Genomic DNA, 144179 nt, shown 5'->3' with positions numbered 1-144179 from the left:
GTTCTACCTTAAATAGAGATTTATCAATTTATATAGAATTTGATTATTTCCAGTATTCTATCAATCTATCTTTAATAAGAGAATTAAATTACTATTTTAATACTGAATTATATCTGCTGGTATGCAAGGATATAAGCAATGAATAGTTCTTTTAGATCCATATTAGATCTATGCAAATCACTTTTGATACTTGAAAAAGTGAAAGAATCAATTACCAACCACAGTTCAGTGTGTGATAGTTTATGATAGTGTAATGAAAAGCTTGAGGTAGGTGGAAAGCTGAGCCAGCCAGTTGCACTATAAAGTAACTGTGTTGTGAAGCCTTGTATATCTTTTTTTGGTAAAGCTTCTAGAATGCTTTGCAAAAAATTAAAATCGGTTTTCAGCTGATAAATGAACTGTAATGAAAATTAGTTTCTCCACAATTTATTTTTCTAATAAATCACAGCTGTGAATAAGAAAGTCATAACATATGTAACATGGAGTATTCTTTGAAATATCATGGCTTTTTACCTCCATGTTTATGTCATTGGCAACTTTATGAGAGCCAGCCAAATGCTAGAACCCTTTCATGTAAAACATTCCAGAGCACCTTTTAATACAACCACAAATAAACCAAAAATACTTATGTTGCCAATAGGACAGCCTGCTAAAATTATTCACTCTTCCAGTTGTAAAACATTCTTGTTCAAAATTTAATTAATTGAGACACAAAATCTGTGAATAAACATGCACACTTGATTGCATGCATAATCAGCATGATAGGGCACCTAAATGGGGAAACTGTTCATACAAAAGACACTCTTGCAGATACAACCACCCAAAAGAACGATGTGCTTCAGAGATTTTTAGTGTCTGAACATCAGGTCACTGTTTTTGAAAATATGGTCCTCAGTGTTATGAATTGAACACTGGAGTGCATTTGTGTGTGAATTGTAATACATTTATAATAGCTTAGTGATCTTATGGGAAGGTAGAATTCAGGGACCCACTTTGGTGGTACAAAGCAGTTATCAAGTCAGAAAATCAGTCCCTAATATACGGATTCTCCTGCTGCAGGGGGCATATCTAAGTGTGTAAGTTAAAGAAGCTCCAAGATTACTTTAGTCACAGACCTAGACCAGAGCTGGCCAATCATTGGGGAAGTATTAAGATTTCTAGAAGCTGTTCCCTGTCTCTCCTAATATACTCTTGCTCTGAGCCCATCTTGGATCTTGGCCAGCATATTTAAACATGTGCACAGAACAAGAAATGTAAATGGAATATTTTAAGATTTAAACAACTGTCAGTTTAAGATATGGAACTAGAAAGATGCTTATCTAAATGGGCAGCCAAGCCTCAGTTCAATCACAGAATTAATACATCATAGATAGTGGCAGTGCAAGCTTTTCCACATTGCCCTGACAAGGTGTCTCAAATCTCAACTCGAGCAAATGGTCCAAATTCTTCTCATCTTTGCATAATGCAGGAGAAAAAGAGAACACAATTTGACAGTCCACCTTGAGGGAGAAGAAGGTCCCTTAAGGCAGTGTTTCCCAAAGGTGGGATGCCGCTTGTGTAGGGAAAGCCCCTGGCGGGTCAGGCTGGTTTGTTTATCTGCAGCATCCACATTTCTGAGGCTCTCACTGGCCGAGGGATGTACTGGCCACCACTTCCAGCAGCTCCCATTGGTCTGGAGCAGTGAACCGCAGCCAATGGGAGCCGCAATCGGCCAGACCTGCGGACGCGGCAGGTAAACAAACCGGCCCACCAGGGGCTTTCCCTACACAAGCAGCTTCGCAACTTTGGGAAACACTGCCTTAAGGCAATTAAACTCTCAAACTCTCTGCTTACTTATCAAACAAGACTACTGACTACAAGTATACTTTTGTTAGTGTGATATCTGGACTAAGATCAGGAGCAAAACTAAGAACGTATTTCACTAGAACGACATTCACAATGTATCAAATATAAACAACTTCATTCATTGCAAATGTAAGATGAATTCATACTGATGACCTAAGAGATCATCTTGCAAGCCATCTAAACTATTTCCAAAAGATTCATTGCTATGTAAGGAATTACAGAAGAGATTAAGATGGGCGTGATAAAGTCATTACCAGACAAATCAAAACTTAATACATCTCTACTCCGATATAACGCAACCTGATATAACACAAATTAGAATATAACGTGGTAAAGCAGTGCTCCAGAGGGTGGGGCTGCATGCTCTGGCAGATCAAAGCAAGTTCAATATAACGCAGTTTCACCTATAACGTGGTAAAATTTTTTGGCTCCCGAGGACAGCGTTATATCAGGTTAGAGGTGTACATTGATTTCCTTGCATTTGTTAAAACATTTAACATCTTGTAGTTTGATTGTGATTTTTTCTATTGTCTGCTAAAGTTTGAAGTCATTTTTCCCCCAGCTAAACTTGTAATTTTCTGTATGAAAAAAATAAAAATCTGTGTTAAATGGTGAAAATTATCCCAAAGGAATAAACCAAGATACAGCCCATGGAACATAGAATTGTTTTATTGTGTCCATGGTGAAAAATTGCATTCACTGATGACAACAGTAAAATGTTACCCAGGATTAATTCTTTACATTCTTACAAATGTGTCAATTGATCATATGAGAGAGTGCTCCCAAAGAATAGAATCACCAAAACTGAATGTAAACTATGCTCCATCCCCTTTTCTTTTGCAGTGATGCCATGCCTGCATGGGAGACAGGAACAATCTCTCAACAAGTCTCTCTCGCTTTATGAATATTCATTTCTTGCAACACTTTAATTTTTTGTATCAACAACATCTTTAACTTGCCTCTTTAAATTAGTGTGATGGGGTCACTAGACCACACACTAGAGAATTAAGGGTGCAAGAATAACCCTAAAAAAAACCCCAAGAATTCCAGTGGCACCTTAAAGACTAACAAATTTATTTGAGCATAAGTTTTCGCGGGTAAAAAACCTCATTTCTTCAGATGCATGGAATGAAAGTTACAGATGTAGGCATTATATAATGACACATGAAGAGTCGGGAGTACCTCACAAGTGGAGAACCAGAATTGGAGCAAATTCGGTCATAAACAACCGGTTGTATACAACCGCATTTGCTCCAACCCTTCAGACAGAGACAAACACCTACAAGTTCTTTATCAAGCATTTTTAAAACTCTAATACCCACCTGGGGAAGTGAGGAAACAGATTGACAGAGTGAGACGGGTACCCAGAAATCACCTACTACAGGACAAGGCCGAACAAGGAAAATAACAGAACACCACTGGCCATCACGTACAACCCCCAGCTAAAACCTCTCCAGCACATTATCAACCATCTACAACCTATCCTGGAAAACGATCCCTCACTTTTACAGATCTTGGGAAGAAGGCCAGTCCTCACTTACAGACAACTGCCCAACCTGAAGCAAATACTCACCAGCAGCTACACACCACACCACAGACACACCAACCTAGGAACCAATCCCTGTAGCAAACCTCGTTGCCTACTCTGTCCCTATATCTACTGTAGTGACACCATCAGCGGACACAACCACACAATCAAGGGCTCATTCACCTGCATGTCTACTAATGTTATATAAGCCATCAAGTGCCCTTTTGCCATGTACATTGGCCAAACTGGACAGTCCCCATGTAAAAGAATAAATGGACACAAATCGGACAGGAATGGCAACATACAAATCAGGAATGGTGACATACAAAAGCCAGTAGGTGAACACTTCAATCTCCCTGGACATTCTATGACAGATTTAAAATTAACTATTTTTGAACAAAAAACTTCATAAACAGACTTCAAAGAGAAACAGAAGAACTAAAATTCATTTGCAAATTTAACACCATTAATTTGGGCTTGAATATGGACTGGGAGTGGCTGACTCATTACAAAAGCAGTTTTGCCTCTCCTGGAATTGACACTGCCTCATCTATTATTGGGAGTGGACTACATCCACCCTGATCGAATTGGCCCTATCAACACTGGTTCTCCACTTGTGAGGTACTCCCTTCTCTTCATGTGTCATTGTATAATGCCTGCATCTGTAACTTTCACTCCATGCATCTAAAGAACTGCATTTTTTTACCCACGAAAGCTTACCCAAATAACTCTGTTAGTCTTTAAGATGCCATTGGACTCCTTGCTGTTTTTGTGGATACAGACTAACACAGCTACCCCTTGATACTTGACACCCTGCAAAGAAAAACCCTAGGCTCAGGAAGCCCTACCCTGACAGTCCTGCTGGGCAAGCTCCAGTTAGTGGACATGCTTAAAAGGGAGTCTCTTTAGCCCAGCTGGATGATGGGCACAGAGAGAGATTGCGACCAAGCAACCTGCCGTTGCTGCTGCAGAGGGACTATGCCAGGGGAGATCTGCTGTGTGGAGGTAGGACTCTTGATCCTGTTGAGACCCATGGATCAGGTCTCTGGGGACAAGAGCCAGCTAAGAAAACCCCAAGAAAAGGTAGAAAGAGGGTCGGGGAGAGCAATAACTGAGCCACAGGTAGTGGACTAATTCTTTACGGTGCTCAAGAGAACCCTTGGGTCAGAACCCAGTAGAGTGGGAGGACTTGCCCTACTCCATAACTATTAGGTGTTGCTGCTGCCACAGATTGCAATCACTATGTGGGGAGTTCCCCCTCCCCCCACCACAATGAGTTAACTTTTAATATTTGCAAAGAGCCAAGGGATCTTCATCTTGCATTCTCCCAATCTGTCTGTATTATATAAAGAATGGGTTCAAGCAGGCAATGATGATATCCATTGGCATCTTTCCAATGAATTTTTGGTTCTTAACTGTCATCATACTGACTGTTTTACAGACATTCACCTCTTGCGTGAATAGCTCTTTTTAGTATCACATTAAGAAGACTGACAGCCTTACTGACTGCCTCACACAGTACATTATCTGGCTGCATCTTGATAAGGTGACCTAAGGCTTCCCAGTTTCAGTAGGTTAGTGTCTGGTTCTGTTTGTTTTTCAAGACTGTCCTACTACCATGAATTTATGACAGTTTAAAGGGACACACAAATGTCCTTGGGTATTTTACACCCTGAGCTACTGTATCTCATATCCTTGCAGTGATAGACTTCAAGCATGCCACTCATGCCCCCTTCATCTGAAATGCAATCAGCAAAGCTCTAATTCTGGTCTCAATTACACAAATTTTCATTCAATATAACTCTAATTACTTCACATCATCATTTCTGCTTTACACTAGCATAAGTGAGCTCAGAATCGGACCATAGGGTCACATTAAACAGCATCATTTAAAAATGCTGCAAAATAAAATGAGTGGGAGATGGCAAACATAGGAGAAAATAATTAAAGCAATAACCATTGTATACACATTTTCAGGGATCAGTTCTTCTCAGGCTCAATATATATGTGGAAAGAAGATGAAAGCACCATTGTACATTTGGTGCCAGTTTCTGAGGTTTCAAATCTAGTCACCAAAGATGATTGGCTATCTGAAAGGACAGTAGGGTGCTCTTTTAATCTGATAGTCAAGTAGAGAACAGAACAAATGAAAATGATCATCATTTAGCTATTTACATTGGGATATAAAGGAAAGTAAGTATGGTCAGTTTTATTTTTCACAAAAATAAATAAATAAAAGGGACAGAGTATGACCTTTCCTGGCCACTGACACTGGGGAAAACAGAAGGCAAGTTACTTCCTTTCATAGCTATGCTGGTTACCTATGCCATACAGTGCAATAGGAAACAGCTATGCAGAGCAGCTACATTCTCCTAAATGTGCATGTGAATAAGGAGAGAACAATAATTGTTATTCTCTATAATAATTTGCTTCACAATCAGTTCCAAGAAGCAGCACATCTATATGCTGCCCCAATTAGATGTCTTGTGGCATAGCCATGAAAGAGCCCTTATTTACCTACAATATTATTTTTATATTGTCTAATACGGAAAAATATAGATAGGTGTGGTCACTAATGCTCTTTCAACTAGAGTTTATACTTGGATTCTAAACTCTTTGGGACAGGGACCATGCCCCTCGTCCTCCTATCAATCCTCCAGAAAATCCACAGGAAAATGAACACTTTCTGCAGATGAGTCTGTTTATGTGCTATATAAATACGTGCTGCAAAATTTCTCTTTAAAAGAAAGCATTTAAGCACACACTTAAGTTCATTCCATTCAGCAAAGCACTTAAACACCTTACAAAATTTAAGGGTGTGCATCAGTGCTTTCCTGATTAAGAACTGGCTGCTTAATCAATACTAAAGGAGATATTCAAGACAGTGACAAGAAAGACGTTAACATTAAAGCCACGTTGCTAAAGGGGAGCTCTCAATAGATGTAATATGGAGACATATGATCTTATGCTGATGCCCACCATGAGATCTGTCAAGTCATGGAACAACTATCATCCCACTTTTACTACAGGGAAGCAAGTTTGCCAATGGAAGAATTCAGGCAAAACTTTTCCAGGGACACAGAGTATTCCTCCTTCAGAATCATCCTCCTGAAAGGCTTTCCATGGAAAGGGATGATCTACACCTAAGTAAATGTAACCGTTCTGCCCCTCTGAGTTGGCAGCAACAAGGGCCGGGTTCAGTATCCAGGGGTTCCGTTTCAATAACCCAATGCCAAACCAGCTCAAGCCCCAACCCAGTGACCTGGGAAAATCTTACACACACCCCTAGGCGCCTCAAAGAGGCAATGCTTCCCCCCTCGCAAGCACAGAGTCTCGGTGTAGCAGAAAAGGTTTAATACATGAGATAAACAACAAACACTAAATTGGGAAAACACCTCAACTAGAGTTCATAGACCAAACCGAGAGCAAAGACCCACCCCAAAAAATTGGGCTGTGTCCTCTTTCCTGGGCTCTTGAGTCCAGCAACCCCCAAATCACCCACAGTCCCAAAAGTCCCACAATCCAAAAGTCTCTGTCCTGGGTCAGTGCAGCCCCAAAGTTCGAGAACCTATCTGCAGAGGTCCCTCTCCCCACCCTGGGTAGAAAGGGGCACCTTACATGGTCCAGGGCCAACTGCCCTGCCTCTCCGTGAGTTCTGCTCCCGCCTTCTCCACGAACTGCTCCGCTTTACCAGCCGCTCCACTCTGCTCCTCCAGCTGTCCTCACAAACTGCTCCGCTCCACCAGCTGCTCTGCTCCACCAGCTGTCCCGTGAGCTGCCCCAGTTGTCCCTGCAAACTGCTCGGCTCCGCTCGCTCTGTGGGCCACTCCACCCGTCCCACAGCTACTCTGCTCTGCCAGCCGCTCTGCTCCACCAGCTGTCCCGTGATCCGCTCCAGCCGTCCCCACAAACTGCTCCACTCTGCCAGCTGCTCTGTTCCACGGTATAGCTTCAGGCTCCCCCACTAGTTAGCACAGTATTCAGTGCTCTCAGCTCAGTAATTTCAGCTCTTTAGTGATTTCAGCTCATAGTAGGGGAGCCCCAGTGCTAGTGCACCATTAGCCAAAAGTGAGTTCAGTTCAGTAACCTGTATCTGGATTCTTAACGGAATAAAAAATCAACTCTGACATTCCACAGTGGAGAGAGGAGGATGTACAATTGGTGTTCCAGGCCCTCACAAGGGGCCCATACCATCAGGTACACACACCAGTCCCCAACCTCTCTCCCTTCATGGGGTTTTGGAACCCATGTCCCATGTTTAGCAAGTACCACCCAATTGAGGTTGAGTCATCTCTGTCACAAAGCAGTCCCACAGCTCCCCATTCACACAATCAGGGTGACAAACTTTTTTTTCCTGCCCCAATAACAAAGAAATTGGGGATCCCAGAGCTGTTAAAATAACCATCCCAGTCTGCTGTGGGATTATGCTAAGTGGAGGGTGGATGCCAATGTAAGTCTTTCCCCATTCTTTGAAATTCTTGGAATTCTTTCCACATTCCCTACAATTCACCACCAGATGTCAGGGTAGCGCTCATCCTGACTCTGCATACATATATTTATAAGCATATCAGTTCCACTCCCTTTACCAATTTACTACTCTTATAAACTCCCTTTTCACCTTTTCTTTCCTTTAAGCTTGGGGACTTAGGTGGGATTGACTCAACGATGCCGTAAAATATTATGTACCTCTGTGACACTAAGCACCCTTGCATTCACACTCTACACATTACTATAATAATCTTTGTACAGAATATGCCTTGTGAGGTATCATTTGAAAAATAAATAACTGATTAACATTTTTGTGTGATGTATGTACATGGTATACATTAAGAGTTATGAATATGTATATTCAGGAGGAGTTGGTTAAGAGGTCTGCATTGGACAAAGGACCATCTGCACATCTACCAACGTGATATATGCCATCATGTGCCAACAATGCCCCGCTGCCATGTACATTGGCCAAACTGGACAGTTTCTATGCAAAAGAATAAATGGACACAGATCAGACATCAAGAATTATAACATTCAAAAACCAGTCGGAGAACACTTCAACCTCCTATGGTCACTCAATTACAGACTTCAAAGTCGCAATACTCCAACAAAAAAAACCCTTCAGAAACAGGTTCCAATGAGAAACTGCAGAACTGGAATTAATTTGCAAACTGGACACCATTAAATTAGGCTTGAATAAAGACTGGGAGTGGATGGGTCATTACACAATGTAAAACCTATTTCCCCATGCTAATTTTTGCCCTATTGTTACTCACACCTTCTTGTCAACTGATGGAAAGAGCCCATCCTGATTATCAGTTTTTTGTTGTTGCTGTTGTTTTCTCTCCTGCTGATAATAGCCTTAACTGATTACTCATTACAGTTAGTATGGCAACACCCATTTTTTCATGTCCTCTGTGTATATATATATTCCTATTGTATTTTCCACAGCATGCATCCGATGAAGTGGGTTTTAGCCCACAAAAGCTTAAGCTCAAATAAATTTGTTAGTTTCCAAGGTGCCACAAGTACTACTTGTTCTTTTTGCTGATACAGACTAACACGGCTACCACTCTGAAACTTTTTACTTTGTGTTTGCTATCTATTTCATCATCTATTTTATATCATTCCTCTTCCAAAATTATAGGATTTTGACCGCAATTGCTGAAACTGTGATATTCAACAAACCAGCTAATTTAACTTTTTCATATGTATTCAAGTAATTCAACACAATTTTCCATGCAGCTCTTTTAAGCTTTCAATGATCAATAATGAGACATAACAGTTAGGGTACATCCACATGGGAGCTGGAAGGTGTAATTTCTAGCTTGAGGAGACATACTCTATTGGAGTTAGCATGGGTTAGTGTGGTAAAAATAGGAGTGTGCAGCTAGTCATCTCAAGTACAATCCAATCTGAGAGTTGTGATACATACTTGCACAGCTAATACATCCCATAGCTTGTGGCACCTCAGCTCACACTATTTTTAGTGTGCTAGCTAAATCAGAGGTAGAGTGAGTATGTTTCCTTGAGCTGGAAATTATATCTTCCAGCTGCAGTGTATACAGATCTCCAGCATCTCTAGGATACAGAACACATGAGCCCAGATTCTTAGGTCTAACTAAAATAACCATTGTGTAATTCAGGTACAAAGGATGATTAAAGCTCCCCCTTGCAGTGTCCTGATCCTGGTGTTGTTTTATGTTAAACTAGATTGAGGGCTCATTGTGAAGCTGGAAGACCTCTGCCAGCTTTTGTCAAGTCTGCAGGTATCAGCTGAGCACCGACAAATTCAGAGCCTGAAACCAGACTAGCTCACCTGTATGTCAGTATTGTTCAAGATAGATGTTAGATTTCTAAGGTTACATTTAGTATTTATAGTTTATGAAATAGTTGCAAATTGCTGCATGCATTAATCTTACTTGTAATGTCTATATTCCATGCTATAGAGTAATATTAATGTTTTGCTTTATAAATTGTAAAAATGCCTGCTCTTCACTTGTGAGATCAGGCAGGAGGAATGGTTCCCTTTGCCTATCAAGGAGGAGTATCAAAACTAAATGGGACATTGTAGGACCAAAAGAAACAAACAAACAAACAAAACTCAACCTTTTGTTAGTTGCCATTGCACCCATGGAGAAGTTACATGCAGGAGTACTTGTAATTCTGGGGGGAAGGGCATATAAAGATACTCACAAGAAGAAATAGTTCGCCCATTGTTGTTTGGACTCTCAAAAGGGCTGAAGCCAAGAAACAAAAGCAGAGATCCCCAGGGTCACCGTGGCTTAGCCCTAAAAAAATCAGTGGACAGATTACTATATCTCTATCACTTTGGAACCACAGCCTGTAACTCAGTTGTGCTTATATGTTGCCTGTTTTAACCTGTAAATAATTCATTTCCTAGTTAATAAAGCCTTAGTTAGTTTACTATAGGATTGGCTAACCAGCATTATCTTTGGTGTTAGATCTAAAGCCTGGGTAAGTGCCTAAGCTCTTGGGACTGGGAGCAACTTGATTATTTTGTGGTCTTTGATGCAAGTGACCATTTATCACTAAATCCAGCTTGCCTGTGTGGCAACATAGTGCCCTTGGGCACTCCATTCTGTCTGTGACTCCAAGGTAAGACTGGTACCATGATCCAGGAGTTCACATTTGTTACTGACTTAATGAAATCTAATTATAGAACAGACCACCAGTTTGGGGTCTCTGCTCTACTTTTTGACAATCTGCCCTGAGGCAAGTGCTCACAGTTGTGAACCACTATAGACAATATGACACAGTTCTAACTTACATTGTAGCATAAGGGAAAGTAATCAAAAACATAGCACAGGATCAGCACAGCATAATGTACATGTATCTCAATCATGCCCCCTTTCCCTCTGCTATGCTGGCAACAAGAACAGTGTCTGACATATGAGCTCCTATATTGTTTCTATGTCAGTGTAGGGCAGCACTTGCTCTGGGATGGTCTTTGCACTGTTTGTACAAGCTTTATGGCCAAAGTGCATTGAAGGTGATGCAAAGTGATTGTACCACACCCAAGACTCTAGCCCTCTATTGAATACTCAATTGTTATATCTGTTCAAATCTTTAACCAAAAATGTGATATTTGTAAGGCCAGCTTGTCTTCTATAAGCTGTTAAAACCAGAACAGGAGCCCAAAGTCCAAAAACCAAAGCAAGTCAACTTTTTTTTTCAATTACGTGCCCCAGGATCAACTATCTGTAGAACATTAATCCCCTGAAAGACAAATCGGACACAGCTGGCTGCTGGCCTAGCAAATTGGAATGGCTGCTGCGAACAGGCTGCCAGTTGGCTTTCCCTGTTGCTTTAAAATGCAACTCTCCATAAAGACAAGCTTCCTTCAGCTTCTGTACAAAAGAAGTAAATTATAATATGTATTAACTGAAAAAGCATATTCCTGAAGCATCCAGAAAAAAAAAAAGCTTTGAAATTACTGACCTCAGACTGTCAGCTTTAAAATCCAGCTGGCTAAATATTGATTCATGCTAAAATCAGAAACAAACCTTATAGTAGAAACATAAGAACCCCATTCCTGGGCAGCATTGAGCTTGATGCAGCTCAGCAGGCTGCAGAGGAGTGGAGATGGCAATTAGTCACCTTTAATTAACCTCCTCACCAGTCCTGAAGCAGGCATGCCCCTAATGCAGTCCCTAGGCTAAGCAAAGCCATCTCAGAGTAACTCTGCTTTGCAGTAGCTCAAAGGGTTGTTTGGGTAGCTGTGAATTGCTAGAATGTACAGACATCCTTCCTATGTCTCTCACAACCAGTAACAAAGAGGCATTTTTTTCCTCCCTCACACATATATCTGTCCAGAACCCATATCAGCAGAGAGGGGTAGGAGGGCTGGATTTGGTCTTTGGCTTCAATTATATTTTTTTACCATCAAAATTCTTCTTCAGTGAGAATATGGATCTACTGAATGATTCAGAAGTGCACTACTGGAAAAATATGTACTTCTATTATAGAGGAGCCAGGAAGAGAAAGGAAAGATGGTTGGCTAGGGAGCTGCGGAACTGCAGAAACATAACTTTTAAACTACATACTTCAGTGAGAGAAAGGAGATTAGGCAGACCCTTCATAATATTACTTTTTTTGTGCATTTTTGTAGAGCTGGAGACAAGGAAACAGAATGAGAGGAACCTATAGGTATAATTATTTGGTTTCTAACAGACAACATAACTCTAAAAATGTTTAACATTTCCAATGAAGCAATTCCTTTTAAGGGCAGTTAATCACAGAGCTTGTATAATTCTCAAGTAATAAATGAGCAAAATAGCAAATGTGATTCAAATAATTAGAGTTCATCAAGAATAGTAAAGGAACACTTTTTTTATTCATACGCCTTGATTATGGTATATTAACACACTATACAAAGTTTGGCAGGGTCCTGTTTTCTGATAAAATCTGACTTGTCAGAAACTCTCATTCTGTGTGTGTGTGTTTACACACACACACACACACACACACACACACACACACACACACACACACACACACACACACAGATTTGTAAAATTCTACCAGATAATGAATTTTCCCACTTTAGAGATGGAATTTCTCTGGAACTTACAGAAACTTTAAGTAGGCACATTGTACTAGGAGAACACATACATTGTAGGGTATAAAAGCTTTATGTGAACTTGTTTGAAATTCCCCCATTATATTTATACAAGCAAGCCAAGATGAGAGTTTCTATAAGTTCTATACTGCACCACCACATCATGTATTCTGTATAGGCCACATATGTTACAGAAAAAAGTTAGAAATGTTTTAGAGAGTTTTTAAATATTGATATTATTTTTTCATATTCTTCCTCTTGTAAAGCCATGTAGATTAGTTACTCTGAGTTTAGTTGTACAAACCTCCAATGGCAAGAAAATTATGACTAATTTATAGAGTTGGTAAAAAAAAAGTGTATTTTTTTACCCCAAAATGTCAATTTTTTAAGAAATTGACTTTTTGGAAAAAAAATCATGTCCAATTTTCAAACAGCTTTAGTTATTAATTTTAGAAACTTATAAGAATACCTTAAACAACTTTTCTGTGTATATTTTTATGGACCAATAGGTTCTAGTCATATCGCCTGTGGAAGGTATTACATACTACAGTGATAGGCATGATGTCAGGACCTGAATGGAACAGAAAAATTCTCAGAACTTGTCAGTCTGAGAAGCAAGTGATGCATATTGTATTCTTAGGTTGGGTATCCTTTCCCATTCCAGTGGTATGGAGTTCCTATTTCTAGGCCCTAGAGATCACAAACTTAAACCCTGTCACCGGTGCAGAATTTAATTGTTACCCATCTTGCACCTCAAATCATTGTAATTTTGGGGTCTAGGGAAATTTCTACAGTTGGGTGAGGGGAGCATTTATCTGTCCTTTATTTTTCTCCCCTTTCCCTTTCTTTCTTTTTTAAAATGATAGCTGTATAAAAAAATTTGGAATGTTAGAAGTCATCACCAAGAAGATGAATAACTGGGATTAGTGCTACTGAAACATTCAATATGTAAAATAAACTATCACATTATATTAAACTGTACATGTATTGTATAACATATATATGAAGAAAGATAAGCATAGACTCTCTCTAGATACATATTTCACCATTAATCTCTCTCAGATTAAAAACCTTTTGTGGTAGGGGCCATAACTTGATGTATTGTACATTTTTGGTGCTCTATAAATATTAGGGAAAACATTATTTTATTCCCACAACTTTGTAAAGAGCTGAATTTATTCTGCACCACTGACCTCCTTCTGCACTCTGCTGACTAATCTCTGCCAGGACTACTTCCAATATTCTCAACCTCTGAGCAATTTCAAACAGCCACCATTGACATTACATGAAAAAATGACAAAAAAATTGGAGAGAAAATAGGAAGTAGAATGTAACAATATGATTATGTGGTTGTTCTGGTTAGTTATATACATATTTTAAAATAGTGTATTTATTGCTTATAAACTATTTTAATTATAATGCTTAATGAGGTCAGTTTGGAATAAAAGTTGAGGAGGGATGTGGGTGAGCTTGTGAGAAAAAGGAACCTGGAGAGAGCGAGAGAGAGACAGACAGACAGACAGAAAATGAGACAGAATGTCACCAGTGTCACATTAGTAATAATTAGATCTCTTAGTAGGCTACTGGTTGACGTCCCTAGGCAAAGACAACACAGATCCATGCAGTTTACTCATGTCATCCAGGGCATGGTGAGCCATCTCTGTCTCTAGATTGGGACCTTGTTCTTGTGTACATCTCATTCGCGGAGTTGCTAATTGCAGAGCATTTTTGAATTGTGAACTCTCCTCTTTTAGTGAGTTCCTGTGATTAAACATGACTCAAAAGCCCACGAATTCACTGCATCTTCTTCCAAAATCAGTGAAGCCTCTAAGATTTCTAGTAAAAGGTTACCAAAATTGCAAGTAATGGAAATTTTAATGACTGGCTATGTATTCAGAAACATTTTTCCACTCTGTTTGGTTTCTTAGATGAAACACATACCTTTCAGCTATAATTTTTGTTTTGGGGCATTTAATCCTTTTTGAGCATTTTTGTTAAATTCTTATACTCCATCTCATCTGGTTCATGTGAAAAATATGAATTTTTCAGCACTGTAAATGACACTTCTCATAAGTGATAAAATATTTGATTATTTCCATGCCAACCTCTTCTACAGCATTTGTCCCAAAATACATGAAACTATGATCTAAATTGTTCTTTTTTTTCATCAAGCAAGTAATCCTCCATATCTTTTTCATAAGCAGGCATTTTATCTTTTTTTCCTATTGGTTTCCTTCTTTTTAGGGAGGAGACCTCTTTGAGTGCTTTACTGTTTTAAATCCTAGTTTCATCACCACAGTTCTCACTATATATATTTTTTCCAATATATAAAGAACACCCATACATATTCAGGCAGAATTACCTTTCTTATATTGAAGTGAAGTGCTACTGTGAAATGTGACAATGTGCAAATGGCTCATTCTTATTAATCAAATCTCCTTGTATTTTCAGACGCAGGTCTGACCACTCTACTGTCAAAGTGAAATGTTACTTATTATTTTGCTGTGTTGATCTGCAGAGCTAAGTCATTTTAACTCTATTCTTTCTTGGGTATTAACAAAATTGTTTTCTAAGTTCTATTTCAAGGATCAATCACATCAGTACAACTATACTGAGGAAGTGAGGTTTCGTACAGAATCATTTGAAGACAATGTTGTGCAGGTATAACTAAAAACATAATTTCGCCTACAGAATCTGTATTTACTGATGATGTGCAAAAAGGAAGGAATTCAGCTTGACTTTCAGATTCCAGGCTGAGTTTGGCCATCAGACAAAACATCTTGTCATGGACATATTCCATATGGAGTCATCCACACACATACATTAAACCCCATTTTTTTTATTATTATTATTATTATTTTTACACAATCACTTTACTGAGTAGAAACATTTTATGAGAACAAAAACCAAGAAAGAACAAAAGTAATGTATGTGTGAAAGAGGACATAGCATAAATTTCTGCTCCTTAGCAGGATGCATCTGTACACAAAATGGCATCTCTTTGCAGCTAGGGAGTGTGGGGGAAGTTACTCTTCAGTTAAAGATGAAGTACTCAAAAAACAAGTTATCCTATTCCTGACAACAGTTGCATACACTACAGCTTTAGCCTCTTGCCTTTTCTCTCTGATGAATCCTTCCATCCCACTCTATATTTAGCAGATGCTATGCGACGTGCTAGAAGTGGATGTGTTATTGATCAAATTAGCTTTGAACATGCTGAGACAACAGGCTGGTTGATTCTGACCCACGTGAAACTTGCCAGCATGTGTCCAAGTACATACAAATGTCTCACAGAGATAAAGCTGATTGCCATAAAGTAATAATTTAGTAAACATTACCAAACAGTGGTATCTGAGATATCATATTGATTTTGTATTTTAAGTGTAGTGTGATATTACAACATCTTGGATGCCACAGTACTGCAGTTACCTGATAATTTAATATTTCTGAAAAAATTAACAACTACAGTATATATGAACCAACCTAACATACTTTTACAGCCCGATTCTCCTCTCTTTTACATTGGTGATTTGCCCCCCAAGTGACTGCATGCATTGGAGTGACACTCAAATAACATTATTATAAGGGGGGAAGAGACTCAGACCCTTCATTTTCATTTTGGAATTTGTTATGACTGAACATTCTGGGTTTGAGCGCCATCCCAGTTACATCACTTTTACAGAAGTATCCATTTATTGTCAGTGAAATTACTCCTGATTTATACCATCGTAAGAAGAGAATCAGCCCAGAGTGCTCAGCCAAACAACTCAACACTTGCACTGTACAGCATTCACAGAAATAGGTTGGTTATTTCAATACCTGCTGATGTCTACTTTTAATCAGATTCAATTCTGTAGAATTATCATTTCAGGCTTCTGTTGATTGCTTTTGCTAAGCATAATGAGTAGAAAGAAACACTATCTCATTGTGTAAAATATTGGATTGATTGGTGTAATAGACTCAGTTGCTATTTTTGCCTTGCTCTTTGAAAAGTTAATTTTCTCTTTCATCAAATAACTAGCAGACAACTAATAGCATATAAGGTTTTAGAGGGATTTGCATTAAAGAATGCAGCTGAGTGCCTTATCTGCTTTTGGAAAACAACATATGGATGTTCTTTTACTATTAAAACCTTAGATAAAGTCTAACACACTTGCCACAAACCCTTTTAGGCTAGTTTTAAATGGAATAAGAATGGGACTTATGCATCAGAAAACATCTACAGGTCTGTATTTATTCAGTTATTTCAGCTGTAAGAGGCTTGAGGACAAAGACTATAAAGAAATAAATCGTTTTGATGATGCCAGCAAGTGCTGACAGGTTCTAGAAGAACAGCGCAAAATGAGGGACACAGCTGGAGTCTTCCACTATATCAGACCTTGAAAATGCAGTATACTAGATTTTGAAACAAAATGACACAAATGCAAATTTTCATTAGTCTGTTATTTTCCTTTCTTCTATGAGCACTTAATGGGAAGAACATGAGTATGACATCAATTTGATTCAAAGATCTTTGAATTACAACAATGCAAAGATGACTGTTGGTTTTGAATCAGTAGTTCACTTTAATGATTGCAATTTTATTTTTAGTTATTTTCCGTTAACATGTTCAGATATCTGTGAGTCATTTACACTTTTTAAAATAATCACATGATAAATACTTCTAACGTTGCTGTTCTCCTATTTATGAGTTTCCACATGACTTGAGAATACTAATAAGTAATTTTAGACTAAATACACTTTAATTTAATTTAAATAATTAAAAAGCAGGAATGCAAACATTCTGAAAAGTTATCTATTTGTAATACTGGAGTTGCAAGTAAAACATTAATGAGTTGATGTATTAAAAAAACAGAGTTTTTAATTAAGGGAGGAGTCATTGTGTGTGCTATAATGAAGAACAATGTCCTGCATTTATTGAAGAGATATTACTTGCTAATAAGTTATGCTTTAACAGCAGAAACATCATGGGAGTTTTTAATTAAAGTAAGAATTTCGTAACAGGAAAAAGTTTTTTTCTTAAAAAAGGCTTAGCAAACTTAGAACATTTAAGCTTTATGGTTCTGTAGCAGTCTAATGCAAAACAGTAGATTCAGTATGCAATACATTACTACGAGGAAGTGGTATTTTCTGATAGGTGAGAATAAACCCATGAAGCCTTGAATGTTATGGTGAATTAAAAATAATGTTTAATAGCTAACTGAGCACATGACTGGTTTCTCTGTGAAATATAGCCAGTAATCTCATTCATTGGGTTGTGAAGTGACTTAATTAAATGCTCCAAGTCACACTAAATAATTCCTAACATTATTCCTGAAGTATTAGAAGAGCTGTTAGCTTAATGTAGCTGGTCACGTTATTTATTTTATCTTTAGTCTGTATAAAGACACTGATGGATAATTCAGTTGAATGGGATATGATATTATTTTCTAGAATTTTTTTTACTGTTATTTGCAAACAGAAAATTGCAATTACTGGACGTTTTACAGTTAAACAGACACTTGTTATTTTCCCTATGACAGTGAAAGTACAAAATATTGCACAAAATACTAGGAGACAATAATGTAAAAGTGAATTACATTTGGCATGTCTGGTTGTATGATATGGCATTTGTGAAAGGGGAATGCTGGACAATCAATAAAGCACTGTTTTTATGGCGCTCAAGAGTAAAAAAAGACTACAATGATTATAGCCCATTTATCTACTTTCTATAGATGAAGTGCTACTTTGCAGCTACTCATTTTCATTACTGCATTACAAACAGTTCTACAAAGCAAATGAAAAGCAACGTTCAAAGTCTTTTTGTAGCTACCATGTTAAGAACAATTGGCCTAATCCAGTAAAGTGCTTTGCACCAAAGGGAATGAGGGTGCTCAGCACCTTACAAGTCTATGTCAAATATAATTTCTACTTGTCTTTTAGATTTGAAATATTGGGAGGCTTATTTATTACATCGCAGTTATAAAATGAATGTGCACATTTAGAAGAAATCTATTTCTTGTCATCAGAGAGTAAAAGACAAATAAATGGATTAGGAACTGCAGGACACCAACAGAGACTTTAAAAACATTTTTAATACTTGTTTAGATGGAGTCCTTCACCATTTTTCTTCTAGAGAAAGTAGAAAGTTGAAATTAAAAGGAATTCCTTACTTGTAAAACAACCTTCCTGCCATAACAAAAATATTGGAAGGAAAATACCATAATCAAGGGAAGAGATTTGGAGGAAAGGAATACATATGTTCCTGGATTTCCTGGGCCTCAAAAATTGTTTTTGAAATGGAAGTTATTTCAGCATTTATGCTTATTCAGTCCTTGCCCATTTTTGTCAAGAATAAAGGTCCTAACCGTTATGAGTGTGCAATGTGTCTCTTAGGAAGGACAGGGCTGCCCAGAGGAGGGGGGGGGGCAAGTGGGGCAATTTGCCCCAGGCCCTGCAGGGGCCCTCACAAGAATATAACATTATATAGTATTGCAACTTTTTTTTATGGAAGGGCCCCAGAAATTGCTTTTTCCCAGGCCCCCTGAATCCTCTGGGCAGCCCTGAGGAATGATACTGAACACAAATAACTTTTTGGTTACTACTGGCCTAGCTACTTTTTAACTTGTGCACTTTGGTGAAATGCCCCATACTTCTGCTCCAGTTTCTATCTCTTTTTCAGTTGTGAGGAATAAATAACTCTGTGTTTTCAGCACCGAAAAGTTTGTCTTAATTATGCTAATATGTTAGTTTCACTGTGCATATCAATGTTTAAATGTCATTTTGCCTTGTTAATCTATTTTATGATAGTATAAAGCTCTTACTTTAAAAGGGTAATTGCAAAATATATAGAAATTACTAGCATTTGTGAACCTTCTCTTGGCCTGGTCAAGAATATGTGAAATATTCTTCATTGCTCTTTCCTTTTTTTTTTTTTTTGTAGCTTGGAAAGACTTGTTATATTTACTAGCTTAATGTTGGTAAATGTTCCTGGTATGATTGATCTAGGATATCAATTTTCTATAAATGAACACTCAGTATTTTTAATAGATGCTGATAGAAGCTAAAGTGCTAGTTTTCAGAAATCACATGAGTAGCATAGTATTCAATTTCATTGAATACTATGCATAGTAGCATAGTATTCAATTTCATTGAACTGACATCACATGATGGTGTAAATCTATCACAACAAAATCCTTCAACTTACACACTTTATGTATCTCCCAACCTCACATTCCATTAAAATGGATGCATTTAGAGCATGAATTTCAATTTTTATGCTATATATATATATCTATATATAGATATATATAGATATATATAGTGACAGACCCTGGCCAGTGGAGTACAGGAGTCTGGTCCTATTGGTATTCAGGAAGTGGGTGGGCGAAGCCCATCCACTGCTAAAGCACCTCCCCCCAGCCTAAGGGGAGGATCCACAGGTCTGTGACACCAAATAATTGCATGGGACAACCAATGAGAAAACCAGGATAGGGAGTGAGGTCATAGGGCTAAACGAAGGGAACCTGATGGGGACACCGAGCAGAGAACTCCAGACAACGCCCACTGCTCCTCGAAGGCGTCAAGGGAGCCAATGGACGCTGCCCAGAGGAACTCTGCCCAGATGCGTTAAGGAACTGAGGAGAGAAAATAGGCCTCACAGTCGCAGGAAATCCTGTCGGCCAACCTCCTCTCCCTGATGTTGTAGATGGCCAGTTTGGCCAGGGACAAGAGGAGGTTGAGAAGGAGATCCCGCGACTTTGTGGGGCCACGGATGGGGAGTGTGTAGATAAAAAGATGAGGGGAAAAGTGCAACCAAAAATTCAAGAAAATATTCAAGAGGAGCCAGAACAGGGGCTGCAACCTGGCGCACTCCAAATAAATGTGCGCCAAGGTCTCCTTCTCACCACAGAAAGGGCAGGTGTTAGGGACGGGGTGAACCGCGCCAAGTACACGCCCATGCTCATGGCCCTGTGAAGGAGCCAACTGACATCCCCAGTGGGCCTCGGGACCAGGGCAGAGTACAAGCTGGCCCACCGGGGCTTCTCACCCTCGAGAGGTGGCAGGAGGTCCCGCCATTTGGTATCGGGGCGGGACGCGAGGGTGAGGTAGTGAAGGGTGTGGAGCATGAGTGTGTACAGATGTTTCCGTGGCACGGTCTGGAACAGAACCGGCTGCAGATCATGCAGCCACCTCGCAGTGAAAGGGTGAGGGGGCCGATTGGGTCCGTGGGGCAGGAGCCCAATAAAAATGTCCACGGGGCCTGGGGTGGAGGGTGGGCGGGGCGTGCCCTCTAGCAGGACACGGTCGAGGTAAGCCCGAGCAGCAGGCAGTAAAGCGGCCTTCACCTCCTGAAGTACGCGCTGGGGAGTACGAGGTCTGGAGAGCTCCATGCGCCGAGCGAGCGTCAGGGGATCCAGCCAGTCTCCCCGGTCGTAGTCCAGGAGGTCTCCGAGCCTGTACAGGAGTCTGGTACAGGGCAAATATACTGGTCACTGGATGAGTAGCTTTCTGTTCCCTGAGTGACCAGAGCAGGGGCTGCACTAGAGTAATCAGGAACCTGCTAGAACCTGTTACGGCAGACAGGCTGATTAGAACACCTGCAGCCAATCAAGGCAGGCTAATCAGGGCACCTGGATTTAAAAAGGAGCTCACTCCAGTCAGGGAAGGGGGAGCCAGAGGAGAGGAAGTATGTGAGAGGAGCTGGGAATAAGAGGCACAAGGAGCTGAGAGTGAGATGGTATGCTGTTGGAGGACTAAGGAGTACAAGCGTTTTCAGACACCAGGAGGAAGGTCCAGTGGTGAGGATAAAGAAGGTGTTTGGAGGAGGCCATGGGGAAGTAGCTCAGGGAGTTGTAGCTGTCATGCAGCTGTTACAGGAGGCACTATAGACAGCTGGAACCCGGAGTAGAGGGCGGGCCCAGGTTCCCCCTCAAACCTCCCAACTCCTGATCAGACACAGGAGGAGTTGACCCAAACTGTGGGGAAGATCACTGAGGTGAGCAAATCTGCCAATAAGCCCAAGACCCACCAAGGTAGAGGAGGAACTTTGTCACTATATATGTGTATGTGTATATATATGTGTATGTATCCAGTTGCAAAACTTAGATTTGTGCACCAAAGAAATATTCTACAAGGAATTAGCTGAGAATGAGGAGGAAGGCATGATGTCTCTATCATGACATAATCATTCAAACTGGCCATTCAATTCTGTTAGGATAGAATGGAGCCACACATAAAAACCTCAAATTATTCTATTTATTAACTTCATCTATGTATATAACTGCATGATTTATCTAGCAGACAGTATTAGCTGAAAAACATTGGCATGTTTAATTGTTTTTGGGTTGTTTTTTTTTTGTTTGTTTGGGTTTTTTCAAATCAACCAAACAAATATTCAGATAAATTCTACAGATCTTACTTTTTAGAGCCTGAAGTCTCTGAACATTCTACCTGCACCATAAATTCTGCTATAAGTTCTTCCATAAACAGGCATTAAGAGTCAGACTTCATTATCATGAATTACACAAGCATCATTACTCTGAATTTAAAGAAATGGATCACTGAGATTATGCAAGGTCACTTCAGCCAGAGCTGTAAAAACAGCCAGGTCTCAAACATGACAGACCCCAGAAGTCTCATCTATTTTTCATACTGCTGTTTCAGAATCCATGTGCCAAATCTGTGTGTTTTAGTTTACAAATACATATAATTAGCAGCATATTTTATCTATTCTAGACACTCTCATGAGTTTGAGTGGCTGATTCCAAGGATAAAGTAGCCTTTGAATAGCTACCATGGGCAGCCAAAAAGACAAAAACTTTGGCCACATAAAAACTATACTATTTCACTCATATAAAGCCAAATTCATCATTAGAGTAAGTCCACTAAAAATGAACTTGTAATATCTATTTCATGAGTATGTCATATGGTCTCTATCATCTTAAAGTTGTTTCCTTCTCTGCTGGCTTAAATTACTCAACTAATGACTGTGGCCCTCAAGAGATTTCCAATGAACTTGCTCTACTAAACGGATTAAGTTTAATAGATTGAAAAAAAAATCTCAAATGTTTGCTGAAGAAAACCTCAGACTTTTAAATGGCACAAAATGAAAGAATCTTGTACAATATTTCTAACTGTAGCAATTAAAAATATGAAAGTACTATAGCTTCATTAGTATTTTTAAAAGTAAGTTGCCCTGAGTATCAATTCAGAAACATAATACATGTTTTTGCTAGCTTAGAGATAGGTGTGCTTCATGGATCTTAAGCAGGAAGTGGCACATTTGCAAGAAGAGTCCAACATTCCATATACCAACTGATTATATATCTAACATCACTAAAGAGGCTAATGGAATGTTGGTTAATGTGGTAAATTTGTTAATATTTGCAATATAAATATTTTTATATATTCCTCATTTTCTGGGTGTCCAGTGTGGGACACCTAAGGTCAAAAATCTGCAGAAATGCTGTGCACCCATAACTGCAAGTTCACAGAAGCTGTGCTTTGGATATAAGAAGTTGCTATAAAAATGCTAAATACTTTGAAAAGTCAGGCCTTAAATGTCTCAATTCATTCTCACTTTTGACAATGACTGTGTCTCTGTTCCTCAATTCCCTGTCTGTAAAATATGTATAGTAATACCATCTCATCTGACAGGAGCATTGCGAAGATAAATTCACTAATGATTATGAAACACTCAAATAAGCTTTTGAGGGGATCACAGAAAAATCTTGGAGAAAAATCAATAGTTTTGTATTCAGTGAAGAGTTTAGATAGTGCGCAATAAATAAGGCCTGGGGCCACACACTGAGTCTGGCAATTGTTAAGTTTTGAGTTCTTAACTTTGCAATAATAATGGACTTTTAATGTAATATTTTTGATGTAATAATATATTCATATTACATTAAGAAGACTGGATTGCTAAGGGGATGACAACATGTAGCCTTTCATCTCTAGGTCACCAGTTCAAATCCAGCCCATTATAGTTACTGAAATGTAACATCTGGTAGCTGTTTGGTGGCTTAAGTGAAAGGAGTTGGTCTCCTAGCAGACTGGTTTACAGATCACACACACCCCTTGCAATTATCACCAACAAGAAAACTTAAAGACAAAAAGAGTCTGAATGAGTATACAAACTCAGCTTACCTCCTACCACTAGAGAGGGTCCACTAAGTCAGGGTTAAAGCATAACATTGATATGGCTTGAGGAAGCTTGTACTGCCATGAAATGTGCTGTGCTTGCTCTGTCAATCCTGGAAGACCTTCAATGTCCAGGACAGTCAATCTGGCATCTTTCTTAAACCTAAATTCCTATTTTTTAAATCTATTTAAGCCATTAATCCCTACCAACATTCCTTTTATGCAGGCATAGATTTAAATATGTAAATTCTTTAGCCTATCTAACTATTGCCTATGACTTCAAGAAAATCAAAGAATAAAACTCTTTGCAACAGATACACTTAAATATTCAGTTCAACAAGGTTAGTAATTTACTGTCATTTAGAGAGATTTTAGTCCTGCAACAAAGAAAATTTGCTAACAACAGAGGCGATTAAAATAAAGTCCATTGCCAATAATCTTTTGGTATTACAGTATACTGAGTTCCCAGCCATCCATTGCTGAATGTCATTTCCTAGTAAAAGCTGTAGTGAGTGAGATTTGTGCAGACTGCAGGAGACCATGAAATCAAAGCCTAGTGTGTGATGCTGGGTGTGATGCTTTAGCATAAATGTATGCCTTCCACTCAAGCACATCTGCATAGATTCTTCAACCAGAGGGTTGTTTCCAGATAGAGAGGATGTTTCCAAGATAAGTTAATAACTTTTCTGGTTAATAATAAAGTGATGTTTAGGTAAGAGCTCATTTTTTCAGACATGAAGAATTATTCTGCTGCAGGTGAAATGACCATTCCCATTGAGCTGAGAAAAACAGCAACATTTTATGAAGAGCGTGAAGCTCATTCTATAGGTTCCTTTTGTAGTCTTTGATGCCTACTCTTTTTCCCACTTGATTGAAATTAATTTTTCAACTGAAATAAATTTTTGCTCCTAATGAAAATATTTTATCTTGTTTATTATGAGGCTCTGAGCTTTCTGTTAATTCTGGTTACCATAGTCACCATCTTGTTACCAATTTTTTTAAGTTGTATTTTAAAGTTTCTTGTTGAAAGGCCAACTTAAACATTGACAGCATGATCCACAGAAACAGCCTAACCTACAGTTTTTTGTTAACACATTTGTTAGGTGACAGGCACATTAGACTCTTTCCAATAATATTTTCTGCACTTGCTAAAGGGACACAATCAACACAGTCAATTAAAAAAAATAGTGCTAAATACTCCAATAGAGCCTCAGTCCCTCTGCCGAATTTTGTGATTTTACATTCCTGTTTTCAAAATGTTTTTCTCTCCCCTGTTGCTATATGAAAGACCCATACAAACAACAGTGGTAATGTAACACCCACAAACTCAAGGGAGGGGGCAGGCTTTTGCCTAGACTGGTGCAGGGGAAATAAAAGAGTAGTGGCTCCTTTAAGAGACCCCATCCCTCAGAGATTGGAAGGGGGTGGCCAGTAGGGATTAGGGCATTACCTGAGTAGGTGGGTGTGCTGGTGAGGCTCAGATAAACCATTGGCCCCTACACACTGATGGAGGATATGTAAACCCCATTCCTCCAGCCTGAACTCCCTTTAATGTTCGAACTGCAGCTTCCGCTCTCAGGATTAGTATAGGACTGGACTTCTTGGTCTCTTATGGGCCTTGCTTTAGTTGCCTTTTACTCATTCCAGAAGGGTTTCAGTTCCCTGATATATTGGAATTGAAGTAGACTTAGTGGAAGGCATCCCCTAGAAAAGGTGGCAAATGGTTTGGGGCTTCTATTGGTTAGTACAGTGAATACACAGCCCCCTTTCCGGAGCCCCTTAATCCTCATATGAGCGAAGCACAATGGGGACCAGCGGTAGTGGTATAGGCTGACAGTAGCCCTTCAGCATGTAGAAGTGATTAAAAAAAAGAAATGATGGTCTGCACTCTACAAGTTATTGCCAGATAGTAGCCCAGATGAGTTAAATTAACAATGTTGCAGCCTAACTAAACCACATACCTCACATTTTGTCTTTCCCCCCACCACAAGTCTAGGACAACTCACTAAGGCCCAACAGATAAAAACTGTCATAAATATAGAGGAAAGAGTAGTATAAATTCCCTCCTTGGCAACTGTAATGAATTGCCTTACCTGTAAGGGGTTAAAGAGTTCAATAACCTTGTCATAAACAGATGGCTAAGGGTTAATGTCTCTTTTACCTGTAAAGGGTTAAGAAGCTCAGTGAACCTGGCTGACACCTGACCACAGGACCAATGGGGAGACAAGATACTTTCAAATCTTAGTTGAGGGAAGTCTTTGTTTGTGTTGTTTGTTTTTGTTCGTTGTTCGCTCTTGGCACAAAGAGGGACCAGACGTACAACCAGGCTCTCCAAATCTTTCTGAATCAGTCTTTCATGTTTCAAAATTGTAAGTATAGCCAGGCATGGCGGATTAGTCTTATGTTTGTTTTCTTTCAACTTGTGAATGCTTTTCCTTTTGCTGGAAGGATTTTTACCTCTGTTTGCTGTAACTTTGACTCTAAGGCTGGGGCAGGGGAGGTCCCTCTAGTCTATATGAATCTGTCTATATAAATCTGAATATCTTGTAAAGCATTTTCCATCCTGATTTTACAGGATAATTTTTACTTTTTCTTTCTTTAATTAATTAAAAGCTTTCTTTTTTAAGAACCTGATTGATTTTTTCCTTGTTTTAAAATCCAAGGGATTGAGTCTGAACTCACCAGGGACTGGTGGGGAGGAAAGGAGGGGGAGAAGGTTAATTTCTCCTTGTGTTCAGATTCAAGGGGTTTGGATTTGTGTTCCCCCAGGGAAGGTTTTGGGGGAACAGGAAGTGTGCCAAACACTATATTTTTGGCTGGTGGCAGCGTTACCAGATCTAAGCTAGGAATTAAGCTTAGAAGGATCCGTGCAGGTTCCCCACATTTGTACTCTAAAGTTCAAAGTGGAGAAAAAAACCTTGACAAACCTAGTTGGCACCTGACCAGAAGGACCACTGAGGAAAGAAGATACTTTCAAATTGGGGGGAGGGGAGTATTTGTTCTTGTTTCCTCTCCTGACAGAGAGAGAAGCAAAGTAGGTACAACATCTCCTGAAAATATAGCTAGAATAATCCATCTAAAAAAATCACAGAAATTGTAAGTAAGGCAAGGGAATGCTACAGAGGTAGTTTTAGTCCTGTTTCTGGAACTGTGAAGCTGAGCCTAGAGGGGAATCCTCTGTGTTTTAAATCTTTTTATTACCTTGTAAATCCATCCTGATTTTGCAGGTGTGATTCTTTTACTTTTTCTTTAAATAAAGTTCTTTTAAGAACCTGATTGATTTCAGTGTCCTGAAGACAAAGGGTCTGGTGTGTGCTCACATTGTTAAACAATCAGTTGGTGTATTATTCTCAAGCCTCCCCAGGAAAGGTTGTGAAGAGGCTTGGGAGGATACGGATGCCAAGTGACCGTTCCCTGAAGTTTTGTGTAAATCACTTGGTGTGGCAGAAATACCATCCAAGGACAAGGAAAGGAATTTGTGCCTTGGGGAAGTTTTTAACCTAAGCTGGTAGAATATAAGATTAGGGGGGTCTTTCATGCAGGTCCCCACATCTGTACCCCAGAGTTCAGAGTGTGTGGGGGAAACCCTGACACAAGTTAGTTCATTTTAGGCATGTGCCTAATCTTACTGATGTCAATGAGACTACTCATGTGCTTAACACTAAGTATGATTGCAGGACCAAGACTTGAAAGAAAAAAACAAACAAAAAAACTTTTTTTAAAAATTGCTTTATATCAGCTGTCCTAAATGTTTCTTTTAACATTAGTAGGCACAATATTTTTACACGGATGTGATTTTTAATTTAATGGAGTCTTTTTAAAAACATTATATTTATAGTTATATTTTATTTCTTATTTGTTTTTAAAATGTAAGAGAAACATTTTAAACAAAGTGCTAAGTTACAATTTGATATTACGGTAAGCAGGGAAACATTCAGCTCTCAGATGCACATGCCAGATCTTCATTCCTATATTGTTCTTTATATACTTTCACAGAACTCCCATTAAACATGAGATCGGAGAATGTTGTGCATTGTGTCTATAAAGATATAAGACTGCCAAAAATCTCTAGTATGTGCTATGCCAGAGTAGTATAAAGGCATCCTTATAAAGCTCCAGTGAATGCTTGAACTGTATTAACATTGCTCTAGAAATGCTTGATAAACTAATTATAAGCCCTTTCTTGTTGCAGGGAGGAATTTCAGCCTAACTATTATTTTGTGGTGATTTGTTAAATTATGTGGGGCTGATATGAACTATTATCTATAAGCAAGCCAAATCATCTCACTTGTGGCCTGAACCAGTGACTTCAGAGCTGAATCACTGATCCAATATTTCAATTAGTTCTCCTTTGAGCAGTTCTTTATAATCCTTTCATTCCAGGTCAGGCTTGGATTTTCTCAGCATGATGCCCATTTTCACTGCTGCCAATGGTTGCAATCAACCTACTGTACCTGCAGCAAACTGTTCTTGCAACCATTAATGGCTTTGCAGAACTTAATAACTGGTGTTGTTGCACATTTCCAGACAACCGTTCTGTATAATTAGTGTGCAACCAATTTACTAAAATAAAATATTCTGAACAGGAAGATGTGATGCATGCAAATTAAAATGTTATTGAAATGACCCATGAAAAGGCAGCTGGTACCATATTTGCTGTAAAGGGGAATGGTTTCTTTTCAAATATATTTTAATATTTGTTTTTACTATTGACAGCAAATGGATTTGGAAGGACAAGCAACAAATGTCATCTGGGATTCAAAAACCCTAAATACTGAGATGAAGGAATGAGAACTACAAAATACAACTAATGCTAAAAGATACTAGATGCTGCTAAGCTCATTTCTACATGGATAGGCTATTTAATCATAATTGCTATTATGCAAAGGAAAATAAACTCCCAATATGTGTAGTTTAAGAAGATTATGCTATAATCTTGATGTGTTGTCATTATTGTAAGCCTGCTCAGGAACGTTGCAGAGCTTGGAGATAGGGCTTTCAAGAATTCTGTTTACTTGCAGTACAGAAAAGGCATTTTGCATACAGCAAGCATTGGTATAGTTACTTGTGCTGTAAATCCATTAGATGTAAATTATAATACAGCATTACATATGAAAAGGAAACAACTCAAGGCTTTTATATTTTATTTTAACCAAATCAAATTTAGAAGGGCATCCTGTCAAATACTTTCTGGAAGAAGCAAATGCTGCTAATATCTAGTTTATTAAAGCAACCCATTGTCCTTCTTGGATGATGATAATGATAAAAAAATATATCTGAAATCGAGGCCAAGAGGATTGGGTAGAGTTTCAACTGGGGAGAAAAACTCAGAGGTTGATCATTAAATTACTAGGAGAGCACACAGGATTGGATTCTTAGTGCTCAGGGCTAGAGTGTAATTTTACAATCTAGTTGAAGTAAAGGCCAACACATAGCTGCACCACTTCAAGAACAAATGACATAAATTGTGAATCACAATTCCTCCTCTGCTTCTCCTTGCTCTATGGGGTGGCGAGGAGGAGGGGGAGAAGGGGATTATGTTTCACACTTTTTCCAAGCATCTTGCCTCCTCATGAAATCAGCCAGCTGCTCTGCCCAACAAGTAAATTCCACAGTTTCTCCCATTACTGGCCCCTCTGTTGGCTCCCCTGCCACTTCACTAGAGTATTCTACTCATCTTGGTCCTTCCTGCAATCTGAGCAGGAGTGACCAAGGGAGTAAGGAGGCTTTTGATGGTTTGAGTTTTATCATTGACTTCAAAGGAAGAGTTATGCCAATACTGAGTACTTTTGAAAAATCCCACCCTAAGTGTATTTCAAAGAAAACTATTATGAGCTTGGAACAAACTATTGACTCTTGAGAAGCTCATCAAGATGCATGCATTTGCAAGCTGATTGGTTAACACTGTACCAGACTTCAGTATGTTGGCCTCTGAAGTAAATCATAACAAAATCTGACTCCTCATATGAACATTTTAGCCTATTATCTGCCAGGATTTTTGTCTTGCACATTATATATTTTTTACTGGACTAAGAATTACTCTATAAGAATGGTATTACATAGTAGAAATTACTGTGATAGCAATTTATTTTCCTTGTACTGAACCTTACATTTATGAAGTGCACTTAAGGAAGTATATTCCAGTTATTAAAACATACAGTTTACATCATAATACCTACAGTAAAAAAGAACTGTTTTTAACTAAGAGTTTGGTAGAGCCACAAGGGAAAAAACAATCTGTAGCAAGACATCAAATTGGTTTCAGCAAAATAGCTGAGGAGCCCATGCCAAGGAATGCTGCTGCTGCTGCTGCATTGTGTTTGAATTTCTATGATGGGATTTACATAACTCAACATGACATTATATTGGCTAAAACACAAATCTAGTCCTTAATCCAACAAGACACAAAGTGCTCACTGTGCTGTGTCACCAAGATCTCCTCTGCCAGCCATCTCTATTTTGCCTAGCCAAATACAATCTCTGCATATTTATCCATTTAATGCTTGCTGCATGTTTCCTAGTGGCTGTATACTCACAAAGATAAAATATACAGATATAAAATGTTTTCCTAGTAGACAAGCTATCTGTCATTGATACACATGTTGAATAGGCAGCTGGATTTTTTTTTTTTACAGCTTGAATAAAAATACCTCTTTCACCTATTCCTCTCCTTTGCAATCATTTTTGTCTATTTCTCTGTTACCTCTTTCATTCTTCTCATGTTTGCTAGTATTTAATGAGTTTTTAGTGAAAGCGGCGTTAGAATCACAATCTTTCCATTAACAGTACTACCAAAGATGTACCTTTGTGAATTGCCAATGAAGAATACAATTCTAAATCTAGGCTGAAAACAGAGTTCAGGTGCTGTTGACTGTATAACAATTTTGAAAAGAATTGTGGTAATTATTTGGACTGTTAATGTTTTCACCTAGGCATTGCTTCAGAATTATTGTTGCAGTCCTCAACTGATGCTTTGCTAGAAAGTATATTCCATGCTCTCTTGAGAATAAGATGGAACTACAAGCCCATTGCCAACCTTCCGTATGTTGTGGGGAATGGTGCTGGTACTGCTAGGTGAATTACTTTGTAGTACATCACAGAAGAACATAATAAAGTTTTCTTATTACAAACTTTAATTCTAAAATTATGTTTATATTAAAATTGGCCTTTTAGATAGAATATTCCCTTGTAAAATTATAGCATTATATAAATATTGTGAATATTACATTCTGAAGAGGTACACAAGCTGTCCAGGCAATGGATAGAATTTTCAATGACTCTCAAACTTATCTTAAAATTAGCAAACTGGATTAATTCCCAGATTTCCTCTAAATGCTCTCTAAAATTCATCTCTTCCTGTCCATCCCTAGTGCCAAAACCTTGGTTCATACTCTAGTCATCTCTCTTCTTGTCTAATGCAATTTCCTCTGACTATCTGATTTCACTGATTGTTACATTGCAGTCTTCAAGTCTACTCAACATGCTGCCATCAAAATTGACCTTGCTTCAGTACTCCAGCCTGATCACTCGTTTTCTCACCAACTTTAGCTTCCAAACCTCTCCACTGTGTCATTCAAAAGTCTAATTCTCACCTTCAAGCACTGCTCAGACCCACTCTTACCTATTTAGGATCTCTAATTTCCCACTACTTCCATTCCCTGCACTCTGACAATATTGCACCTTGATGAACTCTTTATTCTCTCTTCTCCTAGGAGCCAGCCACTTTTCTCAGACCATCTCTACAATCAAAAAAACCTTCCTGGTCTTATCCACATGCTCCTCTTTAAAATCTCTCCCAACAGACACCACCCAGGTGGTGTGGTATCTGTAAATCGCAATGATCAGCTGAACTGGAAGTTTGAGAAGACTGAAAAGGCCAAGGGACAAGCCAGAAAAGATAAGTCTGATGCTACTGGGTTGGAAAAATGACCTTTAGGATAAGCAAGTTGCCCCTCTTCCCATGATTGGGGTGTTTGTCCACTCTTTCTCAAAGAGATTCAATTGACAATGCTTTCTGGGCACACAGGTATCCTGTAATCTCAGGTGGAATAAGTGACCAAAAATGTGTTTTTTAAATGTGTCTGGTTATGATTTATTTTGGGGGGTCAGAGAGAAATCCAGAACTCATATGTGTAACCTATTCTTTTGTGACTTCCAGGGTCAATTGCTTCAATGTGCCATGAATAGGATTCCCCATCTAGTCCATTTAAAAGCTACAGCTGGTGCAAAAATCAGCAGATCACTCATTAGGTACAATTAGCTGCAGAGAAAAACATCCTTCCAGAAGTAAACTGCCTTTCAGTGCACTTTTGGATTCAGTCCAAATGCTAACTTTATTCCAAAGTGCTGTTTATGTTTTATGTCCTGGCTTTCTAAGAAACCATTTGTCACCCCATTTGTTACTGCAGCTGAGGTCACCTGGACCACCTGAAGTAACAGTCCCTACATTTAAACTATCTGTAGCTGGTAGCAAGTAATTCTCAGTGAATATCTGTTAACTTGGGAATTCACTTGCCCGTGTGGTCTGACGGTGCTCCAGTCTGTAGAGCATGATATAAAAGGTGATCTCTTCTCTCAGAACTCTTTTGCCTTAGAAAAGTTGGGTAACATTTTTATGGCCATATCCTTCTCTTTTTGTTCTTTAAATGTAAAAGAAAATAATATACTTTTGTTAGATTTGGCATCTATTACGTATTAGAAAAGGCATGCTTATATAGGTAAATTACAAATATTTTTATCATTATGAATTGTAATATACATGGCATATTTGGGTAGAAATCTGAGGAGCATCCAAGGATCTGCTTAGAGAAAAAAAATCAATACTCAGATTGAAACAATATAATATTATTCAAAAAGTTCCAAACCATATGAAAAGCACTACAAAGGTACAAAAAAGTAAATTAATAGAAAACTCTTAAGCTGCCACAAACATCTGTCACCACACAATATCCCAGTAATGATACCTTCATAGTAGTTTAGTACATCTTCACTCTTACACACCATCTGTTCTGATCTATAAAACTGAATTTGTAGTATTTGGGCTTTCAGAAAAAATCAGCAAATTTGGTTTGGGTATAATAGTACTGATAATAAGAAATGCATGGGTATAGTATTTCATGTGTTGTAATTCTTTGATGACTAAACAGAAAGCAACTGGGTTAAAAAAAGGTTTCTTCGATGACTCTTGTACTGTTGCCTTGGTTTGCTGATCAACAGTTTCTCAGCAATTTGCTAAAAAGTGACTATCCTAAAAAGCATGAACTACCTGCAAACATTCTCACATACAAAATTTCAGCATTTCAGAAAACAAAGCATGCCCTTCCAAACATGCAAAAATAATACTCAAAACACAATCTTTACTTCAAATTCATTTTTAAGATTTGCTTTTACTGGTAATTCTCTAAGCTGCTGCTGAGAGCAAAATCTGAAAATAGAAAAGGAAATTGATCTATCAGCAATACATTTCTGGTTCTTTGATGCCTGCTTTTATGACCTCAGCCACATCCCACTTAAAAGTGAAATTATAATGTCCACTTCTTTAAAGTGTTTGAAAACAGATAGGGGAAGTGTTCTAGTATTACATTTCAGGGCAACTGCACCTGTACTTCCTTTCAGTGGCCCAGCAAGGGCATCCCTTGTCAGGCTTCTAGCTACCCAGTGGAGATCAGCATCAGTATCCCTTCTGACTCGGATATTTTCAGGCATAGAGTTCCCTGCCTTCACTATATATTTCCCAGTACAGACCGGTTGTTCAAAGACACCTGCTCACTTTCTCTTCAGAGAGGATTAGCAGGTATAATTGCTATAGTTATGCTGCCACACAACACTGCCTATGAAAGCCTATTTTATTCATAAGGTAAAAATTCCAGAAAAAAACATTAAAAACAATAAAAGAACCTGCACGCATGCCAGTAAATTTACAAGAATTTACCCTCATATGGATTCTGGAGTCCTCCTAAACCTACCCTAAGCATTGGGGCCCTCCATGATCCAGGGGTCCTGTTGCTTTACTGAATCAAGAAGAAAGCAACAAGCCAGTTTAAAACCAGGGTATTTATTAAAACAAACAAACAAAAGGGAGGGAAAACAACCTCTCTATCTGTTGATCCCTGAAGAATTCAGTTTGAACTAGAACCTTACTGAGCAGGAGCTTCAAAGGGCTGATAATGAAGGAAGTGTGCTGGCATCCCCTTCTACTAGAGAAGGTACATACAATGCCACAATAAACATATACCCAATTGCATTTTTAGTATAACCTACCCTGCTGTGTTCCTTGGGGATCTGATGAAGGCATCAGAAGACAATGTATGAGGAAGATGTTTCAAGTGCAAGAGTGTAATAAGAAAAGCCAAAGAGGAGTTTGAAGAACGGCTAGCCAAACACTCCAAAGGTAATAACAAAATGTTTTTTAAGTACATCAGAAGCAGGACGTCTGCTAAACAACCAGTGGGGCCCCTTGACGATCGAAATACAAAAGGAGCGCTTAAAGATGATAAAGTCATTGCGGAGAAACTAAATGGATTCTTTGCTTCAGACTTCATTGCTGAGGATGTTAGGGAGATTCCCAAACCTGAGCCGACTTTTGCAGGTGACAAATCTGAGGAACTGTCACAGATTGAAGTGTCACTAGAGGAAGTTTTGGAATTAATTGATAAATTCAACATTAACAAGTCACCGGGACCGGACGGCATTCACCCAAGAGTTCTGAAAGAACTCAAATGTGAAGTTCCGGAACTATTAACTATGGTCTGTAACCTGTCCTTTAAATCGGCTTCGGTACCCAATGACTGGAAGTTAGCTAATGTAACGCCAATATTTAAAAAGGGCTCTAGAGGTGATCCTGGAAATTACAGACCGGTAAGTCTAACGTCAGTACCGGGCAAATTAGTCAAAACAATAGTTAAGAATAAAATTGTCAGACACATAGAAAAACATAAACTGTTGAGCAAGAGTCAACATGGTTTCTGTAAAGGGAAATCGTGTCTTATTAATCTGTTCTTTGAAGAGTTCTTTGAAGGGGTCAGCAAACCTGTGGACAAGGGGAATCCAGTGGACATAGTGTACTTAGATTTCCAGAAAGCCTTTGACAAGGTCTCTCACCAAAGGCTCTTACGCAAATTAAGCTGTCATGGGATAAAAGGGAAAAAGTCCTTTCATGGATTGAGAACTGGTTAAAAGAAGGGGAACAAAGGGTAGGAATTAATGGTAAATTCTCAGAATGGAGAAGGGTAACTAGTAGTGTTCCCCAAGGGTCAGTCCTAGGACCAATCCTATTCAATTTATTCATAAATGATCTGGAGAAAAGGGTAAAGAGTGAGGTGGCAAAGTTTGCAGATGATACTAAACTCTCAGGATAGTTAAGATCAAAGCAGATTGTGAAGTACTTCAAAAAGATCTCACAAAACTAAGGGATTGGGCAATAAAATGGCAAATGAAATTTAATATGGATAAATGTAAAGTAATGCATATTGGAAAAAATAACCCCAACTATACATACAATATGATGGGGCTAATTTAGCTACAAGAAGTCAGGAAAAAGATCTTGGAGTCATCGTGGATAGTTCTCTGAAGATGTCCACGCAGTGTGCAGAGGCGGTCAAAAAAGCAAACAGGATGCTAGGAATCATTAAAAAGGGGATAGAGAATAAGACTGAGAATATATTATTGCTCTTATATAAATACATGGTACACCCACATCTCGAATAATGTGTACAGATGTGGTCTCCTCACCAAAAAAGATATTCTAGCACTAGAAAAGGTTCAGAAAAGGGCAACTAAAATGATTAGGGGTTTGGAGAGGGTCCCATATGAGGAAAGATTAAAGAGGCTAGGCCTCTTCAGCTTGGAAAAGAGGAGACTAAGGGGGGATATGATAGAGGTATATAAAATCATGAGTGATGTGGAGAAAGTGGATAAGGAAAAGTTATTTACTTATTCTCATAATACAAGAACTAGGGGTCACCAAATGAAATTAATAGGTAGCAGGTTTAAAACAAATAAAAGGAAGTTCTTCTTTACAGAGCGCACAGTCAACTTGTGGAACTCCTTACTTGAGGAGGTTGTGAAGGCTGGGACTATAACAATGTTTAAAAGGGAACTGGATAAATTCATGCTGGATAAGTCCATAAATGGCTATTAGCCAGGAAGGGTAAAGAATGGTGTCTCTAGCCTCTGTTTATCAGAGGATGGAGATGGATGGCAGGAGAGAGATCACTTGATCATTGCCTGTTAGCTTCACTCCCTCTGGGGCACCTGGCATTGGCCACTATCGGTAGACAGATACTGGACTAGACGGACCTTTGATCTGACCCCGTACGGCCATTCTTATGTTCAGTATGATATTGACATCCAGCCTTCTTTCTGCTGTAAGTGCTCCCAGAAAGCAATGAGAATGAGTAAGGATATGGCTGAAACCACCTAGTCCTGTGATTTTTAATGGGCCAGATTCTGCAACCATTACTCACACCAAGTAGTAGTACATTGGTTGCTCTCAAAAATTCGCCCATGAAGGGTTACTGATTCCAGCATTATTCCATATTTAAAGTATATGAAATCTTTCATACTAGTAGAGTCTTTCAGACTGGAAAAATAAATTAAAAGTGCTCTTTTAAAGTTTTTTTTAATTAAAAAAAAACACTACCTTGTTCCATTGGAGGTCTCAATTACATCCTACTCAAAATGAGAAAGGGTGACATACTCTGGTCCTAAAGAAGGGCTGTACTATGGCAGTGGTTCTCAATGAGGGATCCAGGGCCCCTTAGGGGGCCTCAAGCAGGTTTCAGGGGGCGTCCAAGCAGGGGCAGCATTAGATTCGCTGGGACTCAGGGCAGAAAGCTGAAGCCCCACCTCATGGGGCAGAAGCCCAGGTCCCTAAGCCTTGCCACCCAGGGCTAAAGCTGAAGTCTGAGCAATGTAGCTTTGTGGGGACCCCAGTGGCGTGGGTCCCCAGGCCATTGCTCTGCTTGCTATCACCTAACACTGTACCTGGCTTTTATATGCGAAAACCAGTTGTTGAGGCACAGGTGGGCCATGGAATTTTTAATAGCGTGTTTGGAGGTGTGGGGGTGGGCTCAGAAACCAGTTAAGAACCTTTGCACTATGGTATTTATTATAAGTTTTGTAATCACTTGTTTGCAGGGACCAGTCAGAGACTTAATGGTGCAAATATTCAAGTTTCACCATACATTTTGTGAGATCAAGAATTGTCCACCAAAATGGAGAATTAATGTTAGTTTGCCTGAGCATTTACTCAGTTATTTGCTAACTATGCCCATCCACAGCAACATAGTACTTTTGGCAACATATGTAGGCGTAGATATAGTAAACGTTGCCAATGTCTTCATCCCAATGAATCCCAAACCACAATCATCATTATTATTATAAAATGTCAGATTCCCAAATTTCAGCTGAAAACATACTTTATAATTTATAATTTATTTTATTTCTTTATTTACATCTGTAGTGATGAAGGGCCAGCAACTTTAATTAACTTGCTAAGTAGAGAGGAAGATCCTCCTACTAGTGAAACATCAGCACTTTGTAAAATGTGATTTACTGTTACTGTGCAGCAATAACTCAGACAAATTTTAATTTCAAATCAAACACAAGTAAGAGGATGTTATAGCCAGCTGCTGTGATGGATATGTAGGTGGAACAAGGTTATAAGTCATAACAATACAGAAAGAAATTAGAAAAATATGAAAGAAATTAGAGTGCACAGTAATGAAATGAATAGAAAATGTTTTTAGTGTTTGTTTAGATTACATTTATTAGAAGTTGGCAAACTATTTAGTAGTAATCTAATTTTCCTTAACTAGTGAAAGCCAAACGGTAACTAGATGAAATCAAGGTTCCTAAAGTCTTCATCAGTGCGATCCAATATTGAAGTAGCTTTTCAACAAACCAAACTTGAGAGCAGCTGCTACAGAAAATAGTTTATTGATGTTATGTTGGAAGAGAACATGAGTCTTGCAATCTGTGCAGCAACAAAATGCAATAAGCACAGTATATTTGATTTTTAGATGAAATATTCATTTAAAAAGGCTTAGAATTGTAGTACAGTGTTTATTTGGTATTTCTTTCATTGCTATAACTTTGTAGCAGTAACTTTTGAACAGTGGGTAAGCTTCCAAAATGGAATAAATGAGAGAGTCAGAGAGACATTTCATAATGCATAATAGATAGAGGAACAGGTGCATCAGAAATGTTTATATTTTGGACAGATTGTAAAACAGATATTTGGATATGACTGGATTACAAAGTCTAGTAGCAAATCTAATTTGGCTAAAAAGAAATAAAAGTAAACTACAATAGATTTAATAACTATTAATGTGCTTCCTTAAAATCTTAGGTTAAATCAGATTAGATATATCTTTGAAAAAATACAGAACAGCTTCTACTGCATACTATTTTTGCCATATGTCTCAGTAAGGTTATAAAAAAAAAGCCCTAAAGTTAGATAACTTCATAAGTGAGCAACATAAGTGGTCACATTCTGTTCCAAGTTACACAAGGTAAATAGTGTTCCTCTAGATTTATGCTAGCATGACTGAGGTTGTGGGGGGAGGGGAACTGGCACTTTTATTCTGGCTAAAGCTTAGACACTGGCAACCTACCTACAACGAATTTGTAGCCGCCTGATAGTGGAGACAAAGCCCTCTCCCTAGATTCATTTCTCCTTTTCCTTTATCATTGCTCTTTCCTCTCCTCTTGCCACATTAAGATGGCTTACTCAGGGCTTGTCTACATCAGAAAGTTGCAGCGCTGGTGAGGGAGTTACAGCGCTGCAACTTTGAAGGTGTACACATCTGCAGGGCACCACCAGCGCTGCAACTCCCTGTTTGCAGCGCTGGCCGTACTCCCGTTTTGTCTCGGGTGTAGAGGATCCAGCGCTGGTGATCCAGCGCTGGTAATCCAATGTAGACAGTTACCAGCGCTTTTCTTGACCTCCGTGGAAGGAGGAAGCCTCTGGTAATCAAGCTGGTTTCCTTTCCCGGTTTGCTCTCTCGGTCCCGGAGCCACCCAGCAAACCGCAGGGAAGGAGACCTGCTTGCTCGGGGTTCCGGGACCCAGAGAGCAAACCGGGAAAGGAAACCAGCTTCACCGCGGTTTGCTCTCTCGGTCCCGGAGCCACCCAGCAAAACGCAGGGAAGGAGACCTGCTTGCTCGGGGTTCCGGGACCGAGAGAGCAAACCGGGAAAGGAAACCAGCTTCGCCGCGGTTTGCTCTCTCGGTCCCGGAACCCCGAGCAAGCAGGTCTCCTTCCCTGCGGTTTGCTGGGTGGCTCCGGGACCGAGAGAGCAAACCGCGGCGTTCCCGGTTTGCTCTCTCGGTCCCGGAACCCCGAGCAAGCAGGTCTCCTTCCCTGCGGTTTGCTGGGTGGCTCCGGGACCGAGAGAGCAAACCGCGGCGAAGCTGGTTTCCTTTCCCGGTTTGCTCTCTCGTCCCGGAACCCCCCTTGAAGCCGCCCAACAGCGCTGCAGTGTGGCCACATCTAACACCACTTGCAGCGCTGGTTGCTGTAAGTGTGGCCACTCTGCAGCGCTGGCCCTATACAGCTGTACTAATACAGCTGTAACAACCAGCGCTGCAAAATTTTAGATGTAGACATGGCCTCACAGAGATCTAATTTAGGGCCCAGTGGTCTTAGCCCCTGGATGACCTCAATACCCAGTGGCTTCACTAGGTAATTTACAACATTTCAGGAGGTGATCAACACCTTGTAGGATTGAGCTGTACACCTGTAAACTCAGTGGGGCAGGAACTTTTGGGGCACATCTTCAGTTTTGGCAGTGGAGCTCTGAGAAGGGAGTGTGAAGTCAGCTTTAAGCTAAAACTGCATTGTCATGATCCTGTGGCAGTGTTGTGCCAGGCCAATTCTCATTGTAAATTAGAGTGACTCAAAGGTTTTTTTAATGTATGCCAGCTGCTACTGGCCATAGGAATGATACAGTAACTGGAAATTTCCAGATTACACCCAGAACCCTTCTTAATGGCCACATTCCTGCTCAGGCTGAAGGCTAATATAAGTGTCTAAAGCCCATCGTAAGGGTCTATGCAAGGGGCTCCATTATGTGGAGCAATACTCATTGCCTAGGTAAACTTTAGGGTAGTTTTGTGCTTGTGAAAAGATATAAAATGGCCATAAAACAAGGAAGGATGTTTTATGATGTGATGGAAGCCTAAATATTCTAAAATCTCATTGACTTAAAGGAGGAGATGGCGCTAAGCACCTCACAGGAGATGTCCATGACCTGGCTGTATTAGGCCCTATGTCTACAAAATTCTAGTGCTAAATAAATAAATTGATGAGGATGGATATTCAAAGAACACAGGGATTCTAAATAAAGGACATTTTTACTCCTTTGCAGTTATTCTGAAGAATATTTATAAAACATTGCTATTGGTCTCTCTTTAAATAGACTATTCTCTCCAGATATTGCCAGGAATAAATCTGATGATTCAAACACTCTGCATTTTCCTTCCTTGCTCACCTACTCCCAGCAATAGGTGATATTTTATCTCACTACGAAAGAGATTATCCATCACCTAACAGTGATCTTCCTAGTCTCTGCTTTTCCTGATTCAGTTCAGTGACTATTCTAGGTAAAGACCTGCCTAGTTAATGCTAAACACCTGTTCCCTCCCCCCAAAAAATGGTGCGGGAGGGCATGGGGGGGGAGATTGCACACTCTGTATCTTCAGTAGGCCAAGCTGATCACACCCATTAGCGGCTCCTCGCAATCCTCCATTCCTCCTCTCCCCGGTTTTTTTTTGGGGGGGGGTCACAATAAAGTTGATATTATGGGTACAGTTGAAAGCATGTCACAAAGTTTTAACCGCTTAACTCACATTAAAGTCAACCAATGTCATATTTCCTAAACTCACTCTTTTACCTACATAGTACATGGCTTCCCCACTGTCAGGTAATATATGGCTCAGAAACTATTATGTACAATGGTTTATGTGCTGTCAAACACTGAAACCCATATCTCGAGTCAAGAGAAAATCCCTCTGATACAAATGAGAGTTTTGCCTGAATAAAGGCTGATTATGGACTTCAGGAACTGGTTCTATAATAGAGGAAAACCTTTAGTAGGGGAGTGCTTGTTCATTGAGGACAAAGTGCAAATTGGTACTTGGACTGGAATCCAAACAATCCAGAAAGCAGAACAGTTGATTTTTTCGTAACAGCACCTACCAGCTGTTATACCAATTAGATCTAGTTAACTCTCCATTAGTCCATTTTTCAGTTCTGCGGCCACCTAATTTTCTTGATTATTAGCGGTACAGTGAGGGCTCAGAGATTTAGCCCTTTTTCTAAGCTCTCCTTTTCTGTCACATGGACTTTGTTTATTATAAGAGATTGAAGATTTTTGACATTTTAAATACATAACACTTAGTTCTGTAATGAGTCTGAGTTCTGTAACACAGTAGCATAATTCAAAACATTTCTCAGCTGCTTTAGACATAAGTAATGGCTGAAAGAAAATGTATTTGAATTGAGAAAAGGCCTGAAACCATTTCTAGGTTACACATATGGCTGCCTAGAGCCTCTTTACATTAGTGAAGTGTTAAATTAGAAGAAATTGCTTGTATATCCACTTCTAACAGACTATAAAATCAAGTTGTCCTTTAATATTCTTGGTGTCTGGCTTAAGAAAGTCACTCATTTCATACATTTCACTGTGTGAGGACATAATAAAACCCAATTACCAACATTTCTCTTACAAAAGCATTTAGTTACAAGTTAATGAAGATAATGCATCAAAGGGAGGAAACTTTATAAGGCACACACATTTATTTACATGCAAGCTTAAGATTTGAAAATTCTGGCCAAAGTTTTCAAAAGCGAGTAGTGATTTTGGGTTCCTATGGTGGTATATTTTAAAGGGACAAAATTTTAGGAGGCAAGGTGCTTAGCACAGTCTAAAAATTAAGTTCTGTTAGGTGTCAAATTGAACACTGCAAAATCAGTAATTATTTTTGATTATATTGATCTTCGTATTGCACACATGCAGTGATTAAGTGTTGTGCTTGCTATTTTTTATTTCATCTAGAGATGGGCCTGAGCTGGAGCACTGGATCTGAAGCCCCATGAACAGTGGGTCTAGATCCTAACTTCATGACTTGTGCCTCTCTATTCCATTGACTGTAATGAGCAGCAAGATTTTATCTCAACATCTGGTAAAAAAACAAACAAACAAGAACAAAAACCAACCATTCAAATTGTAACCCATCTCATAAGTGGCATATTAAAGTGAAAAAAGAGAAAATGAGTACTTAACTGAGGTCCTTACTTACTAGTTTAAATTTAATACCAGTTCAGTGTTTGTTCAGCATTATCCTAAAGACCATCACATTGGTTGGTTTTGATTGGAGTTAGTCAAATCACTACCTGAGAATAAAACTGATGGATTTAAGCACCTTTTCTGAATAAAACTATTTGTCAACTGACTTTGAATTTTATGGATTTAGACTTTTATTTGTTCAAACTATTTATGGAAACAAATTTCAGACAGTGGGTTCTTGATGAACTGCTCACTCTGAACATTACTGTTAGATATTATTATTTGTGGTGTGAGAATGGTCATCTAAATTATATCATTTCTGCTTCCTGACTGTTTGAAACTTGTTCAACCGGAGAAAAATGAATAATAAATTTCAAATAGTGCACAACAAATAACGAATCACAATCATTTGCACATTAATACTTTTTTGTGTGCAAATATCGATAGCTGAATGTTACAGCCATTCCACCGACATCCATACAGATATGTTTGTATTACGAACAAGGTTGAACTCATCAGCTATGGTACTTAAACAAATACTTGATAACACTTTCTGCTGGCTTTGGCCCATTTGAGTTTTGATCCATTAGGATTGGTTGACTTCAAACATATTTTAAATTCTACAGCATATTGACAAATCCTTACCTTTCTTACCTTCAGAAATGCACAGTTGCTGGAAAATATCCCTTTAGTGCAGGGGTCGGCAAACTATGACCCGCGGGCTGGATCTGGCCCATCAGGGCTTTGGATCCGGCCCCCAGGATTGCCATTCCCATGGCTAAGGTAGGCTCCCAGAAGCAGTAGTCACCATGTCTTTTTGGACCCTGGGATGTAGGGGGAAGAGGGCTCTGCATGCTGCCCTTGCCTGCAGGCACCCCCCCCCCGCAGCTCCCATTGGCTGGGAATGGAGAACCGCAGTCAATGGGAGCTTCGGGGAAGATACCCACCGGCAAGGCCAACGCGTGGAACCCTCTGCCCTCCCTCCCACAGGGGTTGCAGGGACGTGATGCCAGCCATTTCTGGGAGCCTGTCTTAGCCTCGCTGCATACTGCTGCCACCCTGGAGCTGCTCGCAATAAGCGGTGCTGAGCCACAGCCTGAAACTGAACCTCTCCTGAACTCCAAACCCCTACCCTGAGCCCCCTGCTACACCTTGCACGTCTTCTGCACTCCAACCCCCTGCCCTGAGCTCCCAATGCACCTCAACCCCCTGCCACACTCATCCTATACCCCAACCCCCTGCCCCAGCCCTGCATGCAGGGCCATGAATGCAATTTCCTCATCCATATGTTTGGGCCAAAAAGTTTGCTCATCCCTACTTTAGTGCCATGCCTCTCTGCACAAGCTGACCCCTGAGACAGTATGATGCAGTATGTTTGCGTAGAATTTACATTGTTCATTCGATATGGTATATCTCCTTGTTTTACTACATGATTTTTTTCCAATTTTTCCTTCTTTCAGAAATTATCCTTGTCCTAGAATTGTAAGTTTTACAATGTGGACTTTGCACAAGTGATTTGTCCAAAGACTTATAGGCTATTACTAATTAAAAAATCACTTTATTTTTCTCATTTAAAGACTTCATTACACAATCTCTATACAAATGGAATCATATCCATGCCGTCCATTCACTAGTCTTCTAATCATGTTGTTCTGGTAGGTGGTAGCTCTTGTTTTCTAGGCCTTCAATTCCCACCCCTCCCACACACACAAAAGAGCAGTGCTTTTCTTGACTCACTAATTTCTTACTCTACCGTAATTCCTCTCACTTACATGTTACTCATGCTTATAAGAGCTGTAAATGGGCCAGACACCTCCCAAGCACCTACCTTAAAGCCTGGAGTCATGATGCAGAAGCCCTGCCTCAGTATTCCCATGTTTCAGGGCTCTCTCAAACTACCAAAAGAAACTCTTCTGTTCTTCAGCAGCAGCATTCCTTGGGGCTGGATTTATTAAAACAACAAAGCTATCCCCAAAATAAATGTTCTCAGATACCTACTGAGTCACTATTTCCCATCTTTCCTGCTGGGGATCTTCCAAGCTTTCCCTGCCTGGAATCTTTTCCCTGAAGACTCAGCATTCCCTGCTGGAGCCTACCACTTCCAGTAGTCTCTGAAGTCTCTCTATTCCTACCTGACACCTCAGGGGTCCCTGTGGGCATCCTCTTACTCTTTGCAGCCATTCTTTGCCTAAGGAGGTCTCAGCTAAAGGCTCTCACTCCAGCTTCACTCTGGTTGCTTCCCTCTCTTTCTGCAGTTTCCTGCTGCTCTTTACAGGATAATCAGGACCCAGCTGATTCTAATGATTAAACTGCATCCCAGGCCTAGCCAGTAGGGCTAATTGAACAGCACAGGCCACCCCATTACAAATACATATGTTATCAGTTATGCCTTTTTAGCTCCCCTCTAGAGAACTAAGATGTCCATTTCAGCAGCTCTGGAATGTGGCAAAAGGTGAACTTCGTCACATTTCACAGCATGCACACAGAGTAGTTAGATAAAAAGCATGAAATGCTCTTGTTGGAAGGTTGTAACATAACACTATTTCTTAGAATTCCAGAACGATAACACAAGAACCCCAAAACAAAGACACACAAAGCAGGCTGCTCCATAAAACAGAGAGTTACAGTTTCTTCCACCTCCACAAAACCCCCTAACTTGACTAGAGTATCCCTTGGGGTGCAGTAGAGGAATCACTCATCCCTACAGAGGATGCCAACCATGTGGAGAAAGATAGGGGGAGAGGGAGAAGTCTCTCTGACAACATCATCATCAACAACATCATCATGAAACTGTATCTTGCTCCATTCCCTGGACCAGCCACCCAGAGAAGATGACCACTGGCACCAACTACACCAAGCCTGTAATCAAGAGAGGTAAAGATCAAAGCCCCATCAGATGTAAAAATGCAGATCAAGTCTTAAAACTGCTAATGTTATTGGTAAAATATCACCTTTAAGTGCAAGCTAGAACCAATCATGTGAGTTAGGGACTTTAAAGAGAAGGTGTGCTAATCCTTTTGTAAAGCAATTTGAGAACACTGAACTCTAATGTCCGTTAAAGCATGTGTATGTGTGTGTGTGTGTCTGTATGTAATTAACTGTTCTTCAAAGCAGACTCTAAGCCCTTAATTCTGCTATTGAAACACTGAGGGATCCTTGGGTGAAACTAGCTTCATTCTAAAGCTGCTGTAAGTATGAAGTTTATTCCATACTGCCATAGAACACATTGTGTAATGTGGGGAAGGAAATATATTATATTAAGCTAGGTTTGTCTAATCTCTTCCATTAAATGTTGCTGTTCACAAAAAGGTAGCTAAAAGGAAGCTACCAAGAAATCATTTTGACAGCTGTACTTACTTAAAATCAAGACAAGGTAATGGCTGCTGCTTTCAGTGGACTGAATTAAATTAATCCACTTAAATGAAAGGCTGATGGGAGAATCCTCTTCTGCAAAATCTTAAGAAAGATTGTTTTTTTTCTTAATTTACTCAATATGATTTAATTACCTATTGTCATAATAGGTGAGCAAGATAAATTGAACTATTGACTTAGTGACTGCATTCAAGCTGTGATATCAATATGACGATTGTAACGTATTTCTTGTAAATTAAGCAAGGAGAAATAAATTCACTTACCTAGCAGCATTTTTCACTTAATCTTATATTTGTTTTACAACTTCCTGCTTAATCTTTTATTACTTTTATAAAAAAGAGAGACTGAACTACTTTATTCCCAAATCTTAAACACAGACAAAATAAATGATGTAGGAGAAAAGGGTAAAAACCTTAAATCATTTCTATCTCCATATTTCAATAACTTGAAACACAACCCTATTATTCCTACACCCTGAAGTATCTCATCAATTATTCTTTGAAAGACCAGGAGTGCACTGGCTACCCCATAGGGTAATCGTTCGTAGCTAAATAGCCTCTTATAAGTGTCCCTGCCTGCAGGTATATGGGATCTTGGGGAGCAATTACCACACAGGTGGGGTGCCAATTAATTTCTTTATTAAAGGAAAAAGAAAATGGTGGGAATTTAACAATGAAATATGATGGGATGGGGTGTATAGGGTGTTTACAATAGACAATGATGGGGGGGATTCTTATTGAACAGTGTAGGGAGTTCTAACAGTGGGGTACAGTAAGTGGGGTTCAGCACAATGGGATACAGTACAGTCAATAAGCGTATCAAAAGAAATGCAAAATAAAATGGTAGCTTCTATATAAAATGGTCAACAATCTTAGATAGAATGTATTAAGTGGTTAGTGGCCCTATACACAATGTAACACAATGGTATCAATGCAAATACAAAGTATATCAGAAAAGTGGAAGCAACCAATGGGTTGTTATAATTACAAGTAAAATGTGAATCACAGTGCAATAATACAATATGAGTGATAAGTGAAATTATGCAATGTAACGGTATAAAAGAAAAGTAATGACTTTATCTGCTATCCTAGCCTCACAAATTATCTGCAAGAGTGTACCTAAAGGCTGGGTCAAGGAACAGGAGGGGGGAGAGGAGGGAATGATCAGTGGCAACTGATCAGAGGAGAGTGTGGTTGGAAGCAGCGAGAGACTCTGAAGCCCTGCAGGGTAAGGACAACGGAGCAGTGTGATGGTGATCTTCGGTAGGGGAGGGGCAGCGGAGAAGTGTAAAGAAGGGCTAGAGAGAAGTTTAAGCAACAAGTGGACACCAAAAACAAAGGAAAAAAAGCGGCAAAGGGTTTGGGAAGTTTCACGGGGGAGAAGCAGCAAGGGGTTTGGGAAGTTTGGAGAGAGTGCAGATGCGGGGGGAAAAGCAGCAAAGGGTTATAACAGGGAGACACAGAGAAACACACAGAGGGGGAGATTGGAGTGGGGGAAAAACAGACATGGGAAAGTTCAGGGAGAGATTGGGACAGTGGGAAGACAAATTTAAGCAGCAAAAACTTTATCTATCTTAACCAACGACTAGGCAAAACAACAAATATGCAATTCTAAGCAAAACTATAACAAGCAACTATACGGAGCAACAAAACAGTAAACTATAACAAGGCGGGTGAAACTTACAAGCTCTACAATCTTAACAAACTATGACTTATTAAACTAAAAAAAACAAAATCTATGGTGCACCTTATGGTATGGGGAAGTTACAGAGGGCAGAGTGGTATGTGCCCAGCATCCAGCTCCCAAGGAAGCCAAGGGATGGTGGCTACAGCTGAAAGCAGAAAGCCCGGAGGCAAAGCCCACAGGAGCAGAGCTTAGCAGCGGCACAAGCTTATTTTTAGCGGTGAAGCGCCGCGGAGTTTAAGAGAGGTTTTAAGACACAAACCAAGGTTTAGCTTGAGTCTGTGTGCTGGGGAAACAGAGCCAGCAGCTAAAATAATAAAATAAAAGTAGGGAAAGTTTCACAGAGGGATTCTTACCAGTCCCCAAGGCAGCAGCAAAGGCAGAAGCAACAGCAACATCAGAAGAAGCAAGGAGGGCTCGGTACAGTCTCAATAATCAGGAGATCTCTCAGGTAGCAATTCGTTCTTCATGGGGGGGTTAAAAAACCGGGGGTACACTCAAAAATAAAATGAGAGCGGAGAAAGGACCCCCCAAAACCCCTGGTTGATCAGACCAGGCAGCAGTGCAGGAACCTTTCTGATGTTTGTTTCAAAAATGTCTGTTTTTAAAGGCAAACTTTGGCAGTTTCCCACCAGTAATCCTGATAGGGTCCCTCTGTCACAGGGGAGGAGGCACAGGGAAAAACGGCAGGTTAAGCACAGAAACATGTCTGGGCAGAGTCCTGTGCAATAGGTGACTCAAAAGCACATGAGGCCTATGACTCATGCCCAGGATCTTAAAAACACAATAGGTCTTGCAGCTCTGGACATTGCCTGCCCTACACCGAGCCCAGGTTCAATGAGGTGATAACAGGACTAACCCTTTGAACAGGGCAGTGGTCCCATTTAGCACGCAGCACAAGTGGCCATCCCTTTGAGAAGGGCAATGGCTCTTGTTAAACAACTTGAGGGGCCCTCCCTTTGAGAAGGGCAGTGGCCCTGGTAAACAACTTAACAGCCAGCGAAGGGTGGCCACAGGAGGAGAACAAAAACAAAATGGAGTATGGGAACAGCTGAAAAAAAAACAAAATGGAACAGGGGGATAGCTGTAACAGACAATAAGTATTCACTGTCAGATTTTTATTTTTATTTTTTTAATTATGGCTCCACCACCACCTGCTGATAAGCTTGGGATAAATCTAGTTTGGTTACCTTCATTATTCCCCCCTGTCAGTTTTTCAGCTAAATCTTGTGGTTTAGGTTAGGAATTGTATATAGGGTGACTTCCAGCCAGGGATTTATGGTAACTTTATAGTCCCCACTAATACTTATTCTACCATCACCATTTGGGATACACACAGTTAGTGCACCCCATTCACTGAAATGCACAGATGAAATCATGCCCTACTTTTGCAGTTCATCCCATTGCTTTTTCACAGGCAGTTGCAGAACTTATGCTCTGGTTTAGCATTCAAGAATTTAGGGATGGGAACTTATGGCCCTGGTCTAGCATTCAGGAATTTAGGGATGGCCTTGTTAGACATAATTGGGCTCACTCTTTTTTTTTAAACCAAATCTCTACATAAACTAAGTACACGTTTGAATTTTCCTTTCAGTGCCACCACTCTATTTGGCATGTGTGCACTGCATTTTAATCCAATTTAAGCTTGTATAACCAGATTTTGCCCATTGATGGGGGGGGGGCAAATTCCTTCAGTTACAATTAAGTGTAATATACACAGATACCTTCATAAATTACAGTGACAGGGAGACTGGCTAATACTCCTATCTGTCTTTTATTATAATGCTATAAAAGCACATTTATTTCTCTCAATGTTATCCCAGGAAAAAAAAATCCATATCCCTTCACAAATCACAGTCACTGCTGCTCCGGTATAGTATTGTGAAATGGGACATCTCCCCTACCCTTTCTAACCTGCTTCTAAGCCTCACTGCTGCACAGTCACATAACTAGTTGGGTAGTTCCTACTTGTAGGCACTGACAGCTTCCTTTTGGCATACTGTCTCAGTAGAAGAAGGGCCGCACTTTACTCTTGTGGACTGTATTTGAAAGTACATTAATTCCAAAGAGAGAAATAAATCATTAGACAGAACTTAGAGCATTTTCTTTTTGGATCCTGATCCTGTCACATAAATTAAAAAACAAACAAACAAAAAAAAAAACCCACACCTTCCTAAGGATGAGTTTGTGACTGGCTTTATTTCTGAACTTTTATTCAAGAGAATTCTACCACAGAAATATACTTGCATTTTATTTTAAAACGGAAAGGGGCATTTAAGGGTGGATTTTATAAACTGTAAATGCTAAGATACGGACCTGGGTTCAGAGACTAAAAACTGTTCTCTCCCTCCCCCTCGGGTGAGTTTGAAACTAGAGATTAAGTTTCACTGAGAGATGGAATAACTACCAAATCTAACTAGCGTGCAATATTCCTGATTTGGAGTGTAATACACACTTAACAGGAGGAAAAAAAAGCAGTAATGAAGAAGGTAAATAAACTACATTATAGAAGGGAAATTATTCATATGGGTTCTATAATTATTTACTGTGGACTTTTTCACTATCCTTAGAAAGTGTTCTAAATACTGTATCCTATGCACTGGGGAGAGAATAGGAGAAAAAAAATCCTGTTGTACAGAGAAGATTACAGGATCAGGATAGCACACAAATCTATTGGCCCTATGCAGTACTTAAGAGTTACCACGTCTGTTCTTTAACACTTCAGATAACCTAGACATGTATTTATATCCCATTATGTATTAATTTAGCGTTTAGTGGGGATTGGTTGTGGATTCAGCAGCAGGGTTAAATCATGTGTCTTGTATTTAGAAGGAGGGGGCAAAGTAGATTCTATCTCTGCCTCTGCCATAGAGTTGCTATGTTAATAGTGATCTTTTAACAATTTGTGTGGGTAATTTCCTAAGGTGCATTTTTTTTAAATAAAGAAAACTGAAATAACAGAAATTCCATCACGTGGCATCATATTGACACCCACCTGGGTCATTAGCAAGATTGGAACCTTTAAATCCACCACCCTGATCTCTGCCACTTGACCTAATGGAGTAAATGACAGCAATAGTAGATTATCATCATTAGAAGATAGTGAGTGGATTTCACAGGTATTTAACTAACAGCAGAGGAATGATGAGACTCAGGATTGTTTGCTAAGGAAAGGAGTCTGCTCTTGTGGACACACTTCTGCCCTTCCCTTCCCTTCCCCAGCCCTGGCTCCTGCTCCTTGTATGATTCTCACCTAGCCAGTTAAATTATCCACTCCTTAGTTACTCTTGCTTTTATATAAATATTTTAGACTGAAATGCATAATTATCTTTTGATGTGGTATAATTCAGATAAGGGAAGTCTATCACAAAGTAACCTTTAAGATATGTACTAGATAATCTAGCAATAAAGCTAACCTAATACCCAGAACCACAGCAGTTTACATTGACAAAGAGAATAACCAATTTATGGGGACTCAAATGATCACATTTTATCTTGTGCAGCAATTTTTAAAGCAGTTTTATTCAACCATATGGGGTATTTCCAATATAATACCTTAAAAGAAATACTGCATTTATTGTCATGTCTTCAGAATACATCATCTTTATCATGAAGGAATTCAGTTTCTTTAAGAAATATGTAATCTTCAAATAGAGATGGAATGTAAACAAACATCTGGAATAGGAATATAATGCCAGGAACATAAAGTGGGATATCAAAGCTGTAATATCTGGGTAAGTGTGCAAAGTTTGCAGCAAGAGCATTTTACTTTTCTCAAATAGAATATGCAATGCAAGGCTTATCATTGGTTTTGTTTTACTGATGCTGAACAAGTAGGGTACAATTGCACTCTTACTGTTTCTTCTTTGGGACTACAAAATAAAATTGTTACCCTCCAGACATTCTACCATGTTGTTATTCTTGATGAATTTCTGTTACCTTGGAGATACTCAGAAGGTGTAAAATGGTATGAGCATTGATTTATATCTGACATTCTAAGGTCTAGAACACATCTCTAATGGTTAGGGCTGGTGGATAGATGTCTTCATTAATCTGGGCATGCATCAAACACAGTTGAAAGGTACAGAGCCTGCTCATTGGAGCCTGAAGATTCTTATATTACACTTAGCACATTAATGCAGCACATCATTTAACAGCCACAATTTACCAACAGTTATCACACATTCATTTTTAGAAATATTGCAGTTCTATACTTGAATCGAGAAGTAACTAGTGGATCACAGAAACTAAAGTTACTTTTGAGTTGTTAATAAATAATGGCCACTGTACTTAGGGATAAGTATGATGAATATATTCTTGTGCAGCAAACTTGTCATAGCTCTTGTATTTGTACATAATAAAAGTTATCACAGCCAAAACGCCATCAAAATTATAAGCACTTTATTCTTGAAATATTTAATTCTATCCAGTTAAAACCAGGTAGAACTAGGAATTTCATAAGAGACCTTTGCTTTTAAGATTTTCAGCCCAATTGCTAGGCCATGGAACATTGTTTCAGTTTCTATCACCTTCCTCGGACATTTTCAAGGAGTCTCTAAGATCAATTATTTAAAGCAATTGTTATGGTCCAGGGGGAAAGCTATACCTTTGACCTCTCTCTCAGTCTCTCTGGACATCTTTTACAAATGATAATCTACATGTGTGCTTTTCTCAGCTGAATCCTGCAATTCACCCCACTTTTAGACTGGATCAGCAAGCTGCAGCACCCCTTGTTTACCAACCATATTACCTTAGCCGAATAAATTGGCTTGGACCCTGCTATAGACTTGATGCTAACACTGTGGTGAAATGAAGACAGATATATCAATGAATTTTAAATAGCAGTGTTGCGTGCCTGGATGCTCTGCAAGGACGAGGCCCACACACACACAGTGAATTAATTGGCTTTAATGAAGGTTAAGTGACACACCCGCAACGGGGACTCCAAGCATTGCTGTCACTGGGATGGGGAACCCAGCGCACGAGAAAGCTCGGCCTGGTGCGGAGTCCAACTACGCAACCGAGGACCCGCAGCAATTATAACATCATGCTAATCCTATGCAAAGCAGCACATACATATGCAATTTGGGGCTTTCCATCAGCAATGGCCGCCCCCCTTGGCCTATGGCCAGGGGCTTCCTGCAGTTCCTCATAAACACCGGGCTTCCCACACAAGGCAGTTCTAACTGGCTAAAAGCAGCACCTGCGGCATACTCTGTCCTCTAGTAACCTATCCTCGAGAAAGCGCAAAGCCCTAACTAGACCGTGACAAAGTCTTCCGGGGTCACCTACAAGCAGGCAGCAATTTTTATTAAACATAAGCACAGGGGAAGAGCATTCCTGCCCATCACCCATACGCTTCTATACAAAGCTTTTCATTGGTTCAAGTTTGAGGGTTACAGAACACCAGTCATATAACCAATAACACAGGAAGATCTCACCCTATCCCATGAGTTGAAGGCTTAACACCAACACATCAGGTTTTTTGCCTCTGGGAACAGGTCATCTTATCCTTATAACCACAATGGAAACAGGCCATAAGTTGCAATAAATTAACAATTCAGCCAAGTATCTCAGTGAGATCCTAAGCACATTCCTACTTAATCCACAGTGGCTTGAAGGTGCTGTGAGGAAGGTGAAAAACACTGTCCTTCACCAATTGCCTTATGAGAGAAAAAATTCCTTTATGACCCCCAAATGCTTATGAGATGGACCCTCAGTATCTGTTAGGCAAAGTTCCCATTCCTAGTGCAGGGTGGAGTTGCTAGAACAGAGCCAAAAGAGGCTGTATAGGACTCCCATCCCAGTTTAAATCCTGGGAACTGGGCTCAATCAGCAACCCTCCCACTCAACTGGGTAAGAGGTGCAAAAGATTCCAAGGGCAGGGAGGAGCTATCTGGTGTCCCTCAGCAAATGTCTCCTTCTCTTACTGCTGAGGCTGTCCTCTTTTGCCACTGGCCTCATCAATTTCCCCCATCTGTTGAGGTGGTAGGTGGCATTTCTGTCTGAAATTGCAGTGATACAGAAAAGCTTGTTCAAAACAAAGTGTTTATTGGTCCACAGAAATATAAAAGACAGAAAAGGGTTAAAACAACACATTAGTTTATCTAATTTATCTTTTGCCTCATCAAGTAGGCTAGCCACCTGACTTCACCTTGGTAACTCCCCCCCCCCACCCCAGTCTTGCTGGGAACCAAGTTTCAGCCTGGTTTTCTGCAGACCCTCTCTTTCTATCTCCTCAGAGGCTTAGCTTTTGAGTCACTTTCAAGTTCTTGTTTGAGAATTCCTGCCTAATAGCCCCTGGGATTTCAACCTGGAATATATTACTGCCCCTCTTTGATGATCATTTTACCCCTCCCTCCACCGTAAGGCTAGTATCAGGGAAGATCCCTGCTAGCCAAACGCAAACAGCTCAGCGCCAATTCCTTGCCCCCCACTTGCCCTCCATTCCTACTATGGAGGATGGAATAAGGCTGACCTCTTCTGCAAAGGCTTTCGGAGTACCTCCAGGAGAGCTTCATGGGGATGTCCCTGGAATATTTCTGTTCCATCCCAAGACACGTTAACAGACTTTTCCAGTAGTTGTACTGGCCGCGAATGCATCCCAAGTCCTCAGGACAAATTAATAATTAAAAAAGTTTGCTTTTAAACCATGTGTAATATTTACAAAAGTATGCTCACCAGAGGTCCCTTCTATGGCTTCATGGTCCAGGATACCACCTTGAGAGGGCTGGGAGGCTACTTCAGTCAGGCTGAGAAAAAGATCCTGGCTGTTGGAGAGAACAGTGTGCTGTGTCCTCTCCACAATCTCGTCATCCTCATCATCATCTTCCCCATCCGCAAAATCCTCAGGCATGGCTGAGAGTACCCCCTCCTCAGAATCCCCAGTCGGGGTGAGGAAGTGGTGGAGGCCCCCCCTAGAATTGCATGCAGCTCAGCGTCAGCGTCTGCGGCTCCGCACTGGTTTTCTGGTACGCTTGCCTGAGCTCCTTAACTTTCACATGGCACTGTAGTGAGTCCCTGTTGTGTCCTCTCTCCATCATGTCCTTAGAGACTTTTTCAAATGTTTTCGCATTCCGTTTTTTGGAACATAGTTCTGCTAGCATGGAATCCTCTCCCATACAGCGATCAGATCAAGTATCTCCCATACAGTCCACAATGGAGCTCTTTTTCGATTCTCGGACTGCATGGTTACCTGTGCTGATTAGCTCTGCATTGTCACCTGTGCTGATCAGCTCTCCAGGTTGGGCAAACAAGAAATGAAATTCAAAAGTTCCCAGTGCTTTTCCTGTCTATCTGGCCAGTGAATCCGAGTTCAGATTGCTGTCCAGAGCAGTCACAATGGTTCATTGTGGGATAGCCTGAGGCTAATACCGTTGAATTGTGTCCACATTAACCTTAATTTGAACTGGCAATGTTGATTTCAGCACTACTCCCCTGGTCAGGGAGGAGTACAGAAATCGATTTGAAGAGTCCTTTATGTTGAAGTAAATGGCTTTGTTGTGTGGATGGGGGCAGGGTTAATTTGATTTAGTGCTGCTAAATTCAATCTAAATGCATAGTGTAGACCACGCCTTAGTCTACCAGCACAATAACTTCCAACCCCAACGACATCTCTTTCTCTATAAAGATATTGGTAGATATCAATATTTATATATATATTCATAAAATATAGATAGCTCCCACATTCTTCACAGCAATACTGAAGATACCTTACCTATTTTTGCAAAATGTACATAAACACTAACAATTTACATGAAGAAAATAAAAATAAAAATAAAAATGGTATGCTGTATACATAATAAACCAATAAAATTTTCTTGATAATTTTTGGAGCTTTTTACCATTTTAGTTCTTTAACTCATTAGTAATAAATGGCAAATAAGTCATTAATTTTCTTATAAAATTTATTAGCAAAAGATGGAAAGGATAAACTTTCATATGGTACATCATCATTATTGTGAATGTTACTGACAGGTTTGCTTGAAGCATAAAGAGTTTCTAAGTTTCTATGGTCTTTTACACAGAGGAATCATAATTTATGTGGAAACTAATAAAATATATGTACTTGTAAGAGTGAAAATATTACTATTTACACATTCAAGGGATTGTCCCTCAAGCATATAATTAAGCAATTAAAAGAGTTTGTATTATGTTTCTCATAGCTTATTTCAAGCTCTTCTGATCTATCTGGTAAACACTATAGTTTATAAGGTTGATTGTTCAAACTTCTGTCATAAGGCTGATAGTTGGCAAAATTCCAAACAACTATTTCAGATCTGTTGGATAAAGTTAAATTTTAAGATCATAGTCTGTGCCAGTTCTTTTACATTTTATAAAATTATCTTTACTTAGGCAATAAAGACAAGGAGACCATATTGTATTGACACAATCTAGTGGTAACAATGGCAAGAATGATCAGGGTAAGGTCTGCCTCTGAAATGAAAACACATGATTCTTTGGCTAGCCAAAGATCAAAGGGTGCTTCTGGACAGATATTGGAACTGTTTCTGCCTAGGAAAAGATCAGAATTAACGCCAAATCAAAGGGTTACCTTCAAATTTCTAAAGATTTCATTAGGTCCTGTTCAATAGGTCAATTACATTGCCCTGTAGCTCAACCATCACACTAGATTCCATAGTCAAGTGATGATTCTCAGAGCAGAGACCTATGTGAGATAGCAAAAGAGCACTTCAGAAACCTCCCTCTTTTTCTTTAATAGTCTTATGTAATTTCACCATTAGTTCTCTGGAATGACCTCCATCCAGGAGTATATATTACTTTAAAAGGCCCATAATAGTCTGATAAGTAGCCATTTGGTCTGGTTTCAGATCTTCTTTGATGATACAGAAGAAAATTCTTTTAAAGAACTAGACCCCTCAGAGCTTGTTCACAAGCAATCTAGGACTGGGATGTGACAAAAATAGCTAAAATCCTTCTCCAGAGCCTTGATAGGGAGCTTCTGAATGCAGAAGAAACAGAGGTCACATGGTCCCACAGCTCCTGAGCTCACTCCTCATTCACCAAAAGGGCCACATTTTTCTTTATCTCCAAAATTATACATTAATTTGTGTAACATTATCTGTGCCAATGCTAAAGATAGATCCATAGAAGCTACTATTGTGTTCACCAAATAAGTCCAGGTGCCATGCACAGGAGAAGACAAAAAATTCACAGAAATATCTGAGCGATGAAGAAACTGAGTTGAATAGTGGTTCAACCTGATTCTCCAAGTCACTCTCCAGATCCTGAGTCTATGCAACGTAAAAAGATAAAAAGAATATTGGCTGTGAGGAATGGACTGCTCTCACAAAACTAGCACTGTGGGATGGAAGAAAGCACAGAATATATATAGGAAGGAAATTGCCATTGAAATAAATATCCCTAGAGGATCAGAGAGAAAGCATCTCCAGAAGATATAAAGCCAGAATCCTGACCCACATGTGCACTATCTTATGTTTCCTGATTTCTTCTTATACTTATGTCACAAAGAGATCTGAAGCCTACACTTGAATTGTAAGAAATGACAACTCTGGAAAGAAGTAAGCCACTATGTAGATTGAACACAACAGGAAAGTAATGTGGTCTTACAAAAGAGCCTAAGCTTCTACAGTGGGGAACTGGAAAGGCAAAGTCATGGAGGTATGGGGAAGGGGGGAAATGGATTCTATACATTAATACAGCCTTAAAAGAGTAGTATGAAGAAAATAGAAGAAAAAAAAGTAAGATATCTTCACAGTGAATGACTCATTCAGGTCAGATAAAGAAACTATAATAAAAAGTTCACATACAGTATGCACATGAAATCAGTTATCCAATAAGAATGAAGCCCAATTTTTGTGACATAACTCAATATCTAACACTTAAAAAAATAAAGCTGGAGTGACTTAAATGAGCACTCTTAAAGGTTAAATAAATTATACTGCCATAAAACCAAAGCTATTTGGAACATTTAAAGGTCAGTTCTTTTATTTTTTTCCCATAGGTTTGAAGTTATTTTTATTATTTACAAAGGTGACATTTCCCTCTACAAAGAGAGTTCTGGAAACTCCATCCTAACAAGGTAATGCAATTGGAGTCTATTTCTCTGGGAACTTTATAAATCAAAGGCCTTTCTCTGTGCCCTATCCTTAGGAACACTATCTCTAGTTCCAAGTGCCCAGCCATTATGAACACTAACAATAGGGCAGGGTGCTCTACCCAAAGGAATCCTAACGCTAGCTTCAAGTGCCCTACCCTTAGGAACCCTAACTCTAGGTCGGGAAGCCCTACCAATAGGAACCCTAACCCTAGCTCCAAGTGCCCTACCAATAGGAACACTAAACCTGTCTCCAAGTGTCCTGCCCTTAGTAACCCTAACCCTAGGGTGTGCGCCCTACCCATGAGAACCCTAATCCTAGCTTCAAGTGCCCTACCCTTAGGAACCCTAACCCTAGGGCAGGAAGCCCTACCCATAGGAACCCTAATCCTAGCTCCAAGTACCATACCCATAGGAACCCTAACTCCATGTCCAAATGCCTTACCTATAGGAACCCTAACCCTAGGGTAGGCACCCTACCCATAGGAACCCTAGCCCTAGCTCCAAGTGCCCTACCAATAGGAACCCTAACCCTATGTCCAAGTGCCCTGCCCTTAGGAACCCTAACCCTAGGGTGGGCACCCTACCCATAGGAACCCTAAATCTACGGCGGTGTGCCTTACCCATAGGAACCCTTTACTTTAGATTCAAGTGCCCTACCCATAGAAACCCTAACCCTAGCTCCAACTGCTTATCCTTAGTAATCCTAACCCTGGGGCGGGAAGCCCTACCAATAGGAAACCAAACTCTAACTCCCAGTGCTCTTTCCCTAGGAACTCTAACCTTAGCTCCAGGTGCCCTACACATAAGAACTCTAATACTAGATCCAGGTGCTCTACCCATAGCAACCCTTGCCCTAGCTCCAAGTGCCATACTTTTAGGAACCATAACCCTAGCTACAAATGCCCTACACATAGGAAACCTCACCCCAGCTCTGAGCACCGTACCAATAGGAACACTAACACTAGGCTGGGAAGCCCTACCCATAGGAACCCTAACCCTAGCTCCAAGTGATCTACCCTTAGGAACCCTAACTATAGGGAGGGAAGCCCTACCCATAGGAATTCTAACCCTAGCTCCAAGTGCCCTACTCTTACGAAGGCTAACCCAAGTTCCAAGTGCCCTACTCATAGGAACTCTAACCCTAGGGCAGGAAGCCCTAACCATAGGAACCTTAATCCTAGATACAAGTGTCCTACTCATAGAAACCTTAACCCTCAGGCGAGGTGCCCTACCCATAGGAACCATAGACTGAGCTCCAAGTCATCTACCCTTAGGAAACCTAAACCTAGGGTGGGAAGCTCTACCCATAGGAACCCTAACCCTAGCTCCAATTGCCTACCCTTACAAACCCTAACCCTAGGGCAGGAAGCCCTACCCATAGGAAACCGAACCCTAGCACCCAGTGCCCTTCCCTTAGGAACCCTAAACCTAGCTCCAAGTGCTCTATCCATAGGAACACTAACTCTAGCTCCAAGTGCCCTACCCATAGGAACCCTAACACTAGGGTGGAAAGCCCTACCAATCAGAATCCCAACACTAGCTACAAGAGCCCTATTCATAGGAACCATAACCCTAGGGCAGGGCCTCCTACCCATAGGAACCTCAACCCTAGCTCCAAGGGCCCTACCCTTAGGAACCCTATCCTTAAGGCGGGAATCGCTATGCATAGAAATTCTAACCCTAGCTCAAGGAGAACTACCCATAGGAACCCTAACCCTAGTTCCAAATGCTTTACCCAAAGCAACCCTAACTCTAGCTCCTAGGCCCTTGAGTTAGGAACCCTCACCCTAGGGCGGGAAACCCTACCCATAGGAACCTTAAGCCTAGCTCCAAGTGAACTACGAATAGGAACCCTAACCCTAACTCCAAGTCCTCTACACTTAGGAACTCTAAACCTAGGGTGGTAGGGCCTACCCACAGGAACCCTGAACCTAGACAGCGGCATCCTACCCATAGGAACCCTGACCCTAGCTCCAAGTGCTCTACACTTACGAAACCTAATCTTAACTCCAACTTCCCTACCCATAAGCATACTAATCCTAGCTCAAATTGCCCTACACACATAAATCCTAACCCTAGGGCAGAGAGCCCTAACCAGAGGAACCCTAACACTAGCTCCAAGTGCCATACCCATAGTAACCCTAACCCTCGGGCATGGCAGCCTACCCATAGGTACCCTAAGCCTAGCTTCAATGGCCCTACCCTTAGGAACCCTCACCCTAGCTCCAAGTGCCATACCCATAGGAATCCTAACCATAGTACCAAGTGTCTTACCTTTAGGAACCCTAACCCTATGGTGGGAAATACTGCCCAAAGGTACCCTAACCCTAGCTCCAACTGCCTTACTTTTAGGAAGCCTACCCTAGCTCCAAGTGCCCTAACCATATGAACCCTAACCTTAGCTCCAAGTGCCCTACTCATACGAACTCTAACACTATTTCCAAGTGCCATACCCATAGGTACCATAACCCTAGGGCAGGTTGGCCTACCCATAGAAACCCTAACACTAGCTCCAAGTAAATTACCAATAGGAACCCTAAAACTAGCTCAAAGTGCCTTACCCATAGAAACATTAATCCAAGCTCCAAGGGCCCTACGTTTAGGAATCCTTACCCTAAGGCGGGAAGCTGTGCCCATAGGAACCCTAATCCTAGATCCAAGTGCCATACCCTTAGGAACTCTAACCCTAGATCCAAGTGAACTAGCCATAGAAACCCTAACCCTAGCTCCAGGTGCCCTATCCATAGGAAACCGAACCCTAGGGCAGGGCACCCTATCCATAGGAACCCAAAAACTAGGGCAGGGCGGGGTACCCATAGGAACCCTAATCCCAGATCCAAGAGCCTTACTTTTAGGAACCCTAAACATAGGGGTGGGAAGTCCTGCGCATAGGAACCCAAACCCTAGCTCCAAGTGCCCTATCCATAGGAACACTAACCCTAGGTCGGGGCGGAGTACCCATAGGAACCCTAAGCCTAGCTCCAAGGGCCCTAGCCTTAGGAACTCTAACCCTCAGACAGGGCAGCCTATCAATAGGAACCCTAACACTAGGGCAGGGCGGCCTAACCAAAGGAACCCTAACACTAGCTACAAGTGCTCTACTCTTATAAACCCTCTCCCTAGGGCGGGAAGCCCTACGCATAGAAACCCTAACCCTAGCTCCAAGTGAGCTACCCATAGGAATCCTAATCCCAGCTCAAAGTGCACTACTCTTAGGAAGCCTAACCCTAGAACGGAAAGCCCTATCCATAGGTACCCTAACCCTAGCTGCAAGTTCCCTAACCATAGGAACCCTAGTTCTATGGAGGGAATCCCTACGCATAAAAACCCTAATCCTAGCTCTAAGTGAACTACCCATAGGAACCCTAACCCTAGGTACAAGTGCCCTACGCTTAAGAACTCTAACCCTAGTTCCAAATGCCCTAACCATAGGAACACTAACCCTAGGTCAGAGAGACCTACACATAGGAAACCTAACCCTAGGGTGAGGTGCCCTACAGATAGGGACCCTAACTCTAGCTCCAAGTGCCCTACCCATAGGAACCCTAACCCTAGAGCTGGGCAGCCTACCATAGAAACCCCAACCCTAGGGCAGGGCGGCCTACCCATAGCAAATCTAACCCTAGCTCCAAGTGACCTACTCTTAGGAATCCTAACTCTAGGGCAGGAAGCTTTACGCATAGAAACCCTAAACCTAGCTCCAAATGAGCTACCCATAGAAACCCTAGCCCTACCTCCAAGGCCCCTACCCTTAGGAACCCTAACCCTAGGGCAGGGCAGCTTACCTATAGGAACCCTGACCCTAGCTCCAAGTGTTCTACGCATAGGAACCCTAATCCTAGTTCCAAGTGCTCTACAAATAGGAACCCTAACCCTAGTTCCAAGGGACCTAACCATAGGAAACCCAACCCGAGCTCCAAATTTCCTTCACATAGGTACCCTAATCCTAGTTTCAAGTGCCCTACCCTTAGAAAACCTAACCCTAGCTCAAAGTGCCCTAACCATAGAAACCCTAACCCTAGCTGTGAGTGCCAGACCCATAGGATCTCTATCCCTAGGGCCGGAAGCCTACCCATACGAACTCGAACCCTAGGGAGGGGAAGCCTACCCATAGGAACCATAACCCTAGCTCCAAGTGCCCTAACCATAGGAACCCTAATCCTAGTTCCAAGTGCACTAATCTTAGGAACCCTAAACCTAGTTCAAAGTGCCCTACCCTTAGGAATCCTAACCCTAGCTCCAAGTGCCCTACCCATAGGAACCCGAAACACTAGCTCCAAGGGCCCTACCCTTAGGAACCCTAACCATAGGAACCCTAACCCTAGCTCCAAGTGCTCTACCATTAGAAATCCTAACCCTAGCTCCAAGTGGCCTACACTTAGGAAAACATAACATAGCTCCAAGTGCCCTACCCATAGCAACCCTGACACTAGGGTGGGAAACCCCACCATAGGAACTCTAAACCTAGCTCCAAGTGCCCTACCCTTAGGAACCTTAACCCTAGCTCCAAGTAGCCTAACCATAGGAACCCTAAACCTAGCTCCAAGTGCCCTAACCATAGGAACCCTAAGCCTAGCTCTAAGTGCCCTACCCTTAGAATACCTAACCCTAGGGCCAGAAGTCCTACCCATAGGAACTCGAACCCTAGGGAGGGGTAGCCTACTCATAGGAACCCAAACCCTAGCTCCAAGTGCACTAAGCTTAGGAACCCTAATCCTAGCTCCAAGTGCCCTACCCTTAAGAACCCTAACAGTAGCTCCAAGTGCCCTAAGCATAGGAAGCCTAAGCCTAGCTCCAAGTGCCCTACTCTTAAGAACCCTAACCCTAGCTCCAAGTGCCCTACCCATAGAAACCCCAACCCTAGGGCAGGACCACCTACCCATAGAAAACCTAAAACTAGCTCCAAGTGTCCTACTCTTAGGAACCTTAACCCTTGGGTGGGAAGCTCTATGCATAGAAACCCTAAATCTAGTTCCAAATGATCTACCCATAGAAATCTTAAACCTACCTCCAAGGTCCCTACCCTTAGGAACCCTAACCATAGGGAGGTAAGCCCTACCCATAGGAACCCTAACCCTAGCTCCAAGAGCCCTAACTATAGGAACTCTAAACCTAGCTCCAAGTGCCATATCCATAAGAACCCTAACCCTAGGCCAGGGCAGCCTACCCATAGGAACCCTAACCCTAGCTCCAAGTCCCATAACCATAGGAACCCTAACCCTAGTTACAAGTGTCCTACCCTTACTATTCCTAACCCTAGGGTGGGAATCTCTACCCATAGGAAACCTAACACTAGCTCCAACTGCCCTACCCTTATTAACCATAACTGTAGGGCAGAAAGCCGTACCCATAGGAATCCTAACCCTCGCTCCAATTGCCCTAACCTTAGGAACCCAAACCCTAGGGCTGGAAACCCTACCCATAGGAACCCTAACCGTAGCTCCAAGTGACATGTCCTTAGTAACCCTAACCCTAGCCCCAAGTGCCTAGCTCTAAGTTCCTTAACCATAGGAATCGTAAACCTAGCTCCAAGTGCCCTAACCATAGGAACCCGAACCCTATGGTGGGAAGCCATACCCATAGGAAACCGAACCCTTAATCCAAGTGACCTACCCATAGGAACCCAACTCTAGCTCCAAGTGCCCTACTCTTAGGAACCCTCACATTAGCTCCAAGTGCACTATTCATAGGAACCCTAACCTTAGCTCCAAGTGCTCTACCCACAGGAACCCTAACCCTAGCACCAATAGCCCTAGCAATAGGAACCCTAACCCTAGGGCAGGAAGCCCTACCCATAGGAACACTAACACTAGGGCGAGATTTCCTACCAATAGGAACCTTAAATCAAGCTACAAGTGCCCTAGCCTCAGGAACCCTTAAACTACCTCCAAGTGCCCTACCCATAGTAACCCTTACCCTTGATCCAAGTGCTCTACCCATAGGAACCCTAAACTTAGCACGAGAAGCCCTACCCATAGGAACCCTAACCCTAGCTCCAAGTCCTCTACCCATAGAAACGCTAACCGTAGGCTCCAAGTCCCCTATCCATAGGAACTCAAACCCTGGTTACAAGTGCTCTACCCTTTGGAACACTCACCCTAGGGCGGAAAGCCCTACACATAGAAACCAAAACCGTAGCTTCAAGTGCCATATCCATAGTTACCGGAAACCTAACCCTAGATCCAAGTGACCTACCCTTACGAACCCTAAATCTAGGGTGGGAAGCCCTACTCATAGGAATCCAAACACTAGCTCCAATTGCCCTACCCTTTGAAACCCTAAACCTCGGGCGGGAAGCTCTACCCATAGGAAACCTAACCGTAGCTCCAAGTGCCTTTCCCTTAGGAACCCTAACCCTTGGGTGGGAAGCCCTACCCATAGGAACCCTAACTGTAGCTCCAAGTGCCTACCAATACGAACCCTAACCCTAGCTCCAAGTGACCTACTTATAGGAACCCTAACCCTAGTGCAGGAAGGCCTACCCATAGGCACCCTAATGCCAGCCCCAAGTGATCTATTCATAGGAACCATAACCCTACCTTTAGGAACCTTAACTCTAGGGCGGGAAGCCCTAACCATAGGAACCTTAACCATAGCTCCAGCTGGCCTACACTTAGGAACTCAAACCCTAGCTCCAAGTGCCCTATCCTTCGGATCCCTAAACCTAGGGCTGGAAGCTCTACCCATAGGAACCTTAACCCTAGGGTGGGGCACCCTACCCATAGGAACCCTTACCCTAGCTCCAAGTGACCTACGCATATGCACCCTAATTCTAGCTCCAAGTGCCTTACCCATAGGAACCCTAACCCTAGGGCAGGGCATCCTACTCATAGGAACCCTAACTCTAGCTCTAAGTGCCCTACGCATAGGCACCCTAATTCTAGCTCCAAGTGCCCTACCCATAGGAACCCTAACCCTATCTCCAAGTGCACTACCCATACAAACCTGAACGCTAGGGTGGGATGTCCTACCCTTAGGAACCCTAACCCTAGCAACAAGAGCCCTACCCTTAGGAATCCTAACCCTAGCTATAAGTAGCCTAACCCTAGGATCCATAGCCCTAGTTCCAAGTGCCCTAACCGTTGGAACCCTAACTGTAGGTCTGTGTGGCATACCAATACAAACCCTAACCCTGACTCCAAATACTCTACCCTTAGGAACCCTAACCCTAAGGAGGAAAGTTCTACCCATAGCAGCCCTAACCCTATGGTGGGAAGCTCTACCCATAGGAACCATAACCTTAGGGCAGGGCGCCCTACCCATGGGAATCCTAACCATAGTTCCAAGTGCCCTACCCTTTGGCACATTAACCCTAGTTCTAAGGATCCTAACCATAGGAACCCTAATCCTAGACGCAAGTGCCCTAACCATAGGAACCCTCACCCTAGGGCTGGGCAGCCAACCCATAGGAACCCTAACCCTGGCTCCAAGTGCCCTACCCTTAGGAACCCTTACTCTAGGGAAGGAAGACCTACCCATAGAAATCCTAGTTCTACCTCCAAGTGCCCTACCCATAGAAACCCTAATCCCAGTGAGGAAATCTCTACCCATAGGAACCCTAACCGTAGCTCCAAGTGTCCTACCATTAGGAACCCAAACACTAGGGCTGGAAGCCCTACCCATAGGAACCCTAACACTAGCTCCAAGTGCACTACGCTTAGCCACGCTAACCGTAGGGCTGTGTGGCCTGCCAATAGGAAACCTAATTCTGGCTTCAAGTATCCTACCATTAGGAACTCTATCCCTAGGGAGGGAAGCTCTGCCCATAGGAATCCTAACCCTAGGGGGGGCAATCTCTACTCATAGGAACCCTAACCCTAGGGCAGGGCGTCCTACTCACAGGAACCATAAACCTAGCTCCAAGTGCCCTACCCATAGGAACCCTAATACTAGGGCGGGAAGCCCTACCCATGGGAACCCTAACCCTAGTTCCAAGTGCCCTACTCTTAATAACCCTAACCATAAGGCGGGAAACCCTAGACCTAGGAAACCAAACACTAGTTCCTTCCGCCCTACACTTACTAACCGTAACCCTAGGGCGGGAAGCCCTACCTATAGGAACCCTAACCCTAGCTCTAATTGCCCTACCCTCAGAAAACCTACACCTAGGTCGGGAAGTTATACCCTTAGGAACCCTAACCATACCTCCAAGTGCCCTACGCTTAACAAGCCTAAGCCTAGGCTGGGAAGCCCTATCCAAAGAAACCCTAATTTAGCCCCAAGTGAACTACCTATAGGAACCATAAATCTAGCTCCAGGTGCCCTACCCATAGTAACCCAAACCTTAGAGTGGGAAACCCTCCCCATAGGTACCCTAACCCTATTTCCAAGTACCCTGCACTTAGGAATCCTAACCTTAGGGCGTGAAGCCATACCCACAGGAACCCTAACTCTAGCTCCAAGTGCCCTACCCTTAGTAACCCTAGCTCTAGGGCTGGAAGCGCTATCCATAGGAATTCTAACCATTCCTCCAAGTGCCCTTCCCATAGGAACCATAACCCTAGAGTGGGTCGCCGTACACATACGATGCCTAACATTAGGTCCATGGGCCCTAACTTAAAGAACTCTAACCCTAGAGCGGGAAGCCATACCCATGGGAACCCTAACCCTAGCTCTAAGTGCCCTACCCACAGCAACCCTAACCTAGCTCCAAGTGCCCTACCCATAGGAACCCTAATTCTAGGGCAGGAACTCTCACCCATAGGAACCCTAACCCTAGCTCTAATTGCCCTATCCTTAGAAACCCTAAACCTAGGTCAGGAAGCTCTACCCGTAGGAACCCTAACCGTAACTCCAAGTGCCCTATGCTTAGCAAGCCTAACCCTAGAGTGGGAAGCCCTACCCAAAGAAAACCCTAACTTTAGCCCCAAGTAAACTACATATAGGAACCGTAACCCTTGCTCCAGTTGCCCTACCCATACTAACCCAAACATTAGGGTGAGAAACCCTCCCCATAGGTACCCTAACCCTATTTCCAAGTGCCCTGCAATTAGGAATCCTAACCTTAGGGCGTGAAGCCGTACACACAGGAACCCTAACCCTAGTTTCAAGTGCCCTACCCTTAGTAACCCTAACTCTAGGGCTGGAAGCCCTACCCATAGGAACCCTAACCCTAGGGCGGGAAGTCTAACCCATAGGAACCCAGCCCTAGCTCCAAGTGCCCTACTCTTAGAAACCCTCACTTTGCTCCAAGTACCCTACCCATAGGAACCCTAACTGTAGCAATAGGAACCCTAACCCTAGGGCAGGAAGCCCTACCCACAGGAACCCTAACCCTAGCTACAAGTGCTCTACCCTTAGCAAGCATAACTTTAGCCTAACTAAATCTAGGGTGATAAGCTCTACCCAACCCTAACCCTAACCCTAGGAACCCTAACCCTAGGAACCCTAACCCTAGCTCCAAGTACATACCCATGGGAACCCTAACCCTAGCTGCAAGTTCCCTATCCTTGGGAGCCCTAATCCAGGACAGGAATCCCTACCCATAGGAACTCTAACTCTAGCTCCAAGTGACCTATCCTTAGGAACCCTAACATTAGGGCGAGACGCCCAATCCATAGGAACCCTAACCCTTGATCCAAGTGTCCTACCCATAGGAACCCTAATCCTAGCTTCAAGTGCCCTTCATTTAGGAACCCTAACCCTAGGGCGGGAAGTCCTACCCATAGGAACCCTAATCCTAACTCCAAGTGCCCTACCAATAGGAACACTAACCCTAGGTTCAAGTGCCCTATCCATAGGAACCCTAACACTGGAGTGGGAAGCCCTACCCCTAGTAACCCTAACCCTCTCTCCAAGTGCCCTACCCATAGAAACCCTAACTGTAGGGCGGGGAGTCCTACCCATAGGAACCCTAACCCTAGCACCATGTGTCCTACCCTTAGGAAACCTAACCATGGTGCGTGAAGCATTATCTAAGGAACCCTAACTCTAGCACCAAGTTCCCTACCCATAGGAACCCTAACCCTCGCTCCAAGTGCCCTACTCTTAGGAATACGAACCCTAGGGCGGGAAGCCTTTCCCATAGGAACCCTAACCCTAGCTCCAGGTGCCCTACCCTTTCTAACCCTAACCCTCGGGCGGGAAACCCCTCCTATAAGAACCTTAACCCTAGGTCAAAGTGCCCTACCCTTAGAAACTCTTATCCTAGCATGAAAATCCTACCCATAGAAACCCTATCCCTAGCTCCAAGTGCCCTACCCAAAGGAACCCTAACCCTAGGGTGGGGTGCCCTACCCATAGGAACCCTAACCCTAGCTCCAGGTGCCTTTTTCATAGGAACTCTAAAACTAGGGTAGGAAGCCCTACCCATAGGAAGCCTAACCCAACTCCAGGTGTCCTACCCATAGGAACCCTAACTCTAAGGCGGGGTGCCCTACTCATAGGAACCCTAACCGTAGCTCCAAGTGCCCTTGTATTTGCCTTCCTAGCACATTGAAGTACAGTCAGTCAAACATGTCAAACACCTCAGTTTGTTTTACTGAAAATCTTCAGAAACTAATACTTCACACTGATTTTTGGTAACATCTTATCACATGAATTCCCCCCACCCCCGCCATCTAGACAAAGATTGAAATTTAAAATCAATCATTTTTTAATCTCTCTCAGTTTAAAATGTCTAAATCTTAAGTTACTTTTTTAACTCTTCCAGAAAAATCCTAATTACAGAGAAATATGAGCACTGGAAATCCACAGTTCCAAGCATTCTGTCTGGGATTTTCAGCATTCCACAGATGCAACAACAGGATGGGGTATGTGACAAATCTGACACAAAATCACTATGAGATTTTCAAGGAGGAACCTGATCCAACTGTAAGATGGCTGTGCACCTTGAAGAGCAGGGCGGAAGAAACCCCCCAAAAAACCCGACACATTTTGGGCATTGTGGGCCCATTGTGATGGAGGTCAGGTTTCCTACAGGGATATGCTAAGTATATAGTGGAGGAACATAAGAGGTAAGGCTTATTCCAAAGTATTTAGATGGTGAACCAGATTAATCCTTGGAGTCAAATCAGAGGTGCAGAGGCAGTCTGTGGAGGACTGAAAAGATACCTGAAGGAAGAAAGAGAAACATGGGCAGGAATATGTGATCAAATCACTGCTCTACAGCCAAAATGCTTCTGAAATAAATGTAGTCCAACTTTACTAATTCTGGGTCACTGAGAACGAAAATGATGCTTAAAATTGTTGATTGCCTGAAGTTTTCAAGATATGCTATTGGGTCAGTATATATGACCCTTGACTTGGGAATGGCGGAGGATAAGTGAGTTATAAAGGGAAGGGATCTCAATTTAAACCAGTAATGACTAAAATACATTTTGACTGGATCTATGAATAAATCTATGACTGGGTTTGGACAGTACTTGCTTTTGAGGCAAAACAATGAATGATGCAATCTGAAGCTGGTATTGCATCATACATGATATGAATTGCATCATGTTATTCCTAGAAGTCATGGATGATGCAATCATAACGACGCTTGCATCACTCTGCTGAACAAATTGCCCTATATCAGCTCTAGAAATCATACAGTGTCATGCTCTCTTATTTGTCAGTGTTTGATTTTGCAAAGGGACACATTTCTGCTTAGCCAAAATGAGCAGAGATGCCTCGTATTTGTGTGAACAGTGCAGATAACTTCTGCTATGTTTGTGGTGAAGTGACTTTTGCATCACAAAAGCTCAGTACAACCACTATGGTTAAGAAAGCCTATCACCTTTCTTTTGGCTGCAAAATTGGAGATCAGGACAAGAGGTGAGCCTCACACATATGCTGCAACACTTCTGCAACAAATCTTGGCCAGTGGTTGAACAGGAAAAGGAAATCTATGCCTTTTGCAGTGCCAATGATTTGGAGAGAGCCAACAGATCATACCAGCAATTGTTACTTTTGCATGGTGCCTCCAGTTGGGAAAGATGTGTCAAAGAAGAAAAAGTGGACTGTGCATTATCCAAACATTCCATCAGCTATACGCCCAGACCCCGCGGAGAAGGACTGCCGGTTCCTGATGCCCCAGAATCATTCTCACTTGAGTCAGACGAGGAAGAGGAAGAGGATGAAACTTCTGGTCCTGAACCATCAATGTCACAGGACCCACATTTTCTCCCATCCTCCTCCTCTGAACCACACCTCATAACACAAGGTGAACTGAATGACCTTGTCAGGGATTTGGAACTACCCAAGAGTAAGGCAGAGCTGTTGGGCTCCAGACTACAGCAGTGGAATCTCCTGGCAGGCTATCAGGGCAAATGGAGCTCATCAATGCTTGCAGACTATTGCTGGACAGTGACAAGAGAGGCTCCAGTTAATGAATACAAGAGACAAGCCAAGAAGCGCCGAGTAGACACTGAATAGGACTAAACTATGTATATAATAGCTTTTTGCCTTTTGTTTCATAATAAATTTTATTTATATAACCCTTTTGCTGATTTTTAAAGTGTTACATAACCAGGACAGGTGAAATATTATCATGTAAAGCAACCATAAACACATGAAAAGACCTAGGTTTACAATTTATGATTAAAACTCTATATCTACACAATATACCTAGACATAAAATATAAAAACTTAATATCTTAGAAACAGTAGGCAATCTGTTGTTTTAATTGTCATATTTGAATTCAGCACATCAAAATACATAACAAATATCACATTTTATCTCTGAAGCAGACGAATTCTCAAAAATTGTAGACCAGTGTAATATAAGTTGTACATATGGGGACAAAGGAAAAAATAAAAGGAAAGATATTACATAAATATACACTTTATTTGAGAAATCCCAAAAGAGGTGAGAAGGTTGTTGTTGTTTTTTTAAAAGTGTAGATTCTTGTTCAGTCCATTTCAGATCCACTGTGGTTTGCTCCATCCATAAGAGCATCCAGGTGTGTGCAGATCAGTTCATTATGTAAAATGGTCAAGGATATGAGTCTCTCTCCCTTTAGGTGATATTGTGAAAATGGTTATTTTGTGCAGATGATAATTTCAGGGCATAGGGAAGTGGAAAAATGCCAACAGACAGTGATATATCCTCAAAAGTAGTCGAGTAAGTCTATGCACTATAAGATGTTATATGCTTATGTAGGTACTGGCTGGCTAACTCATTCAGATATGAAGTCTTGTATTGCTCCTCCAGTGGATCTCTTGGAGAGACCGGTTAAAATTTTCCATCCCCACCCCCAGGAAAAGAGAACATAAGTAAATAAGATACCCAAATCTCATTTTCAAAAGTGACAAGCACTTTGGAGCAACCATCACAGTGATTTTCAGTGCCTTAATCACTCTTGAAAATGGGACTGAGGTGCTTTTGAAGTTTTACCTACAGTCAAAAATCCTATTCATACTCCAGAATTTTGTCATTTTCATTACATTGTCTGCTTTCTTGTTCTAAAACAGAGATATCCCAAACTCATCTGTTAGGCCTACTTCTCTCCTTCAGCCTTAAAATATACTGACAATTTAGGACTTGTCCACAAGTACACCAGAGAGTAAACTGGGGGAAAGTAAAATCCTTGAATACACAACATTTTGCTAATTGAAATCCATTCCTATCTGTTGGTCTGAGTGATTGGTTTCTTCCTAAACAAGGTCACACAGTCTTTAAATTCCACCTGTCTTGCAGGGGATAGCCTAATCTATATATCAGGTAATAATTACATTGATTACTTAAGAATTCTCAGTTATCACTTTGAGGATAGACAGATTCCAGTATTATTAAAATTACTATATAGTTTAGAAACCCCAATGTGCCCAGTTGCAACTCATACTTTATAGAAATTCTATATTTACAATAATTTGTTAATACGTTTAGCAAAAAAGAATCACACACACTAATTCAGTGAGGTAAACAGAGATATACAGAAAGTACATCTGAACATCCATACTCACATCATCCCTTGCAGAACAACCTAAAATGTTAGCGATTTCTTCCTCATCTCCATTACCTTGCTCCTCATCACCAATGGCCGTCATTCTGACACCTCTCAAGGGCTACATTTCTCTCTCCCACTGCCAATAAGCTGGGATACAACTTTTATAATATGTTACGCTGATGCCTGTAGGTCTAATGCATATCAGTAGGGGTTTTCCACTTTTCCTTATTTGTATCTCCTTGTCCTACTAATGAGATGTCTTTCTATAGGTTAGTATATTAATATGTGTAACTACCATTGCAGCCAATGATCATACCCATACTCTTTGCTTAAGTAAATTTGCAGTTATTACTTCCATGTTCCTTGAGGTAGGAATTACTGGAGCATTCTAACTCCTACCAGTGAGCAAGTTTCTTCTGAGCTCCCAAAATTTAAAGGTAACCTTTGATCTGTGCCAAGAGTTGCAGACTACTTAACCACACTTATGCTTCTGTAAATATCTTAAAGGATACAGGCCTGTAGGTTTCTTGCCTTACATCTGAACATAATAAAAGCAGCGAAATATAATGAAAACAAGCCAGTGAATATAATAGAATTTGTATTTGAATTTTTGTGGAAGAAAATGAACACTTCCCATTGGGCAGGTGAATTAAGACTTCAAGATGTATCTTTGGAGACAGCAGAAACTGGTGGTACCTACAACTTCTTGTGAATCTTGTTTTAGAGTTATAGCAAACCCTACAAGCACATAAAATGAGGGAAGACTTTTTTCTTCTATATAGGCCATTTTCTGGTGGTGATCTATTTTCTAGATTTTGGGTTCTTCTGGACTTTTTGCATATGTCTGTACAGCATCCAGAATATTTTGTGAACTAACAAACAATAGTTCATCATAAACAGTTTACCAAGGAAAAGCCAGGAATATCATCAATTTTACCTATAGTTTGCTCTCAATTCTGTGACACCTGTCATGAGTTGCACCACTTACCACTGGTCTGGTGCCTCCCTCCCAGTCACTCTGGGGATTAGCTTTTGAGGTAACTGCTTCCTTACATGGCTTGCACACAGGGCTGGCGCTACCATTTAGGCAGCCTAGGCAATCGCGTAGGGAGCCAGAATAATTGGTGGGTGCCATTTTACCGGAGGGGGCGGCAGGCGGCTCCGGTGGAGCTACCGCAGTCGTGCCTGAGGACAGTCGGCTGCTTGCGCGACTCCGGTGGACCGCCCGCAGGCATCACTGCGGCAGCTCCACTGGAGCCACGGAGCACCGGACCCTCCGCAGGCACCACTGCGGCAGCTCCAGCGGAGCCACGGGACCAGCACGCGGGGTGGCGAAATTGCAGTCCGCCTAGGGTGCTCAAACCTCTAGCGCCGGTCCTTCTTGCATACCATCTCTCTGTCTCTCTCACAGATCTGCAACTCCTCTCGTCCCAGGAACCATAGTGACTTCTTCATGACTCACAGTCTTCTGGCTGTGTCACTCCGTATTCCCCCCTCCCACTTTCTACCACACCTGGTTCCTCTTCTCACTCTGGCTGTACAAGTTCCAAAACAGTACTCCCTCTTCCCAGGGAGTAACTGCTGCCTGCTTTCTTGCAGCCTTCCTCAGCAGCCCATCTGTTGCCATCTACCTGGCTTTATACAGGCCCTCAATTGTTCCTCAATTAGTTTCCTGCTCCCTGGCTGCTCCTCCACGTGCAGCCTGTGGAGTTAATCAGCCTCCCTGACCATCTTAATCCATTCCAACCCTGTGTTGGGTGTGTGATGGAATGTTCACCCCAAGAAAATTTTATCATGAAGACCATGAGAAAACTAGTTTCAGATGGGTGTATATAGAGAGACATGGCATATCGTTTGGCATATTGGTTAATTCAAATAACTACCTCTATTGTGGTGTGAAATGAATATATAGCTAAAATCCTGTAACAGATGCTATTTTCATTGTCATTATTAAAGCATGACATGTAACAGTTTGAGTCTCTAAATTGCCTTTCAAATCATGGCAGGCAAAAAAATAGTCTCATCATATATTTTCATGTGCATGTTCCTTCATTAGTAAATTTTGAAAGCTCTTGCTTTTCCTTTTATAGTGGTGTGATGTCAATGTGTTTTAGTCTTTATAGTCATATAAATTAAAGCTAACCATTAAGCCATTTTGGTTAAGTCAATAATTTCTATCTGGAAAAAATATTCTCTAATTAAAATATTCTCAGTTTATAATGGATAAAAACAGAAAAAAACCCGTACTAGCAATGATTGATGAGAGTGATGCCAGGGGTAAATAGGTCTCTTTTCTACCCATCTCCCTATAGGTTTTAGAGAAGAGAGAGGACTTGGACATTTCTTTCCATATGGTGGAAAGGAATGGGATAGTGAGTCCTGTTTTTAACTCCCAACATCAAGTCAGTCCTTTTCTTTCCATTCCCCTCCCTTGGGAAAAGGAAGAGGAAGGAGGTGGGAAAATAAAAATAGACAAATATAAGTGAATGAATGGAGAAAGAAAGCACAGGGAAACATTATAAGAAAGTAAAAAGGATCCAAGAAGGAGAAGTTATATAAAATTATATTTGCAAACATGTTAATTGATAATATATTACATACTGATTAAACTGAACATATATATATGGCCGGTATAGTGAGCTGGCCAAAGGAGAACATGGAGGCTGCCGATGTGAAGACCCGGAAGCTCCTCACAATGCACGGAGGTTTCCACCCCAAGTCCAACACCCAGAGACTGTATACCAGCCGGAAAGAAGGCGGGCGGGGCTTGGTGAGCGTCAAAGCCACTGTCCTGGACGAAACCAGAAGCATCCAGGAGTACATCAGTAAGATGGCCCCCAAAGATGAGCTGCTGAGAGAATGCCTGAGGCAGCAGCAGACATGGGAGGAAGATCAAGCAGAAGAAGTGCCATGGCAAGACAAGATCCTGCATGGGATGTACCATCGACAGAGAGCTGAGGTGGCTGACATTGGGAAATCCTACCAGTGGCTGGAAAGGGCTGGACTAAAAGATAGCACTGAGGCGCTGATCATAGCAGCACAGGAACAGGCACTGAGCACCAGATCCATTGAAGCAGGGGTCTACCACACTAGAGAGGACCCAAGGTGCAGACTGTGCAGAGAGGCCTCAGAGACAGTCCAACACATAGTGGCAGGATGTAAGATGCAGGCAGGAACAGCATACACTGAACGGCACAACCAACTGGCTGGCATTGTGTACAGGAACATCTGCACAGCGTATGGGCTAGATCCTCCCAAGACCAGATGGGAGATTCCACCGAAGGTTGTGGAGAATAGCGGGGCTAAGATTCTGTGGGACTTCCAGATCCAGACAGACAAGCAGGTACTGGCCAATCAACTAGACATCGTGGTAATAGATAAGGACCAGAAGACAGCGATGGTGATAGATATAGCAGTACCAAGTGACAGTAACATCAGGAAGAAGGAATATGAGAAGCTGGAGAAGTACCAGGGCCTGAAAGAGGAACTAGAGAGGATGTGGAAAGTGAAGGCCAAAGTGGTCCCAGTGGTGGTAGGAGCACTCAGGGCTGTGACTTCTAAGCTGGGTGAGTGTCTCCAACAGATCCCAGGAACAACATCAGAGCTCTCTGTCAAGAAGAGTGCAGTGCTAGGAACAGCTAAGATACTGCGCAGAACCCTCAAACTCCCAGGCCTCCGGTAGAGGACCCGAGTTTGAGGAAGACACATACCACCCATGGGGTGAGAGAGGTTTATATTTATATATATATATATAATTGTAGGTGGTATAATTTGGTATGCAGGTGGCCTGGGTTAATGGCAGCAGGGTATGTTTCATCCTGGTTAGTAGATGCCAGGCAAATTTATTAAGCCTGGACCTCTCAATAGAGTGAACTATGAAAATTCTTTTGCTCTAGAATGTGCATAATATTTTAAACATTGTTGTATTAGGTACACTATCAACTCTTTTAAGATACTGTATTTGGGAATTTTTCCCAGCAAACGAGTGCAATCTAATATTTCTTTACTGCTATTTTATGAGCCAGAGTACAATATACAGTGTATCTATATTTTATAGCCTTAAAATATACATTTCTTTATAATGGCAATCTATTGCCTGTAGAAATAAATAATGTTTATTTTCTTCTAAAATGATACACAAATAATAAAACAACATTAAAGATTGAGAACACTGCTTTGCAAAAATTGACTTGGGGGACTAACTGCAAGCATACATAAACCTGTTGAAATGAGGCTTTCATAGAGAAAGAATTATCAAATGAAGATCATAGGTGGATTAAGTTACTAAACTGTGACACAGCAACAGGTAAAGCCCTTGTACTCCACTGCCCCTTCCTTTAAACAGTCAAGATTGACAAGAAAGATCATATCCAAGATCAGCAGAAGTCAGCTAGGAACAATGGTAGATTAGCCTATCTAGGTTCTCTCATCTGCTATTTAAGAGTTTACAAAAGAAGTTGTAGGAATAGATCTTATGAAAATACATTTTGAAAAAGATGACAAAGGAGTTCATGTGAAATGTTCATATTCATGCTGTTAGTTGACACTAACAAGGAGAATGAAAACAGTCATTTTGCTATTTCTCTCCTTTAATTTTCAATAGTTAGGCTGATTTTTAATGGGAGCTGAGAATGCTCAGTACCTTTTGAAAGTGCAGGGTGAAACAGTAAAACAATAACTTTAGGAAATACATGAAGAAATCCAGGAGTTCCAGACAGAACAAAGAATCAATACAATAAAAAACACTAATTCTCCACTATTGGTAAATCCACATATGGGTGTACACGTAACAAATGGACAACCAGATTAGAGCCGGAACATCTAATAATTACTGGATTTTTTTTAAGAGTCCAGGACTATACTCTTTCATCCAAGCAATATTCCCATTGCAGTAAATGGGAGTTTAGCTTGTGCAAAAATTATGGGATAAGATCCTAAATAGTAACTTTTTTTTAAAGTCTTACATTTAAAAAAAAATTGTTAGCCATTCAAGCTCAAAGAGGGAGTGGGAGAAAGAAAGCTGGAAGATTATTTAGGTCTGACCAAGATTAAACAATTAGTATTTCAGTTTTTACTTGAAATTACAGAAAATGTTATTCTTCCATCTAGGCCTGAAATGAAATTAAAAGTCAAACATATCTGCCCAATTAAAATCATCAGCAGCAAAGTAGTGATATTGAACCCAAAGCTGTTTATTAATTGCATAAAGCACAGCACCAAAGGGAACTTTCACTGCTATTAGTACTGAACAATAGAACACGGTATCAGCACACAGAGCAGCTTGCAATTGTTTGGTTAAACAACATGAAAATGTTAGTACTCATGGCAGCTTAACTGCACAAATAAGAGAAACAGACAACCTTAGCAGCAGCCATCTCTTATCGCCATTGTCACTAGGAACTTATTTCTTCAACTCATAGTATTTGTCTTCCTAATCCAGGTGTTTTATTTGTTCATTATAAGTATTTGCCAAAAAATAATAATAATAAAAAAAATCATTACAATCTGAAATTCATTATGCTAATGCAAGGTATATTTTGGGGTATAAGTGAGGAATACTGACTAGTAAATGGACAACTTAATTTTGTGCCATTCATATATGCATCTAGCAAAACAGTTTATAAATTAAGATATAGTTTGACTAAGTTCTCAGTCATTTCTGCATTGTGCATCATCATCAAAATAAATGTTTGCAACTGAAATTTAAACAATTCTATTGAAGAAATATGTTTGAGAAGAGAATGTCTCTTACTCTACCATACCTACATGGTCACAAAACAATAAGAGTATGAAGTTCATGGTCAGACAAGTGTTAACTCATTTAAATAGAAATATTAAGTATTCTGGTTACTAATTTTACATATGTACACATACATGTTAATATATAAGTCACTTCACCCTAATGTATAAAATACACTTAGGGTACTTCTACAGTTAAGTTGGAGGTATATTTCCCAACTATGTCTAGCCAATGTGCCCTAATCTTGATCAAGCTAGTTGGCTAAAAATAGAAATGTAGCCATGACAGCACAACCATCAGGATTGGTTAGCTACCCTGGTGCAATCTCAGCTAGGACCCTGGGCGTGTACTCAGGCAGCTAGATCATACCACCACTCATAGCACCAAAAGGTACACTTCTATTTTTACCACAGTAGCTCGATCAAAGCTAGCATGTATATTGTACGCTTGAGCTGGAAATTACACCTCCAGCATCAGTGTAGAGTTAGTTGAAATATTTCAACCAAAATTTTTTGGTGAAATATGTAGATTCAACAACTCAGACATTTGTGAATTTCTATCTGTTTCACTATTATTTTATTTTATTTTTATTTTTATTATTATTGTTTGTAAAAAAAAAACCTAAAATAAAATCTGGACAAAAACAAAAAAAATTTTTTTAACGTCATCAAAACCAAACATTTGAATTTTTTTTCAATTACAAATGACTTTTCATTTAGAAATTTCCTTTAATTTTATTTTTAATTATAAATTAAAATCCTCATAATTAAAAGGAGATATTTTGTTTGGCACAAAGTGATTTTCTTTCACTTCACCAAAAGGAATTTATTTTTGGGGGGATTGACCCAAAATGGATTTTTCCCCCTAGTTTTTTTGAATTGCCAGGAAACCAAAAAATTCATTATTCACCCAGCTGTAAAAAACATATTATGCTGTAATGGGCTATAATTGTAGAGGTTTGGGAACAGGTCATTTCTCTGGTATATTTTGTGTAATGTACATGTCTGAGTATATTAAAAATGTATTTGCTCAAATTACAATGAGCCATTGTGTGACTCTCTGTTCCCTTTGTCCCACCCATTCACAGTGATGAACAGTTCCATGAGTAGTGCCACTAAAAACCAATGGGACTACTTGTGCAATTAACTGTTCACCAAGACAAAAAAAGGGGAATACAGTCTAGCCCCAAATTCCTTATTGCAGCTCAAAGGGTGCTGAGGATTGCAAAGTTATATTTACACACATTTCAAGATGTATTCTTGAAAGTGCTTGTAAATCTGCAGTGTGCTTCTGTTGCACTTTGGTTTTCAAGTAATACCAAGTGCACTTGGTTAGTAAAACTTTCTCTTGGCTTATTTATTAAACTGTTTTGAGATCCTCCAACAAAATAACTATATAATCACAAAATTAACTAAACGGTTTGCCAGTCCCTCAATTATTACTCAAGATGTACATTTTTCACGGCTAGAAAGGGAGATGTTGAACTAATCAAATAATAAAACAACCAAAAGCATGAGGCTGTTTGGAAACATCCAAAGTTAGTGAAAACATTTTCAATCTTTCACCTCTCCATTGCCTAGATCAAAGAATACTTTAAAAGTGGAGCTTTTGTAATGACCTGAAGTGAAGTACTGATGTGGTGGAACACTATATGTTAATTAAAGAAACAACTGAGTCAGTGGATCCAAAAGACATCTGATGTAAGTGGATGCAAGTTCATTGACCTTAACAAAGTTACACCTGCTTATACCAGTTCTAAATCTGGCCCATTAACTTTAGGTCCATATTTTCAACCTAGCCTCTAATTTTGGACATGTGGTTATCACACTTATGTTTCTACCAACTGTTAGAGCACTTACAAGATGTCTTGCCTTGCCGATTGTGGAATACACAGTCCTGAATTGGGCACCCAGAATCCCTATACAACCCATGGGGAGATTTAGGTGCCCAAAAATGGAATTCACAAAAGCCAGCATGCTAAGTGGGGATCCATCTAAGCTAGCCAAATGCCAAAGAGAGTATGAGGCCTAAACTCCGCCCCCCAAATGGATGTAGGCACCTAAATTCAAGTTGATTGGGAGCATCTATTTCCACTTGGGATTCACAGATGTTATTACCCTCCAGAGGTTGGGCATGTAAACTAGATTAGTGCTGATGCCCCCCATATTGTTTATCCCAGTGGTCAGAACAGGTTCCCAAGATATGGCAGACCCAGGTTTCATCTCCACTTGGCCTGGCTTGAATATTGGGTGTTCTGGAACATGTTTCTCTCATTTTCTGCCGTTGAAGTGGTTTCACATTGTATAAATATTGAAATATGCATTGGGCCAACAAGCAAAGAGAAGAATGACTTTATAGCCCAGTGGCTAGTGCATCCACCTGGGATGCAGGACATTCAAGTTCTCTTGCTCCAATGAATATTTAAATTACTTCTACACAGTGGAACAGTGAAGTGAAGCATTGCTGAAGATGCATTCACTTTTTCCCTGACTGCCTAAATGAATGTCCCTGGCTAGCTGATATGCCCTTTCTATCCTATGTCCTTTCTCATTCTCTCTCATTTGGGGAGAGAGAATGAAATAAGTAACATGAAATTAGCAACATTAACTAGTGAATTTTTCCAAGGATTCCCAATAGTTTCCCCCATCCCTGGGACATTCATATGACCTACTTTCTCCTCTAGCTTCCTACCTTATGAAATTAAGATTGTAACAATCATTTTGTAACAAACAGAATTTACTTTGAGACATTTTGCTTTATCCCATTCCCTCTTTTCTGATAAATATATTACAGGTATAGGGAATCCCCCCCTCAAACCAGTGAAAAGAAATTTTTTGCTTTGACTTATGCTTTATGTGTTGTAATTCTGAGTTTTCCTTGCATAAGGGCCAGATCCTTCAAACACACACATCAGCATCGTCAATCCCATGAGTAATTCCTTGAATTTAAGCATTTGCTGGATTGGGCACCCAATGAATCAGTCTAATCTACTGCATAAATCTGATGCATTGAGATGAGAGTATACCTTTTAGTTTCTTTGTATGTTAATCGCCAGCTTTGAGCTGAATGGAAATGTACTGTTCCCAGAGTTGTCACAGTAGCACATCTTTGATTTAATTTTAAGCAAGTAGATTCTTTCTTCTATACTGTTGAATTGGCTAATGGCTGCTGAGCCTTTTCAGATTGTTTTGCATTTATTGCTTCTCTTTTACTATTGCTATTCCAAAGCCTCCATTGCCAATTACAGTATGAAAATATCTTGGAGAATGAGCTCACAGACTGAGCCACATTCAAGGAGACTTTCAGTAATATATTCAGTTTTGTTTAATACCTTCAGTCCCATTTCTAATCATTAACTTTAAGGAAACTCAGTGTTTTCCCTTTACAACCCTATACTTAGAATTTTATTCTTCTGAAACCAGACTGTGACTCTGAATCCTAGTCAATTGGTTTTTAGATGAATTGTGGGCATATGCAATTATCAGGTTTGATAAATATATAGAATGCAAAGAGGGCACAAGATTTATGGTAAAGTGTTCAACATATGACTACAGGAAAACTCATGTAGCATGAAGAAAGTTAATAGGATTCATGAACCTACTTTGAAACATACACCAATGAAAATGTCTGCATTAGGGCAAGCATGACCAGAATATTGCAAACCTGTAATTGTTACTCCCTTAAGTTAATGCAGATTTGGGAGAAGGGGGGAGATAAGAGAAGTGAAGAGGAGGGGAGATTCCAACTCACAAGGCTCTTGATGTCATTAAATTTCTCACCTGACCCATTTCTCCTTCACCATCCATTAAGGCAACTATCTCTGATCAATTTGCAAGCTTTTTTCTTTACACTTCAAACTAGTTCATTTTCATGGGCATTTACCACATGTTTTGAAGAGTCTATTATGGTTCTAAATGATTCTTTGAGCATATTCACACTCAGGATGGTTGAGAAAGCAGGTCTTTATATTGTATTTCTAAAATCTAAGATATTAATGGTAAAGGTGAAAGCACAAGATTTGGTTCATATGGGTTACATGAACCAGACCTGGCAAGGTCTGTTACTTTTGTCATCCCCTCACCAAAACCTACATTTGAACTTGGAGGTTTGGATTCTATAAAATCCAAACCTCCCTTATCTCCAGGCCTCCTGCATCAGCTCTCATAACTAGCTCTAGAGAATGCTGTATACCAGCAAGTACTTTTTTCCTAGGATGTTTCCTAGCAATCAAGCAAATATTTATGGGTCTTATATGATCCTGTGGTCAGTCTAACAGCAATTTCCCATTTTCTCAACCAGTAATGCTGACCAATCTAGTTCACTGGCTCCTTGTGAGCATAAATTATTGTCTGTACAATGATTTGAATATTCTGTAAAACACTGTTTAAATGGTAATTACTGCAGGACAATCATAAGAACGGGAGGTTGAGTGCTTCCTGCATCTCCCCTGAAGTTCTTTATAAATTTTGGGGGAGGGAGTTGACTTGCTCCCTTTTTCTTCTACCTTCAAACAGGCACTTGGCTTCTCCTCTGGAGTTTTCAGGAGATAATACCAGGCATCATGTAGAGAAAGGAATAGGAGTGGGAGCAGGTCCACTTGCAAAGCAACAAAAGTAAGTTTGAGGAGCCTCCGACTGGACAGGAAACAAATGTCAGAGGAAGGGACTGGGGAGCCCTGTGCTCTGTGAATAGCACCAACTTGTGTGCAGATATCTATGAACTTGGCTTCTGTTTGAGGGTCCTGTAGGTCTAGCATCAATCTCATCCTCATGTGGGATGGGTTGTAGCTAATCATTTCCCATATCTCTAGTTAATGCTACTAGCTGCTCTGATCCAACTCCCATTGAACATGGTGGGAAGCTTTCCACTGACTTCAAGAGGAATTAGATTTGGCACAGGATTATTATGTTTGTCGGTGTGTTTAATTTGCAGGTTGTTCTAGTTTTTTCTAACAGATTAATGATGTATAAAATCCAAAGAATTAAAAAAAAATGTTTTTTCATCTTTCCCATTTAAAAAAATGTGTGAGAATGTACCATTTAAGAAAGACTCCACTGCTGGATCTTATACACGCTCAGATACTTTCCTCTGTGGTGATTTGATTCTGAGCTTATTGTATTGAACAGCATGAGCAGCAGCAGTACAAACTTCCAGCCACTCATTGCTGCACTAGTATGCCTCAACCCAGACCAGAAGGTACCAACAAGTAGAGACTAATTCAATCTCCCTTCAATTCTTGATTATGCTAAGACTACCAACGAGAATGCCACTTGTAGTGGCTGTTTCTGTGCTGTGGATTCTTGTTTGTGCTGAACTGAATTAACTCATTCACATAGGTCATTACCTGTGAAACACCTTTTCACTTTAGTACTGTAGCCCCCATAAGTCACTTACATTTTCTGGCACACTTCTCCCCAAGGGTTTTCTAGTTATTTTATCTATATTAGATGAAAAGTATTTCTTACTCTATATTACAGACTAATTTTTAGTCTGCAACATAGGAGTTTGCTAGTAGGGGTCATGAATGACATTGTGAATTTATGCTTACTCAATGAAGGCTATTTTCACACTGCTTCTTTAGATCACTAAAAAGCACCTTTGATCATAAAATTCTCTTTGATCAACTTGAGCAAGGTCTTCAGAGGTGTTTTAAATTGTTCAGATTGAATAAAATCATTATTTTACAGAGAAATGGTTTTCTCCTTTCTGCTCTTAACTTTAGCAGTGATATTACCAATGAGCTTTCTTGGTGTTTCATTATTTATTAGCTGAATATCCCAAGATTTTAATTATTATTTCTTCTACTATACAATGCCATTTTCTATTATTCTAAACGATTACTGAGAATGTTGTACTACAGTTGTATGGAAACTCTTGGGAAACAACTTTAGATTCCCATCACTGGTTTTATTTTCTTGCAGTATCAAGTCTTAGAAATTGTTAAAAGTTATTTGTTTATACTTATTTTGTGTTCTCCATACACAAAGAGTAAATGGATGCTTTGTTGTGATCTGAACATAAATAAGCCAGATTGAAAGAACAAAAGTAAATTATTAATAAAAAGAGCACTCTGTGTGTGTGCACCCTTTTAATAGCAATCTGTACTGATGAAAGCCAACATCTTGGCTGATATGAACCACAGTCCTCTACACTGAGAACATAAGTCTCTATAGCTTAAGTTAAAGTGCCAGTACCAAGAGGGAATCTGTAATAGTCCTACATCCTTTCTGGGTCAGGCAGAAAAGGTGATCTACAACACATGCCCTGACCACTGGGTTACATGGGACTACAGTAGTTCAAATCCTAGATAAACCCCCAGTTATGTGATGACCAATATCTTGACCAACAACAAAAGGATTGAACTAGGGAACACTAAAGCTAAATACCTGTCTCTACAGCTTTTGCTAAACAGCCAGGTTCTTTGGGGCTGAAATGTGTTCGTATCCTTTGTTGCTCAGGCACAGAGGAAAATGCATACAGACTCTGATGCGTTCCAGTTGCCAGGATTAGTAGGCAGCATACTCCTTAGAAAGATGTAATGGTGCAGTACACAGAGACAGATATATAGCTACATTTACACACCACATTTCATCCATATTAAAGGTTTCCTCCTTGTGGATGTGATGGCACAAATTCTAAGCCAAATGCAACATTAGCAGATTCACATGGCTATGTTGTAGCTGGAGCGGCATGTAAAAGAATTCCATCTTGAATATTACTTTTCAAGTCTCCTTCCTTCAGCAAGCATCAGAATAGGAGGATTGAGGTTTCTTAAATCCCTTAAAATTGCATCTTCCAACCTCATCTTTGTTCAGGCTTGTGTCTGCTTCCTTGGACCTCAGCTCTATAAACATTCTGTAAAAGCATACCTTCTTCTGCATATTGGAAGTAACCCCCCCCCATTGCTGTTGTTTGTCCTAAGCTGATGCAAGATTTCAGCTTTCCAGGATTGTCTAACTATCTCCTAGTTTCTGATAAAAATCCAAACCAGGTGCCAAAAGAACTCCTTGTTGTTTTTGCTGATACAGACTAGCATGGCTACCACTCTGAATACTGTCACAGGATCCCCAGTGTATAACCTGAAACTAGGCTACCACTGTGCCCTCTTAACTCTCCAACCTGGGCTGTCTTTCAGGCCTGGTCTACACTACGGGGCTAGGTTGATTTTAGCCATGTTAGGTTGATTTAAAAATGACTGCATCTACAAAACCAACCTGTTCCGTCACTCTAAAGGGCTCTTAAAATTGAATTCTGTACTCCTCCCTGGTGAGGGTAGTAGTACTAAAATCGACTTTGCTGTGTCGAACTTGGGGTAGTGAGGATGCAAAGCAGTATTGGCCTCTGGGAGCTATCCCAGAGTGCTCCATTGTGACCGCTCTGGACAGCGCTTTGAACACTGATGCATTAGCCAGGTACACAGGAAAATTCCTGGGAACTTTTGAATTTCATTTCCTGTTTTGTCAGCATGGCAAACTCAGCAGCACAGGTCACCATGCCGTCCCCCCAGAATTGTAGAGCATAGAATGTTTCTACACTCCTACCATCTCCGTCCCTGAGGTTATCACAGACTAGAAGGCAAAAACAAAATGCACTCACGATTATATGTTTTCCAGGCTCTTGCAGTCCTCCCACGCTGATAGGGCACAGCTTAATCCATGGAGGCATTCAGTGGCAGAGTCACTCACGATCCTCTAATGACGAATCATTAAACTTTACACCTCGTACTGCAGCCTTAATCAGCTTTTTTGTGAGCTAGTCTATTGGAACATTTAACAATGTAGGTGAGAAAACACATCTCTGGCATACTCCTGATTCTCCTCAAAACCAATCTAATACAACCTCTGATCCAGCCTAAGTTACAGTTCCTCCATTAGGCATACTAAATTTTCAGGCATCCCATACTGGTAGAGCAGTATCAACACTGCTGATCAATGCACGGACTCAAAAGTGGCTGAAAAGACTTTAAACACAATTTTAACTTCCTTTTGTCATTCTAGGTTTTTTGGGTTTTTTGTTGTTTTCTTTTTAAATAACATTCTGCAGAAGATATATAGCATGGATTGTAACATTCTGCAGAGGATATATAGCATAGATTGTAGATCAACCTGTGCAGAAACTAAATTGGCTGTGTTTCATTTTTGGGCTGAGACGGTATTTCAGTGAGTACAGTAGGATTATCATAAATACCTTCCCTGAGACTGACAGCAATGTTATTTTTCTATAGTTTGAGCAAGCTGGTCACTCTCCTTTGTTGAAAAAAGGTATGATACAGCACATTTTCCAATCTTCTGAAATATGACTGGTTTCCCAAAATTTCAGAAAACTCTATGAAACCAGTGAACAAAAACCAGGCCTCCACTTTTCAGAAGTTATGATGAAATATTGTCAAGTGTACATGCTTAGGTAAATGCTATTAACTCAATTACAAAAATCCACCTCTGGCTTTGTTTGACATCTATCTATATAATGTACATGTATGATTGGTTCAATACGTCATCACAGCCACAATATAATTTTTTGTCAAGGAGGTTTGGGTATGTCCCCAGGTCCCTGTTGCCTATTTGCCAGGATATTTCATTTGTGGGGTGAAGGGAAAAGAGTGCAAATGGAACCCAAGTATCTTCATGCCATGTGAAACTCAGAAATTATACTTCATTCAGATGCATGTAAATATTGTCTTTAGTTTCAAGCCATGTCTATTCTTCTACACACCACTTCACTCTCCAGTTTATACTGGGTATTTCAGGATTGAGGGAACCCAAAGCCTTATAGCTATATCTTCGACTGCAGTCTAGCATCGTCTAACACACTTCTAGAGGAACTGAAAGGCTGGGGCAAAGTTCTTCTCCATACTTTCCTTATCTTGGACAGGTTGTGGTGCTCAGTTGGTCACTCAGGGTAAGTTACAGCAGCCCCAAAGGGCCAGTACAGCATCCAGAGTTCCTCCTTTTCCCCAAGCAAATATGAAAGGGCAAATTATACAAGATAACTTAAAATTCAACAGAATGCACCAAAACTCAATAGCAGCTAAACCAGACACTATAAGGACAGCTAAACTTTCACCTTAATTGTTTCAGAAAAATAATTAAAAGTTCACAATTACACAAACATGGTTAGGACTGGTAGGTTGGCTTGCATCTACGCTTTTTTCATGGGAAGTTTCTACAGCATTCTAACAGCAGCCTTAAATGACAGGCTTAGTAAAGTAAGAATGCTCAATAATACTTTGAAATCCAAAGCATTGACTGCTTGATGAGAAAGTTAATGATTTATAATCAAGCTTTAAACTCCCTGCAATGGAAGAGTTCAAAGAAATGAACACAGTAGGTGGGTATCTAATTCAAAAATAGTCCAGAGAAAAATGTATTTGCAGGAAACTTTTAAAGCAAGCTTTCTTTCTAGTGATACAAGTTTATGAATTCCTATTTTTTTTAAAAGGGTTTAATATTACCACTCTAAAATCTCTCTCAAGTGTAATGATAAAATTGTCTATTAATATAGAAGGAGTTCCACTGCATTTGAATCTGAAACATCTCTTTTCAATGAAAGTTATAAGATCCTTCACCTTGCCACATAATCAGGTTTTCTGAATTTTGCAGGTTCTCAAATCTTTTGCATCTTAATGATTGTATATGTACCTTTTGTAAGTGAACTTTAGCAAGCAGAGAACTGTTATAACTAAAGGCCACCCAAGGATTTAAAAGAACAAACTCAAGTGTATTTTAACAAGGAGGAATCATTACCCTTCTGTAACAGACTAACAATATCCTGCACTAACCTTATAGAATTGAGTTAAACCATACTGAATTGAGTTTACTATCTTTAGGAGTTATTATATTAAAAATACAATTGTCTGTGTGCTATTGAGGAATTGTATCTATTTCCATAGGAAGGGTAAATAGGAGAACAGCAGGGAGTGATTAGGCAAATTTACTGAGGTTGACAAATCCCCAGAGAAACAACATCCCCTAGGAGAGGTGCCCATATAACAGTCCAAACTGGATTCTTGAGGGATCAAGTGATAAAGGTAGACTCTTTGGCCAAGTAGCTTAGTTTTAAACATCTATTAATTTCCGTAATCTATTTAGTTTTCTAGTTCTTGTTAGCTTTAGGTGTGTAGAGTCTTTCTTTTATAGGGGAAAAGTTTTGTTTGATACTTGTTTTAAATGGTATTAAAGTTGGCATCAGTTGTTCTTTTGGGGGACAAAATAAAGTTAGTTTAGATGGTCTCGAGCTACTGTTGTTGAAGTCAGATCCAGCAAAAGGACAGGACTTCTGGTCCAATATGGCCCCAATCCTTAGGGAATCGCTGGAAGGACAACACCAACCATAATCCTAATCAGAGTGAGGAGGTTCTCTCTGGTAAGATTATTAGAGTGTGCAGGTTTTAATGGTGTTGGCATCCACCTCTCATGAGTACATGCCTGCAATCGCTGAGTTCTAAACAGGGTCACACCCACATCCCATGAGCAATCTCCCCTCCGAGCTGATGGTTGTTCAGCTGATCTTCAGTGAATCAGCCATCCAGCCGAGTCACTCACACACTGTCTCCCTTTCCAGGGTATACAGTCTCTAATTCTTTATAAAACAGCCCTGTTCTGGGGCTGTAGCACTAACACTTCTACCCTGGAGGCATGCCTTCTTTAACAGTCCAACAGGGGCCCATTTCCGTACCCTCAGTTGGTGTCCTTTCAGCAGCCTTCTCTAGGCTCAGTCTTCAAATAGACTAACAGAGCCCATCTCAGTACTTCACCTAGTCTGGCTTGGTTCTGGGCCCAGTCATCTCAATTTTGAAATATTTAATTTTCCTTTTAAACATTTTTTCTTTTTTGTTTGATTTACTAATATTTTGAAATGAAAAGTCATCTAGATTCAAGAAACTGGAAACTATACTGTTTGAAAATATCAAAACAAGACATGGACCTTTTTGAAACATTTTCCCCAAAACAATTTTTGAGATGGGGGAATCATTGAAACTGACCCTGTTTCTGAACAGGTTTGGTTTTGACTAAGCTAAACTTTTCAGAAAAAAAGCTCAACAACCAGCTCTGCTATAAACCCTGTTATGAGCATACATATATGTAGAAATCACTGACTGCTGGACTTGTCCTTCAGCTCCACCATCACAATCAGGTTCTGATACTCCTATGCTCATCACCCTCTTCCTTCTCACAGGGTTCATGAAATCATTTCTCTCTCCCCCTCAGGAAAGGGTATTCCATGTCTCATAGCAATGGTGTGCAAAACACATCATACCACAACTATTGTAATCTTATTTATCTCTTCTGTCCCCTAGACCTACCCAAAATCACAGTTCTGATCAAATTTAATCTATATATATTATTTGTACTAGAGAAGCACGCAGATTCTAGTGAGGATTGGAATACCACTGTGCAAGGTATTGACATCAGCAGCAGGGCTCCATGCAAGCACGGGGATCCACACAAAAAGGAAATTTCAGGATTGCTGACCTAAACTATAATTTTTTGGGGGGGATAAATACTGTCTACACATGGATAAAGACAGTACCTATCTCTCACAAAAATATAAAATCTAATGCAAGTACCTCCATACAGACCAGGGGTCAGCAATGTGTCTGTACACGGACACAAGTGTCTGTTGTAAAAATTTTGAGGTCAGGGGGAGGGTAGGGCACAACTCACCTCAGGCAGCTCATCTCCTCACAAGCAGCTCCCTGTCCTTGCTGTTGCTGGCAGAGGGGCAGTGCAGTGAGGCAGCTCTGCAGACACCATCCCTTGCAGCTCCTATTGGCCGTGGTTCCCAGCCCATTGGTTGGGAATCACGGAGTACCTGCTCGGGGGGGCGGGGACAGAGGCAACATGCAGCTATGGTGATTTATTCATCCAGCACTGTATGACTCCTTGCCAAGCCTTAATGGCTAGAAATGCTGAATCACTCATAGCTGATTTTGTGGAAGATACAATCAAAGCAACACTTAGACATTTCAGTGGGGATGAGAGAAAAAAAAGGAGTTTAGACAGATCTGCGAGCTGAATTAAGAGGAATATTCAGATCTGGTTAGCTACAAAAAAATTCGCTGGTTAAGTTTGGCTGCTTGTATTGAGAGGTTTGAGCTAATGTGGGATTCTCTAGTGCAATACTTTGAGAGTGTGTTATTTGGGAATGGGTCACCAAATTATAGAACAAGTTGACAGAATATCCATGACATGCTACAATCTCCTCAATTCATTCTGCATCTTAGCTTCCTGAATTGGGTTTTGCCAGTTCTCGCAGCAATGAATTTGGCACTGCAGAAAGAGAACTCTGATCTGTACAACACACTCTGCTCTCTGGAGAAGTACTGCTAAGTCATTTTGAATCCATTTAAACAGCCTTCAAATGAGGATTCTATGCTGGAATCTTTTGTATCTCCAAGCAACCTATCTATCCCTAGGGCCGAGGTCACAGAGTTGCTCAGGGAGTGTGGGGAGTAGCACTACTTGCCAGAAATGGAGATTGCTCAGGTAAAAGCAACGTTCATCAAATATGCAAAGAAAATGAATAGGCATTCAAGTCCCGGTTTCCTGAAAAAGACTTGGTGAAATGCATGCTTTACTTGGACCTCTGCAACCAAAAGCCATCATTCTCAGAAATTCAAAAACTTTCAGAAGAATTTACAAAGTACATTGACTCCAGCAAAGTTGAAATGCAGTATATATTGTACTGCAAGGATGACACCGTCAAGACACTTTTCAACTCAAACCACTGTGGCAGTAACAGCGTCTGCATCTGACGGAGTGGGTATTCACCCACGAAAGCTCATGCTCCAAAACATCTGTTAGTCTATAAGCTGCCACAGGATTCTTTGCTGCTTTTACAGATCCAGACTAACACGGCTACCCCGCTGATATGTGGCAGTAACATCATCAAATTATGGTGTCTTTTGTTAAAGTCAAGTAAGAGTGACTACAGTGACCTGGTAAGGCTTTCACTTTTTACTGACACTGAGTCCTGACACATGTTGCTGTGAACGAGGCTTCAGCTACATGAACTCAGTCAAAACATCCACAAGAAATCGCCTTGAGAACTGTCAAGTTGATGCCTGTCTATGTATTGCAACTTCAGCAACGAGCACAAAAGGATTTTGATGTAGCTGTGGCGGCAAGATACATTAAAAAACACTAAAGTGAGCTGAATTTATTAGTAGTAGTATTAGCTAGCTAGATTACTGGTTTTTTTCAGTGTGGAAAATTATATGGGCTATTTTATGACATAATGACATAAATCCCCGCCAATGTTCCTCACTAAGTCCAGTAATTTTGTCAAATGTCTGTCACGCAACATGGTTCTGCTGACCCCTGATACAGACAGCTTTACTGATGTCAGAGGGGCTCTACATGGATATGGGTGGTGGCCTATGGACAGGCAGTTGCATACTCATGATCTTAAAAAAAGAAAATATTCTCTAATCTATTTTTCCTAAACATCCCAGAAGATGGAATGAAAAACAGTAAATTATGTAAGATGTATGATCCTTCACCTGTACTGAAATTAACTGATATGACTCAGTTATATATAATCTCTATCTTCAGTTTTAATTTTGCCCCCTACTATTAACATCCTTCTTCCTGATATAGTTTGACTTTTTTCAACAAGTTTTGTGGCATAACATTTTAAAATTCCCCAGTCACTTTCTTGATTCAAATGCCTGTCATTTCAAAAACACTGTATTTACACCTAAAAAAAAGGTTAATTTAATTCAGCAAATTCCTTGTGTATTTCACCTTTATCATTGCCTTGCTTTACTTTATAGCTATTACTAACCAAACTGAGCTGCAAAACCATTGTGTTGGATCAAGAGGGCCTCTGCACTGAAAAAGTTTTTCTTCTTTCATTCGAATAGTAACAATTAACAGGGGAATTTTGTTTCCTTATTAGCATTGAATCTACATGCACCTTTAAGGGTGAGCTGTAGTCCATTCTCTAAAAGCACTTTTGGTGCCCCAAATTTAGGTGGTTTTTTTTTTCAGTAGTTCTTTAAAGGCCAGATAATGACTAACCCTGTGTGGTTCAGAAGAGGGAAAAAGAGTGCTTCAGGTGTCCTGCTATACTGGGTGAACCAGTGATCCAGGCCTATATGCTTCCTGGGTGTAAGGACAGGAGGAGTATTAATATCACCAGCTGTGCAAAAAACTTTGAGAAAGAGAGGTCAAGCCTGGGGTCCACCTGAATGAAACTGGAGCTGGGGGAGCGCATGATGTGCCTCTCAATGATGTGCCTCTAGATTTGTGTGTAGGAAGTCTTGCACTCATCCTCTAGGGCTACCTTCCTCAAAAGCAACTGTGCCAGCTTGCAGACATGCTGCACTTGACTTGCAGACAGGATCTGTTCTCTCCGACCTCTCACAAAGATTATAAAATTAGTTAACTAATCCAGGGGAATTTAGAGTGGCTGCATTTGTCCACTCCTGGTCACACCACCTCTGACACATAATAGCCTGTCTTTGCACAGAGTTTTTGCAGAGGCGCAGTGATGCTAATACTCCTCCTGTCCTTATACTCACACTTTACATCTATCCACATATCCTTTCTGTACACATGTCCCTTCAGCTTCTTCAAATTTGTTTTCACTGCTTTGCTCTTTTCACTACTTTGCTCTCTTCATTCATAGAGTGGCTTGCAATTTTACTTACCTTCTACATTTTAATATAAACTGACTGAACTTCTGCTTAAGCACCCTTGATTACCTCTTATCTAACACGCTATATTCCAATATTCTCAACTAAAGCAGCTAGCAGTGAACAACTTTCATAATACAGATCTTTTAAACTGTTATATAAAATAACCAGTCCCACTAGCTTTTATTTAAATAGAAATTATATCCATATCTCTCTAATATGAAAAAAGAAAACATCACAAAATGAGTCTCCCACTATTTCTTTTTTCTTGCATCACTCAGTGCCAGACTCACTTACTTCTGTACCTTGTATAGTACATTCTTTAAATCATGGATCCACATTGACATCCAATATACACAAACTGTTAGTTATACAGCTATGTCACATTCCTTTGTTATCCTTCCATTCTACATCTAATTGCAACATCTATATTTCCCCTTACAGTAATCATTGACAGTTATAGGTAACACTAAATGATACTACTCCCCCAGATTATCTAGCCTAACCCCTTGTTTCAGTCAGGAATGATGCTGCATTGTGCTTTCTATTATTTCTTTAACCTGACATTGAACAACTCCAGTAATTGCACTTTAAGAATCTAACTGGACGCTCTTATTTATTTTAACTGCCATCAGTACTACCCTCTTCCTCCTGCATTTTGATACCCATGTCTCTTCCATATCTGGTCTGCCACACTTTGCTCTTGCACTTTGAGTTTAAAACCAGCTTTCATAGTCACAGAAGCTCCTGAGAGAATCAATATGTCTTCTTATATCTGCTCTCTGTTCTTAGTACCAAAGTTGATAATGCTAATCAAAAACATCCACTCATGTCTTCAGCCACTTCAGTTAAAATTATTTGTATTATTTAACATTTTGCCATGCAGCCACTGAAACATCTAATTATGTACAAAAAAGTAAAAGTGAAAAGGTAATTTATTAACTGCCTCTCACTTTTTCAACATACATATGTGTGTGTGTGTCTCTGTCTGTCTGTCTGTCTTAGGTGAGTTGGTAAGATAATTCTCAAGCAGCTTTTCTGTCTCTAGCTATTTTTCTTGATGGATGAGGGTGAAAAGTGATTGTTTACGCTTCTATTTGAGTAACATTTTTAGGCCTTTAAATAAGAAGTTACTTTCAGACCCTGGGCAGCAGACACTCTGCTGATGCAGAGGGTCAAAGGTGCTCTTCCCCACACGCTATTACAGCATGGCTCTTCATGCAACTGAATAAATAAACATCTTTTTGCATCAGTGCCTTTCCTTACTCCCTCCAAAATAACCAGGCAAAAGCAGGCTTTTGTTCCACTGGTTCATATTAAAATTAATAGCTTGAAGTTATTTCTATGCTTAAATGGTTGCTTATTTTAAAACAAATTTCTAGGTCTTGCCAGAATTTTGGAGGAGAGATTAAGTTTGGTTTTGAGGCAGAACTATAGATCTTCTTGTCAAGAGCTTCTGAAAAAGTGATGTTGGGTAAAATTTTCAAATGTGCTCAAATTACTTAAGAGCAAAAGTCTTATTTTCAAAAGTGCAGTAGGAATTGAGGATCCTAACTTTCATTGAAAGTCATTTTTGAAAATGGCCAAAAAGTTAGGCCATTTAACTTAGGCATTTTAAACTGTTATCTGTGGTCTCTACAACAATTATTGCCCTAAAATAGTATTTGAATTCAATAGTCTATATATATGGTGTCATTTTCTCTATCACTGGTAAAGGGAAGTACCAGAAAAGACAATGCAGTGCTTTCAGTGCTGCCTTTCCTTTCTCAGGGGTTCCACTCATGGGGATCAGTTTTCATTTCTGCTGGAGGCTCCATAGCAGCCTCTGTGGCAAAGGCTGTCAAAGATGTTCACTGAATAAGCACAACCTTAAACCACTCCTTGGATAGCTATGTCTCTTATGATCTTCCCCAAAATAAGGAAGAGTGCTGCTTTCTACCATTACAATCTTTCTCTAGACGATTTTCTGGAGGACTTCCCTGCACTCAGATTTATGCTGGTAGAGGTTGGAGCATTGCAGAAAGAATGTGAATATAGCTGTAGAAAAATCTACTTTTGATTTAGAGTATGAAGCATCTAAAAGCAAAATACTCCTTTATTATTAATTTGAGGTAATCTGATTAAATATGAGACATGCTATTAAGCCATCAAACCAGCATCTTAATAGGACATTACATGGCCTGAATGGAAATAGTTATAATTCTTAATCATTATGTAGTTTATGTCTGTCATGTGTCTGAGCTATTTTTGGAAATACAAAGTCTACAGGTGAATTTTAGATCTAATACTGTGAAATCTTTTAACTGCAGAATGCACATGTATTATTCCTTAAAGTATTATCTAGACCATCCCTGACAGGTGTTTCTCTGGTGATAACGAAAGAAAGACAGGAGACATCTGACATGGATTTAATCAGGCCACAACTTTATAATTAGATGTCTGGGACTACCTGGCAGATAAAAGTGTACAGTGCAGGTAACCCTATATATTTTCTGTAATTACCTGGAGGGCTTTTACCAGTCCCACTCTTCTTCCATCCAGGTCCCTCCAGCAAATTCATTGCCGGGACCTTACCATCCACCCTCCTCATAGGATGGTTAAGGTGGGCTATAAAAATGGGGAGTTGACTCTCTGCTGTATCAATCCTACGAGTCCCCAACTGCCCCCCCATTCATTCCTTTAACAAACACCTCTTTTTAAGTCATTTTCTAAGCCATTTATCCAGTCACTGTATACCTTTCCTACGCAGTATACCTAAATAATGAGTTGCAACATATAGCCTACCACTCTTCATGCAATGCATGAACAGAGCTCTTCCTGAACTTTCTGTAGAGAAGACAAACAAATTGTTTGTTTGCAAAAAAAACTGCACCCAAGCCAATATGGTGGTAAGGGAAAAATTCTTTCACAGCCCCCCTAAAAAAGACGTGGTTTGAGTAATGCCCACAGCAGGTCTTGACCAAACCTGGTATTCTACCACATAAATGGGAGGGAAGGAGGGTGGGCTCTGCTTCAGACTACTCCATATAAAAGGGAGGTTTCAGGCCCAGGGCTGCCTCTTTTAAGCTCTGCATTCCTAGGGCATAAGACAGTAAACACACAACAGTTTTCATCTCCCCACTACAGCCAGCCATAAAGCACTGTTCCCTTCACTCGGCCAGCCAGCCAAATACCCTCCCCCGCCCACACATACACTTAAAGGTGTGGGGCAGTCATTTTCTAACCTGTTTTAAAAACATCCAGTGACATAAATTCCACAATATCTGTAGAAATTTGTTCCAGTTTTTAACTACCCTTACAGTTCAGAATTTTTCCTTATTGTCTAACCTAAATCTCACTTCCTGTAATTTAGGCATACTATTTTTTGTCCCGTCCTCAATGGATAAGGAGAACAATTTAGATGACCCTCCTTTTTAAAACAACCTTAAATGTAATTGAAGACTTACGTACTCAGTTTTCTCTTCTTCAGACTAAATATACCTAATTTTCTCAATCTTTCATGTTTTCATGTTTTCTTGGCCTTTAATAATGTTTGTTGCTCTTCTCTAGACTTTCTCCAATTTATTCACATCTTTCATGAAGTGTGGACACCAGAACTGGACACAGTTGTCCAGTGGAAAACTTACCAATGCTTAATAGAGTTACTTCTTGGAAGAATTACTTCTTGTATCTTGCTTACAACACTCTTACTAATACATTCCAGAATGAAGTTCACTTTTGTTTTAAAATAGTATTACACTGATAACTTGTATTTAGTTTGAGAGCCACTGTAACATCCAGATCCTTCGTACATAGTAATTTCCTATTTTATATGTATGCAACTGATTATTACTTCCTAAGTGGAGTACTTTGTATTTGTCCTTATTGAATTTCCTTCTATTTATTTCATACAATTTCTCCAGTTTATGCAGATCATTTTGAATTTTAATATTATCTTTCAAAACACTTGCAACCCCTCCCAGCAATTTATTCCATTGCTTAACCACCCTGACAGTAAGTTTTTCCTAATGTCCAACCTAAACCACCCTCATTGCAATTTAAGTCCATTGCTTCTCGCCCTAACCTCAGAGGTTAAGGAGACCAGTGTGTCAAGGTCAATTTTAATTCTAATCCTGTCAACCAAAGCACTTGCAACCCCTTCCAGCTTCATATCATCCACACATTTATATGTTTACTCTTTATGCCATTGTCCAAAACATTTATGAAGATATTGAATAGAACCAGATCCAGGAAAGACCTCTGAAGGACCCCACTTATTATTCCCTTCCAGTTTGACTATGAACCATAACTACTCTCTGAGTACAGCTTTCTGACCATTTATGCACGTACCTCCTAGTAGGTTCAGCTAGGCTATATTTCCCTAGTTTGCTTATGAGAAGATAATGTAAGACAGTATCAAAAGCCTTAATAAATGTGAGATACATCACATCTACTTCTCCCCTCTTATCCACAAAGCTTGCTACCCTGTCAAAGAGGGATAGTACCTTGGTTTGACATTATTTGTTCTTGAGAAATCCATGTTGACTGTTACTTATCACCTTATCTTCTAGGTGCTTAAAAACTGATTGACTGTATGCTCCATTATCTTTATGGCTACTGAAATTGAGCTGAGGTCTATAATTCCCTGGATTGTCCTGATTCCCTTTTTATAGATAGGTACTATATTTGTCACTTCTCAGTCCTCTGGGATTGCTACTTTCCTCCAGAAGTTCTCAAAGATGACTGGCTCAGAGATCTCTTCAGACAGTTCCTTAAGTATTCTAGGAAGAGTGTCATCAGGCCCTGCTGACTTGAAGGCACCTAATTTTTATTAGTAATTCTTAACTAGTTCTTTCTATTTTAGTTTCAGATCCTGCCCCATTTGCACTAATTTTCACTATGTTAGTCATCTAATCACAACTAACTTTTTTGGTGAAAACTGAAACAAAAAAGGCATTTGACTCTTTGCTTACTGCTGCATTTCCTCTTATTGTCTTTCCCTCCCCATTTAGGACTAGGCCTACCCTGTCCTTGGTTGCCTTCTTACTTCTAATGTATTTGTAAAATATTTGTGTTTTCTTGTTAACTTTTATGTCCTAGCTAATTTAATCTTGTTTTGTGTCTTGATCTTTCTAAGTTTGTCCCTACATGCTTGGGTTTTTTTTATATCCATCCCACATAATTGGACCTAGTTTCCACTTGTTGGATAACTTTTTTCCATTTCAAGTCACTGAAGATCTACTGGTTAAGCTTCCTATCTTTCTTATGCATTGGGATAGATTGCTCTTGTGCCTTTAATTTTTTATTTATTTATTTATTTATTTTTTAAGAAACAACTTCCAACACTCCTGCACTCTTTTTTTCTTTAGACTTGTTACCCACCACATCTTACCTATCAATTCTCTGGGTTTTCTAAAATCTGCCTTCTTGAAGTCTATTGTCTTTATTCTCCTGATTTCCCTCCTACCTTTCCTTAGAATCATGAACTCTATCATTTCATGATCTCTTTCACTCAAGTTGATTTCCACCTTCAAATTCTCAACTAGTTCCTCTGTATGTCAGAATCAAATCTAGAACAGTCTCTCCCTTGTCACCTTCTTCACCTTGTGTAATACCAAGTTTCTATTATCTACCTTTAATTATTCCATACATGATCCAGTTTTCAAATGTGAGCACTTTGAGACAACATTTAAATCCTGTTTTAGGACATTCAATTTGCACTTAGTTGTCGCTATAACTATGTTACATGTGTATATACAATTTCAGCAATCAAATACAGGATATGGATGACCTTTTAAAGGTATCCTTGACTGAAAATTAGTCCCACAGTGTTATTTTTTTATAGGACAGCATGAAAAACAAAGCACCATAATACTCTGGGCATCTTAGTGCTACATTAACTCAAAAGACTTTGCATATTTTTTCCCCAAAATCACATAGCAGCACTGATGAGATCCCATAATAATGCGAGCAGTTCTTTCAGATCTCCTCTTGCTAAAACTAATATGACACCACAGACATGATGAAAGTCTTCTGACTATAATTGCCACTTCTGAAAAACGGTCTTTAGAAAACAATGGCTCATCCTTTCATAGTTACCGTACTTTGTTTAGCTAGTTAAAAAAAACCACAACATTTGTTTGACTAAAACATTGTTCAAGCCTTTCTGACTTATCCGACAAAGTCATTTGTGTAATGAGGTAAACAGATGTGTGAGCAGCTGCTCAGTGCACTTTAAGAGTTATTCATTAAAATGTATTATTACGTTATCTATAAGAAGAAACACTAATGCAGTTATGTAGAAGAAGCTGCATAGAATAAAAAGCTAACAACCTTCAGGGCGTCCATTCACCATAAAACTAATTTCACACCTAGTCTATTATGTAATGTGCTATGAAAATAGTTCTTTGCTTTCAGATATTATTATACTGGTTTGGACCATACAAACTCAGTTCTATTCAACATAATGCAGATTGCCCACACAGAAATTTCCAGACTAATGTGGTAATGATATATTTCTTTTTTTCACAATGTAGAACCTGAAGTGTTCAGTACAGTAAGACAGAGTGATGACATCTCTAGTCAACTCTTTTCTCTTATCCAAGTATTTAATATTTATCAACATACTCATTAGGCAGATATTGTGTTTCATATTAAAATTGTCTGACCTGATTATGTTTATGGTTTGCATGACTTGTTAATACGATATTTCTGAGATCAACAGCAGCTTTATGAATGAATTGTTTCACTGTGGGGGCTTATCTACAGTAGATGGGAAAAATCACTTATCTCAACGTTTCAATACACTTCTTATAGAACTTGTTGAAATGGACATAACTTCCTATTTTAAGTTAACAATATTAAAGTGAATCTCTTGGGTCCACATCCTGCATTCAGAACAATCAATTACTTCAAAGAGATCTCAGACGGAGTGTGACGTGTACACAGAATGAAATATTGAGACATTGATCTAAAACATTCAGTAAAGTTTTCATCCACACTATATATAATGATTCAAAGGATGTGTCACAGAATAATATAAAGTCAGTTCATAACAGTTTAATAGTATGTGGTTTGATTTTCCATGATGAGCCCCATATTTAAGAAAACATCCTCTTAAGGCAGTTTAACTATTATTAATTACTTCAGGCACCTAGTTACTACAGTCACCCCTCCAAGGAGAAACTAGGAGAAGTTTGCACGTGTACATGAGTGCAAAGATTGTCTCTATGGGTTAATGTTTCATGTTGCCCTCACAATGACATGAAAAACAGAAAGAAAAGCCATTCATCTTTGGGAACCAAATACAACCACAATCCAAGTAAATTGAAAGACTTCTATTGACTCCACTGGGAAATGGATTCACCTTTTAATATTCCAGATCTGGAAATCATGTCTCCTTAGCTTTAGCCTCCATATTGAGTGAACATTTTTTATTGATCATCATTGTAGTATTTATTTTTATTATATTGTAGAAAACTAGTAGGAAGCGAGTTATGTCAATGCAATATAAGCTTTGTGAGGCTTTGCAGGCTCGAGCTCAGTCAGTCATTTTTAAACTACTTTAATATTTTAACTAATTAATAGATTTCAAATTAAAATCTTTTTCAAGCCACTGTTCCTGCTCTCTTTAGAAAGGACCAAAAAAAAAAAGTGATGATTCTATCAAAGCATTCTGATGTCACGGTACTGGTATGTGATAATAGAGAGTGAATAGTTAAGGTCAGTTTCTGATACCTCATATGCATTAAGGCTACCAGAGTATTCTATGAGTAGAAGGACTATTTTGGAGTAAAGTACTATTCAGTGTGAGTAATATTACCAGAATGTAGCCTTCAATGAATAAACTGAAAACTCCTCAGCCAACCAATTTGAGAATGCTTACAAATAACAAGGAGAAAAGGTGGGTGAAATAATATCTTTTATTGGAACAACTTCTGTCAGTGAGAGACACAAGCTTTGAAGCTTACCCAGAAGAGCTCTGTGTAAGCTCAAAGCTTGTCTCTCTCACCAACAGAACTTGATCCAATAACAGATTTTACCTCACCCATCTTCTCTCTCTATTTCCCGGGACCAACTTAGGTATAACATTGCACACAAATAAAATCAGGAATGGTTCCTTATTGGTTCAATAATCAAAAAAAGGTTTACAATTGTAATACATTATTTAATATTATATGTTATGAACAGTTCAGTCAGCTGTACTATTTCAACTATTCTTCTAAAACCTTGAGGTTCTCTAGTCACTAGAATATTCTAGCTGAGCACACTATTTCTCCCCTCCCTGCTACTTCACTTGCTCACTAAACTATTCAGAAAAGGAAAATGTTGCATAAATTGTGCAGGCAGCAGCTAGTGGGCATTCAAATGTAATAAAATAAGTTTGAAAATATTTAATTTTAACAAGTGATTTTATTACATTCATTCCTACAAAGCACATCTTTTACAATTTCCTGGCTGTGCAATGCAAATGGCTTGCCAACTGCTCCTCATATGTTTACAACTCAAGATATGCTGTATCAAAAGTATATGAAAATGTGTAATGGGCCAATAACTCCCTTAATGTTTCTTCCTTAACAAAACAAATGTTAGTTATATGTGTTTTGAAGGTGAAACACATTTGTACCACTTTTCACAGTCTTGCCAAAATAAAACCCAAACACTTATTTGAGATTAGGAATCAGATACATTTTATTGTTAATTTTTTTTCCAAAAAACCCTAGCAATAGGAAAAGTTATCCTGAATTGGAAAAATGTGGGTGCCTTTTCTGATCTGTGATAAGATTAAATATACAATACAGGAAAAACATATATTTTCAAAAACCTATTTTTCACAGGAAGGGATTTAAATTATATGCGGCAGTCTTATTTTATTTTGAAAAAAAGTGCTAGATTTTCAGCATACTTAATAACAAATGCATTCATAAAGGAAATAAATTAGTCTAAGCAAGGCTTTATATTGTTTTACAGCACTTGGATCTTAGCAAATTAATGACAGCATAATTATATGCTTTTATTTATATTTGTCACATATATTTGTCATACTGTTTGTTCATTATGTATCTCATATTAATACTCAGAAGGCCCACTGAGTAGCCCTGTTGGAAATGTAAAATAAATGTTCCCGGTCATTAGCACTCCATATTTCAGTAGGTTATTTTTGGGGGAAGGGGGGTTTCTGTTGTTTTTCTTTTTTTAACAGAAGGAAATTGCTTGACAACAATCTCTATTTATCAAGCTCTGAATAACAGTCATTACTTGAGTCACTTCCTAGTTTGTATATGTTCTCTTTCAATATCATAACAGAATTAGAAGGTAAGGAGACCTAAAGGAAATACAGTTTATTAGGTAGGCAAATAAAAATAAATGAATATGCTGTTTTCAGCAACATATGAGTTAACTTTAATAGGGAATTAAACCAATGCTTGATGCAAGGGGTCAGACTTATACAATGACATAAAAATAGAGCTCTCACGTAAGGCTTACTGGAAATGCGAGATAATCCATAAAATATGTTCCAGGCAGATTTTATCACTCTAACTGGTCCCACACTACTATTTAGAAAGGAATAAAAGTGTGAGGGCTACATTATAACAGTAACATTTATCAAAATCAATTTCAAAGTTTTCTTGGCACAGTCTGTTGACCTTCATCATAGCTTTGTACCTATTACTGGAGGAAGAGGACAAGGAATTCACAAGTATATGATAATGACTAGAGAACAAAGCCCAAAGGATGCCTTGATCTGTGATTTGCCAGTCACACTGGGAACCCTCCTGGCAAATGAAACAGTTTCTGACTACATAAACAATATCTTTTGCTGTGTCCTCTCTGTGCAGTAGAAGAGCAGCCTCGAGTAGCATTTTCATTTTAACCTTCCTACAGACAAGCCATTTGAATTCAGATTAACCTGAAACTTTAAGGCTTCCAGATAGTCGGCCTAGATTGGAATTTGCTACTATGCATTTCTAATGTACTGTTAATTGGTTAAGCTGCACTTAAGTTATAAAGGAAATTAAAAGGATTTCCCTCCCCCCTCTCCCCAGGATTTGGAAACTTATCATGAAACACTAACTTAATAAAGTCATTATACCCAAGTTTAAAATTAACTGGAGTGGTCACACTTAAAATGTTTCAAGAAGTTTGAAAGTTGTATTGGTTTGGGAAATAGTTCCAATGAATACCCTCTCTTATACCACTGAAGTCAGCTGTAAAATTCCCATTGACTGGAATGGTGCAGGATCCAGGCCACAGTAGGTAGAACAGGCCAAAATTGGGGGGCGGGTAAAAAAATCCCAAACACCTTTAAACTGGAAAAAAATGTTTGTGTGTGCATGCTATTACTGTTTGCAGTATACCAGTCATGTGAAAATACTTGGATTAACTGATTTAGTTAAATAATATTAACTGAAAAAGGGGGAACAACTGAAGCTAATGAGAGGATGTATGTGAGGGTCAGATCCAAAGCCAGGGACGCAAATAAAAATCTTTCCATTGGATTCAGTAAACTTTAAATTAAGCCTTTAATAGATCCCACATTGCTATCCACTAAATTCCTGGGGCTACTCAGTCAGGGTTTTCAGGTTCTGGCTAAGATTATCATAAGAGACGAGTGACTGTGGATGCCTCAATATTTGAGGGCCCAGCTTGAGACATTTTAGAGGGACCGAATTGCCAATTGTTTCAGAAAATCAAGTCTCTGTAGGGTGACTCACATTGGGCATCCAAAATATGAAGATCTCAAAAGCACTAGTCACTTTTGCAAATCTTGGACTTTAACATGGTGACTAATAACTGACTTCTTTAAATTAGAGCTAGCATTTTTAAATATTATTTTCTCTCCTTTGTTTATGATCTCATATTGGGAAAATGAATGAGGAGGAATGAAATGAAGCAAATTATGGTACTGATGAGGCATGATACATATTTACAGTGTCTGTGAATGTGGAAAATGGAGTTTTTTTGTTTGCTGAATGCTTGTGGTTTTCTTGTGTTCTTCAGCATTGTTTCTTTTAACTCTTATGTTTCAGATTGATTCTTCATCTCCTCCACTTTGATACTGAATTTGGATCTGTTAGCATCAAAGTCTTGCTATTTACACCCTTCCCACTGATCTTCAATCCCTAATGGGACAGAAAATGTTGTCAGGTTGTTGTGTACTTATGATGTTCATCACTTAAAGGCAAAGCTTTGTCTTGAAAGTGGATGTACAATTTAAAGACTACATCTCAGCAGTGGTTGTGAATGACTCAAAGACAAACATCATTAAGGAATGAAGTGATTCCTCTACAATATGCAAGGCACCAAATTTGTTTTGACTTACACCATTTACTTTAATGGGGCTGACTAGAGACAGGGCAGAATTTGACCCAGAGTGTATAAAACATATAGAAATGCTTTTGGATAAAAAGCATTATAAAATATAAGCTAAATTTAGTATTAATACATTTCCTGAGTTTAGGCTGCATTATTTATCAGTTTTTTTCAATTTCTCTTATTTGTGACTTGACTTCTTCCTATATTTAATGCTCAAGATTTCTTCCCCTCCCCCCCCCACCCTTCTTTTAAGAAATGCTACCAGTGCGGTCGTACACTAGAAGGAATTGATAACCCATGGATAATGTCAAATCTCTCTTTTCAAAATGGAAAGTAGGTTACAGTACTGTGCTCCTTCTCAGTGTATTTCTATGGAACTAAAAGGAATGTTCATAATTCCTGTAACTGTCCCTATTTAAATTATATTTTGATTATATAAGCATAACACCTTTTAAACACTGTACAAACATTAATCCTAGTAGTACCCCAATAAGGTAAGTACAATTTCCCCCACTTTATAGATGGAGAAACTGAGAAGGAAAGCCCAGTCCAAACCCTATAAAGTCAGTGAGAAGATTTCCAATGACTTTAGTGGGCACTGGATATGGCACATTCAGAGGTTTACCAACTTGTCCAAGAATAGGCATTGAGTTACTGCCAGAAACAAGATTAAATTTAAGAGTTCCTGACTCCTGGTCCTTTATGCATTCCTGTAACGTCTAGATTATGCAGCCACCAATGTTGCCAATATATTTGTGCACGAAAAATGTGCATGAGGAGGGGGGAAAAAATCTACTTGTGGGACTTGTCATCAACCTAAAACTCCAATTCTGCAGCTCACATCGTTAGAGGCTTTGCTAAATTTATACTGTGAGATTGTGTATATTTACATTTCAAATAGCTACCGAATGCTGGACACAATAAAATAGTACCTTGGAAATCCAAAATACTGAACTAAACTATGCTATTTGTGTTGAGTAAGTATCATGGTGTGATTCCAGAAATGTGGATAAGTCTGGTAGGATATTGATGGCATTGAGACATGCTGACATACTCCCTTATTAACTTATGGTTTGATAGCACTTTCTGGTTCTGAAGATTTTATTGTGATGGAGGTTTGCTTTCTACCCATAGCACAAAGACCATTAGGAGCCTGGTCAAACATAACAAATCTTTCTATATTCTGCTGATGTGGGGAAGCCAAGGGACAAAAGCTGATTAGGTTGGGTATATGACAGTCAGCAACGAATATGAAACAAGGAACACATCTGACTGCCAGTAACATTCTCTCCAATTAAAGAAAAAACTGTTATAAATTAAGAAATTAGTGACAATGATTTCTCAGTCATCTACATTTTGTGCTGCGTACTATTAGGTGTGTCATATAACCTGGTCCCAGATTTGGACCTTAGCGTCCAAAATATGGGGGTTAGCATGAAAACCTCCAAGCTTAGTTACCAGCTTGGACCTGGTACTGCTGCCACCACCCAAAAAATTAGAGTGTTTTGGGGCACTCTGGTCCCCCCGAAACCCTTCCCTGGGGACCCCAAGACACAACCCTTGAGTCTCACAACCAAGGGAAATAAATCTTTTCCCTTCCCCCCTCCAGGTGCTCCTGGAGAGATACACAGAAGCAACCTCCGTGAATCTAAGCAGAGGGAGTCCACCCTCTGTAATTCCAGTCCTGGAAACAAAAGCACTTTCCTCTTCACCCAGAGGGAATGCAAAGTCAGACTAGTAAATCTAACACACAGACCTCCCCCTGATTTCTTCCTCCCACCAATTCCCTGGTGAGCTGCAGACCCAATTCCCTGAAGTTCCCCACTAAAGAAAAACTCCAACAGGTCTTAAAAAGAAAGCTTTATATAAAAAGAAAGAAAAAGACGTACAAATGGTCTCTCTGTATTAAGGTGACAAATACAGGGTCAATTGCTTAAAAGAATATTGAATAAACAGCCTTATTCAAAAAGAATACAATTCAAAGCACTCCAGCAACTATATTTATGTAAATACAAAAGAAAACCAATAGAAACCTTACTGCCTTACTATATTTTGTACTTACAACTTGGAAACAGAAGATTAGAAAGCAGGAAACAGAAGTCCTCCCATAGCCGAGAGAGATAGATTCAAGACAAAGGACTCACACACTACAAACCCTCCACCCAGATTTGAAAAAGTCTTGTTTCCCGATTGGTCCTCTGGTCAGGTGGTTCAGATTACTTCTTTCCAGGTGAAAGAGACATTAACCCTTAGCTATCTGTTTATGACAAGGTGCTAAATAGAATACAGACTGTAGCCTTAGAATGCATCTCCTGCTTAAATAATTTGTAAAACTCTCAATGTTCAAACATTTGGCTAAAATGTGTAAGAGGATCACAAGCTGCTTTTATTCTGACTGTCCCTAATTGCTCATCTCTGTGTTGATGATGTTATAATAGCAGTACAATTTACATTTTTCACCACATCATCTGACAATCTCTAAGCAGTTAAAATAAATAATCATGTTTCCTCTGAGTTAAGCCTTTAGGAGGAAGAGCACTTTTTGATGCTGTTGCTGCTATTCAATAAACATTTTGAAATTTCTTTCTGCTGTAACTATTAGAGGGTCCTATCGTTCTGGATTGCCAATATTTGGCGAAGGTTTTATTATCTTTTAGGAAAGACTTTACAAAATAATCCATAAATTGACTGTGTAATGTGATATGATGAAAATATTGGTGAAACCAATATAGAATGTTGTCTGGAGGAGGAAATTAATCTCAACAGAGCTTCAACAGCGCCTTAATTCACAGCTATACAGCACACACAGATGTAGGGAATCAGATTGTTACAAAGAAAAACCAAATTTGGAAACTGAGGTTCAAGAAGCTTTGCATATGAGGATGACAGAAAATAAAAGCAAAGCTCATTTCAGCATTTGCCACCAAAACAGAATCCATCACTCTATCTTGCAGATAAACAGAGTAGACAATGATGGGAAAAAGTCAGTGAAAACACCACATAGTGAAACACCACAAATCTTTACATGAATGCAAATGTCTAACCCTCAATATACCCACACCCAGACCAGAGAGAAATTGAACAAATAACCATCAGAGAGGCTAATAGAGGGGTTCAAATAAATAAATAAAATAAAAGTATATGGTTAGGCAAAGTTGAGATTCAAAGCTGAAATTTCACCTTTTCATAAAATATTGGTTATACAGAACACCAAGCAATATTATTATAGTTAATCTTATATGAAACAAGAAATCTTCAAATTTAGAATTAAGTTTCCACTGCAATTGTGCATATATGCCATTGATGTATTTTTTATTACATGATATGACAATGAACATATAGAAAAGAACAAAATGCTACTTGTGTGGATGTCTACAAACAGAGAAGAAATACAGATCTCTTGTATAATATCAGATTACTGCCATGTAGATAATTTCATTATCCTGTATGAAATAATTGTTTGAACAGTACAGAAAAAAGGACAGAATTCAAGTAGCTGTGGGAACGATAACTCAAACAGCCAAATTCTCTTTTGGTGTAACCTGGCATGGCTCCAGGAATTTCAAAGAAGGTGCACCAATTTACATCAGCAAGGAATCTAACACATATGTCCTGACTTTTATGCAGTTAAAACCACAGTATTACTTTAACTGTCTTTCACATACTTTGTGAATTTCCAATGAAAAACAGAAAAAGGAAAGAACAAAAGTTTCTCATACTATCGAAACCCCAGTAACAGATTTTGTAATCAGCCTTCTCAGATTATATAAATTGGTGTAGCTCTGTTGAAGTCAATGAATATATGCCCGTTTACTCCAGCTAAGTATTTTGTCCTATATTTTACAGATAAGTGGGGAAGGGAGATGACCAGGTACTGCTAAGGGATTCTCTCCACTAAAGGCTCTCAATTACCATTTTGGGGAATTCTAATCCAGCCTTCCTGAGCTCTTTTTGCAGCAACTATCCAAAATTACTGTCCTCAGTCAGCCTGACTCCGTTTAGTTTCTTGTCAGTCATGATTCTTCCACATCCACTATAAAGGTAGAGGAGGAAATTTTAGCAAGGACAGTCAAATATTTGTAAGGTCAAATAGTCAATTAAAAAACTAGAAACATTTGTTTTTCATGTTCATGCTAACATTAAAGTAGATGATTATGGAGGAATGATGATTTATGAAAATACAGATAAAATAGTTTTTTCATTTATCGTTCTCAAAACAGTCTGAAGATGGACTATATTTTTGTTTTAGACACGTAAATCTATATGGTATGAGACTTCTGTGATCAGTGAAATTTTAAAAATGAAATAAATTTAATTAATGGACTATTAAAAATTTTTCATAGATCGCTGTAGAAACTGGATTGAGACCACCAGTGCATCATACGTAGACCAAAAACCTGACAATTTCTGATTTCCACCACTCTAGAAAAGATTCAAACCAGGAAGTGAAAACTCCCTACCACCATGATGTAGGATGGTCAGACATAGGTAGAGTGGAGTTGACAATACACTAAAAATGCATGTACATTGTTTCGCAATCAGGGCCGGCTCTAGTTTTTTTGCAGCCCCAAGCAAAAAAAATTTTGGCTACCCCACCCTAGCCCTGGGCTCTCAACCCCCCTACCAGTGCCCCCCCACCCGCACCCCCTGCCACCTCAGTGCTGGGCTGTCTCCCCCACCCCACCTGCACCCCCTACTACCCAGTGCTGGGCTTCCCCTATCAGTGATGACTCCGTCTACTCCCCCCTTGCCTCCAGCAGGGCAGCCCCAGAGGGAGTGGAGTCCCGGAGAGCGGGATGTGGGCCCTGCATGGCAGCACCCCGCCCTCTATGACCCCACTGCTGCTGCTACTTCTGGCTGCCCTGCTGCAGTTCCTGGGTGGCTCGGGCCACTTTGCCCAGCCCTGGCTGTGACGCTGTGGGGAAGCCACCCTGCGACACCTGCAGGCCATGCCATGTGCCCTGCAGGGTAGCCCCCAGCCCAAGTGTCCCCTACTCAGAGCCTGCCCAGCCCAGATACAAGATGTGGGTGCTGCTCCCCCGTGGCGTGAACCACAGCAGCCCCAGGGCACCCCTGCACACAACGTGCTGCTGCTGCCATGGCCAGCTCTAGGCTTTTGCCACCTGAAACAAAACAAAACAAAGATGGCCGGAATGTCGCCCCTGAAAATGTTCCGCCCTAAGCATGTGCTTGGTTTGCTGGTGCCTAGAGCCGGCCCTGTTCTATGCAGGTAAAAAGGACCTACTATATGCATTTCATTCATTTGTTATATACACCAGCTATTAAAGATTTGTAGGAAGTTTCTTTCTTTTCAAAGATGTAAGTAATTCACTGAAAACTACATTCAAATTATTTTTTGCTGTGCAATACAAAAAACACTGTCAAGTAAACTTGTACAATGGCAGGCAGAACATTAATGGTAAATTATATCACACTATTTCATATGTTCACAAAATTTTAAAAAAACAAACATATGTTTACAACTCTTAAGAAAGGACATTTACACCAATATTTGTTTCAGCCATTTCCATTAACTAAGCATAGTCCATCTATACTTAGAGGGAAGAGAAAACTTTATTAAAGAGGGTCCAGATTCATATCCCCTTGTTCAAGTCAGAGTATTTTAGGGCTTGATCCTGTGCCATTGAAGTCAATGGTGGCTAAATTTAGAAAGGTGATTTAAGCATTGCAAAATTCAGCACTGCAATATTATCTCTTAGGCATATTGCCGCCAATGACATAGGGGAATTCACAGCCCATAGTATGGGCCTCAGCTTGATTTTGTCCCTGACCTAAGCTGTACTTAAGCCCTTCATCGGGGAGAAAATTCCTATACTGGGGAGGGCTGGTGGTTGGAGTGAGGTATGGGCCCCTGTCATAAACAGTGTTAAGGGTTAATGTCTCTTATACCTGTAAAGGGTTACAAGCAGGAAACTGGACACCTGACCAGAAGACCAATCAGAAGACAAGATACTTTTAAATTCAGGTGGAGGGAAGTTTGGGTGTGAGTTCTTTGTTCTTTGTTCTTCTCTCGGAGGGTCTGAGAGAGACCAGACATTACTACAGGCTCTCTAAGTTTCTTTTCAAATAGAAGGTAAAAACCAGGCGGTTTAGGCTTTTTAATTGTTTTACTCTATTTGCAATTGTGGATCTGGCTGGTTAACTTTTATATGTGTAGTTGCTGGGAATATTTTGATTTGTATTGGTACTGGGGGCAAAGTCTCTCTCTGGTATCTGTAAGCTATAGGACCCTGTATATTTACATCTTGAAGTTACAGAGATAATTCTTTACTTTTTCTTTCTTTTATTAAAAGATTTCTTTTTAGAGAACCTGACTGATTTTTTTCTTGTTTCCCTTGTTTTATCCCAGGAGATTGGGATAACACACCAGGACTGGTGGGGGAGACGGAAGGAGGGAGAGATAGAATCTCTCTCTGTTTTCCTTGAATCTGTTTGCCTCTTTGTGAGAGGGAAGGGAGATGCTTCTTTGTACGGTGATTTAAGAGGTTGGATCAGTATCTCTTAGAATAGCCCAGGGAGGGAAATTCTGGGAGGGGGAGAGGTGGGGGAATGGCTTATTTCTCCTTGTTTTAAGAACCCAAGGGATCTGGGTTCTTGGGGTCCCCAGGGAAGGTTTGGGGGGGACCAGAGGGTATCAGGCCCTGGAAAATTCCTGATTGGTGGCAGTATATCAGACCTAAGCTGGTAATTAAGCTTAGGGAAACTCATGCTAGTACCCATATTTTGGACGCTAAGGTCCAGAACTGGGAAGGAATGCTATGACAGCCCTAGTGGGTTTATGTCCCTTTCTTTGTAGTAGCTGGGGCAGAGTGCAAGCTTTTTGGATAAAATTGGCTCTGTGTCCTGAAGCTGGACTGGAAAAGACTCGTGAAACATCTGTATCATGTAAGCACAGGATCAACCAATAACCTTTTGGAAAAACAAGAGCAAATATTTAGAGCGGAACTGGGAGAACTCCAGAATCTCAAGATGAAAATATATTTGGATCCCACTGCATGCCTTGAATTTTGCAAGATCCACTCCATTCCTTATGCTCTTCAAGCCAAGGAAGAAGTTTAACTGCAACATTTAGCTACTGCAGGGATTATCTGGCCAATGTAATTCTCTGACTGGTCTGCTCCAGTAGTGCCTGTACTAAAAGCTGACAGCTCCACATATATATGCTGTGATTTCAAGTAAACTGCAAACCAGGCTACCCCCTCAAAGCGCTATCCCATTACTTGTATAGAAGAACTTTACAACAAGTTGGTCGGTAGATATGTTGCATGCTTACTAATAGTTAGTCCTGGATGAAGACTAGCAGGCTGTGATCATTATCAATAAAAAAGTGATTCTATAGAACACTCCTTTATAATGTGAGATATCCTCTGCTTAGGCTATTTTCCAAAGGGTCATGGCTGGATTGTGCCATGTTGTTGTATACTTAGACAATGTTCTTGTGATAGGAGAGGCAGAAGTAGAGCAACTACAGAACCTAGCTGAAGTCCTATAAAGGTGAAAGGAAGCTAGGTTGCAACTCAAGCACTCAAAGTGTGTTTTTATTGCCAATGAAGTAGTTTATTTAGGACATCATATTTCAGGAAAAGCACCACAACCACTAGAAGAGAACATTAAAGCCAGCAAAGAAGCTCTGATTTTGAAAAATGTGAGTACACTCAAAGTGTAATTTGACCTTTCAATCTCTTATGGCAGATTTGTTAGAAATAATCCAATGTGGCTTGCGTATCTCCATGCAACGCCTCAAAAGGGGCATAATGGCACTGGAGTGCAGATCAGGAGATTATCTTCAGTTAAACTGACGAGTTTCTGAAGAGACACAACTCTTGGTGCATTTTGACCCCAACTGTGCCCTATTACTTATTTACAGTGCTTAACCCTATGGTATGTGTGCATTACTTTAGCACTGAATTGAAGATGGGACTAGCAGGCCAGTCTCCTATGCCTTTCATTCCTTATTTTCAGCAATAGTATTCAGTTAAATAAGAAAAGTTTGGCTATTTTACTTTGCTGCCAGGAAGTTCCATCCATATTTCTATAGGCAACAACTGACCAAAAGCCATTTTATGGTTTCTAGAGGAGGCCAAAGCTATTCCCTCTTTGACTTCTGCATGATGCAAAGTTGGGCATTATTGCTAACATCCTACCAATATTAACTGTTCCATAAGCTTGGACCAGTAATTGCTAATGCAGACAGCCTCATTCACCTGCCAGTGGGGTAGAGCACAAAAGACACCCCTATACTTCAAGAAGTGGTGCTAGCTTTAGCCAGAGTAGAAGATCCACTAACAGCTAACCAGATGACTCAAGGGATTGAGACCCTGTTCTGTCCTGGCTCCAATTTTGTACAGAATGGATGACCCAACTGATGGCACTTTGGATATAGGTCTTTATTTGCACTGATGTTGAGAACTAATTCTCCAATGTGGAGTTCTGCTCTGGGAATCATGAGTTGGAATATCTCCCCAGGCAAGAAGGTTAATATTGGAGGAATGGCACAGAACTCACCTTAAGATGACCCTAATGAAAACTCTGGCATTTGCTCTCTACCACCTTTCCACAAGTGGCCTGGAAGGAAGATCTGTTCAGTCCTTTAAGAACAGATACAGGAAGATTACTGAGGAGTCGCTAAGAAGCAAGCTGTCTCAGTTCTTTAAGTAATTATAGAACAACCCTTCATGACACAATGGGGGGTAGTACCTGTGGAACTACAGATGAGGCAACTGATACATTCCCAACAGACTTTCTTGAAACCTTGCCTGTAGAAACAAGTGAGTCAACATCAAGAAAATATTAAACACAATCATGATCATGTACATGGCACTCACTTTCTGTCTCCCAGAGCAATCATTTGGGCTTGCAGTTTTGTGGGAATGCCAAGTCATTGCCGGGCACAATCGTAAAAGCTATAGGCTCATTTTCCTATCAGATTGCTGAATGAGATTTTCTTGTGAGGTGGTATATACGTCATCGGCTGGCCCAAACACAAGGCAAGGGATGTGAATCAAGTTCAAAGGACTCACCATCTCTACTCCATGGTGGTGGATCAGTGGACTATAACATTCCTGTGATTCACCCAACTTCAGAGTCAGGGAAGGTAAAGTCTGCTTGGAGCAGATATTGTGAGTGGACTTCTCAAGAGACTCTCAGTACTGGGGCACCTGTGGAATTTCTGCCAATGCTGGGAACCTGCACACCAGTCTGAATCTATAGATATTGGAGTGCTGGGTAAGATTAATCCCCTTTTTCCTTTTTTATCACAAAGGTTATATAGTCTACCCTTCACCTCTGGTTAGATTTCCAGTAATTATAATGAGCCAATAATTTTCTTATCAAGGAATTTTTGCTGAACATCGAGAAGGAGAGATGTTATATCCTGCAAATTATTATAGTTCCTCAGCATGTATTCCAGGGTGGAGAGTTTTGCCTGGTCCCTGGGAAGCATTCTGTATGTTAATAAAGAAGCAGTTATTGAGACCAAAACCTGATGTGTTGTGCTCCTTACATACCCTGAACTGTAGTACTGTGTAATATTTTGGACCATTAATGAAGTTTCATTACTTTATAACATCATCGTTAAGTTATTTTAACTGTGGTGTTGGACCATAAGGGAAATATTTTGAAGATTATACACCTTGAGATACCAGCACAAATGTGCAACTAGTGCAGAGCTCAGCTATTATGTATTCATACTAATATTCAGTACCAAATAATGTTTCTGGACTTTCTTCTACAACAGCCTTTTGTTGAAAACATTAGAAAAATAGCTAATGTAGCACAAGCTAGTTTAATGTTCATAATAGGGCTCACTCAAGCCAATCGAACTGTGCTAATTTTCACTAGCTGGGGAGCTGAACAGTTAAAAACAATGGCTTTGCCCCCTGGATACCTAAAATCTCCCTCTCTTTTCATGTGATACTAGGGCAGTTGCAATAGCGCCAATTCCTAGACACACATATCTGTCTTTTGATCTTTGAATTTCCCCAGCTCACCTCCAACATGGGGCGAGAATAAAGCACACAACTTAACTCTCACAAATTTAGAGTATATTTATTTTGGCCACTCCTGTGGAGTTCTCAGAACAGAACCAAACTAAGGTTGAAGCCCCACTGTGTTAGGTATTGTACAAACACATGGTAAGAGAATAAGTGCCCCGTACAGTTTACAATCTGGTGGAAAGAATAGTGGTTAGTTGTGACATGAGAGCTGGAACTGGGATTAACACTCGTCTCTTGTAAGGTCTATAGCTCAATAGCAACCAGTCCCAATAAGTGATAATGTTACACCTTTAAGAATGAGTTTACTTCCTAAAAATACAAGTGTAGCAAGTCAAGTCCTGTCTGTCCTCCTTGGATCTTACACAGGCAAGATCTTCAACTCTCTGGACATAGGCAAAAAATAAACCATATATTGCTCTCCATCTCAAATACACTCTAAATCTGTCACACCCTAGATTGAGTGCTCATTACACACATAAAAATAGTAAAGTGACAACAGGAACCACCTCCATTTAACATCTAAACACATTTTGCAAAATAATTCATTCCAACAATTACTCCATAGATCAGGGGTTGGCAACCTTACAGAAGTGGTGTGCCGAGTTGTCATAACATTTTTTCCCAGATCTGGACCTTAGCGTCCAAAATATGGGTGTTAGCATGAAAACCTCCAAGCTTAGTTACCAGCTTGGACCTGGTATTGCTGCCACCAGCTAAGAATTATACAGTGCCTAGCTCACTGTGGTCTCCCCAAAACCTTTCCTGGGGGACCCCCAGACTCAGATGCCTTGAGTCTTACAACAAAGGGAAATAACCCCCTCCCCTTGTTTCCTTGTTACTTCCTCCCAGGCTCCCCTCCCTGGACGACCCTAGGAGATTCCCTGCTTCCAGTCCTAGAAACACAAGTACCGAGAGAGATCTAATCTCTCTCCCCCTCACCCAGAGGGTATGCAAAGTCAGGCTTTGTAAATCTAACACAAAGAGATTTTCCCCCTGACTTCTTCCTCCCACCAATTCCCTGGTGAGCTGCAGACTCAATTCCCTGGACTCCCCACTAAAGAAAAACTCCAACAAGTCTTAAAAAGAAAGCTTTATATAAAAAGAAAGAAAAAGGACATTAAAAATAGGCTTTGTATCAAGGTGACAATATACAGTGTCAATTGCTTAAAGGAAAAAAATGAATAAACAGCCTTATTCAAAAAGAATACAATTTAAAACATTCCAGCAACTACACACATGTAAATACAAAAGAAAAACAATATAAACCTATTGTCTTACTATCCTTGTACTTACAACTTGGAAACAGAAGATTAGAAAGCCTGGAGATAGAAAAATCACTCTCAGAGTCGAGAGAGGGAACAGACCAAGAACAAAGGACTTACACCCACAACTTCCTTCCACCCAGATTTGAAAAAGTCTTGTTTCCTGATTGGTCCTCTGGTCAGATGTTTCAGGTTACTGTTGTTACCCCTTTACAGGTAAAAGAACATTAACCCTTAGCTATCTGTTTATGACACGAGTCTTCATTTATTCACTCTAATTTAAGGTTTTGCATGCCAGTAATACAATTTTAACATTTTTAGAAGGTCTTGTTCTGTCAGTCTATAATATAGAACTAAACTATTGTTGTATGTAAAGTAAATACGTTTTTTTAAAGGTTTAAGAAGCTTCATTTAAAATTAAATTAAAATGCAGCTCTCCTGGACTGATGGCCAGGACCCGGGCAGTGTGAGTGCCACTGAAAATCAGCTCACGTGTCGTTTTTGGCATGTGTGCCATAGGTTGCCCACCCTTCCCAAGACCTTACTTTAAATTTTACATGCGTACATTTCCCACCCCCACCCTTGACCATATCAGTTATGGGAAGGGAAAAAAAAGTTTGAACCCACAACCTTCAAATCCCCAATACAGACCTCTTCCACTTCAACTCTAGGAGTATCTGCTTGACGATGGAAACCATACCAATATCCTTTATCTAGACCAGTCTGGAATGGTCTTGCTGGAATAGTCTAGACCAGTGGTTCTCAAAGCCGGTCCTCCGCTTGTTCAGGAAAAGTCCTTGGTGGGCCGGGCCGGTTTGTTTACCTGTCATGTCCGCAGGTTCAGCCAATCCAGGTCAATGGGGGCTGCAGGAAGCGGCACAGGCTGAGGGATGTGTTGGCCACCGTTCCCGCAGCCCCCATTGGCCTGGAGTGGCAAACCGCATCCCATGGGAGCCACAATCTGCCAAACCTGCGGATACGGCAGGTAAACAAACCGGCCCAGCCCACCAGAGGCTTTCCCTGAACAAGCGGCAGACCGTCTTTGAGAACCAGTGGTCTAGATAATATTTAATTCTCCCATGAGCATTGGGGACTGAACTAGATGACCTCTCGAGGTCCTTTCCATTTGTACAATTCTATGATTAAACATCAGAAGATGATGCTAATAATAGCCCTTTCTGGTTCCTCCCCCCTACCCTTTCCTCTGTTTTCTCTTCTTGACCAGTATGAATATTCAGAATATATTGGCTCTTCAGGATATAAGTTGATGGGACTACTTATGTACCTGAAGTTATAGCATTTCCTTAAGCTTTTGCAGGACTGCACTGATAGAAAAGTAGATCTCTCAATACTTTAAATAATAAATGTCATATATTACAAAAAGCTTTTTTTGTTTGTTTTCCCCCCAAAAGTAAATTGTTTCCACCATCATGAATGAATTACTTCTACACGCACTGAGGCATTCTGCAAAGATTGCAATATTATAAGCATTTAAAAATATTAAACTAGAAGGCCGCCTCATGAAAGTTCAAACACAACCTAATTCAGAGATCAAAAGGAAGGAAAACTTTCAAAATTCACTTATAAATCAGAGACAACTAGCTTATGAATATATTAAAAAAACATGTTAAGCTGCAAGTTCAAATTTGCCAGCATCTGACCATTATTTATCAAAAGTTTCATTGTTCCTTTTTTCATGCTGGAAGAAACTAGTCAATTTCAAAAGGGTAATCCTCCTCTTTTACTTGCAGGCATTTGGTTGTGCTTTGCATAGCAAGCCACTAGCTTCATTTATTCGAGTCCTTCCACAAAGAAGAACATAAAAATACTTGTAATTTGTTTGTGAGGACTAGTTTATCTTCATTTAGAGAAAGTCATTTTAATCACACACACAAAAATTGCTGACACCACACCTAGTTTCACAACTGCACAGAAACCATATGTCAGTAGAAAATCAGTTATAACTTAATTAACCTAAGTTTCAGGATCATTCAGCTAGTTTAGTTGAATCAGGTAAAAAATACTGCACATATTTTTCCTAAATGAGGACGATAAATCTCCATAAAAATGTAGAGATCATTTTGCCTTACTGTGAAATGTCTTAAGATCATAAAGCATTGAATATTCTATCATAGTAACGATTAATTGCATAAGTTTTTAAGGAGAGTCTACCTGTTATTAAATTAAGTGCCATCAGGTCTTTATAGAATTAATTTTAGGATATTCATTAATAATTTTAAAATGAAGATGTACAAAAAGCTATAACGGGGGATTAAACACGAGAAAGTGAAAATGGATTAATACTCCTAAGAAACATCTATGAAAGACTTTCAAGAACTTTAATGTATTATTTTTGGATGACTTTCTAAAATATAAACAAAAAATAATTAAAAATATAACCTGTGTGTCATGCTGTCCTGCAGTGGCTCCAGAGTATGATTACCAATCTCAGGACAGCCCGTTAAGAATCAGGGCACAAACCTGAAATTAGCTCTGAGTACTATACTTAGATTTCATCAACCAAGTAGCAGGTGTCAACTCCTCAGGTACTGTAACAACCAAAACATGGAGTCACAGATAGATCCTTTGGGTACTCCAATCTATTGTGTCATCTATGCAACCTTGCATTTCTGATAGATGGTCCCTTACACCAAAAATCACAATGCTCAGATTATTCCCAATCTCAAAGGAACAGTCAGTTACCCCAAATTGCACCTTAGAGCTTACACCAGAGACAACTCTTGTATCCAATCTTATAATCAACTACCTAAAGATTTATTATATAGGAAAAGGAAATAAGTGTTATTTACAAGTGTGACATGCTGTACATCAAAATTAAACCCTTTACCCATACATTCACTACAGTTATATGGTTTTATGTTTTGAACAACCTGTGGCTTGTGAGGTATAATTTGAAAAGTCATGATCTGTTGAACATTACTATCCTGTTGAATTGCATGCATTACCATTGTATGTGAAGTTATGAAGTTTGCTATATGTATGTTACTGAAATATGTTGAGAGTCTGGGAGATTCCCACAGCTAGCCTTTCACTGGCAACAAAGGAACAACAATCATCCTCAAGACAGATTTACATCAGGACTAGCCAGCCATGTGTTGATGGCCTATTAAGGAAAATCTACTCTCTCCATGTGCCCCTCTTGAAGACTTCTGAGATAGCATGTATAGGATGGGGGATGTCTAACCTCTGTGACATCTTTTCAGCATCTGGAAGGGAGTGTAAAATGAGGGGCAATTACAACATCGTTTGGCCCCTCTCCTCCCTCAGCTTAACACCTGGAAACAAGATTAATATCTTGCTGACTTCATATCTGACATAATCTTCTGTTTGACTTTTGTTGCCAGTAACTGTATGATCTCATTTTGAATGGCTTTTCCAAGGTAGTGGTGGGTGTACATTTCTTGGGTGGCGACTCTTCTTAGATGCTCTTGGAGAACAGCATCAAACTCAGCCATCAGCTCCACAATTTTAAGGAAGTTTCCATTGTTTGGCACATACAGCTGATCTGAAGTGCCACGCAGTGCTAGGTTTTGGGATGTGCCTTTTCAGAACATTTTGTGCAATGGCAATGTGCCTTTTCAGAACATTTTGTCAGTAAAGAGACTCTGATGCAATCTTCTCTTGATGCTGATCATCTATGGTGGCCTTTAAACTTAGTCTCATCTCAAGCTCTTTCCACCTATGGTGATTTGCTCTCTGGTGATTTGCTGCCTTCTCATGGCATCCTGGATTTCTAGACAGATTTTTCCAGTCCTTTGTTCCTGTAGAACCAAATGTGGCTGGAACATTAGACTAGAAGAGTTTGCAACAAAAACAGTATGCAGCATTCTGAGTTTTTGATTACAGAAGCCATGGCCTCTCCACTTTGTCACCATTGAGGATTTCATGCCACTAATGTGTTGGATGGAAATTTATATTTTCATTGTCTTTGGGGAACATGAAGTTTTTCACTTACTGTGGCTCATGCAGTACAAGGAAGTCCCTCAGGCTACTGCTCAAGTGGGTCCACAGTCCTGGATCATGTAGACTTAAGGAACTAAACTCAGCAGCAGCTGTTTCTTGCGCCTCCACTACTCTCTTCTCTGATCTACATTTTTCTTCAGGAATGTGCATGGTTACATCCATTTGAGATGGAGATATGGATGCTGCAGTAGCTGCCAGGTCACCTGCACTCTGACTAACTGGAAGATAAGGCATCTCCTCACCACTCACATCCTCACTGGGGCTGGAAGGCTCACTGTGAACATTTGTGTTTATGTATCTCAGGAGAGCTCCTTCCTGCTTAGACAGAAAAGCTTTCTTTGCTTTCTTTCTTTTTCTGAATGCTGCACCAGAGGGGCGTTTTCTTCTTTCACTCATGACTGCTTTTCTGTGCCAGCTAGAGTGGCTCTCAACACTCAGTTGAAGGGGACAAATAAGCAGGCTGGTAGCAGGGCCTGAGTGAGGGAAGATATCAGCATCTTAAGGGCCTAATTGGCTCCTACTACTCCAGTTGACTGCCTGTTCTCCTCTAGTGGGTTCAGGGAAGCAGCAGGAAACAGGAAGCTCCTGAGAAACTGATGTTTATCAGTACAGGCTCCTGGGAGTGCTAGAGAAGTACATAAGAGGCTCCTCCTCCTCTCCCCCCCTGCGGCTCCTGCTGCTTTCTATTATTTCCTCTCACCATTTCTTTTGCCTGCTATGTCTCTTGTGCCCTCCTTCCTTTAGCACAGCACTCCACCATCTCTGTGCATCTAGAACAGAGAGAATACATATGCGCCACTGGCAGACACAATTTTCTACACACTGGGTCCTAGTGCCGCCTCAGTTCGCTTCATGGTAAGGCCAGCCCTGCTGCTGCCAGTTCATCCTCAACGCTACCACTCACCCTTGTACGTAGGTCCAACAAAGCATGAGTTTTCCGGCCCTCATGTGACAAGATACTTGTCTGTTCTCCTAAGCTTTGAGTAAAAAAAGGATTAGTGAGCAGGGATGGTTTGATTAATCTCCAAAGGTTTAATGGGAGAAAAAGATAAATCTTATGTAATGAAGTTATGTTTCTCCCCACCATTTTTGATGCCTTGCAGCTCAATATTCTGTTTAATAATCAGGTAACAAGCAATAATTTTCCTTAAAATTATCTTATGTCCAATTCCAAGACTTCTTGTCTTTAGATTGTTCTCCTTTCCCTTATCCACACTAGTTATGCAGTTCTAGCTCCCAAAATAAATATGATTGTTCTTTTTGCTTCACTTTCAGGTGTGCAGGAAATAAGACTTTTGACTACACTACTTCTTTCAGAAAGGAAGTTTTCAGTCTTTAGCGCTCTGATGAGAGACCCAAATCTGGAATACAACGGATTCCTGAGGATTTATATTCTCTCCTTGTTCTCATGCTGTTTTCAAAATGTTATCATTTAAGTGTGACATAGTTAAATACTATTTAAATACATTGTTTAAATACTATGGATCTTCCAGGTGCAGGATCTCCATCAATCTTATGTGGCATCTATTTTAAAAAACTTCTGTGGCAGAAAAACTGTTCAGCACAGATAACTTCAATGTGTTGCTTTGGCAGTTGACAGCTGGCATGGAGCAATTGATCACAATGGAATTGGCATGATAAACAACAGTGAACTTATGTTCTTCAATAAGTCTCTGGATCATAAAAAAAAATCTCACTCATCGCCAACCTCACAAACATCTTCTTGAAAACATCAATATTTATAAGCATACTCACTGACAGTGACTTAGTCTGGATCTGATATATTTGGTACAACAGAATAAAATTTCTTAGGGTGATTGATTGTCTACACAGATCATGAAATTGTGATTTTGACATGGTTGTGAAATCTGGAGGCACTATGGCAGTCACAAAATGCCTGCCAAGTTTCTCTTGTTCAGCTGTATGTGGGTCATGTATAACTATGAAAGAAAATTACCAACTGGAAAGACCTAATATGTAGAGAATCCATGTTGATTTTTAATTAAAGTACACCTCCACTGAGCAGAACATGCAGTTTGTAAGGATACATGACAGACATCCCAAGAGAGATCAAGCTAGCCAGAAAAAGGAATTCCAATGATTTACTGAGTCAAATTCAGAAGTTGTATAGTGTTGATTTGATGCGCAAGAAGGTATTTATTTTATCAAGATAGCATTTAATGCTAGGGCACAGAAGAGAAAACGTTAATACAGTAGTGATAAATGAAACAGATGCAACAAGAACAAAACATTACTAATAATTATAGCAGGGGTCAGCAACCTTTCAGAAGTGCTGTGCCGAGTCTTCATTTATTCACTCTAATTTAAGGTTTCGCGTGCCAGTAATACATTTTAACATTTTTAGAAGGTCTCTTTCTATAAGTCTATAATATATATCTAAACTATTGTTGTATGTAAAGTAAATAAGGTTTTTAAAATGTTTAAGAAGCTTCATTTAAAATTAAATTAAAATGCAGAGCCCCCTGACCAGCGGCCAGGACCCGGGCAGTGCGAGTGCCACTGAAAATCACGCATGCCATAGGTTGCCTACCCTTGAATTACAGCTTTAAGAAAGTGACAAACCAAGGGTATGTGTATGCTCAAAGTATCTCTAAGAGAGGAGGACTTGACCTACCCAACCCACTAACCCCTATCCTAAAAACATTTAGGCTACTTCTGGGTATGTTGATTTGGATATGTACAACTAATGACAGACAAAGGTTGGTGGTTAGCAATGTTCTATGACAGCTGATTTGCCAGATCTGAAGTGATCAAAAATCTTCTTTGGCCTGGTTAGTTCATTCCTACTCTCAGTAAACACACTTCAGATTAGTTTTCAATAAAAGAAGAAAAAATCACCTGCAAATATATTGAACTATGACAAGCAGGCAGATTTTGTGGCCAAAAAAAATATTTTCTGGTGATAACCTAACATTTAATTGTATTGTTATATGCTACTTTCTGATTCCTTTACCATGGACATCCTCTTTGCAGTCCTGCTCAATTAGCTCCACCTGATCTTCTATGCATGTAATTTTACTCTGTTTTTTCCATTCATTTTTACAGAGTATGAAAAACTGGATTATTAGCTATTTTTCCTGTCTTCCCTTTTCTACCATCTTGCCATTCTGTCTTCTTCATAGCATCCATTTGTTACATTTCAAAGAGAGAAATACCAAATGTAGATCTGTAGGTGCCTTTATACAGAAGGGGGTTAATATTGTTAATGACCATTCCAATTAACTCTGTAAAATAAAACAATTGAATGATTAATGACTTTTTGTTTTGCGAATTGGTTCCAAATTAGTAAATGTAGACAGTACCAACACTATTTCCACTAAATATGATGAGATGTAACATTATATCAGTGTTTAACATTAGCCAAACATTTTTCAAACTTTATGTCCACACCAGGCCTGCAAGTCTATAAATCCTAATTTCATGATAGACAGACTCATATCTATGAACGCCTAAAAGTGACAGTAAAGGAAGTATCCTCATGCAAATATTTCCTTTCCTTCCATACTCCTCTACTCCAAATTTGCAAACACTTTTTATAATACATACAAAGATAAATGGGAATGGCAAGGATCTCTCAAAGCCTGATGAGATGCTTATTTTTCTTTTCTTCTTTATATCTCAAAGCATTTTACAAATGATGTCAATATAATTATCCTCATTTTACAGATTAGGAAACTGAGGCAGAAAGAAGGAACTTCCCCAAGGTCACTCAATAGGCCAGTAACAGGGCTAGGTATAGAACCCATGTCACTGGAGTCCCAATATATAATATTGGAGGTCTTGTAGTTCTAAGAGGAAAAACTGAAATTCAATCCTCTAAAATGGTTTTCCCGAATATGGTATTATCCACAACATTTTGTCTCTATCATTCTATGGTATGATCCTGTTCACTTCCTGTCTGAATTTGAGCTCCTCATCCTAATCTACATGACCCATAATGGATAAAGATAATTCATTATCTCAATGAACTCCTCCCTAATAACAACAATTGCACATCATGGTCCACCAGTGCATGGTGGACGAACCCTGGTTTAGACTCTTGGGGCTGGATTCTCCAGTCCACTAAGTCCTTTGTGTGCTGCTAAAGCCAATTGCTGTGTCATCCATCCACCATATCAGCCATCCTGCCTAATGCTGATATAAGGAAGGAAGGTGTGTGATGAGAGCCATCTGAGTGTAAGGAAGGTGTTGAGTTATGCTACACCCAACCCTCAACTGGTGTAAGGTCACCGAGACACCTTACACTAGTGGTGTAAATGATAAGTACATAAGAACATAAGAGCTGCCATACTGGGTCAGATCAAAGGTCATCTTGCCCAGTAGCCTGTCTTCTGACAGTGGTCAATGTCAGGTGCCCAAGAGGGAATGAACAGAACAGGTAATCATCAGGTGATCGATCCCCTGTTGCCCATTCCCAGCTTCTGGCAAACAGAGGCTACAGATACCACCCCTGCTCATCCTAGCTAATAGCCATTGATGGACCTATCTTACATGAACTTATCTAGTTCTTTTTTGAACCCTGTTATAGTCTTGGCCTTCACAACATCCTCTGGTAAATAAACGTTCCTCAGTACTTCTGACTTTTGTGCTCAGGTCAGGCAGTATGGGGACAAGAAACCACAGCTGGCTCCCTGATGTGCCCCTTCATTGAAAAGAAATGACAATCTAGCCCTAAGAAACAGAATGCAGAACATTTTCTATGGCAAAATTGCTTAGCAGGAGATATTTAAACTCCAACCTGAACATATTCAGATTGAAGTGTATATCAAAATTAAATTAAAGCTGACTACATGTGAAAATGGTTATGAAGAATGCAAGACTGCTAAGGAGGAAAAAGAAAAGAAAAAAAGGATTGTTTGAGATTTTTAACATGTGGAGGATGGGTACAGTCACTGGCCTTCTTAAGGAAGTAGTGTTCAAAGGAATGATTTCTGATTCAACTAATGGTAAATTACAATACCAGGCTGCTGCTGAAAATAATCTGAATGATTCCTTAAATGAATCATCCTAAATACACAATTTTTAGGATAGAGCACAAGAGAACCTGCTTCTCTGTGAAGTATTTGTGCATTAATAGATGTTGAGGATATTCAGAAAAGGTCACATTTAATTGCACAACACATTTTTGGTGTATATTTTATAGATGTAGTATTAAAACTTCCTACTAGGGAATGGAATTATAAGTTTAATGCTGCAAGCAGCGTTGTTTCAAGTTTTGTGATTTAAATAAGTCCAGCAAGACAACAGTGTTGCACTGATGAGTGCTGTCACAAGGTTCTCCATTCGCTGCTGCAGTAGCTTCTCCTTCTGGAAAGTACCTCTCAAGGCTGATGCCCCCCTCTGCAGTTTGCACGGTCACTCTAACTCTGATGTGCAGCTCTTCTTGCTCCAAGACCTGCAATGTCCTCTTCGTGACTTAGCACTCCAGCTAGGTCACTCAGAGTTCCCCATTCCAGGGTTCAGTCCATCAACAGTCCCAGGAAGTCTTCCATTCATTGCCCTGAGGCCATTCCCTCGGCAGCTGCAAGGGGAACTTGGGGCCACCTTCTACTCCAGGTTACAGTCCAGGGACCCTCAGCTCAACAGTTCTGGGCTTCATTTCTCTGCCTTCACTGTTCCTTCCCTTGACTACTTCTTGGTTCCCCGTCTCTCTCTCTGGCTGAACCAGCTCCAAGAATCCTCCTCATTCTTCTCAGGGAATGACTGTTGCCTTCCCCCACTCCCAAGACAGATAAGTAAAAATGGAAAATGTTTATAACTCATTCATAAGCTGACCCTATAATTCAGGGATCAGCAAACTTTGGCTCTGGGGCCATCTGAATAAGCCGCTGGTGGGCTGAGATGGTTTGTTTACCTCGAGCGTCTGCAGGCACTAAGTAAACAAAGTGTCCCGGTGCACCAGCTGCTTACCCTGACAGGTTGGAACAGCAACTGGTGGGGAAATTTTTTTGGGGGGAGAAGCTCGGAGTCAGGAGAGTAACCCCTGTGACCACCCCCACATGACCCCACCCCCAGCTCAGGAGCCCCATGCTCTCCCCATCCCATCCCTTCCCACCTTATCTGGGGAGGATGTGTCTCTGGCCTGGCTGGACCACAGCCTGCTCCAGCAGACCAGACCGGGCGGTGTGGCCCCAGCATGTTCCAGAAGGCTGCTGGGCGGCATGACCACAGTGTGCTCTGGTGGGCCGGGCAGCATGGCCAAAGCCTGCTCTGAGGTGCGGGACCGAGCGGCATGACTGCATCCTGCCAGCCCCAGGGCTGCAGCTGCTTCGGAGGCTGGGAGGAGAGCAACGTGGCCAGAAACTGAGAGACTCTGGCCTTGCCTCTTCCCTTCTGGATCTGCTGCCTCTCCATGCTTCCCTTGTTGGAGGGAGGGGCTGTGTCCCACCTCTCCCTCTTTATAGTCATTCATAAGCTGACCCCCTTCTCTGGTGCTTCCCTTTTTTACTAAAAACATTTGGCTTAAGTATATATATATAGATATATAGATATATAGATATATATATAGATATATAGATATATATATAGATATATATATATATATACTGTAGTTCTTTGCTCTCTAGCTCCTCCTCCAGGTGCAGCCTGGGCAGTTAATTGGCCTACCAGGCCAGCCTAGCACTTGTCAGTCCTGTGGGTGGACATCCCATCACAAGTGCCAAAAGCTGTATGATCTTCTGTAATCAAACTCAGGCTGAAGATATGGGGTCTCTAAAAAGAAATACCAATACGTTCACATGCATGGATTTTCAAAAGCTGTAAAATACAGTAGTAAGTACCCAGGTGTGTGTATACCATATTTCCATGGGATTTAAGAAAATGTTAGAAACCTGCCTTGGTTGAAAATCTGGGCTTATTTTTGTATGGACAAGAGATGGTAGGAATTGTGCTTCTGTGCAGAAAAATCTGTTGTGTGAGATCCATTTACTCATCTCTATCTTGATGATACACTTATTATGGAACCCTCCTTTCTTTTTATATTTTCAGAAAGGCAAAGGGATACCACAGAGATACTGACCTGAGGCAAATATTAAACTCTCCTATTCTTTTGCTCATAAATATTTCTAAGTTAGGAATGTGTGCTAAGGTAAATTTGCTGTCCTAGAAATGAGGGCAGAGGTTGAGGGTGGCGGTGTGGGGTAAAAGGCAAAAAGTTTAACGGTTAAGGGACAAGAAGGATGAAAGCTATTGGGAAACAATGTTGCTAAGGGAAGGATGGCGTTGTGGAATGGGGAGGTGAGAAATATGCCCTAGAGAAGTCTTTAGCCAGGAGAGAATAGAGCAATGGCCTGCTGCAAGGAGGTTCTTAAGGATACTGGGAACATGTAAGTTAAGCATTGTAAGCCAACAGAGTGGAAGGCCCATTTACATAAGAAGTCACCTAGTGGGATGTAAAAATCAAAAAGGAGGCAGCACACCAGAGGATAAGCTATGGGGTTTATCCTGACTGAGTACAGACAATAAAATTTGGGGATATAAGTAGAGGCTTACAAATTCGCAGCCGTGAAAAACACATCATAGACCGTGAAATCTGGGGTTGTCTGTGAAATCTGGTCTTTTATGTACTTTTATCATGTACGATACAGATTTCACTGGGGAGACCAGCATTTCTCAGACTGGGGATTCTGACCCAGAAGGGAATTGGGGGGGTAGGGTCAGAAGATTATTGTATGGGAGTCATGGTATTGTCACTCTTACCTCTGCAGTGTCTTCAGTGCTGGATGGCCAGAGAGTGGCGACTGTTAGTGAGGTGCCCAGCTCTGCAGGCAGTGCCCCAACAGCAGCAGCACAGAAGCAAGGCTATACTATACAATGCCATCCTTACTTCTGTGCTGTTGCTAGTAGTGGCGCTGCCTTCAGAGCTGGGCTACCGGCCAGCAGCTGCTGCTCTCTACCAGCCCAGCTCTGAAGGCAGCGCCGCCACCAGCAGCAGTGCAGAACTAAGGGCGGCAATGCCACAACCCCCCCCTACAATAACCTTGTGACTCCCTCACAAGTTCCTTTTGGGTTGGAACAACTGCAGTTTCAACATCATGAAATTTCAGGTTTAAATATCTGAAACCATGAAATGTACAATTTTAAAAATCCTATGATCATAAAATTGACCAAAATGGACCATGAATTTGGTAGGGCCTTAGATATAAGGAGAAGGCAAGGAAGACACTGCTTTATCCTGCACCCAAGAGTAATCAGGCAATGCAATCAAAATAGGATCACAACTTGCTGACTAAAATGCTGCAGATTTAACCCTTCCCTCCCGACACACACACACTGGTCACCAATGCAAAGTACAATGAGAAACTGAAGCACACATAGGTTTTATAAAAATATTACAAAAAATTCCAACTTTGTCACAGTAAGTATGATAAAGAGATAGTGCCTCAGACTGTAGACTAGAACTTAGACTGACACATACTTCTTCCTGTGCCTCCCATGCATATTGTACTGCCTGGCATTCCCACAAGTTCTAGTGATAGTAAAACAACCCTCTTCATCCATACGGATGTCCTCTCTGAGCAATCAGCACAATCCTCTATATATCAACCACTTTCACTCCCACTTCTACTAGAAGTAAGCAAGGCTAGTGCCCTTCCCCAGTTCAGGTCTCCAAGTAGTGGAGTTGCATGTCACAACACACTCTTAGGCAAGAGCTGAAAGGCTGAGAAAAAAAAAAGGAATCACTTTTAGTCCATTCTCTATCACTTATTACATACTAATGAATCCCATTCCTTCTCCCTTCTGCTCCCACAATACTTCCCTTTCTCCTACTGTGTTTGTTTGTTTTTAAAGATCACATTTGGCATTGCACTCAACTGTCTTATGTCCATTTAACTAACCTGTTTTCCACCCCACACAGTGGAATGTCTCAAGTTCCCAAAAGCCAGACTTTCCAAAACTGTACAAATATCTGAGCACTCCAAAACCAATGTGTTAATGATTTAGATGGCTCCTGACTATGAAAATCTTACAGCAATTTGACCTTGCCCAGTTTGAAAAATCCAGCTGGATGCTTATAATCTTGGCCATTCTCAGAATGTCCCAAAAGTTGGCATATTCAGTCCATGGTACAGAGTCAGCAGCAACTACAGCAATAGCAATGAGATGCAGAAGTGCTGTAAGAGAGATGCCACTTTTTCTAGCCCCAGCATTATAAAAGCTTATTTTTTTTGTTGTGTAACAGGGATCGGTGTCCACTAACTCCAAAAGTTAATGTTACACCCTCTCTTGAAAATCATTTACACTTAGACTCTTGATTGGGTGCCCATTTAGACTCTTAAGAACTTTTGAAAATTCTATCACAATTGAATTTGCCTCATACAAAACAGATCCAATTCCCTTTTAAAAGCACCTGTTCTCAGTTCTCAGCTTTTTCAAGGTCCAGTTATCAGTTTTAAGTTTCCATAATTTCTCTCTTTGGTTTAGTTATCCACTGAGAAGGGGAAAAATACAAAGATGGGTACTGATTTTTGTAGGACTTGGATTTCAAGTGGAACATTATAAAGTCTATTCCTATTGCTTAATAAAAATGGCATCTGATGAAAATCATTAAAGTGTTCTCAAAATATAAATTCAAAACACCTGGTCTATTTATTCCTCCAGCAGCACTTCAGTACCATGAAAGATAGAATATAGTACTGAAATCTTAAACACAATACAAAGCTTTCTAAATGAAAAACACTGATGAATCATACATCAAAACTCAGAAGGAGAGATTAATCAACAATCATTCATTTTAGAACAGTATTTTCACTGTCGTAGTGATGGTGCTGTAGTATCGGGTACAAGGTTATGAATTTAGAGTCTTTTTAACATATTCAAATGTATTAATGCACTTAGCTCCTTCTCATTTCTTAAGTTATTTATTTATTTAAAACAAAAATAAACCAAAGAAAAAACTGGCACAGACGGGTGAGACGAAGTCCAGATTCAAAACACTGGATATAACGTTCTTTATTTTTAGTTCTAAACTGTTATTGTTTATATGTTATTACACACTATTAGAGTGCCAGCATCTACTCCAGCAGTGGCTGAACTTTAGTAATGGATGAGGCAAGTCCAGTAACTTGCTTTGTAATTCTTTTGGAAGAAAAGAATTATATAGTCATCAATAAAACCTCTTAAATGTGTTGTAGTTAACATTGCAACAGAATTCTCCAGGTAGTCACTATACGAAGTACACCATGATAGTTTTATATTTGCAGAGGAAAATATTAAAAGTAAGCTATTGTAAAATAAAACTCAAAACAGAAAACAAACATGCATATGACATAAATCAAGATTAACAATCCTGGACACATTGTATAAAATTATAGTGACAAGAGAAAGACAGCCTGTATTAATGCATGAGGACTTTTCCATATTACTTGATCAATTGTGTCTTTAGGTCAGGAAGTTGAACGTCTATAAAACAAAGAGAGTAATAAGATAGAAAATATTTTAAATAACTAAATCAAGCACAATAGGATGAACTCTAGACTATTAGTAAAACAAATCCTTAGTACAAAAAGTATCTAGTCTCTACATTTGGAAATAGAAACTTCAACACAAATACTGTATACTGAAAGTCATTTAACCCAGACATCTCAAATCTACCCTTATAAAACATGATCTCTGTGTGCCATAGTGGTGTTCATATTTTAGATACATGGTACAAGAGCAATAGAACAAATAATGGTTGCTTATCAACCTTTACAACAAGAATTTAAAAAATCCTGTAGAACAATGTCAGCAATCTTATTCGTTCACAAGTCAGGGCACATCAGTTTACCAGTAGATGAAATGATTAGGAAGACAGCCATGTAGGTGGCTATCAAACAGGAAGAATTTAGAAAGGAACTTAAGATTGGATGTTCAGCTGGAGAATTTTGATGGAAATATGACAAAGTTTTTTAATCAATTGGCACCGAATACCAGAGACTGTTAATTCTGCAATATGTAAATAGGAATATAAAGAAGAGTCATATTCTGATCTCTGGTATGTAAATATGGAATAACTTCACTGAAATCAAGATCAAAATCAGCCCCACAGACATTTTTCCAGCTTAATTGAATTTGGTTAGTTCAAAATGTATTGGTAAATAATTTCAGAAAATACAGATTGGTCTGGAATTAAATATGGTTTTCAACAGCATTACACCCAGTTCATAATGATTCTTTTATTCTGATAATGGAAGCAAGAGTTGGGATTAAGCACAGAGTGCACATTACTAAAAAGGATGTTAAATAATACATGGAATTGAAGGAGACTCAATACTGGTGCAATAAATTATCCACAAACTATTTGGCAACACTACATCTCACTGTCTGCTTCTATGGCTTCTCAATATACAAATATCTTAACTCAAGGACCTTAGACAAATATTCTTGAAAGCCATCAATCAAGGGAAGTTTTGGAGAATTGTTTAATAAAATACCTATATAAATCTTCTAGGTTTATCTTCCTAAAACAGTGATTGCTGAACAAAAAAAAAAGTATATGAAATTTTGTACAAGTCACCAAGCCTTTCAGTTTGAAAAAGTCACCTGACTTTTACTGAATTTACAAAAGGCACTCTGCAAAAACAAATATGGAAGTGAAATATCACTTATAATTATGTCACATTTGCCCTAAGGCTAACATCCTAGTTACTGCTGCAAGGAGGGCAGGGGTTTAATACCATTAAATGGCTGAGTTTAAATTCTTTCCCTCTGGTATTTCCTACTCTGGGATTTTAAGTATTGTTAAAATTAATTTAGCACTTGTGAAAGGTACCATACAGACGTCCCTGGAAACTGTGGACCAGATTATTTGCTCCCTGACACAGTAGCCTTAACATTCTCATAGCTTAGAGTCATCTGAGAACTGGTCTAAAACTATGCCAGCTGGCCACTGAAAACACATCAAAAGACAATTTTGGGGCCATGTTAAAACTGGGCATCTAGAAGGCTCCAATATTGTTCTGAGAATTGCCTGAGCCATTCAGTACTCCAGCAAAGCATGTGCAGCCTCGTAGTACAGTGAATTTTCAAAAACACTTTTACACCATGAAATAAGTACCATAAGTGAAAAAATCTTAAAGACATAATTGGCTGAATATGGCAAGTGTATTCACGTATATTTACTCTAATATGAATTATGGATCAGGCCTCAATTGGTGTAAATCAGTGTAGCAGGCTTATGAATCTGTTTCAAGGATATATGTAATTCATTCTGTTTGTTTCAGTGAATATTCATACTTCTGTTTTTAAACAGGAATATCTGTCATAATAAAGTCAAGTATTTGTGCAAACATGTACTTGAAAAGCCAAGAGATTTCAAGGGGGCTTTATATTGACTATAAAAAAGTGTTAATCCTCCTAACAGAAAATAAATTTCATAAGAAAGGGACAGGACACACACTAAGAGCTACAAATAGAAACTTGTGGAAGAAATATTTCATGAACAACCCCAATATGAAATATATTTACTTACAGAATTCATTTTTAAATGAGCACATTCATAATAATTAAATTCTGCTTATTAATAATTCAGTGGGCAGAAAAAGGTCTGAAATAATCAAAAATTATTCACTGCAAAGAGTTTGCCCAGATCTAATTACAGCCATCAGTCACCATACAATGGTCTGTACTTCTTGAAATATTTTTTTCCTTTTTTCCCCATTATGGAGACTTTCCACCTGTTTGAATTCAAACAATGTTTTAAATATGCAGCTTCCATATTTAGACTTGGCAATGAAGAAAGCAATACAATATAATGATACAACAATACCATTTCTCTTTGAATCACTATCCCATCCCTCCCAGAAGGTAATTTATCTTGACGGGGACTACCTACCAACTTTAAAAGTTGTTTTTCTTGATTGCATAGACTAGTTCCCATATACTTTCATCCAGATATTACTGGTGTATAGAAGATACAGTAGGAGACTTTCCTATTAAGGTAGGGATCTATAACAATATTGCACTATAGCAATAATAGTGAACCTTTTTACTCCTGAGTGCTACAAAACAACACACAATCTGATTTAACTAGAGTATCGAATGACAGTACTTGTGTGATTTCTGTTGCTGATTTTATCTCTACAGGTTTTCAGCCTGTGGGTAATATCTGGTCACTTTCAAAGTCACACAAATAACTCATCAATCACATGACTGAATGCATCAGAGCTAATTGGTACCTGGAGAAAATATAGAACAACAGGAATATGGATCTAAACCATGTTTATCTTTCCTGTGTAAAGCAAAACTCCTTTAAAATGTGCCTCTCTAACACCCCATGTGGGTCAAAAGCATGAAGAACATATCTCAATGCCAGAACACTGGAAATAACATGCCAATGATATCAAAGGACAAACAATAATGTGAGAAGAAAAAGGGCATACTCCTTGTCATAAAACTATTCTGAGAATTTTATTGTCTCTTACAGAGTAGTTGAATGGCCCAACAATCAAAATCCAGTTGAACTGGAAGCAGTCACAGAAATATTGCAGTATATTTGTAATTCTGAGACTAGGAAAGACTTGAAAATTAGATATCAGATTTCCCCTGCTTGGTAAATATTGAATATGTTTAAACAGAATAATTACCGCTTGTCACATCATTCATTTCAAGAACAAAACTCAAATGTATTTTTAAAATGATAGATGTTTTAAAACCTTAGGCTTCCATTTCGGAGCAGGGGGCAGAATCAGTAGTGCCAACTGCTCTTGTTGCAATCTCTCAAGGGCTCCACAGTTTTTTTCTGATTGGCCCTCTTTAATTCACTTGCAATTAAACCAGAACATAAACTCTTAACCTGAATTGAGTATATTGGCCCCAGAACTCCAATGCATTTAGCTCATTGTCAGTTTCTTAGAGGCAGCATGGCATGAGGCTGTTGCCTCTCTTCTATCATAAGCCTTTCTACCTCCAGTTCCCTCTCTGTTCTCCTCTATTTATAGCTGGGCATGTTTTCTTTATTAAAGAAAGAAATGCATGACCCTGGGATTGGCAGTTCCTGCAGTTGTGTGGGGGGAGTGGGGAGAAACAGCCTGTAACCTTATTTCTCTTCTTCCTGTGCTTAGTATGGGGTTTGTACACAAAACCCATCCCTTTAGTGTTCATGATGAACTGGATCGACCTGATGAGTGACCAGAGGACCAAAAATACATGCAGCCTGGCCATTTTAACTCTTTGGAGTCATCAGGGCAGGTTATCAGCTGATGTAAACTGTTATAACACAACTGAAGTAAAAATATGACTAAGTCATTTAAGTTAATGGAGCTATGGCAATTTATACCAGCTGACGATCTGCCTCAACAAGCTACTGATTTGTCATTAGACAGGTCAGACAGAAAAGTGAAGCAGTGCTACAAACATGCTTTAAACCTCAATTTTCACCAATTCTGCTGTTTAAAAATCATACAGGATTTCTGTGTTCTACCTTTAGGGATACAGTAGACTAAGAGCTGATTCAAAATTTCAGTTTAAAACTATTTTTAAAAAATATTTCTAGTGGAAATGAGATAGGTAGGGTACTTAGATTGCCTTCAATTTTAAATCTGGGCAGAAATACATGCAGAAAATCAGATTTAATTTGTGCCCACTTGAAGGGCCAGAACTCGGATTTTCAATGCACTAACTGCACTGGTAGCATGTAATGACACCTGAGGTATGTCTACGCTACAGCTAGAAGCATGCTTCCCTGTGATAGACAGACATGCAGCAGCTCTGATTGAGCTATTGTACCAAAAATAGTAGTGTGGCCAGGAATAGTATAGGTGGTGACTTGGGCTAGTTGCCCAAGCGTATGCAGGTGATTTGGCCAGGTTTGTAGTCAGGCAGCTAGACTGAGCTACAGTATGTACTACTCCCACCTATTCTACTATTTTTAGCTAGCTGGGAAGGACATTTTGAGATGCAGTATACACATACCCTTATATATGCTAGCATTATAGATACATTGGAAATCTTGGTCAAGGTACAAAACACTCAGATTTTGAGTCAAAAGGAATACCTAAAATTGAAATGAAGTTAAGGTCTAATTTTAAATGCAAAGACAGATTTAAATAGCCTACAGGAGGGAAAAAAAGACTGACCTACTGGCAAATTAAACTGTTGATTCATGAAATAAACAGCAATGAATTTCAAGACTAATTTACTACTTTCTACACAAGAAAATGAAGATTTTAACAGAAAATGTTCTTTCCAGTTCTAATCTCTTTATATTTTACAATATTCGAGATGTCTGCTATCCTAGAAATGTTGTGACATTTGTTGTAAAATGCACGACTAAAATTAATGGACTAAGAATATGGTACAGTTCTGTAAGAAAAATATCTGAAAAAAGCTTGAAACCGCTTTCCACAAGAATGCCTCCTGATTCATTTATTAAATAACAAAGATGGTATTTATGATGAGTACTGTGTCAAACTGGGAAAGGTCTATATTATGTAGGAATATTATGTAGGCATTGTTTTCCTGCTTAATGTTATGATAGTGCCTGACCAAATAAAAAATCATCAGATCATAGGAGGCTATAAAGAGGAATTGTTGAGGAACCTAGGAAGGGTAAAACAATGACACAGATAAAACAGCCTCTTATGAACAATGGCTGCTAGATCACCAGGTGGAAGAAGAACCTTTCTGGTGGGCACCATTCAAATTAAGATGTTGTTTTTCTTTGCAAGGCTAGGACTGAGATCAAAAGACCCTGATAGGTTAAAAAGGTGTCCCCAGCAGAAAGGGAAGGGAAAAGTGGTTAGCTTAGCTGGAGGCTGACAAGGGTACATACAATCCGCATGCACCAAGGCTGACCCATGGTCAGGCTGACTTGAGAGCCAGGGAGCCTGCAGCCAGCTAGTTGTAAACTTGATGCCAGAGGAAAGAGAGGGCACCACAGCTGAGCCATAGTTACCATGGAGCTAAGGGAAATGCCAAGCTTAGGTAAGATAGCAGGTGTACAGGTCTCTTATTTTAAAACACATGTCTCTCAGCTCCCTATACCACTTGGGCAAATAAATAATTTATTCTGGAGAAACTGCTTCTGTGTCACTAAACAATTCCTGATCACAGGCTTCAAAAAGAAATTTGGTAGGATGCAGCTGGGTCTTCAAAATAACATGGCCGGCACCCAGGGAGGTGTAACCTGGAGTCCAGTGCAGGATCCCACATCAAGAGAAGTGGAGGCAAAGGCTTGCTGCTTGAAAGCTTTGCATTCTGGGGGATGGAAAGGGTCTCAAAAGGGGCAGCCTGCCCATGAACTATGAACTATATGTAAGGAGAAATATAGGTGATAGTGTTGAAAATATACCATTGCAGTAGTGTACACCGTACTTCAAGAAGTGTTTGCCTTAATATGTTTTAGATATATTTTTCAATATTTGCAATTTAAAGTAGGGGGCAAATCCTTGACTCTCCCACCTTAGCCACAGAGACCCTGGCAGTAAAAGTTCAGTGGGGATCCAGAAGATATGAGTACCAGGAGGATGGACAGTCACAAGCCCACCCACATCTTAAGGCCTTTCCCTCAACCTAAAGGGAGATGCTACTGAACCAAGGGCTCAAGCAAGTTCAGGGGACAAAAATGATAAAACAGGGATAGGAGTGAGGGTCACAGAGTCAAAAGCAAGGAAACAAAAGGGGACACTGAGCAGAGAACTCCAGACAGCGCTCACGGCTCCTCAAAGGTGTCCAGGGAGCCAGTGGACATGGCACAGAGGAACTCTGCCCAGACATGTAATCTAAGTGAAGAACAAAAATAAGCAACACAATCACAGAGTACCTCCCCATCCAGAATCCTTTTCCTGGTATGATAGATGGACACATGATGTATGGCAACCTTGGCCATTGTCAGGAGGAGGTTGATGAGGATGTCTCATAACTTCACAGGGCCATGGATGAGGCGTGTTTAAATCAGGTGTAGGGAAAAGTAAAGCCAGAACTAAGGAGAGGGTTCTGGAGGAGCCGGAAAAGGGGCTGCAACTTGGTGCACTCTATATAAATGTGTGCCAGGGTTTCCCTCATGTTGCAGAAAGGGCAAGTATTGAGGACGGGGGTGAACAGGGCCACGTACATACGCATGTTCATGGCTCCATGAAGGAGCCACCAACTAAAATCCCCAGGGGTCCTTGGAATATAGACTAGCCACCAGGGTTCTTCACCCTCCCCAGGTAGTAGGAAATTTCACCACTTGATGTCAGGGTGGAACATGAGGGAGAGGGAGAGGGAGTGAAAGATATGGAGCACAAGGACACAAAGTTGTGTCCAAGGTGTGGTTCAGAAATGAACCAGATGCAGGTCATGCAGATGGCTTGAAGGGGAGGAAGGGACAGCCAGGAGGGGTTCATGGGACAGAGGATTGATGACAAGATCTAGAGGGCCGGAGTGAGGGGCAGGCGGGGAGTACCTTGAGGAATGCGTGAGAGGTGGGTGATAAGGCTGCCCTCACCTCCTGCAGTATGGGCTGGGAGGCGTGAGGGGAGCAGCTGAGCATCAAGGGATCCACCTAATTCCACTTGGTCATAGTCAAAGAGGTCTTCAATCCTGGTGGTCCCTGCCAGGACCAACCTCCAGGACACTGAGGATGCCAAGCTGGGAATTGTGTAAGCAGGGGCTCCATGACCAGATTCCAGATCCTGAGGAGATTCTAGTAGAAGACTGGTAGCTTGTAAAGGTCTTGTGGAACACCCTCAGATAAATATAAAAGAGCTGGCAGTGGTATCAGAGCCCTCTGAGGCAGCAGAGAAAGGCGTGCTCCACCCCAGACTACGTGCACCATAAAGGAGTCTCTTCAGGGCCTGGATGTGGAAGACATGGACCTGACTACAGATCTTGTTCCCTTTCCTCCAGGGGAAGGCTCAGAATGCTCCCAGATATCCAATGCAGCTTCAGCCAAAAGAACTCCAGAGTTAACCTCAGGAGGTGGGCCAGGATACCCAGGGTCAGACTCGGGGCATTGAGCTGGTGCCAGAGCATGGACAGGACCAGCTCGTTAAGCACCAGCACCCTCCCCTCAGGGAAAGGCCCCAGACCAGTCCCATCCACCTCCTCAACTGCTCAGCCACCCTGTCCTCCAAATCATGCCAGTTCTTTGATGCAGAGGGATGGATGGTACATAGGTAGACACCCTGAGAGACAAGTGGACCCATGCTCCACCAGAAGACTTGGAGCATGAGTGGGAGGGAGCTCACCTGCCATCCATCCCTGAGGTCTTGACCTACCTAACAGGGTGGGGGAGGCTACTGAGTAGAAGGGTTGGCAGGCCTCCACCTGCACCAGGTCACCCTGGTCCTGGACCACAAGAAGCACATTGTCAGCATACACCGACAGGACCACCTGCAATTTGGGCTTATTGTGCACCAACACTGTCAACCTCCTATGGAGGAGATGGAAGAAAAGGCTTGAAGGCCAGAGCATACGGCTGGTGTGACAGTGGACACTTCTTGATGCACCCCTCAACTAAAGATGATGGGTTCAGTCAGGGTTGCGTTGAGCTTGAGCAAACACTCTGTAGAAGCATACAACACCAGGAGAAAGCCCACAATATAGGGCCCGAAGCTTAATACCCACAGAATGCCCAGGAGATGGTCCACCCTGCTGAATGTCTTCTCCTGGTACAGCAAAGATGATTACAAACCGCATGCAGGAAATCCCATCTTTCAGGGATTTCACCTAAATACCAATACCTTATTTCCAAGCAGCTACTCCTTCCAAGAACTGACTTTAGTTATAGAGATTAAGGGATTAAGCGACTACCTTTGCTGCTTGCCACAGTTCTCCCCACAGAATTTGAACCCCAAAACTAACAGTACAGCATATCTTCGAAGACTGCATCCTCCTTGCACAATAAGAAAAGAATCCTGTTAGACGATGGGAAACAGTGCCATCTGGTGACTCCCGCCATAACAGTTATTGAGTACATATTTATTTTAATAATCTCCCTGTTTCTCTCTCCAGAATTCCCTGAGTGTTTGAAATACTCTTGTTTAGAAAAGAAAAAGTCTACTTGGGTTTGCTTTTCACTTAAAATATGGTTATCGCAAATTCATGAAGGTAGCCAAAATCAACTTTTATTAGATAGAAGGTAAAAAAGACTGGGAAGATTTAGGATGAATAAAATGGAAAATGACACCCTGGAGAGTTATAGCAGCAACCTTCAGTTCATATCTCAGGAGTTGCCCAGGTCATAGCACTGGAAATAGTTATTGTCATCCAGTTTCTTCTCATCTTGTCTGGTCACAACATCTTTCTAAATTCCCACTGTTCTAGCACATGGTTGCTAGCAATTTCACCGTCACATGGAGCAAATTGCCCCTTGCTCCCCAAGAAAAATATCCATATGGGATTTTCAACCTTATTTCATCAAAACTGCCAAATCAAAATAACTTTCCAATAGGGTTGAATGGCTAATTCCTTTCATCTCATGAAGATTCTGATCTGTTGGTACTTCTAGTTCACAACCTCAAAAAAAAGTCTTAAAAGTGCCTAATCAACAGCAAGCACAGTTTACATAATTTCCTTGATTCATCACGTTTTCTTTTAATTGCTACGTTACATATCATGTTCAAAGGGCATAAACCAGCTTTCATCCACTTCGAACAATTGAAGATTTCAACCTAGTGTGAGGTTCATCCCAGCCTTAGGCACATTACAAAAATATATGAGACACACATGCAAAGCATCTCATTAGAAAGAGAGCAATGCATTTAGAAAAAATGAATTTTCATGGGGAAGGGTTAATAAACTCAGTATTTTGAGTCTCTAAAATATTGTAGGCCTAAATTAGTCCTAGCTGCTGTGTTTTGGTTTGCGTGAACAAATGTGCATGCCACAATGCCCTTTCAATGCTTGTGTGCTGCACTGTCAAGAACAAGCAGCATGTTTAAATACACAAAATCCTACTTTATGAGCTTTTTATGGAGCAGGACACTTGTGTATTTTGATACCTTGCCTGCTCAGAACAGCAGAGAATATAGGCAGACTTGAAAGCCATGGGGAGAACTCCAACAAACGGCTTTGTTGTTTTGGGATCACTCAACTGAGAATCTGGGGACTTAGCATGTTGTAGCCCTTGTTCAGAATAGATGTTTAATGACTGAGGAAGACATTAAGAAGAAAGTGGAAGCCATGTTGTATTTTGAGTCTTTCAGGTTTTATAGATGCAAGTGTCCCTTTAATCTACACTGGTAAAACAAACTTTTTTTTCTAATTATGACATTTCTAATTTTGACTAGCCATATTAAATTAGATTTATGTATCAAATGCCAAAAAGAAGAGTATTAAAATACATGCCTTGGTAAGTAACATCTGGGTAAATTCTTTGTTTCTTTTTATTTAAAAACAAACATCCAAATTAAATAGATATTTAAAAATTTTCAATTTATTATTTATTGGACTGAGCCATAAAACAAAATTCACATATCATACTCCAACAACCTACCCACAAATTCTCTAACACATTCAATTATCAATCCACAACATCTTTATTACCAGTTCCCCAGTTAAAAAGGAAAAAGTTCTCCACAGCATGCCTGACAGGTTAACAAACATGGTCTGTCACAAACAAAAGGGCTTTAAGGTACATTTAGAATATCTAGTGCAAAATATAAATATATTTGAAGGTCCTTCTTGAAGATCACTTCTTGAAATACATCAATATTTATTACAGTTATAACATATCAGTGCGATTGGCTCTATTAACAAATACTACCACTGGGATTACATCATTAGCTCTAAAATTTTCCAAACCATATTCAGTCCCAAAAGTTTACAATATGTCACCATTGACAACAGCTTGATAATCAAACTGATATTGGCCTGGTAGCTAATGAAATTTTCATGATTATTGTGACACTTTGAATCTGTTTAGTATGTTACAATTCTGTTAGCGGTTTAATGTAGACATTGTGGCTGAATCAGCATTCCTCAAGAAAACAAAACTTTATCTTCGGGGTAGGGAAAAAAGAAATAGTACTCAGAACATGTTTTCAAACAAATATCACATGTATCTCATATGAATAAGCATGCATGAATCTTAACTCATATGTTTCAAATGAAGTGTGCCTACAGATATGATGCAACAACCCAAAAAATCTGTATAAGTTACATTACAAAGATTAAAAAAAAAAAAAAGTCTGATCTGCAGTAACAATAATGTAATCAATGAAGTAATCTTCAACCAGTGGGATAGGGCAATCAGTCAGAACAATATATGTTTTAGCCATACTGGATCCAATTTTCTTCTGCACTCAGCATCTTGCTTCTCTCCCCAATTCTTGGTCCCGGTACAGGTTAGAGCAACCAAGAGGTTCTTTAAAAGCAGCAAAGAGACCTGTGTCACCTTATAGACTAACAGACATTTTGGAGTATGAGCTTTCGTGGGTGAATACCCACTTCGTCGGATGCATGTAGTGGAAATTTCCAGGGGCAGGTATATATATGCAAGCAAGAAGCAGGCTAGACATAAGGAGGTTAGTTCAGTCAGGGAGGATGAGGCCCTCTTCTAGCAGCTGATGTGTGAAAACCAAGGGAGGAGAAACTGGTTTTGTAGTTGGCAAGCTATTCACAGTCTTTGTTTAATCCTGAGCTGATGGTGTCAAATTTGCCAATGAACTGAAGCTCAGCAGTTTCTCTTTGAAGTCTGGTCCTGAATTTTTTTTCCTGCAGGATGGCCACCTTAAGATCTGCTACTGTGTGGCCAGGGAGGCTGAAGTGTTCTCCTACAGGTTTTTGTATGTTGCCATTCCTAATATCTGATTTGTGTCCATTTATCTTTTTCTGTAGAGACTGTCCACTTTGGCCGATGTACATAGCAGAGGGGCATTGCTGGCATATGATGGCGCATATTACATTGGTGGACGTACAGATGAATGAACCGGTGATGGTGTGGCTGATCTGGTTAGGTCCTGTGATGGTGTTGCTGGTGTAGATATGTGGGCAGAGTTGGCATCGAGGTTTGTTGCATGGATTGGTTCCTGAGTTAGAGTTACTATGGTGCAGTGTGTAGTTACTGGTGAGGATATGCTTCAGGTTGGCAGGTTGTCTGTGGGCGAGGACTGGCCTGACACCCAAGGCCTGTGAAAGTGTGGGATCATTGTCCAGGATGGGTTGTAGATCTCTGATGATGCGTTGGAGGGGTTTTAGCTGTGGACTGTATGTCATGGCCAGTGGAGACCTGTTGGTATCTTTCTTGGGTTTGTCTCGCAGTAGGAGGCTTCTGAGTACACTTCTGGCTCTGTTGATCTGTTTCCTTATTTCCTCGTGCGGGTATTGTAGTTTTGAGAATGCTTGGTGGAGATTTTGTAGGTGTTGGTCTCTGTCTGAGGGGTTAGAGCAGATGCAGTTGTACCTCAGTGCTTGTCTGTAGACAACGGATCGTGTGGTGTGCCTGGGATGGAAGCTGGAGGCATGAAGGCAGGCATAGTGGTCGACAGGTTTTTGGTATAGGGTGGTGTGGATGTGACCATCACTTATTCGCACCGTGGTGTCTAGGAAGTGGACCTCCTGTGTAGATTGGTCCAGGCTGAGGTTGATGGTGGGGTGGAAGCTGTTGAAATCGTGGTGGAATTTTTCCAGAGTCTCCTTCCCATGTGTCCAGATGATGAATATGTCATCAATGTAGCGTAGGTAGAGAAGGAGCATGAGTGGACGAGAGCTGAGTAAGCATTTTTCCAGGTCAGCCATAAAAATATTGGCATATTGTGGGGACATGCGGATGCCCATGGTGGTGCCACTGATCTGGAGATATATATTGTCATCAAATTTGAAATAGTTTTGTGTGAGGATAAAATATATATTGTCATTTTGATGACAATATATATCTCCAGATCAGTGGCATCACTATGGGCATCCGCATGGCCCCACAATATGCCAACATTTTTATGGCTGACCTGGAACAATCTACACAGGAGAACAACAGAGCCAGACATGTACTCAGAAGCCTCCTACTACAAGACAAACCCAAGAAAGAAACCAACAGGACTTCACTGGCCATCATATACAATCCCCAGCTAAAACTCCTCCAACACATCATCAGAGATCTACAACCCATCCTGGACAATGATCCCACACTTTCACAGGCCTTGGGTGGCAGACCAGTCCTCGCCCACAGACAACCTGCCAACCTGAAGCATATCCTCACCAGTAACTACACACTGCACCATAGTAACTCTAACTCAGGAACCAATCCTGCTAGAAGAGGGCCTCATCCTCCCTGACTGAACTAACCTTGTTATCTCTAGCCTGCTTCTTGCTTGCATATATATACCTGCCCCTGGAAATTTCCACTACATGCATCCGACGAAGTGGGTATTCACCCACGAAAGCTCATACTCCAAAATGTCTGTTAGTCTATAAGGTGACACAGGTCTCTTTGCTGCTTTTACAGATCCAGACTAACACGGCTACCCCTCTGATACAAGAAGTTCTTACTTGTGAAAGTTGGCAATGGTCCATTTAGGCCTGGTCTACACTACAAACTTAGGTTGACAGAAGATGCTTTACGTCAACCTAACTCACCTGTTATGTCAACTTAATTATTCCACCTCCATGAGCATTTTATTTGATGTTGATGGGGTGACAGAAAGCCAGTATAGGCTCAGGTTGAACAAGCTGAATAAATTGGCCTCCAGGAGGTTTCCCACAATCTTCACTGTGATGGTTCTGGAGATCATTTTCAAATCTGCTGAACAACAGCCAGGCACACAGGAAACAGCCCCTCCCCTCTTACAGCCCCTCAAACTTTTGAATTCCCTTTTCCTTTTGTATCACCATAGAAAGCTCATCAGCAGATCCTGGTGACTCAACCCCCCAAATGTGCTCCAGCTTGGAGAACACAAGAGGTGATGGATATTATTGGTCTGTTGGGGAAAGAATATGTTCAGGCACAGCTCCAGTTCAGCCAAATAACATAGACATGTACAAAAAGATTGCATAGGGGAGAAATGCTGCACTAAGGACACACAGCTATGCCACGTGAAAATCAAAGAACTGCAGCAGGCATCCTAGAAGATAAAGGAGGTGAACAGTCATTCCAGTTCTGCACCACAGACATGCCACTTCTACAATGAGCTGCATGCAAATCTTGCTGGTGACTCCACCCCCACACGCAATGCACCATGGATTCATCACAGGAGTCTGAGTCTCAGGCCACCGTAGGCAACAATGAGGACATTGGGGATGAGGAAGAGGAGGAGGAAAATGGGAGACAGGTGAGTAGGGGGATCCATTCTCCCTGACAGCCCAGAGCTATTTTTAACTCAGGAGCAGTCCAGCCAATCACAGGACAGCATCATAGCTGATTGTGAAACCGTGGAAGGCACCTCAGGTGAGTATACAATTTCAATAAAACAGTATGGGTTACATGCTATAATATTTTATGTTTTAATATGAAGGAAAAGTGGGGGGAGGTGTATCTGCTTTGCAGTGTCCTCTCCAGCTATGCAGAGGGTCCTCATCAGAAAAGATTTTTGTGTGTGTACAGGGATGGCCTGGGAATCCTCCATGGAGATCTTCAATAAACTTTCGTGGAGGTACTCTGCAAATCTTTGCAGAAGGTTTCTAGGGACAGCTGCCTTATTTCTTCCACCACAGTAGGACACTTTCCAACGCCACTCTGTTGTTAATTCTGCTGGCATCATTATGGTACACAGCATAAGGACCAGGTCTGTACCCCAGACACTTGCAGCATCTGCTCCCTTGCTGCCTCTCAGGAGACTGATATCACATCAAGTCACCTAGGGGAGACGGTGGAAGTTTTCATTACAAGAGCTCATACCACAAACAATAGAGCATGTGATCCCCCATCCATGGTGATTTCCGGGTCATTCAATCACAGTTTCCTTAACATACCTATTGTTTGGGCGGCAGGAATGAGCATTGACCTCAGAATCTGCAACCCAAGGTGACTGCTACCAGCAGTGTTAAGGGGAAAGAGGGTGTTCCTGTGTTCTCTTGAGGCTACAACTCTCCCCACCCAGCCAAAGCCGAAGAAGACAAAGACCACAGTTTGAGAAGCTTATCGCTGTTCATCAATCTCCAAGCATCATCTAAGTTGCTAAGGGGAGAGGGCATTGTCTACCTGTCCACATGTGCTCCTAATGCGAGTTGCCCACAAGTTGCAACACAAGGCCCATTGCCCATGCTGCTTGGGCATGCTCACCATGGCTGAAACAGAAAATCAGATCAACCAATAGCTAGGGATACCAATTATATTCTAGCTTGCATTTCAGAGTAATAAAGGGAGTGATTTTAAAATACCAGAAGTCTATTAATGGCCCTGAAAACTTGGATCACAACAGCTCTCACGATGGAGTTACCAACTCTGAATTGGTTCCCCACTGACCAGTAGCAGTCTGGTGTTGCAAACTTCCACATAACGATTGCTACTCACTTCTCCACTGTCAGAGCAGGTCTCATTTTAGTGTTGCTGCACCTCAGGCCTGGGAAAAGCTTTGCGCAAAGTTCCTGGAAAGTAACCTTCCGCATTCAAAAGTTCTGCAGCCACTGCTCATCATCCCATACCTGCATAATGATGCAATCCAATCAGTCAATGCTTGTTTCCTGGGACCAGAAATGGCATTCCACTGCGTTCAGCTGCTGCCCAACTTCCAGCAGCAACTGAGAATTGTTTTGTTCTATGGCTTGCAGCAGGGCTGCTTGAATGACATAGTAAAGTTCTGCACAGCAGCGCCTGTCCTGCCTCTGGAAATACTCCAGGATAAGGTGTGAGGTGTTTGTAATGCTCACAAGAAGAGTGCACAGCTGGGTGGGGTCCATGCTTCTCAGGCTATGGCATATGCACAGCTAAGCCAGGCTTTTAAAAAAACAGGCACAGAAAAGTGTGGGTTGTTTTCTATTAATATCAGGGGAGGGAGGGAGGAAATGCATCATGAGAGGTCAAAGCCACAATCCCATTCCACGCTGTGACAATGGTTTGGTCCCATGAGGCATTGCAAGCACAGGTGCCGGTTTCCTCTGGGTCCCAGGCCTCACCCCCTAGCCTTCCCCCTAAGCCGCCACCTCTGCCTCTTCCCACCCCCTACTCTACCCCAGACCCTGCCCTACTCCAGCCTCCACCCCTTTCCTGCATCCTCCGGTCTCTGCTCCACCCCCTGCCTCTTCCCACCCAGTTCCGCCTTCTACTCCAAGCACACCCTGTCCCCTCTCCTTCTCTCACCCTCCCAACACCTCCTGCATGCCACAGAACATCTGATCGTGGCACTGGGAGGGAGGGGGAGGAGATGATTGGCAGGGCCATTGGTAAACGGAAGGCACTAGGGGAGCTGGCTGCCAGTGAGTGCTAAGCACCCACTATTTTTTTTGTGGGTGCTCCAGGGCTGGAGCACCAACAGAGTCTGTGCCTCTGATTGGAAGCTCTTCCCAAAATGCCCTATAGTTTGTTGTA

The sequence above is a fragment of the Gopherus evgoodei genome, chromosome 5 (assembly GCF_007399415.2).
Source record: "Gopherus evgoodei ecotype Sinaloan lineage chromosome 5, rGopEvg1_v1.p, whole genome shotgun sequence".
In the NCBI taxonomy this organism is placed as follows: Eukaryota; Metazoa; Chordata; order Testudines; family Testudinidae; genus Gopherus; species Gopherus evgoodei.
This window is presented reverse-complemented; position numbering follows the sequence as displayed.